Source organism: Aythya ferina (assembly GCF_964211825.1).
Source record: "Aythya ferina genome assembly, chromosome: 3".
NCBI classification, from domain to species: Eukaryota; Metazoa; Chordata; class Aves; order Anseriformes; family Anatidae; genus Aythya; species Aythya ferina.
This window is the reverse complement of record NC_140298.1, coordinates 21,767,518-21,910,737: the sequence shown is the minus strand read 5'-3', so window position 1 is coordinate 21,910,737 and position 143,220 is coordinate 21,767,518. Positions and strand designations below refer to the sequence as shown.

The window sequence follows — 143,220 nt, the reverse complement described above, 5'->3', positions numbered from 1 at the left end:
ATTCCACAAGAGCAGCCTACCCCTACCCATACCACTTCTAAGACCTCCTACATCTGATGTGTTCACATACTTCATGACCCTTCAGGGATTTCTTACCACAATTGATTGTCTCGCCTTGAGTGTGATATCCACTACACCTTACAAAGGCATTGTCCACCTATCTTCCCCTTTCCTTTGACCTTTGAGTACTCCACTCTTCTGCTGTATCAAGCTGGGAGCACTAGAGGGTGGTTTTAATCAGACTCAGGTGATGTTCAGACCCTCTAACAGGTTTTAATGAAAGAAGGAATGACTGCTGAGCAATGATGATCCTAGTGAACACCTGCACATGTCATGTGCTATGTGTATGCTCAGCTCTGCAGTGAGCTGAAGAATCACTTTTAAATCAGAAAACTGCAGAAATTCAGACCCATTCATGGATATCCTGCAAACAAAAAAGGGAATTGTAATCGCTGAAAGTATTACGTTGTAAGTAGTTCTGTATGCAGGTCCATTAGCAACAAACATGTTGAAGGAAGTAATTATTGTGGTAAATTTATTGACAGAGTTGGAAAATCCCTTTGTATTACTTCTCTCGTTTTCTTCACTTTTTGCTTTGTTCTGCATACACTCAACATTATCTCTGCTAACTTGGTCTCTCCAGCCTCAGACTAGAATTGCAATGAGACTTCAAAATGAGGCAGAAGAGGCAAAACATCTTCAGAGCAGTTGCTTTAATACCTTTACTAAAATAAAATAAAATAAAATAAAATAAAATAAAATAAAATAAAATAAAATAAAATAAAATAAAATAAAATAAAATAAAATAAGGAAAGGTGTGTGAATAGTTAAAGGTGACTGGAAGGCTTCAGATGTGAGAGATCAAGAGTTTATCTCAGATGAGTTCCACACTCCTTGATATCTTAAAGTAGATTATTGTATGAGAAAGAAAGAGTAGAAATTCAGCTTAGCCAAGTTGGAAAAACACAATTAGAAAGCTGATTTTGTTTACGTTCATTTCTGACCACATTAGCAAGAAAGCTACACCTACTAAAATGTAGGTTGATTCCCTTTGAGTCATTTGCAGTAAATATGAGTTTAAACAAATATAAGTGGTTCAGATATTCTGTAACTTAAGCACCCTGGAGGATAGCTGGGAGTGTGTGTTGCAGGGGGGGGATTGGCCACACAGAAAACCTGACAAAACGCTACACAAGAGAGTTATGGCTAAAGGGGAGAGTTATGGAGAATTAACAGTACAGGAATATTGATGGATAGAAAGCTTCTTCACAAAATCAAAGAGATTAATTTAGCACAGGAGCATTTCATTCCCAATATGCCAGAGCCTCTGGTAAACAGCCTGAAACTGGATGGCTGAAACAGGACTGATGCGCTGGTGGATAAAGTTGGTGACAATGAGTTTTGTAACAGTATTCAGAGCAATTTGGACTTTTGAGCACTTTGAGATCCGATGAAAAGCAGGAGATAGGAGCCAAGCGTATAATGATTATTATTGTTATAAGCAATATTACTACACCAATATGGTTGTGAGTGAATCAGCAGATGGCAAATGCCTTTCAGTGAAGGCAGAGGCAAAATAGTATGCCTGGTAGCAAGGAGTGAAGCTAATGATGATGTGCGAAATGAAACAACCATTCAGCATGCTGATCAGGAAAAAACATTTGGGAGTCATTGTGGAAAAAAAACATGGAAACCATTAGTCCAGTTCAGAGTAAAAGCAAAACTAAAAGCAAAAGAAGTAACGTTGTTCCTGTACAATGCTTTTGGTGGATCCCTTATTTCTGAGTTCTTCCTGTTGTTTTTATTGTGCCCGCCAGGAGCCAGGAACCTGCTTCACTGGATGGGGATGCTTTGTTTTTGAGCCAGGCCTGTCCAGAGGGGTGGATGAAGCTCTCTCCATGCAAACATCCTCACAAGGGAGTAGGACATGGGGCTAAGGCCAGAAGACAAAGAGGTAAGTGCAAGGTAATCCAAAAGTTCATTTTAACTGTGTGATGGGGATTAATTACACACCATGCAAAGGGTACACACCAAGGTCTCATTCATTATAGTGCAACCACTCTATCCCTAGCTGGCCACAGCATCCCCCATCTTCAGCAGCATTTTCCAATAAGCCTTTCTGGCTGGCCAGGCTAGACCCAAACCATTAGTGCATAGGCGGTTGGCTTTTGTTTGCTTTTCTCCTGATCCCTTTTTTTTTTCAAGTAGGCTCTGTTGCTAAAGTGCTTCACTCCTTTTAAAACAGAAAGGTCTGAGCCCAGTCATCTTCTAGTGACTCCCTTGCAGCCAGTTAGCCCACAAAAATAAGCAAACTGAAGAAAGGAGTCAGAGCCTAAGCCCTTTATGTGAGATTGATTGTAAAGTTGGTGGCAACATGACAGGCTGATTTGTGGTGGCTCCTCATAGCTTGTTTGAACTGTAAACCTCGGCCCCATTTATTTATTGTATCAACGCAGCTTTGTCACAACCAGCCTGAGCGCAAAGGCTTGTGCCTTGCCCGAGGAGTTCTCAGCCCTGTGCAGATATTCGTTTGTGTGGGGACATCCGTGTGTGCTCCCCCTGGCCCCAGGCTCCTTCACAGGGAGCCGGACCCCTCCATGAGGCTTAATTCCCTCTGCTGTCATCTTTTCCACTGATAGCTGGAGCAGCTGTTTCTTCTTCCTCAGTAGCATGTGGATTGCCAGAAAGCCGGAGGGGCCCACCAGCTCATTTCCATACTTGGATCTGGGTCTGTATCTGCATCATATTTTCTTGAAACAGTAGTCGCATAGAGGGTCCCTCTACCTTCTACACAAACGTGATTTAATGTGTTCCTCGGGAGCAGTGAGCTCATCTGCTCTAACATGAAATTGTAAGAAGGATTGTCTCTTCGCTTATTAATGTAATCACTTTAGACTACTTGATATGTCCTGTATACAGCTTACAGGGTAGAGTTTTATAGCATATTACTGCACCTCCATATAAGTCTAAACTGGTCATAAAACATAATCACTTACTGAAAAAAAATATTAACACTGCTGAAACTAGGACACAAAAGTGATTTTCGTAGCAACGGATAAATAAAGGCATTGGCAGAAGTCCTATTCTTTCGCACAGAAAAATACAGATAAAATGGAAAACCTAATACCTTTCCTCCATCTCTTTGTCACCTTTTACCCTTCCCTTCACCTTCAAAGCATCCCACCAGCCTCAAGCAGAACCACCGTATTGATGGCACCAAAAGGACTGCAAACTCCTGACTTGGTCCAGCAACATGTGTAGTTAACAGAGGCCTACAGAGATGTTTTCATCAGGCAGTTCCAACGGCAGTCTTGGAAATGCTTTTGCCATTTGTCTTATAAACATCAGTCTTTGAAGAAAAAGAACACCATTGGGAAGCAAGACCATGTCAGACCTACCAAAACCGTGTTCTCTCTGAGTACCAGTAAGCAGCCTCGATGCAGACTCTGATGCTGAGTAAAGCTTGTCTAGACACAAAATTAGATCAGGTTAAAAAGACTACTGTATTTCTGTTCTCTTCTGTTTATATGGCTCATATCAACACAGTATTTTAGTATGTGATAGCTATTTATGTATTTAACAGTTGTTAAACAGCTGTGCAAAGCACTGTCTGGATATTTTTATTTTAGTTTAAAACTGAGTCAAAATACAGTTATATGTATAGTATGATTTAAGAGCAACCTAAATGGACCAAATTTAAACTGAAGTAAGTACACATCCAAGCTTTTTGGTAAGGTTTAGTTTTATTAGTTTAAAATCACACCTTAATTTAAACCATACCCGCATCCTGAGTCCAGTCTTCACCGGTATTTAAATAGCCCTTTTTTTTTCCACCGCACCTAATAGTAGGAAACTGAGGTTTGGAGCTGCAGGGCAGGTTGGCTGTGGTAGAAGAAGGCGTTAACACAGGATCTCTCTCAAATCTCAACCCTTGCACCAGCCCTCTTGAAGGGGAAAGAGACGAAGAGAAGAGGAAAAGGAGGAGGAGAGGGGAGAGGACAGGATAGGACAGGACAGGAGAGACAAAGGAACAAATGGCCCTGGGGAAGAGGTGGAGGTGGGGACACTGAGCAGCATGGCCATGAACCCATCACCCCATGGCTAAAGGTAACCCTGAGGTTTTTGAAGGGACTTTCTCGGCTCCCAGTGAGGGAATTAAAAATGTAATTACCTACCTAATGAAAATGACCTTGTTGTGAAGCACTCATACATACACAGATATAATAAAACATGATATTCAGGGAAGGAAAGAGTATTCCTCCTCCTCCTCCTTCTGTTGGTTTCCACATCTGTTTTTGTTTGAAGTTTCATCTGGTTATCTGGATTGCTGGTCTTTTTCAGACTGAAGGGGGCTAAGTAAAAAAGCCACCCTTATTTTCAGTGGCCGTTTTTAATAGAAAGTTCCATGTGACAAAGATAATCAAAGAGCAGGGGTAGCAAGACAGCTCTGGGTGAGGGATGTAGGAGGGAAATTACCACCTGATAACACTGCAGTAAGTTGTTTCTTAATATTTATTGCACTGTGTTGCTCAAGAGCCTGGAAGGCTTTCAGAGAGAGAGCACATCAGCAACAGCAGTGGGGTTTTGTGGCTGGTGGGCAGTGAGGAGGACAGTTATTTCATATTTTAGTGACTAACCAAATGTCGATCAGACCCAGCACTGGTGAAAATGTTTCCAGGGAACAAATGTGCATCTTTGGGCCTCTGGCAGTTTGTTTACATACCAAGAAATAAGCACTTGCTCCTAGCCAAAGAGATCTGAAGGGTTTTCAAATGCAGAAGGCAGAAGCCTGGGACTTCTAATGCAAGTACACATTGCTGATGTACACATAGCCTTGAGGTGAGCTTTATTGCTGGTCTGCACTCAGCTTCAGGGTTCCCCTGAGACCCTATATGTCTATATGGGACATTTCACAGCAAGGCACACACTTCTCCTCTTGTCCTCTGTGCACCATCCCTCCTAAGACTCTGTTTCTGCTTGTCTACTCCTTCAGAAAAAGAAAAAAAAAAAAAAAGAGTTGTGGTTTTCTTCCACCTGTAGTTGCCCTACAACTTAAGGCAGTAACCACTCTTCACCATCACATCCTCTTGGCCTATGAAGATGTTCCATGCCTGCAAGACTATCCTCACCAGTCAGACAGCTAAAGACCTTCCTCCAAACATGGGACACAAGATGCTTTCTGGACCATCCACCCCCACACACCTGTCACAGTCAGTGAGACCAACATCTGAACAGGTCAGCCCCTGTTTGGAGCAGAAAGTAGGTTACCAGAGGGAAACGCTGCATATGGACTGAGCAGGCAAGGAGGGAAAAATACAAAAGGGTACATCTGCTGGTCTGTAGGAAACTCAGACTGGCAGGGCTTCTCTTGGCTTCTGTCCCTGCTAACAGCCCTTGATGTTCCTTGCTCAGCCTTTCTGCAGACATCCATTGTGTACTATCAGTGCACTGCTACAGCAGGAAGTGCAACAACTACCAGTGAGGCACCCTGCAGGAGGCAATGTCCCCTGTGGTTCACACCTCACACCTATCTAGTCCAGCAAGAGCAGCCTGCAGGAAGGCTGCAGCCACACATTGACCAGATGGGCAGGCTGAGACATGCCATGACTTACTAAAGCCTTGACCAGCCAATAGAGTATCCAAGGTTGTGACCTCTGTTCCCAGCTTCCACCCTATCTCCTAACCTTGGACCCCTAGCAGCTGATGGCTAGTGTAAAAATAAAGAGTCACAGGCACCTAGCAAACAGATCTGCAGGGCTTTCGATAGCAAAAGGCAAACATCAAAACTATTTACATAAATCCACCTTGCCAACAGCCATGAGATCTTCCCTTCATCTGAATAATGTGTCCTACATGGAGTCCTTCAATGGTAGGACAAGTTTATAAACACTCGCAGGATAATTTCCAGCAGGGTAGAAACAAATTTGCCAGAGCTGGAAAAATGAATCTGTCATCACAAGATCAGTATTTGGAAGTGAAAGTGTTCAAGTTTAGCTTATAATATTGTTTGCCTTGGCTTCTAGTCTATCACTTTTAACGGATGCTTTGTATTTCAGAGGCATAGAAGTGAAGGAGTGTGTTCTTCCAGTGAGGTTTCAACAAACTTTGGGTTTGGAAACTTCTCACGCAGCCGATCTTTCCATTTTTTACTATGCATGTGTAAAAAATGGCACGATCTCTGTTATTTCAACAGGTGGCTTTTCACTGTAATGTGCTCTGTATGCTGAGCAAGGCTTCATTGCAGTCTTGGAGCAAGGCGTCTCTGAGCAGAGTAAGCTCAGCCCTCATATATTAATGTTGACAGTGCAATCCTGAAATCAAAGTTTTGGTAAAATGATACCAAGCAAACGGATTGACACAGGAAACAAACAAACAAATGTAGTGGCTGAAAGCTAGGGAGATTTGTTTCCCATGCTGAAGTGAAAACAAACTGAATCTGTCCATCAGCAGATGGGAACTAGGAACAATTGTCTCTTAAGAATGCTGAGCTCTGCTGCAGACAGGTTTCATCTCAGTCAAGCACAGGATACCTATCCATATTTCATGTTCCCAAGTGGCAAGAGAAAATAAAATCAATCCTAAAATGTGCAACAGAATGTATGTGTCATTTCATCATCCTGACCTTATTCAGCCAACACCATCTCACCAAGGAACACAAGGATGAGCTCGTTACCTCACATAAACTTTCTACAGCATCTTTGTAGGTGTTTCAGATCAATCTCACATCTCAAGGGACAAAATAGATCTGAAAAAGTAATATATTATACATATTATATTAAACATATGTATATACACATATATATGCATACATATATATATATATCTCTGTTCCCAGAAATAGTTGTTTAACAAAGATGCCTCCTGCCCTTTAGTAAGGCCATTTGAAAGGGAGCACGTCACCCATCAGCCAGAAGAGACAGACATAAGAAAGACGAAGATTAAATAATTGCTCCAGAATATGCATAAAAAGAGGCACGATTGATATCACAAGGAATATTTTAGGAAGATGCTTAAAAAAAAAAAAAAAAAAAAGACACCTATGGACGAAAAATACTCACTTAACCTTTCTTTCCTACAGGGAGGAGCCTAGGCTCTGACTCATTTTTCTGATTACTATTCCACATTAGCCTTTTTAAAGAATGTCATGCAAGGAATCTCACCTGCTGTGCCTTGTGTAAATTGCCCTTAAAATAATCTATCATGCCAAACTGGAAAAAAAAAAAAAAAAAAAAAAAAAAAAAAAGTTAAAAATCGATTAAGCAAATACAATATTTCCCCCCAGCAGGCTTATTGCTATTGCTTTTCATTTTTTTGCTCTGTTTCCTATTCTGCCTCATTCTTTGCAATACAAATAGCAGAACTGGCAAATAATTTGGGAGAGACTTAGGCCTCAGTAAGTCTTGCCCATGGTGCATTAGTGCAGTAAAACTGGTCCAGTGTTGAAAGTTCCCTAGTAGAAACCCCCAGACTTCAGTTACCAGCCTTGGCAAGGCAGTTGGCAGGGCTGGTCCTGACAGTTCTCATTACTGCAGATTCCTGGGCTGTTGGCTTTGGTAAGTCTCATCACAAGGGCAGGGGTCTACACAAAAGCACAAATCCCATCTGGTGGACTTGCCTCAACCTTTACAAAAAGCAAAAGACAGAAGGGAAGAGTGCTCTGTATCTCTCAGGACAGTGCCTGGTTTTATCAGTGGGAACTTTGTGAGCTTGCGCTTGACCACGTTGTACTGTAACCCAACCCCAGTCCTAAACTAACAAGACTGACTGGAGTTTGGGGCTCTATAGGAATTCAGTCAGTGAGGGTTGAGTTTGGAGCAGTCCATGGAGTACTTACTGAACAAGATCCTGGCAGGGCTCAACGTTGCAGCAGCATATCTGCTCCTGGCATCATCCAGCTCACCCTCCCCCCAGCTTCATGGGGATCAACATCCACCAGTATGGGTCCCCGTCTGTGCACTGCCAGTTCCTGTACAGCAGAGGGTCCTCCAACCTGTGTCAGTGTCAAATGAAGCATGGGAAACCCTAAAACAGCTCCCTGTAAATTGGATGGGGAGAGGGAAGGAGAAAACCTGATTATGTCAAGGCAAATGGCCATGTGATATCCAACTCCCTACCTTGCAGTGGCAGCCTGACAGTCTCTGGGTTCAGTGTGACACCAGACAGGGGGGCAGCAAGTCACTAAGCCATGCACAGCAACCTGGCATCGCTGCCATGGGGAGGACAGGCTGGAGAGGTTCCTTTTTGTCGTGCCAAAGGGGTGGCTAGGTCTGGGGATGGGCCATGGAAACGTGGAGTGCTGCTGCAGTGGCACGGGCTGGCTGAGGAGCTCCAGCACTTCAGAAACACACTAAATAAACATGCGGACGAGGGACTGGTAACCACCACTCCAATAGGAAATCTATGCAATGAAAAAGTCATCAGCCTTGCTTTTTTTTATCCATTCCTCTCATTCCTTAGATTGAATTTCTTTCCATGCCATGCTTTCCCACTGCTCAGCACCCCCCCTCCACCTTCCCCCCCCCATCCGTTTCCGTCAGAGCTGCAATATTGGCCACCAGCAAGGCAGAAAAAGCTGATAAAAGATGATGCACCGCTCTCATTATTCCATAGTTTTCTCTCGATGGATTTAGAAAGGTCCCGAATGCAAAGAAAAAATAAATCAGCAGGTAGGAAGAAAGATGCAAAGTGAAATTCAAGATGCTGGAAAGCTGCATTTCTCCGGAGGTCCTACTCTTCCCTCCATCCGGAAGACAGGAAAGAGCAGACTGTTCATGACAGAGGAGAGAAAACTTCTGGGGGTCTTTAGGGGGAACTCAATCAAAGAAATTATTTTCCCACAGACCAGGGCTGAGAAAACCTTAATGGCTTTTTCCTGATTGAAGAATAAATCAACTATTAATTTATGACCTGAAGTGTATATAACAACTCTCCAAATGCTTTCCAGTTCCGTGAGCAGCAGTGCTCGTATCCTTTCTGTTCGACTTTGCTTCTCACCAGCTAGTTCAGCTAACGGGCTAAATATTCCTCACAACGCTTCACCGGCTGTGGGCTTGGAAAAAAAAAAAAAAATCTTAATTAAAAAAAAGGCCGGCCATGTGTTTCCAGCATATATGTGTGCATAGAGATCCACATGTATTAGAGATAAAGCTAAGTGCAAGCACATGGCGTTTGCGTGGAGAAGCCAAGGGACCATGTGCAGGTTATTAGCGAGGGGGGATCCTGCCTGGTGCGAGCCGAGGGGCTCAGCACACCCCACCGGGGCACGCCGCTGGCTGCACCTCTGCCCAGCTGATGGATGGCTCCGGGTCGCTTTGTTTGTTTAAATGGGAGCCAACATGTTAACAGCATTAAGGAGGCAGGCTAAATAATTTGCCGGTCCGGCTATCAAGGCAAGTACGGTCTCGGAAATATATGGGCTGTATTTAAGAAACTGAACCCCGCTGAGCCTTCGTTTGTATATACATAGCGTTTGGGCAGACGGCATAAATTGTAAAATAAGATGACAATATTAGCATCTTCCCTTGGCTTCCCCTTGCCGAAAGAAAACCACAGAGGGAACACCATTCAAGCATTTCCTTTATGCTCATAAGTTAATCAAGGAGCATCAGGGAATAAGACAGTTTTATAGCTTTCCAGTAAAATGCGATACAACTCGCAGGCACTGAGTGATTTTACAGTTACCTTTCCAAAGCGTGGCAAACAGAACAACAACAAGAAGCAACTAAAAAACGCTTGCGCCTCTCTCTCGAAAGTTGCCCAGAAGGTTGCAGGAGAAAATAACGTGGCTGAGATTCCCGAGCCGGCCTCCTGCAGCCAGCAACAACCATCATGAAACCACGGAGCATCTTGAGCAATTTACGAGAGGATCGTGCTCGAAATATTAAGGCGCCGCCACACAAACACACACACCAAAAAAAAAAAAAAAAAGTGATCTCTCTGCTGTTTCAAATTCCGGCTCGATCCTGGAAGGGGTTATTTTTCGTGGTGCTTTTGGCAGAGCTCTGCCGAGCGCCGCTCCGTGCTACGGCCGCAGCAGAAAGGTCCCTCCGAGGGCTCCCTGCCCCGGGAGGGGAGCGGGTTGCGGCGCAGCCCCCCCGGGCTGGACCCCCCGACATCGTCCCTTTTCCAGCTCCAAACTTCACCCTTCCCCAGCCATCCCGGGGGCAGTCCCCAGGTCCTTCCCCAGTGTCCCCCCTTCCAACGCTCGTCTGCGTTTCCTTTCGGCCCCGCTGTGCTCAGCATCCCTGTGGAGGAGCCCCAGGGCTCCCTAAGTTTAGACTGGGAGAGGAGAGGGGCGAAGGGGGAAGCCCGGGGGTGGCCGCAGCTCGGCGGCACCTCCGCCTCCCGCAATCACTACCGCTGCGCTCCGCTCCCAGTCGCCTCCCTGCGCCGTTTATAGCCCAACAAGTTCACAGTTTACACGCAGTAAAACGTCAATATCGCGCTAATGGTCGCGGAGAATAAGGCTCTTCGCAGGGATCCTCATAAAAGCCCTTTATTTAGTTTCAAACATTTTCTCGCAATCAATAAAAGTTGGCCGTTATCTCCCGGCGCATTTAGCGGGGAGGTTTATTGCCTGCCGGGCGGATTAAGGGAGAGACAGGAGTGCACCATACAAGGAAGGGACTCCCGATCCCCTAGATCTGAGGCTCGGGTTCATAAAATATAACCATCCATTACGTTGCCGATATCTGGAGCCAGCAAACATATACAGACTATAAATTGTCGCCGGCGGGGTGCGGGCCGGGCGCGGGCGCGGGGGCTCCGCCCGCCCGCATTCCTCCCCGCGCCGGGGGGCGCCGGGGGGGCTCCCGGCCCATCCATCACCGCCGTTATGACTCTGCGATGCAGCAAATGGGTTGTGTAAAGAGGCAGCGTTTGACAAGGTGGCATGGTTATCCTGTCCAAATGATGCATAATATTAGTATTAGGGCTTAGATCATCGCATGCTTTTAAAATCATCACCGCTAACTAGAGGGGGAGAGAGTGCTGGGGGCTGCAGGGGGCAAAAGTTTCCATGTAGATAATGATTATAGATGGCGGGATTTACGGCGAGGGGTGCGCTCACAAATAAACACGTCTACTGTAGCCGGAGCGAGGGGCCCGATCCGGCCGGGGCCGCTCCCGGGACCGGGGCACCTCGCACCCCCCGGGGCCGTGCCCTTCCCGTCCCACCCGGCCCTGTCCCCAGGGGGTGCTGTCCCCAGAAAGAGGAGACCCCCCTCACCCGCCGGCTGGTGACCGGCCACGGCTCGGACGGTCACGGACACCAGTGGGTGGGGGCGGAGAGGGGCTCTCCGGAGCTGTAGAGGGGGCCACCCAGGCCAACTCCTCCCCACGGGGATCTGCCCTTGCAAAGCAGGGTGGCGAGGGGAATGGCACCGGGATGCCTTCGGGGAGAAGGGGCTGGTTCCGTGCCGCAGCTCTTCTTCCTCTCCCGCTTCCCGGCACCGGGGTCAGGCACCGGCTGGAGGCTCGGGGCTCCCGGCGGGGCTGTCCCGGTCCCGCACGGGTCAGAGCACGCAGCTCTCCCGCCGAAGGATTAAGGGAGGGAGTGCGGGAGCCAAGGCGAGAAGGGCAGAGAACAGCAAGGAGAGCCCCAGCCCTCGCCTCCCCGCCCGGGGCAGCTGGGCAGCGCCGGGCCCCGGCGGGCTGCGGCGTGGAGCAGTTTTTCCAGGGGAAACTGCTCTCGGCTGCCGCTCAAGTCAGCAAACGTAAAGAGGAGAGGAAAAGAGGGGGGGGGGGGCAGAAAGTGCTTCTTCATTTGGCACGCACCGAAGCGCGTCTGCGCCGCCGCCTCGCCGCCCGCACGGCCCGGCACGGCCCGGTACCGGGGCAGGGCCCGCCAGGCGGGACAGCAGAGCCCGGTGACAACGGGGCCGTGAGGAGGGTAAAACCCCAGCTCGGTGTGATTTACCAGCTTTCTCTGACCCGTGAATAGCTGACTTCCGCGGCTGGTGACACATTAGCGGAGAAACGGGGCTAGCGTGATTTGTGGAGCCTGTTTGTCCCCCCGACCCCTCTTTTTGACTGCTTGGCTCAGGAAGCCCTCCATCCCCTCCATCAGCCCCTCCACACCCCCTCCAACACCCCCTCCGCACCCCCAGCGCCCCCATCCCCTCGCCCCCATCCCCGCACGGGTGACCCGGCCGGACAGACCCGTCCCGGTTTGGGCCGCCGAGGGCAGGCAGGGGCTGGGCACGGCGGTGCTGGGGAAGAAGAGCCGACGGTAACGGAGAGGCGGCCTGGGACGAGGCGTAGCTGGAGGGGTGTGATGGCTGGAAACCTTTGATTTGGGGTTTGCCTGGAGAAGGGGGGGGTGGAGGAGGGTGGCCTGGGTTTTTTAAGGCAAGCAGAAATTTGATTATAGCGTACGGCAGAGCTCTGTGATTTGCGGTGAGCGGATTTCATTAACTACGGCCGTTTGAGTCCCGGAAAACCCGCTCGGGCCCGCGGGGCCGGGGACGAAGCTGGCCCCGAGGGCGGGCGGCGAAAGGGGCTCGGCGGCGGCGCCGGCGGCTCCGGGCTGCGGCGGCCGCGGGGCTGGCAAGACCGCGGGGGCTGCTCCGGGACGCCCGGGGCTCGGCTCCCCTCGCAGCCCGCAGGCCACCGGCCCGCAGGAGGAGAGGCCGGATCGTGCCCGGCCCCTGCGCTCGCTCTCGGCGGGGTCCGCGGCGCCCGGGCCCCTCGGTCCCCCTCCGCCCGTGTCACCTGCTGCAGCCGCGGCAGTGGGGGTCGGGGGACTCGCTAACTCCACCGCCGGGGTTACGTGTGGCGCTTCGAGCTCTGCTGGTGCTGCCGGCGGTGGGTAGGGGGTGCCCGGGCCGGGGACGCAGCCCGCCCCCTCGGGGGCTTGGCGCTGCCTGGCGGCCCGCCGGCGCAGGAGTGGAATGGGGTCTAATTGCCGTCAACGAATGTCACCGGCAGAAGGAAAAACAAAAGCTGCCTCCAAGGCTCCCAGAGCAGAATTTGGCAGGGCTCCTAAAGACACCAATTAGCAAAGGCTAAACCCATTAATGAAGTGGCGGCTCTCTGGTTTCAGCCAGGTGGTGCAGATCAGAGCGCCTGTATCTGCAGAGCAGAGCTCCGCTTCCCTCCAGCCAGGACCTCACAGCAAACCTCCACATCAATAATACGCTTAATGGATCTCATTAGGGCCGGGGCCGCGAGTCCCGGCCTAGGAGCAGGGGCGGCGAGGGGAGCGGGGGGCAGCGCACGGCCCGAGCCCCCCAGCCCCGCCGCGGACCAAGGGCTCCCCTCCCACTCTGGGGAGCGATGCCCGGTGCCCAGCGCCCTCCCCGGGTCTCGGGGCTCCCCGGCTGCCCTCCCCGCCCCGAGGGGGGGCTCTGCCGCCGCTCCCCGCGCAGGTACCAAGCGCTCCCCGCTCCCCGGCCGAGCTCGCCGCTTCGCGCTGCACTTGCAAGCGCTTGGTTTTGCACAAACTCGCTTGTGTTGCTTTCCAATCGAGGGGACCATGGCATCGCCTCGCCGGGCTCAGCTCCCCCAGCCTCGATCCCCCCTCCCCAGCGCCTGTGTGTGCCCGGACCCGAGCGCCCCCGGCCCGCCGAGCCCGGAGCATCACCGTCTGTGTGCGGCCGGGGGTCGCAGGGGGGCGGCGGAGAAGTGCGGTCCCGGTCCGACCCGAAGCGCGCCCCCGAGGCAGGGCTCCGGGACGGGAGTGAAGGGTTGTTTGGGGGATTTTTTTTTTGCAAATTGATGTAAAAATAAAAGCGCCCGGTCCTCACCTCTGTAATGCGACAGGGGAGGAACTATTTCCGCTTCAGCTAGGAAAAAAAGCAAAAAGCAAAAAAAGAAAAGCTGGGGTGGGATAAGCCCGGCCGAGGTGAGCTAGAATATTTAGCTAATGGAGGTGGACTGTGAAAGGAGACTTCATATTTCTCTCCTAGGAGTCTCTCCAGGTCCGCAGCCGAGAATACACACAGCAAACGTTGTGCTTGAATTATAGCTGAGGGTTTGCTTTATTTGAATTCACTGGTGTTTATTTAAGAAAGTGAATAAAGGTTTTGTGTAAACAGCCATTATTTCTGATGAGCGCTCAACAGCAATAAGAAGGGGGTGGTTTTTTTAGTCGAGATTGTGGCAAAAGTTGACATTTCGGAGATTGCAGTTTGTCTTGCCGACGCCAGGCAGTCCCGAGGCATGAACTGCAGGGAAAGCTGTGTGTGCGTGTGAGTGTGAAACGGCGATGCCGAGCGAACCGGGGTCTGAAAACAATTATTTTTTAAGACATCAGCTTAAGCCCGACGTTAAAATAAAATAAAAATATTTTCCTAAGGAGCGGGGCTGCTCTCGCCGAGCTAACGAGGAGGGAGCCGAACTCAGGTTTCGCTGCCGCCGCCGCCAGCCCCGAGCCCGTGGGGCTCTGGGGCGGGGGGGGGGAAAGCGGCCCCGACCTGGGGGCACGGTGGGACCCCTCCTTTCCGAGTGGGACCCCAACGCCAGCTCGTTGTCCGGCCCCGCCTGGCCCTTTCTTCACCCTTCCAGTAAATCTCTTGCTTAAAATATTGCATCTTTTTTTTTTTTTTTTCTTTTTTCCTGTTAACGTGACTATTCTTATTTCCGAGGCTGCCTCGAGTCTTTTCGAAGGTGGGAGGTTTCTGGTAAGAAATAGGGCAAGAAGAACAAGATGTCGTTGCACTTGGTAATGTGGGAAATGTGGGATTATTGGGAAGCTTCTCCCCGAGAAGGAGTCGGCAGGACCTGACTCAGACGAGCCCGGCTGCGCATCTGTGCGGCTGTGGACCCAAAGCTCGCAGAAGGGGCTCAGATGACGAGGCGGCCCGAAAAGGCCTCCCGGTTCGTTATTTATTCGATTTCCCACACATGCGAGGCAGGGAGGAGGCAGGGAAACCTCTGTTCTCCGTTCGGCAGAGTGTACCGCTCCCGTTCCTTGCTCTCCCTACAATCGCATATCCGAAATAAGCCCGAAGAAGTTCCGCTGAGCACTCGGAAGTGAAAATCCCGAGAGCCCGGCCGGGACAGCACTGGGCAGTGCCAAGGGAAGCCCCATCCGACCCCTCCCGGGGGACATGGGGGTGTCCGGCCCCAACCCGGGCAGGGGAGAGCCGCTCCGAGACGGCCCCGTTGCGGCGGGTGGGCGCAGCCCCAGGGATTTGGGATCGGCAGGCACAGGTCTGCAAAGTCACAAGGGATTTAGGGGGGAGAAAGGAATCGGCTCGAAGGCGGTGACCACCGATTTTAAGAATCGGGTCAGTGGGGTAATGGGAGACTCTCACAGCGTGATGCTCGGCATTTCTCATTCAGAAATAACCAGCATCAAAATTCTTTCGTGTTATCAGACGTGGAAGAAATAAAGCAAACAAAAAAGGGACTCCCCGGCCTTTTTCGGACCTGATTTTGGGTGGTTATTGTATGGAGGTACGGACAGGTCGACTTCGGCGATGGCTAGCAGTGGAGCTGGCTGCAGTTCCGTTGCTGGTTCGCCTTTTTCCGCGGAGGTTCAGCTTCTTTACCAGCAGCCCCGCGGGACCAGGCGAGCTCCCTTCCCAATCGAGATGGGCACAAATCTCCCCAGCAGCGCATCTTTCCCACAGCTCGTTGTCGCGGTTTTTGCCCGAGGACATGTACAACGGAAGCAATGCGGGACAGAGATTTTTTTTATGTCTTTTTCCTTTTGCAGGGGGGGAGAGGAACAAAATTGCTCCCAGCCTTGCCATTTGGCCGCGGGGCCCTAAGCCTGGAGGGGCAGGGGAGCCCCACTCGCCTTCACCTCCAGTCCTCCGGCCCGAGCCGGAGGGATTTTTAGCTCGTTCATTTGGATCTGAGCATCTTTCCCCGTTACTTAGTTGTTATAGTGTTATTTTTCCCCCCTTTTTGCCGTGTTATCGTAGAATGACTCTCCCTGCTCTCTCCCGGCCGCGGGGTCCAGGAAGGGGGTCCCTCCCGTCATCTGGGGAGACCAGGGCGTTATTTGGAGGCGGCCTTCGCACAGCCAGCCCCGCTCTTAGAGGAGGCGCAGACTCCCCTAGCCCAAGGGAAGAGAAACTCTCCCGACTCGCCTTTCCTTCCCCGTGTGAGCAGAGCCACCCCAGCCCCTCTCTCCCCGACTCCCGAGCCGTGATTTGCCCCGTGCCCGCTCCGCACGGCTGAGCCTCGAGGAAACAAAGCCCCGCGCGTCCGTGAGGCGCATCGCGCTGGTGTGACGGGACAGAAATAGCAGCCTTTCGCTGGACATCTGTCCCACGGCTTCCCTCGCTCTTGGCGGAAGTTACAAATCCCTTGCAGCAAACCCTGCACTGATGTGCACGGCAGCGGCCCCACGAACAGCCGTTTGCTGGGGCTGGAGGCAAGCAGCAGGGCCCACTGCGCGCCTCGCGGCCCCCCAAAAGGTCATGATATCCCCTGAAAAGCCTTCAAGGGGGACTCAAGCTACAAATCCCCTCCAGCTCCTTTCCCCGATGCCGCCCGCTTCCCTGCCGCATCAGGGCTCCCCGAGCACGCTCCCCTTCGCGGGCGCAGCAGAGTTTTGTGCGCAGGCTTCTGAAAATCGCCCTGCCCGCTGTGGCTCTGCGCACTCCTTTACCCCTCGGTTTCCACTCCTATCGGCCCCTTTTCGCCCGCCCCACCAGCACGTCGCCCCTCAGGGGCTGCGCTCATGTCCGTCCCCCCCACCCCCGCGGGTATGACGTCACCGTGGGCTCCCCCGTGACGTCACGGGGCACTGTCGTCCCCCCTCCACCCCTTCGGGCCTGGGGGGTGTTTGGCCACTGGAGGCGAAGCGGAGCGAAATCGGCGCAAAGCCGCGCCCCGCAGCCCCGACCCTCGCGGGCAGCTGGGCAGCCCCGTCCGATCGTGCGTTAAAACCAAGAGCCGCCCATAGGTAAATACACAATACATCGATAAAGTGCGATCGGCTGCTTTCTTGCCCAGTTGCTATTTTGCGTAGTCAAATCCTGTTCTCGTCCTCGCCTCCGTTCGAAAAAGAAGGTGAAAAAATAATTAAAAAAAAAAAAAAAAAGGCGAAGACTGCACCGGGAGTCCTTCCCGGTGAGGAGCAGACAGTGGCTGCCTTTGAGCGAGGCGTAGGAAGCTGGGTCAGCTTCACCAGCCCTCTCCCCTGGTCAACAGACTGACGTGGTTACAAACCATAGCAAACATTTTATTTACAGGAGATATATATATATATATTTATATATTTTGTCAGTGCAGTATTTCTTGGCCGGATTATTCGAAGCAACACGTCGCAACCCACGAGGATGCTGGCAAAATACTTCACATTGTAAATTGGTCGGGGGGAGAGGGAGGAGGGAGTTCAGAGCCACGTTCTCGGAGTCCCTCGCTCGGACCTTCCTGGAGAGGGCGAGGGGCGGGAGACGGAGAATAAAATTAAAAAAAATAATAAAAATTAAAAAAAAAAAAAAAAAGGAGTCCCGCTCTCCTGCGAGCAGCAGCGCCGCAGCTCGCCTCTCGCCCATCGTCCCGGGGCCGGAGCTCCCGCTCCGCAGCCGCTCCGGGTGCGGGTGCGGGGCCCGGCGGGCCCCCGTGCAGCGCTGCGGGGCCGCGGCCGGGCGGCGGAGAGGAGGAGGAGGAGGAGGAGGACATAAATTAGCGCGGGGGGCCGGCGGCGGGGCCGGGCCGCCCCGTCTATAGCGCGCCCCGCGGCTCGGGGCTGGCGGCGGTCGGCGGGGACGGGAGGCCGGGGCTGCCGGGGGGCTTGGCGGCCCCGGCGGGGGGCAGGCTCTGCTCGGCGCCCTCAGTCCTTTCCGTGTCGCTGGGGGCCATGTCGAGGGAGTCGGCGTCGCTGCTGTCGCTGTCGCCGTCGGAGCGGCTGGGGCTGCGCTCGGGCTCCCCCGCGGCGGCGGGCGGCGGGGCGGAGCGCGGGGCCGCCGGCTCCGGCTCCGGCGGCGGCTCCTTGTCCTTCTGGGCTTGCGCCTCCTTGGAGTGCCGCCACTTCATCCGGCGGTTCTGGAACCACACCTTCACCTGCGGCCAGGCCGCGCTCAGACGGGCAGCACGGGACGCGCCCCGCACCGCCCCGCACAACCCCGCACAACCCCGCACAACCCCGCACCGCCCGGCCTTCTCGTCCTCCCCGCAGGCCGGCCCGAGATAGAAAAAGAAAAAAAAAAAAGGTCCACCCGGCCCTCCTCGTCCTCCTCTGCCCCCGCCCTTAGGCGACTAAGGTGGCTTTTTCCTTATTATTTGCGTGTTTCAATACAAAAGGGCCCCCCTTTTTGCTTTGATATATTTTTTTTTCTCTCTCTCTCCCCTTCTACTTCTTCTTCCAGGAAACCAAATCTTGCTCAAGAAACCACAGCGTTATACAACTCCGTGCGCTGCCGGCCCTCAATAGTGGAATCATCGCAGAGTGGCGTTTAATGATTCCGTTTGAAGAAGAGTTTTCACTTCCCCTGAACCGAGGATTTCACAATGCGGGGAGAGATTTAGAGAGAGAAAAAAAAAAAAAAAAAAAAAAAAAAACAAGAGCGAGAGGCATTAAAAATAGTGTGTTCGCCTCTACTTCCTTTGACCCAAGCTGCCTCCTGCCGCGAGTTGCACTGCACCAAAGCGCATCCTGATGCTCGGCCCCGGGCCCTGCCCCCGAGCAGGCCCGTAAAAGAGCAAGGAAGGCAAAAAGCTTTTCTGCACACACTCCCCCCCCCCGCCCCCACAGTGTTCCCCTGAACAAAACTGGAAGTTAGGAACCCGGGAACGCACGAAACACAAGCGAAGCCGCCCTTACTTGAGCATCCGTCAGCCCCAGCATCGCCGCCAGTTGCTTTCTGTCGGGTTTGGTGACGTACTTCTGGATTTCGAAGCGCTTTTCTAAACCTTTCCTCTGCAGGTTGGAAAAAACAGCCCTGGACCAGGAGCGCTTCCTCTTGTAGGTCTGAGGCAGCGTGTCCTTGGTTAGCACCGCATACGGACCTGCGGGGGCAAGGAGACACGGGCCGGGGGGAGGCCCGGTTAGCACCGACGCCGGGACGAGGGGCTCGAAGGAGACAGGGGCAGGGAAGGCCCGAGCCTACGAGTCCTACAAGCAGGCCTGTGGTCCCTCCGACACGAACAGCACGGATTTTAGTCCGTGTTTCCTTCCCCCTCCCCCCTCCCCAGCCCCTTCTCTCCAGGCCCAGGTATTTTTTCTGACTGGCCGGGGGGAACCTCTGTGTCAGGCCCTAGCCGCTCTGCCTCCCCCCACGAAATGCACCAAGCCTGAGCCTCGCTAGAAAAAATAAAATCGTGGGAAAAAAAAAGAAAAAAAGAAAAAGAAAAAAAGAAAAAGTCCTGGCGTTTCCAAGCGCCCGGCGAGTCCCTTCGGGCCCGGGGGCCGCTCCGGGACGGACGGGGGGGGACGGGATGTACCTGGAAAAGTGTCTTGAAACTGGTGCTGAACTGAGCTCCTTGGGGTTGTGTTTAAGGGACCCAGAAGAGCAGAGGCCTCGTTAATGGGGTCTAGAGACGCGAAGAACTGGCTGGCGGAAGGCTGCAAGCTGGGGAGATGAACCCCGCTTTGGCGGCTGGCGGTTAATAAGGAGGTGAGATCTGCGAGCACAGAACAAGCACAGCTCCGTTACACCGCGGTCGAGCCCCCCAGCCCGGCACGCCGCGGGACCCCGGCGGGGCTCGCCCTGCCTCGGCTCGGGGGGCGCGGCGGGGCCCCGGCGCTCGGACATCCTCCCCTCCGGTGGCTGCTCTGTCAGGATGTTTACGCGCTGCGAGGGGAGATGGATGGCAGCGAAAGCCTTTAAAACCGGCCCTGGCGGCCCACGAAAAGCCCCGGCCGGGCCGGGGAGGCCGGCACCCGCCGGTTCAGCTATTTTTACGCTATCGCTATTTTGCGGAGCGGCGCAGCGCGGGACCGGGGGCTGTTTCGGGGGGTTTGGGGGGGGCATTAAAAACTCGTCCTCACACCGCTGACGATTCTCTCGGCCGGTTCGCAAAGGGGGGCGAGCCACGGGGCCCCGCGGCCGCTTAAAGCCCCCCCAAAAGCCGCGCCGAGCCGATTTCTCTACCTCTCAGCGTGTTGCCTTCCTTCACTTTGGGGTCGAACTCCGCCGACAAGATGCGGTCGATGCCGAATTTCAGGTCCTTGCTGGCGGGCGCCGGCGCCGAGCCGTGCGTGTGGCCCCCCGGCACCCGGCCAGGGGCCGGAGCCCCGCCGCCCCCCGCCGCCGCCGCCGCCGCCGCCGGGGAGCGGTGCTGCGGGGGCCGGTGGTGGTGGTGCGGGGGGTGGAAGGCGGCCGAGAGCGGCGAGAGGCGCTGCGGGAAGGCGGCGGCGGATGGGGCGTCGGGGGCCACGACGGGCGTGGGCCGCAGCGGCGAGGCGGCGGCGTGGAAGGGGCCGCCGTGGTGGACGGCGCCCAGCGCCGCCGGCAGCCCGGCCCCGGGGCCGCCGGGCAGGCTCTCGGCAGGGCCGGCCGCCGCCTCGCCGCCGGCGTGGAGGATGTCGGCGATGCAGAAGGACGGCTTCTTGGCCGCGGCGGCGTCCAGAGGGAAGCAGCCTCCGGCGCCGGGCCCCGACGCCGAGCAGTACGCCGCTGACCAGAGGCTGAAGTTGGAGGCGTAGAAGGGGGCCAGGCCGGCCGTGTACATCCTGGCGGCCGCCGAGCACGGGCTCTTCTCCCCGCCGGGGGACGCCGCTCAGCTGCCGGGAGCGCGGCGCGGAGCTGCCCGCCGCCCCGGGAGCATGGGGAGGGATGGCGGGGCGGGAGGCGGCGGCGGCGGCCGGAGCACTTGCCGAAGGGGCAGGAGAAAAAAAAAAATCTAAAAAAATAAAAAAGTCAAAAAGAGCTGAAAAAAAAAAAAAAAAAGGAAGAAGTCCCCAAAACCAACGGCGAGAGGGAGAGCGAGCGGGCGAGCGCGGGAGAGGAGCGGCGCAAACAAAACAAAACAAACCCCCTTCCTCGCACTGGGGAAAAAATCCACCCCTCCCCAAACTTTCTCTGGCAGCCGCTCCCGGCCGCGCCGCAGCCCTCGCTCCCGCCGCCCCCCGGCACAACGCGCCCAATCCGCGCTCCGCGGGGCCGGGACGCGCCGCCCGCAGACACGCCCCGGGCCGGGCCGGGCCGGGCCGAGCCGTGCCGAGCCCTGCTGGGCCGTGCCGAGCCGGGCCGAGCCGGGCCGACTCCCGCAAGTGCCGCGCTCCGTGTGCCCCCGGCCCGCAAGGTGTGCGCCCGTCGGGGAGCGCCCCGAGGGGGAGCCCCCCCGCTGCTCCGCGCAGCGCCTGCCCCCCGCGCCGTGGTTCCCAGCGCGGAGAAACGGAGCCGCAGCCGGAGGCTGGAAATGCTTCCCGGTGCACCACGTTTCCTCCCGGCATAAATGAGCCTCGGCCGGGCGGCAGCGAAGTGGGTGTGCAGTGATCATGCTCGCAACGGACGGATTTGGGGGAGCTCCTGGGCTGCTCGGGGCCCAGGGCGCGTTGGGTCCTGCGTTAGCAGTGGCTAATAAATTGTGTCGTGTCGGCAACCACCTTTTATTGATTTTTTTCTATGCTCTCCACCCGATCTGTTCGCACACCCCTTCCACCGTAAAGACCAGTTCTTAATTTTGTGCAACTTTGACAACCGAATTACCCCAATTTTTTATTTTTATTTATTTATATATATTTTTTTAAGAATACGACCATGAACTATATTCGCTAGAATGTTTTAGGGACAAACATATCAATGCTTATTTCGTGCTTTTTCTTCCCTCCAACGTCCATATCTGTCCCTACCTGACTCCGGGAAAAGAAGAAGAAAACAAAACAAAACAAAACACAACAAAACCTTTTTTTTAAGTCGTAGTTTCCCCAGCTGGGGCCGTGTAAGCCCATTGCTGCCGTTGTGAACAAGCTCCTGGGTCAGACGATTGCAGGTTTGTTTTGGTTTTGTTTCAAAAAATACTTTTTTTTTTTTTTTTTACATGGCTTCTAAAATTCGGAGCCTTTTCCAAGGAACCGCCAGAAAGCCAAACTATTTTCCTTTCGCCAGGTATGAAGATGTAGATTTTGGGGGGATATTGAAACCACCTGTAATCGAGCGTGAGCACATTTCTAAGCCAAATGCCAGCGTGTCCGTGGGCACGTGTAAAGGCGAAGCCCGTCCCTCAGGAAAGCCCAGGCACGGCTTTGGTTTGGTTTGTTTTTTGTTAGCAATATTAAACCGAAAAATAACGAGGCGACGGCTTGCCAAGACGTGTCCGAAAACAAGGTGAAAGAAAGGGTAGGTTAGCTTTGAACTTTTCCTGCCTCGACAGGGGAAGCCACTTTTCCTTGCGTCTCCCATCCCATCTCCCCTTACTCCCCTTGTGCAGATGACCCCAAAGCGGCTCTGCTGGTTTCAAACCGGATCAAACGACTCCGCTTTCACTTGCGTTTCCACGGCGAGGCGAAGCCGTGCCACCGGCCCGCTGCACGGAAGGGCAACGAACTGCGCCGTTCCCACCGCGCCCCAGCTGCGCATCGCCAAATTCCCATTGCCGGTGCCACCGCTGCTGCTGTCGCTGTCACACCACCCCGGGGATGCTCTCCAGGGCGGGAAAAAAAAGGTGTTCGGGTGGTATTTTTATATTTTTCCCCTCGTTTTTTTTCCCAAGAGTTTATTTCAGAGCCCCCCGCGGGCAGGTGCGCGCCGCCTCGGGACCCGCGCATCTTCCGCGGCCCCGTCTTGCTCCCCCCGCGGCCTCCCCGGGCAGGGCCGAGCCTTCTCCCCGGAGGCCCCGAGGGCCTCCCCGCTCCCTTCCCCGGGCCCGGGGCTCGCAGGGCTCCGCGGCAATGACAACGGCGGCGCCTCCTCCCCGAGCAAGGAGCGAGAAGGCTGCAGGAAACCCGGGGCTCGCTGCAGCCCAGGTCATCTCCTGTTTTTTTTGAGAGGTTCCAACCCGGACTAAATGAGCGGATGTGCCTGCGAGATTTGTCCTAAAATAGAAGCGGCTTCAGTATTTTAGGATACAGCAGAAATCCTTATTTCTTCCGGAGAAAAACTTCATAATGAGCGCGAGCACTTCCCTTTTCAATATTTGTGCAACTTTATCTCGACCAGCAAGTTGCTTTGGTGACGCAAATCCGCCCTTGTGTATTGCAACTACAAAAATAAATGCAAGGAAATCAATTCCCTTCTAGCAATGAAAACATAAATATACAGCTGCGACTTTCCCCTTTAATCTTGCTTTCCGAGGGACTCGAGAAGGAGGCGAATGAACTGTGCAGGCTGGAGAGATGCTTTTTTTTTTTTGAATAGAGTCTCGAAGGACTTTTTTTTTTTTTTTTTTCTCTCCCTACGAGGCCGACAAAGGAGAGGTGGAAAAGAGTTATTCGAGTTTCTTGCGGAGATAGACGGGCTAACCCCGAGGCGCTGCTGCAGCCCGCCGGCCCCGGGCCGGGAGCATCCCGGAGAGGGGGGCGGCTGCGGAGGGGCCTGGCTAGGCTGCCCACGGGCTGCTCCTGCCCCTCGGAGCTCCTCGGCCCATCCCTGGCTCTCCCTGGCTCTCCCCATACAGCTTTTATGTTCATAGAGGTCGTTCTGTTTCTACCTCTACCTATACATTTTATATTAAAGTATATTTATGCGCATCTCTAATATATAAAACACCACTCTCCCTATACGTAGGAGCTTTTTTTAATCGCCTCCATCTCGTTGTAGCGCTGTTCCCGGTGCGGCCGCCCCGATGCTGCGGGGACCCCGCTCTGTGCAGCGCCGAGCGCCCGCGGGCCCCGGGCCCCAAAGGCCGGGCTCTGTCGCCACCTGCCGAGGCGGACAGCACTTCGGGGACAGCCGGGAGCCTCGCACCGGTGGCCGGGTTTGGTCCGGAGGGCCACGAGGGGGATCAGCTGGGCCTGAGCGCTTGCAGCACCGGGGAGAGGTCTCGGGGCGCACCAGCAGGGATCCTTGGTTGGAATTCAATCCATTGGGCATGATAGAGGTGCTCTGAAGCAAAATCACATTCGCCCAAAACACTGTGTAGTCCCAAAGGTCCCTTCAGATGGAGGGAGCACTCACAAACCCTCACTTCCCTCTCTCCCCATCTGCCTAGCTCAAAGTCCTGACATGTAAGAGGGCACTGCATCTTTCCACAACCATGTTTACAGGGAAAGGAGTGACCTTTCCTTCCTTTCCTTTCCTTCCTTTTTTTTTTTTTTTTTTTTCTTTTTTCCTTTTTTCCATGAAAAGCTGCAGATACATAAATCTTTGGGGAAAAAAAAAAAAAGCCAGGGTAATAAATAGCAGCTGGAAAGCAGAATCACTCTGCAGCCACAGGAAAGGAGGCTGCGTTCTGAGGAGCAGCAGGGTCAGGACAGTCCCTTCTTTGGGGTTTCCTTGGGGTTAGATCAGGCAGATCTTGCTCCGTCTGTTGTTTTTTGGGAAGCCCATTTTTAGGCATCTGATGCTGGGCAGGCAGCTGGGCACTGCGAGCTTGCAGTGCTGTAATGGTTTAAGCTGCTTGAGGTTGAAGTGCCAAACACTTGCACTTGCTTCATCCCTGCCTGCCTGCTCCCATCCCTGGGGATGTCAATCTGCGGAAGATTAACTCTACCTGGAAGAAAAGGCCTTCTGCTGTCACATTTCCCAAACTCTCTTCTTTGGCATCACAGATACCATAGGTTTCTCCACCTTTACACTGCAGCCAGACCATAAACTGCCTGAAGATTTTCACAGCGATTTTCCAGGCCACACAAGCGTAGAGGTCTGAAGAGAGCCATTCTGCAATTAACCTCTGGTAGCTGATTAAAGGTGACACAATGTGCAGCAGTGCTGACTTACTGTGCTCCTGTGCAGCTGCTGGGGAGAGAAGCGTTTGCATGCACACCCATGTCTAGGTCTAACCGGAGAATTTCCATTCCCATAGAGGGTCATCCCCTGATGGTTTTGTCAGAGGAACCCCATCCATTTTTCCCCAGACCCAAGCTGGGTTGTGCAGTAATGCATTAGGCCGATGGCCCCTGCAGCAACAGTACCTTAAAGTCACTGTGCAGAAAAGCCAGTCAGCATCTAAGAAGGAAACACTAATAACGGCATAGAAATGCTTTAAATAAGAAACAGTTTCCACCTTCCTGACAACATCGGTCAAAAATGTGGGGAAACTGGAAATAAAGCTATCAGAATTCAGGCATATAAAAAGCAAAGTCAACTAATGAAGGAACACAATGTTCTAGAAGAACTCTGTGAAATTCACCTGGATCTGAGAATAGTTACTATGCTTCTTCCAGCCCTCCTTTCATGTTCTGAGTGGGCTTGAACACAGTGGGTACCAGCCTGGTGAGCTTAAAACCAATTCATTCTTTATTAGGAGCATATATAAAATCCCAGCAGAACAAAGCCATCACAACCCTTAAAAAAATAATAACAAAAATCCCAATTTAATCCCTTTGGCCCAAGGGAGATGCTTTCTTTCCCATGGCAGGCACCGCCATAGCCCTGGGATGCTGCCTGCAGAAAGAGCTCTTGCTCTGCACATTCAGCGAATGGAAACAAAACCGGAGCAGGCATGGTCGATGGAGCATGGCAGCACACGAGGGAAGTCATTTCCTACTGATACCTCTAACACATCATTTTATAACTCGATGCCTGTGGTCTGGTTAGCCTTATCTTAGCCAAAACACTGTAGCAGTCATAAAGCATACTTCGCTTTTACTCCTGCACAAAAACATTGCCATGGGGTTTTGGCTATTTGTCCTGCAGCGGTGAATTCCAAAGGTTTGTTATCTTCGGCGTCTACGGTCACTGTCCTCTTCTTGTTTTGCTGTCTCATGTCTCAGCTGGCTTCTCAAAGCACTCGCTCATCCTGCAACTGTGAAACAGAGAGTGAAGAAAAAAAAAAAAAAAAGAAAAAGGAAAGTCTGGCCAGTTTTTCCTTTCATTTGTCACCGTGACTAACCCAAATGTTTACCCTTGACCCCAGACGTATAGAAGCTTTTCCAGGCCAAGAAATTCTCCTTTTCCCAGCTAAACCATCCGTTTCACTGAGGCCAGCGCTAACGCGAGCCCCGCCACGCACAGCCCAGCCGAGCAGCGCCAGCACGGGCGGCGAGCCCTGCCCATCGCTAACCGAGCAGCACCCTCTAGTGCACGCCGACAACGAGATCTGCAACAACAGCAGACCCTGGGGCTACGATCAGCCTCCGTGTGTGGCTGCTGGGGGGGAGATCAGCTGCAGGGGTTTTCTCTTCCCAGCTTTCCCAGGTTTCCTTCTCTAGGATCACCTCCGTGTGCCCGTGAGATGCTGGATGTTAGCTGGGTCCCCAGCAAACCCAGGCGGCTTTTCTTTCATTATTAATTTCCATGGTTCGCATCATTTTTTGGGGGGTGTTAGAAGGAGGGAGAACACGAAGGACACGCTTGTGGCAGACCCCCAGCAGGGGGTTCGTCCGTTCCTGGATGCAGAGGCAAAGTAGCAGTGCTGTGTCATGCCCCAGATCCCAGTGACCAAACGTACATCGAGGGATTTTATGAAAACACAGAGCTCCCCTCTCACGCTAAAAATAACCGTGAGTAAGCAGCTGCTTGAGATTTTGGAAAAATTAAAAATAAACATACCTGCTTAACCAGAGGTGGAAATTTTGTCTAGCGTTTCAAGGCTAGTGCTTCCTTTCGTTGAGACCTCGGACTGGGCTGTGGCACTTAGCCGAGGAAAGGGAATTAATCCCTCCAAGGTGACGCTGGGGCTGAGGAGCCAGCGTGCGCCCACGCAAACCCTGGGGTGAGAGCGCTGGCCCCACGCGCTGCGACAGCCAAGAGCCACAGCCTTGGGAAAAGCCGGCGAGGCACCAGGGCTAATGAGCTATGCAGCGGTTTCACCTACCCCTAACGCTTCTGTGCTTTAATGCACCAGGCACCATCCCTCGCACACCCATGGCAGCATGGGAATAAGGCAGCAAGGCTGTGCCCAGGGCTGTAGCACTGCCCCAACACAGCGGAGCAGCCCAGCTCCGCTCCCTGCCACCTCCATGGGCTGGGCAGCCCTTTCTCTGCACCACATCTGGATACGGCCCTGCTGGAGTGGGAAGGGAAGGGCTTACAGTGTCTGTAAAAAGTAAAAACCCCCAAACCCATAGTGTTGGAGAGAAGAAACAGCTCTCCACCTTCTCGGTCTCTCTACACTGTGTTTTACTATTCTCTTCAAATGAAGCAAACACCATTATTTCCCGTTAGGTGTTCCTGGTGCAGGAGTATTTCATTGAAAAATGGTTCTTTAATGCTAATGGGAATTATGCTCCTAGCATGATTTATATTAATAAGGCATGTGCAGTTCCTTAGTACATTCAGACCCAGATGGGAAATAGGATTCTTTTCTATTTTTTTTTTTTGTCCTTCCCCACACATCTGATGAAGTGCTCCGAGCATACAATTTAACAAGCTATTCTCCTCTGGCCTTACAGATGAAAAATAGTCCGTTGTGTCGACTCCTCAGATGCCTATTTTTACACCTTCTGTTTGTTCTTAGTTTGACGTTGTTAATCACAGTCCCACCAAAGCCCTATTGTTCAGCTCTTCAAGAAGAATGTTGTTATATTGACTGTTTGTGCGTCAGCCCAGCTCTCTCTGGAGCTGCACTTGGATGAAATTAGATAATTTCCATTAGTAGAACATGCATTATTAGTCCCCAATGCCAAATTGAAAAGAGAGCCAAGATTACTATTTCTGGCCGTGTTCACCTCAGGAAGGAACCTTCTCAGCTTTAATGGGATTTTGCTATTGTTGGTTGCCTTCTGTTTGACACCGTGCCAGTGGGGTTGAAAACTGTTTAGAAAGCTGCATGAAATATAATAGAGCCCAAGCCATTTGCTGCAGCACATTCCAGCGTGATGTTTATTTTGAAAAAAAAAAAAAAAAAAAAAAAAAAAAAGGAAAAAAATTATTGTCCTTGGCAGAAAAAAAATCCCACTAACTTGACTCTCAGAACATACGTTTCTTGTTGCTCTTGTGTTTTCAAAAATTGCTGCCAGTATTGGTATATTAGGCACAGAGGTGATAAGTCTAATAATATTTATAATGATTTACATGACTTGGAGAAGTGGTTTACAGGCACAGGCTGCATCATTATGACAGGAAAATAAGCCAAGGGGTGCCAGATCAGATCCCAAAGAAAAAGGCTGAGACCACATTTATCAATATAATATGCATCTTCATCTCCTGCAGCTCCATTTTCTCATCTGTAAAATGGGGTCAAGAGCACATCTCAGCTACCCAAAGGATTTTGGAGAACACACTCTCTGTACCCTGTCATGGTGGGTGCTGGGGTCTTCACCCCACCAAGGCAGCCTTCATCCCCTTCACTCCTTCCTTTCCTCTTCTGGATCCCTCACCATGACCTCCCCTGCATCTCAGGCTGCCGCTCCTTGAACACCAGTGTGGGAGTGGAGATGGCAGAGTGAACTCTTGCTCAGCCCTGAACTCCCCCCAGGTCTATTTTTCCTCCATATAGTACTGTTTTGTTCTATGAATGCAGTCTTAAAATAATTATTAATGAAAGCAGAGTTGACTTTGGAGCAAAAGTTTCCGGTTACTTGGCATTTCCAACTTGTAAGCTATCTAAGGGTAGTGAAATGCGGTACATTTTTTGGATGAGATCAGGATCCAAAAACACATTTTCCCTCCAGGCTCCTTCAGAGCTCAGAGCCAGACCCACCTTTACCGGACCCTTGTCTATTCAAACCCATAAGAAGCTGAGCAAGTAGAACAAAGTTACCCATCTTTAGGAAAATAACTACAGCGAACAATCTTCAAAGCCTTTGGACAAGGATCCACTCCACAATGCAGAGTTATCATCGGGCTCTAAACCAGAGTGCTCTTTGGTTTACATTAACCTATTGTTTGTTTCTATTTTAACCCACAAACACTGACTGATTGCAGAGCCTTGGCTTCGAACCATCCACCGAATAATTAAAAATACAGCAGACAGCAGCCAACATGCTTCCTCCGCACAAAGCTGCTCCCCTACCTGCCTGCCTGGAGCTGCTCCATCAGGAAAACCACCCCAGCAGCCTGCAGAAAAGCATGCACCTCCCCAGACCCCGTGGTTTTGCCAGCCCCAGCAGCCAGCCCCCCTGGGCACGTTGAGGTGAGGCTTGTGGGTGTCCGAGAGAGGTGTTCAGATGGAGCTCGGGTCCCTGTTTTCATAGCTGCTCCAACAACACCCACCCCGCAACAAGCTCCGGAGCTGACTCAACAAGCAAAACGTTCACAAACCGGAGGTCAGGCAGAAAATAATCTGTGTTTACAAGGCTGGGGGAGCTCATCTGCACCCTGGCTATCTCCTCACATGGAGCATTTGTCTTCTCACCGACCTTTTTATTTTTTTCCTCTTCATGCTGTGAAATGTTCATTGTCTCCCGCTAAGGCGATTTTGATAAGGATCTTGCTGAGAGCGGCTTTTAGGAAAACCCATTGCTCTGAAAAGGAACCAACCATTGTAGAGACAGCACTTCAAAGTTATAGCAGTATCTTGTTTTTCTGTACCAAATAAATAAATAAAGTGAAGATGAACAATGTGTTTCCATTTACGGAGGAGTGTGGGAAAATCCAGGTCTCATCAGACTGGAAAGCAGAGCAGTGTATGCTGACTAAGAGACTGGAAATAGTGCGGCTGTCAATTGAAGGAATTTGGGGTTGAATAATATCGCGGAGCAGGGCGGTGCCATTGGGGGCAAGCAGGAACCCTGGCCCCAAACCTGCTCCTTTGAACTCTGGAGGATTCACACGAGAAAACACACGGCCTCGGCTGGACACCTCTGGTCGAAGGGGAGTGCAGGTTGTGTCCAGCACAGCCCACTGTCAGGATGGTGGTGGTGGTGGGACACCAATGATGTGGCCCCATCCTGCACCCCAAATTCATCATCACCATCAACTTCTCAGCCAGCCAGAAACCAGGGATGCTTGAAGTGTCCTTTAATGTTTTCTCCTATGCATAATTGCCCTATTTTTTTTTCTTAGCTAGTGATGAAGGGAGAAAATGCAGGAGAGATCCCATCCTTTGGTGCTTTGGGACTTGGTGCTGTTTTAATAATAATAAAAACAAAATATTGAGAAAAAAACTGCAGTATATCAGCATGTTTTTAAGGTTGGTGGGAAAAAAAAGACCTTCTGGTCCCAGTGGTATCAGTAAGGACAACGTCTATTGGGCTCCAGTTCTTAAAAAAAATCTGAGTCATGCAGAGAGCGCTCAGCTCAGGGAACTCATGGCTGGGGAGGGGAAAAAAGCTCCTCGTCTAGTGTCTCATCAGAACCTCATCAAAATTAGCATGTCTTTGGAAATGTGTTCTCTAATGAGATGAGTGCTGCTTGCCCAGGAGGAGAGGGAATATAAGGGGAGGAGAGGAAGGGACATTTCACCTCCAACTCACTCCAAACTTGCTAAATTCACCCCTGCATTTGCCGAAGGGAAGAACTAGACATCACACTCCACCTGGCAAGATAGTTTTTTCCCCTAGCCTTCAAAGGCTGGAAAATGGGTGTCTGCACTGCAGGAATTTTTCTGAATAGGTGATGACAGTTACAACTTTATTCCTTTTTCCACAATTTTAAGGAGATTTAAGTGAGTGTCCCAATCTGTACTACTCACAGAAAGGTTGCTTTGCAAAGATGGGTGCAGGCAGAGACCCTCCCATACCTGTGGGGAGGGTGGGCTAGGTGCACATATATGTACATGCACATGCACATACCTACGTGCACGTGTGGGCACAAAGCAGCACCACACAGGCATGCACACGCTGCCTGGAAAACGGAAGGGGGACAAGGAATAGGGAGGAATGGATTCAGATATTTTTCTCTTTTCCAGAAATGAGCTTCTTTGAAGGTTGGGAACAACACAGAGCAATGCCATACAGAAGAAGGGATCTGTCTGCATTACCTGTTTGAGTGGATTACTCTAGATCCCACTGTGGACTCTCCCATCTCTGGAGGAAGCAACAGTCACGGCAAGAGCTCGCCCTCTAGGCGATGCTCCAGAGAAGCCACCTGTATCTTGCTCCAGGATACCTGAGAAGGGAAAAAAGCAGCCCCATGCCCTTCTAAATAGCATCCACTTCTCAGGGCAGTCATATGATGTATGATCAACCATAATGTTGCTTTTAGTTACATGGATAAATGAGGTCAGATTCTCCTGACATTGCACAATTTAGGAGCTCGTTCCTCAGGTTCAGGATCAATGTTGGTGTCTTGATCCACCCCAACTACAAGCAAGCAAGGATTTATTTTGCTTCTTCACTACAAAGATTTTCCCTGAGAATCACAGAATCACAGAATTTTCTAGGTTGGAAGAGACCTCAAGGTCATCGAGTCCAACCTCTGACCTAACACTAACAGTCCCCACTAAACCATTTCCCTAAGCAATACATCTAAACGTCTTTTAAAGACCTCCAGGGATGGTGACTCCACCACTTCCCTGGGCACATCCCATTTCGGGGGTTTTCAGCAAAACTGGGAGGTGTCCAGTTTTTTTTTGTTTGTTTGTTTGCATGTCACCCATACGCAGGCATATGATGGAGTCCCCCAAGGCTGGGATCTAGATTTACAGCCCCAGAAATGAGCCTGACTAGAATTTCACTTTGGACCCATCTCTCCAAACACACTGCAAATCTCTCCGTAACAAGAAAACGAGAAACACTTTATAACCCTTCTATTCATGTCTGCTCCGCCAAATTTAAACACACATTTAAAAAATAAATAGGGCATGGGTGATGTGCAGGAATAGCTTGCTGCTTCTCTTTTTCTTTTTTTTTTTTTTTCTTTTTTTCTTTTTTTTTTTTTTTCAAGTCAGTGAAACAGCCTTAAAGAGGCCCCCTTGAACAAGCACTGTTCATTTATTTTTCTTGGAAGCTTCCAGTGTCCTTAACTCCTTTTAGACACATGAGAGGTGAATGATTAAGTCGAAGCCATTATCTTTGCATAGAACATCTCTGCTGGCAGCTGGCCAAGCAGAGAGGAAAAGTGAAATGCAATAAAACCCGCTGGAGCTATTGTGTCTGAGCAGATCCTGCGGCAAGCTGCTGGGAAGCCTGGCCGAGTTGAAAAGAGGTCTCTGGGTGGGGATCGGTAATGAGGCAGGGCACCGTTTGGAGGAGCGCTTTTCTCGCCAGAAATAAGAGCATATAAATAACTTCTACGAGACGAAGCCAGCCCTCATTTAAACAGGTGCCACTTGGCCAGCTTTGCCACTTGCCTGCGGGTCCAACAGTCTTGTGCCCCAGGCCAGCTAGCCACCCCCTGCTCTCTGCCACCCCTCAAAGATCATGAAATAAATTAAGCTTAACAGCGACACACTTCAGGGGAAGGAATAATGTTTGCTATTCCTGATGTCTGGGATCACCAAAGTTGTATCTGTTTGGATGGAAACTAGACCCTGTCAGCAAAAATCACATTTTTCCTTGGATCTTAGTCTTGACTAGGCTTTGGTTGCAGAGCCATGGAAAGCTCTGTCCCTGAGACCTTGCTTTGGTCAAATGTTGCCAGGTGAGTTTTGGAAGAGTGAGCCTTGTGCGCAGAGAGTCGAGCATCCTTGGAGCTGCTCATTGGGCACCAGCAGTGATGGTGACCAATTTCTGGCACACAGTTCGAGGCCAGCATCAAGAGGCTGCCACACTTACTCTGAGGAGGCTCGGAGGCACAGTCAGCTGTTTGTGTATGAAGCTGCAAGCACTGGGACTGCAGACTTTACCCGGGTACCATTCATAGCCCCGTGTTGTAGGACCAAACACATGGTAAATCACTGGCCTCATCCTTACAAAACACTAGTCAAGCGAGCATCTAGAAAGGTTACAGCTATACGTTGTATGTCTGCATCTGATTCAGCTGAAATTACATGGCATCCTGAAAATGAAGTGATTTAAGGGCCTAAATAAGTTAATCCAACTGTGGAATTAACTTGTCTGCAAGAGAAATGTGAGATGCAAAATACTGACTGATTTATCACTGCAGAGGAATTACAGGCAATGCTCCTACGTCTTGCTCAGGACAGACACCAGTAAGTCAGCAAATGGAGCACTGGGATTCACACAGGGTTATGCAGGATACATGTATTGAATCTGCTCTGAAAAATTGCCTTACTTGCTCATTTCCTTTTAAAAAGTGACTTGTACAGTATTGCAAATTCTCCCCAGACCTGATTCTGTCAAGGGAAAGCTTGAAATCACCACCACAGGCCCATACATCTCCTGTACCAGCTGACTGCTGCTTTGGAATCACCCTGTTGGACTTCCTCAAATTAAAAAAAAAAAAAAAAGAAAAGAAAAAAAAAAAAGGCAAAAGAAAAAAAAAAAAAAAAAGCCAGAAGGAACATTTACGTCACAAATCACATCTGCTCCTGTAATTACTTTCCTGCTGGCTGTTTTCAGCAGAGAAGGAAACCCGCCAGAGCTGGTATCCAACAATGGACTACGAGTCACCTCCTTGAAGCCTCCGAGTTTTCTGAAGGGGGAAAAACGTGGTGCACAGCTGATCTGCGGTGTGCTGCCACAAAGACAACAGAAAGTCGAGTGCTTGGCTTGGAGAACGTGTTCATGGATCACTCGCCAGGAAAGGAAAGCTTGGAAAACCTCTCCCATGAACTTCCTCTGTGTGCAGGCAGCCATGCACTGCACGATGCCCAGGTCACCTGCCGCGTTGTGCTACTGCAGAAGGGGAAAACTTGTGAGATCCTCTCAGTGCTGGCTCACTGAGTCTTATTATCAAAGCCCCACATAATTATGAGGTGAACAGTTGGGCAGTGGTGTCACCAGTGTGCAGGACAATGGCACAGCAGGTAGGAGGTGTTACAGTGCAGATCACTTAGGCAAAGGAAACCTGGCAGGAGACAGAAAAAGAGAATCAAAATTTAGCATCACACAAATAATTTCAAAAGAAAATACATTGTCTGCTAGGCAAGACAGGGCAGTGTTTCTTCTGTCTACAAGAGTGAAAATCCTGGATGATGCAAAGCTCCTTTGTACTGCATGCCTTAGCTCAGCTCACCTTATAGATAACCTCCTTCGCCTTCACAGGAGGAACGTGAGCCTCAACAGAGCCAGAATTTCTTTGTTTGAGGTTTGAGGCTGCAACAGGTAAACCCTGAAGCATTTCAGCATGAAGACACAGCAAATCCTAATGCCTCTGGGCGGTGGCACCGTGTCCAAGCCCTGGTGCCCTCCTGGTGCTGCAACAGCATGTTCGGGCACTGGGTGCTCTGCAGAGATGTCCTGAACAGGGCTGAGCTCACCCTGGGCTTGCTTAGCTGCCTTGCCTTGCCATTACCATAGCAGTGATGTACCTCCAAGAACAGTGAAAAGGTTTCTTTTCCTTCCCTGAACAGGGGGCACCACTAGTCTTTCTTATTTTTAACTATTTTGAACATCGTTTTGTCCCAGTGTTGGTGGGCTCGATCACCCTTCCCAGCTTCCAGCAACCCAGCAGCAGGCTGGATGCACATCCCCAGGTCTTCCCCAGTGCCGGAGCTGCCGGCTGGGGTGGGGTGGCTGCGATGGCCCCGTCGGGGAGTGCCTGGTCATGGTCCCAAGGGAGGAGGCTTTGGCTGCATCCCCACATCAGCTGTTGGGAGAGGGCGGCGGTGACTTTCCCAAGCAGCTGGAAAAACAATCTGCCAGGAGCCCTGTGTCCAGGCTGCTAGTGTGACTTTTAGCGCCAGGTCTTTGGGGACCGATTTCTGTCAAGCCCAGAGCACCAGTCCCATTTCATTCATCTTCATTTTCTGCTTTTGCTTCCAGAAAATCTAAAAATTATTCCAAAACTATTGTTTTAACAGACATGCCATAAATCAGATATTGTAAGGGGAGCACGCTGCCGCTCCCTGAGCCAAACACATTCCCTTATTTCCTGGTCGAGGATGGTGGCCATCAGGACAAGCATTACGTTTCAGCTTTGCTCGGCCTGAAGTCAGCGGATGGCAAGAAGGTCTCCATCTGGAGTCATTTTATGGCATTGGAGTGGTTCTCCTCCAGCGGCAGCCACCGCCTGCTAATATAAAAATACTTAGGAGAAAAAGCAATACACTTTATTAGGTTGGTAGGAGGAAAAAAGCCCTATTCAAGACTTCCATTAACTTTTATGAATATCTCCAAAGAGATTTATTTTTATAACAACATTGGAGCAAAGGAATAAAAGCCAATTTTCTTGACACTCAAAATTACAATTTCTCACCAGGGTCTGCAGCCAAGCCCTGCTCACCTTGCTCCCACGAACGACACCTTAGAAAGCCAGAACTCCGCTCCAGGAGGAAGGATGACATGCAGGAGATCTGGGCTCAAGTTTTGGCACTGCCAAAAGCTCCCTGCAGAAGCTCTCTGCTGTTTCTCCATGCTGCTGGCCACCTCCCCATCACTGGTTTCTCTCTGGGATGTTCAGACCAGCTCCTAGAGCTCAAGACACTGAAGTAAACATCCTGTTTTGGATCCTATTGCCTGCAGCAGGGAGCTCCTCTGCCCAAGCACATATCATATAAAACTGTTTCCTCCAACCTGTTTCAGATTTGCCACCTTTTAATTTCTTTGAATGCCTCTTGTTCCATCATTATATGACACCGTCCTGCCAATCTATTTTCTCTAGACAATTACTATTTTCCTTCCCATCTTCCCAAATGATTATACTTCTTGGTGTCACCTTGTAGCTCTCTACAACTGTGGAAGAAAACCCAACAACCTGTGTCTTTGAGCTGTCAGGACTGTGTGTGAGGCAGGCAGAGCCCAATCCCATGGCCCCACATGTTTCAGGCATCCCAAACGTCCCGGCATGGGGAGGTCAGGCACCAGCGAGCAGAAAGCTGAGGCCAGTGCAAGGGCACACTAGTAGGCAGGGTTGGCACCAGCGAGGCAATATGTATGGCTGCAGCCCCTGCTGGATTTTTAAATTAGAGGGGAAGGGTGACAGGTACCTGCTCAGCAGCACCCATCCCTGGCTGCTCAGCCCATTGTCTGCCTCACGGCTCACAACGTGGCCATGAAACAATGAAGCACTTGAAGCCTGATGCCTTTCAGCTGTAAGCACACCCTTCCCTCCCTGGAACAAGAGTGTCTGGTCTTGGCCCCTCAAGTTTGACAACATTTACACTTTCCAAAGGTCCAAAGTTCAGGTGCTTGTAAATGAGGAGAAAAGCAACTCAACTGCATCAGGACATTGTCCCCTAGAGGAGGCAAAACAGGAATGGCAGACACGTGTCCTTGCTGGGGGAACATGACTGAGCTCTTAGCTCTGCTTCCAGCAACCAAAGTCCCAAAGGGCACAATGTGCCACCTGTATGAGTAGTGCAGGCTCTGCAGGGCAGTGTGCTGGGACTGTCCCCAAATACAGCAGCAAAGCAACTTGGGGCAGCTCAATTTTAAACCCAGGAGGATTCATATCTGAGGATGGTTTTTCATCTGTTTCATCTCTCTGCTTCCACCTCAAAAGGGAATCTCTACATAAGACCAGCAAAACCACCCTCAGTCCTCTCAGCCCCAGGGGTAGAACATCTTGAGAGAGACAACATACATCCTCTGATCTGAGGCAGGCTTTGCAGATTCAGAAGGGCTGTGTGATATTGGCAAGATATCTAATCATCAGAGACTTGTGTTTTGCAGAAAGGCTGCTTCAGTGGTTGCTTTGATCCTGCTAACCACGTGTCTGCTCACTGTCCATATAGGCACCACTTGCAGCATCAAATCTCTTCCAAACTGCACATGGGATGCCTCCAATTCCAGAGGAATACAAAGCCCAGGTACAACAAACCCACATCTTTTTCTCCCAGATGAAGCGAGCATTTCTTTGCACGCAGGCCTGGGAAGCAGGAGCAGGCTCAGCCCGTCCCCTGTGTCCGACTGCCCTCTACCCGACAGAACGGGATGCACAGCCAGCAGCTCACTGTGTGATGGGACCCAATCCCTCCCCTCAGCAACCAATGCCTTCAATTATTAAAAAATAAATAAATAAAAAGAAAGAAAGAAAGAAAAGAAATGCATCCAGCCCTTAGGACATACCCTCTCTAGTTTCTCAAGACTCATGCCACAATGCCCTAAGTAAGGAAAATGTGCCACTGCGAATGTTTATAACATCTGATTTAATGTTATGCAGCTTCTCTCAGCCATAAACCAGAACAAATACTCCAAGATTTATTACATCCTTCCCTTCAGGGCCTTAAGCAATTGTACTTGATTAACTCTGCAGTTAAACAGCACCAAGCAGAAGCACGACAGCTTTGCATCCAGGATTCCTGAGAGGCATACTGTTTTCCATGAGGATTTAGGTCTAAAACCAGAAAGATGAGTCTCTAAATATGTGCTTATCCATTTGCATGGGGTAACACCATGCACTGCACATTTTCTCCTTCAGGGAGATAAGCTGAGCAAAGTCTTACTTTGCTCTCTGACATTAAAAATTACTTAGCAGTTTTTGTAGCAGTAAATACCTGATCCTACTTGTCAGCTTACGTTCTGGACAGGACAAGAATTCTTAAATTTGCTTAATGCCCAGTCATATTTAAGTGGCAGAAGGATTTCTTCAGTACCATTTTTAGCTGAAGTGAGACCTTCTGGTGCATTTCTCCTGTAAGCATCTCCTTCATCAGTTCAGTATCTCCTGCAAACAAATTTTAACTGTGAAGAAACTTTACCCAAACCCCGTATAAGAAGAGCCAGATTTGTTTCAATTCAGCTTCCTTTCCAATCCCATGAAAGACTTGAAAGTTCAGTACTTTCTCCCTCTGCAGGAGTTGCTTATAGCAAAGTCTCCATGAGAAGAGAGTAGATAGCATTGGTAGCACACAGACATCAGAGATAGTTACAGTGATGGGCATGTCCCCTCCAGAAAGATGCTGCAAAAACAGAGACCAAGAATGTCTTGCCAGTTTCCTCAGGACCTCTCAGAGCAGCTTCATCCATATGAGAAGAACACAGAGTAACCTACAGCAATCACAAACAGCAAGCCTACTTTATATCATCTCTGCTGTGAGCGTACTGAGCAGGGCGTGCTTCAGTTAACCATAATGCACAGAATTTATTGCAAATTAAACTGTTTACTGTGCAAAGCAATTTGCAAAGACTGTCATGCTCACAAGGTTTTTTACTGTTGATTTTTTCAAGTATTAAAACCCCATCAAAACAATATTAATTGAATGCTCCCTATGCCCTTCTATATCCTCAAAGACATTTACACATCTTTGAGTAATAGAGAAAAATGACCTAGATTGTTTGCGTCTGATGGGTCATTACTGTTCTGCAATACCCACTGGAAAATGCACGTTAACTTCAGTTTGACAATAATGTATTTGAAGCCACACAAAAAAATCATGAAGTGTATAGACTAGTGTTTCAATTGAGTTGAAATATAGTCTAGCATTTGTCTTGGCTGCATTAACAAGGTCTGTTTTACCAATACATTTATATTTATGATGAGTAAGGGCAGATTATAGTTGTTAAAATTTGTCCTCCTGACATGAAAACACTACTTTGTCATTAATACATTTTGTAGTATAAACTATGATGTCAGGTCAATGTAAGGGGTAAAAACTTTCCTAAAGTATGCACACATCATTTTTTTAAAGCTATTGAGCCTAATGGAATAACAAAGGTCATAATAACAAACCATTACAGCTTTGGTCTTGGCAACTATGTCCACAGAAGAATCCTCCAAGAAACAATCATCATTTCTCCAATGTTATGGCATTAGGACGACAGGAATGGTTCACAAATGAGTCATGTGAGCCCAGAAACGCAGTAGCTATGTGAAAGCCGAGCAATCAATTATTCGTTTGTTTACCAAGAGCTTTCTCAGCTGACATTAACCAGAACTTCTTAAAAAGAAGAACTTTACAGCTGTCCTAGGATGTCCCATGAGGCTGTGCTCAGAGGCTGAAAAGATTGCTTAATTTCTCCGTAAATAATCTAGTATTTTTATTGAAATAAACAACAACACATGGACTAATTAACTGGGTTCAACCTGAGACCCAGCAGGTGTCAAAATAGCAAAGACCCAGGGCTGGGGTGATGATAAGATGGGATACTGGGGCAGGGAAAAGGGCAATCAAGCAACCAAGAGCCAGCTCTTGCTCAAAATTCAGTACATGACATTCCAAAACCCCAGTAAGCTTTTCTGTACATGACTTACTGCAGATACATATACACATTTGGGCATATTAATACATGGAAATAATCTGCTCTAACTGATTCAATTACATTCTTCTCATTCTGTAGTGATGGATTACCCTAGGTCCTAATGAAGATGTTGCACTGAAATCTTCTTCAACCATAAATGAATAAGACTTAAAGAGGTTTAAATAGCACATCTCCAGCCCACTTTAACCTATGCTCTTTTTTTTTTTTTTGCCTTTTTTGTTTGTTTGTTTTTTTAAAAGATCCATTAAAACTAGAGAAAATCACCACACAAATGAAACTGAGAAAGACTACTGTGTATAAACACAGTGCAACCAAGTGCAAAACAAGCACATAAAATGAGCTGATCTGAGTGGAGCTAAAAACTTGTTTCTCAAACAGTTTCTTCTACATGATAAAGCTGGAGAGGAACACTAAAGCTTAAAATAAATGCAGACAGCAGAAAGATGTTTATACATGGGAATCCATCAATTTACATCTGAACTCCATTAATATTTTTAGATGAAACAAAATTGAGAAAAACCTGAAACAGTAAAATATTTCATGCTGACATTCCCATTGTGTTCAGGATAGATTCTCAAGATGCCATCTGCAATACCAAAAAAAAGTGATTATGGAGTTAAAGAGATTTTAATTTTTCACAATTAGGGGCAAATCAAAATCCCTACAGTAATGTTTTGACACTTACTCTAGTCAATCAGCCTAGGTTTAATTTTGTTTTCTCTTTCAGACAGTGCAGTGTGTCTACTTCTAGAAATAAGGGCAGTAAAAGCTACATTGTTTTACAATAACATAAGCTTTTTAAAGGTTTGCTATTTCTAGGGTTTGTAATAAGAATTCACTTTCTGACAAGAAAAGAGCCCAACAAGATTTGAGAGGTGTTGGGGAACGTTGTGAAATCCATGTACCGTGAAAAAAATGTATCTCACTCTTTGTATGTTTTTTAGCACTTCTAAAGAGGCTTTATCTACCCACTCTGAGCATGTTTATTAAACCCACTGTCCCTCCTCTGTTGTTTATAAAAACAACCAAATGAGCAGCAGCCAACCCCTCCACTCAGTGTAAGAAAACCTGGGCTTGCTCCAATGCCTTGGCAGCCAGGGAAGGGCTGGTAGGGGACCCTTTACTTCCTCCTTTACTTCTGACACTGACTTCATCGAACAATGCTGACTCTTCAGAAAGGTTATTGCTAAGTACAGCTCCATCTTCCTCCTTTATGAGGAAAGCATATATCAATCACCCATCTCAGAGATAAAATGCATGAGGCTCAGGAAGGCTGCGTGGGGTCACTTCAGGCACAGCTAGGAGCAGACCCCATCTAAACAAAAGTCTCATCCATTTCACTCCGCTGTTCACCTCTGAATATCATACCAGTCCTATAAGCTATAGGCTGCCTATAGGCGAAATCCCACCTATGTACTTTCACTGACAGACCAAAGAAGAGATAACCATTAACAAAGCAAAAAGTGACTGAGAGTATCACCTCTCCTACAACAGCTGCTGCAAAGAGGAAATTTGGAATAACAGGGAAATCCTGATTCCCATCACTCATCTACAGCCACAGAACGCATGAATAAAAAGTGTATCACCACCTTTCAATGTTACTTTTGTTTCTATAACCATGAGCTACTTCTCAAGATACTCAATCATCTAATAAAAAAGTCTGTAGAAGGAATCCAGTCAATGTTGCTCTTGATACTTACTTCTAAAAGCAATCATCTCTTCGTTCAAGTGTATGGCTTTGACATCTTTGATGTTGTGCATGTGTGTGCGTGTGGTTACACACATGAGTTTAAGGGTAGAGGTACACAAAATACACAAAATAAAGTCCAGGAGCTTATCAAAATGAAAACCCATAACGTGAAGTCATATATATTTAGACTCCTTCAGAAAAATAAATATAACTGCTTTAAGTAAACTTTTTAGCACTTCAGTTGATTTAATCTCTCCAGTATGAACTGTGCTGTAAATATACAGATTTATTGGAAGCATGGTTCATTTGCACAAGCTCTGAGTGCTTATTCCAATGAAAGAATGAAGCAGCTGTGAGTAAAAAGTAAGAGCTATCACTCCCAACAGGTTGAACCTTTCCAAGGCCACGTATCCTAAAACAATGCCTGCTTCTTTTACTGTCCCGGTCCCATCTGCAACAGACAGTAGAACATTTCATGCAGCTGGAAAATTGGCCCCATATATTAATCCATTCTCAAGGGTAATAAAGACTGGACAATATTATTTCTAATACAATTCTAATAAGTTAATGAAAACTAATAGTGCTACACCAATGTAGCTACAGTAATACGAAGGTAAAGTTGCTGCCTCCACTATCTTTGCCCAAAAATGCTGACTGAGAGTAACGCAAATTAAATTTTGCAAATTAATGCAACTAAAACTTAATGCAAATTGAATTTTGATTTCTTTCACCTTCCTATACCCAGTGTTTGTCCTAGATAAATAAACCCCATAGTATTAAACTTTCTCTGGTACTTTGAATGCACTCTTTTCCTGCAGCCCAGTGTCAGAAAGTGTCAGTGATACACGGCACAGCAGTAATACAGCAGCAGACAGTTGCTGGCCAACATTTTCTTCATTTAAGGAAACCAACTCTGGCACCTGCTACTGCATTGTGTGCTAGATCTTAACTAGGAGATCCTAAATGCATGATCCCTAATTTTGAATTTCCTCCCCAGAACAATTTGCAGCCCTTTTTTGCTAAAAGCTGTTCCTAGCAGAACAACTAGATTTCAAATGTGGGTGCAGCCTATTTAAAATTCCTGTTGATAAATCACGCTGCCTTTTCCCTCCTGTCACCTTCACATGGTCATGCTCACAGGTAGAGGCACTTTCATTGCTTTAGGGTTTTGCAGAGGGGCAGCTACCAGGCAAAGTGTCTCGGTGCTGCTAAGAGCACGGCAGAGCCCAGTGGTGCGGCGTTTGCTCTCTATCACCTTAGCACTTATGGTGGATCTGTTCCTTTAGGAAAAACAGGTGAAAGCAAGGTCTTGTTGAAGCCAGTGGGAGTCTGACCAGGAGTTATATACATCACCAGGCATGAGAACTCATGGGTGTGATTAGGAAAGAGAGCAAGGGCATGGAATAATCACATGAGCACCAGTGAGCAAAGGCAAGTAAAGCCACAGGGACGGACTGGAGAGAGCAGACAGGTGAAGGAAGAACACGAATATAGACTATCACAATACAGCTAGTGATGCCCATTAGTAGATGGCTTGCCTTTACCATCTTACAGCATTCCTTTTGCTTGAGACTAGTTTCTCAGGGTCATTGCCTAAGCTGTAATTGCACAGAAAAGAAATAGAAGACATCCTATCCCTCTCATCTAAACTAACTTTGTGTGAGTTACATTGGCCTGCTAGAAAAAATACAGTACAACAGAGCAGTCTTGCATGTCATATTCCTTCTCTCTCACTACTCTACTGACAACATAAAACATATGTTCTAAAATATACTTCATATTCCTTTTGGGACTGTTTTGCTATTAGGAGGAGTAAACTCATTCTGTAAAGAAAACTTTGAGGCTGAACTTCAATCTATCACCTGGTGACACGAGAGGAAAGAATAAATAAAATTTGGCTAGTTGTTAAGATCTCTATAGAGATAATGTTTTTCTGGAGATCTATGCAATGCATAACCCAAATAAGAAGGGGATACAGCAGTTGTTTCATAAAATTGTATTCAGGAAAAAAAAAAAAATAAATCAGACAGCTGTATGAGAAAATGCATTCCCTTGCTCAGTTTCTGAATGGGATCCTGGATGCTTCTCTCCCAGCTCCCGGTACCAGATTGTCTACCTTAGTTTCCTCCGTAGCTAGGGGAAAGACAGAAGCATCTCCTGGGGGTGATTTGGCCCAGCAAACAGCAGGATCCTCTGCTAGATGCCTGCAGCCAGGGATGAAGCTTTCAGGATTGTGTCTCAGCTGATGCTATAAGAAAGACTCTCACTGAAAGCAAAACCCGTTTGTTGAAATGAATCAGAGCAGGATCATTTAAGTTGTGCCTCAAGCACCAGCAAAAATTAGGCTCACCATCAGAAAAGCAGAAGTACTGTTTCGAAAACACAGATTTATGACAGCCCTTTTTTTTCCCCCTGCAACAAAGGAGGGCAGCATATGTTGCAGTACAATGTGTGTGCCGTGCCTGTTTGGGGATATGCAGCTCATCATTAGAAACCACACACTTGGTAGCAAAAGAGCTGGGTGCTTTCAGAATATTTGAGGTGTGTTTGGGAAATTTTGTATGTCTACAGGCTGCCTAGTATGGGTGGCCTCTTTCAACAGACATTTCGTATGTTTTTTCTATGGTTGACTAAAATGCTCTTAAATAGGAGAAGTACATAAATTCTTAAACCATTCAAGGTCTGGTCCTCTTTCTAAAGAGAACAATGGCACAACTTCCATTGATACATGGGGTAGGCAATTCCACAGTAAAAGATTCTCCAAACACAAGGGTGAGGGAGTTCTCCCCCAGGATCCCAGCTGAAAGAGTTGTACTTCCACCTAAATAGCAAGGGTGGCAAAGCTCCCTGAAACATTCAGCCAAGGGTGATCTGAGCTCCAGCAATGGCCAGAGTCCTAACAGGTGAGCAACAGCAACTCTATTCAAATGTGGTTTTAAAGTGTATTTATACTGCATCACTGATTTAAGATCTTAACTCTTGTATTTATTTAAAAAGCAGAAGCACTGTCAAACAGCTGACAATAAGAATAAAATGCAGCTTTACTTATTGAACATCTGGAAAATCATAGGGGTAGGAGAATAGTTTGCTGACAACCGTAGAGCTAGCACAGATTTTGGACCCAGTGCCGCCAAATGCAAAGCCTCTCCAGGCAAGACTGGAGGATGCTCAGCTGGATCTGTCCTCTGGGATGCTACAAAGGACACCCGTCTCTCAAATTAATGACTCCCTTTCCTGGAAACCTACATTTTGTTATATTTATGGTAGCTTGAACTTCATGCACAGAGTCCTAACACTGGCTGGAGAGTTCATGCTGAATTCTTTCAATTTTTGATTTTTTTAAGATGTTCAAAAATGGGCAGAATTCAGCTGATTTGCATTAGAGTCCCTCAAAGACATGTATAAGACCCTTATAGTAAGTGGCAGCAGACCATAGCGATGCTTTGTGGATGCAGACCTCAGCTGGAATAGGTCTTGCAGCAAATTTTTCTTCCAGTGCTGCATTTGCATACATACACAACATATTAATAAAAACAGGGATGCTCCTGAAAGAAAAGTTTATCATAAAATTTTAGACTAAACAGCTCATATTAAAAAACAAACAAACAAACAAAAAAAAACTACAACAACAACAACAACAACAACAACAACAACAAAAACAGAGATCTGAAGAGGAAGCAACCAGGCTTAAGGTGACAAATCCCTGCAGTGTTCACATTAAAGATGCTGAAGAAAGGAGAAAGGCAAAGAACACCTGTAGCAGCACACAGAGATCTCAAGTCAAATTCTACTCGCCTTATTCAAGTGAAATGTTTCTTTAGTTCCAGGTCTCTTGCATATATTAGACATAGGGTTTCTTAGGGCTAACAAAACTTTAAATGACATGGTTCAAAGAAGATAACTAAAAATGCCAGTGGTTAAGGCAGAGAGTAGACAAATGAAGAGCTACTGAAATGTGGAACATCTCAAACATCTCAGGAATCACAGAAAACACAAACAAGGAGTGAGTCACTCTAAAAGCAATTTCCAGTGAAAACTGAGGGTGAAAATGTACCATATTGTGCTGCGAGTTTTGACAAGTACAAATGAAAACTGCAATGAATCAATATGTGTTTGTTGTGCTCTCTGAATATGTCAGACTAATTCAGTTTTTCATTGTTTCCACAGACCACAAATGCCCTAGTATCTTTGTTTGTTTGTTTGTGTTTTGTTGTTTCCAGAAGGTGAAAGAAGATTTCAACAACAATCTAAATTGCTTTTGCCTGTCCATTCTTTGCACAGAATGTTGTATCCAAAGTTATCTATTCCAGCATAGGCAGGAATTAGCATGCTTTAATGATGTAAAATGTCAGATGTATCATGTAAATGGCTGAACCTATAGGGTACAATGCTTTAAGCACCGTTCCAGGCCATGCCCACTGTGCAATACCCATGTTTGCATTTTACTTACATCCCCTGAAGACCATTTCTATGTGGGTGGATGCATTAGCACAGGATGACATGTTTTTATAATCAGGGAAGAGGGATGTTCTCTAGGAGGCTCCCATGTCTGTTCTGCCAGCACCCATGGGAAAGGACATCATGACAGGAGGTGCTGCACACTGCAAGTTTATAGGCTAAATTAGCAAACAAACAAGCAAGCAAGCAAACAAACAAAAGGAACAGAACAAGGAGGCTGGAAAGGACCATGATAAATCATCCAATTTACTGCCTGCAGCAAGGGAATATGTTGTTTCAGAGCATGGCTTGTCCAGCTTGTCCTTAAATATCCCCAACAGCAAAACCTCTCCCAAAGCCTGTGCAATCCGTTCCAGCTTCTTCCCTGTCTTTGCCACTCAATGGTTTTCCCGACTGATGCTGAACCTGGACAAATGGCTACCCACATACAAGGCTGCTGCATGTACAGGTCTGCTTGAAGAGTACATCATGCAGCACTTTCCCATCTGTTAATGATCTCCTGGACCACAGACTGTAACAATGAAATTCAGTGGTCTCAGGTTATGCCAGGGGAGGTCCCTGCAGGAGCCTGGTGGAAACCCGCTGGTGGCTGGCATTTCAGGACAGGGCTGCATTTATGACCATGGCCTCACCCTTTGGTTCACAAAGGTCTTTGTTGAGAAACAGGTGTCTTAACAGTGATAATATATGCTAAAAGTTTGGCTGTTTTAGCATGCTCAGCCTAAAACTGCACCAGCACTGTATCTCCAGCTCCTCTCCCAGACTGCTCAGGCAGCTGCAGCTGAAGCACAGCTGGGGCAGAAGGGCCACACAGGAGAGCTGAGGGTCCCCGTGACATCCCACTGCCCTGGGAGCTACACAAGCAACTGGATGGAGAGCCACCACAGGTCCAAAGCATGTATTCAACCTGCAAAAAAGATGACTGAATACTCAGATGCACTAAGGGATGCGTTAGTGTGTTTGAGGCATTTAGAAAAAGCTTCTTTTAAGGTCCTTTGCACCAGATGTTTTCTGGTTACTAAGGCCGGAGAAACAAATTAAAGGGAAAATTAAGCCAAGAAAAATATAAGAAAGAAAAATAAAAGACTTGTTCTAAAGTTTCAAAAGCTAATTATTACAAGGAAACAACTTCATACAGGGCTGGGACAAAACGTACCATTGTGCTGTATTTCACTGACGCCAGCACACTTTTAGTCCCAGAGACTGACCAAAAGTGATGACTCCATTTTGAGTGGAAATCTGCCAGGGAAGATTAAATAAATAAATAAATAAATAAATAAATAAATAAATAAATAAATAAATAAATAAAAATCCATGGAGGCATCTATAATAGGTTGTGGTGAGAATCAAATAATAGCAAGCTAGGGAACCTTCACATTTTGCAGGAATGGAGCTTCCAGTCCTTACACAAGTTAAACATCATTCAAAAGGATTTTCTCATGGGAAAAAGTAAGCAATCAGGAATGGAAATAAAGTAGAAATTATTATTATGTTGCCAACTTGAGATTTGTTTGGGGCTGGCAAGCCTGACAAAAACAAAGTACCTGATTATAAATGCAAACCATGCCATCTTGATATAAAAGTTGATTGCTTGTGCATGCAATGCTAAATACGCATACATACGTATATAAGTAGGCACATACTGTATAAACAGCTAACTACAACAAGGGTTTAAGAGTGAAGGAAATACAATGTCCCTATTACATTACCCCTGACGAAGAAAGAAAAAAGGATGGGGGGTAATCGAATTGCTTTTTCAAAAATGCATTTTGTGGAGAATTTTTTGATTTTGTCACTTATGGGAGATCATGTAGACCACACATTGACACTTTGCAAGTAAACCCCAGACAAATCCAAAAACATTGTCTGAGGCCTATTATAAACACTGCGATATAATCTTTTATTATTATTATTTTATTTTTATTTAGAATAAACACACTTAGTATAACTGCAGTTATATTCAGACTCACTTTTGGGCATGCTTACCCCTCTTTCCAATTTATGCATCTTGATGTCTTCTAATCTGGCTCCAAATCCACTTTGACAGATCCCTCTAGATGACTGGTTAAAATACACTGACCTCTCCCACTTGGATTTATGGAGGATATATTAAATAGCATCTGTCAGAATACCCTTCAGAAAGGGCAGAGACATACATGTATACTTTATCCAAATGTACTGCACTTAAAAAGGGCAAACAATCCCACTGGGACCAGTGAGGGCAGAAATTATTATAGTAGCTAATAGCTTTAAATATAGTCTCTTCCCTTTAGAAGTAGTTGGCATCAACTATATTTATTTATGTAGAAAGTTCAGTGGAGGGGGACAGTCAGAGGAATGCAAGACAAGCACTGGTATCCCAAGGACCGCAGAAGATGCTCAGAACTTTTTAGGAAAGCATAATTTTGGTACAAAGATGCTGGTATATGGCTGTTATAATTACATATACTAAGGATAGGTCTCAACTTTTTGATCAGCAATGAGGCTTTTCTACTGCTTGGAGGCATTAGGAATTTTTTCATAATAAGCCAAACAAAACACAGTTGCTCCCAGAACAGGTACTCCCTAAAGGCGCAGCCAGCATTGCCACCTTGTTTAGCAGATGAAGGGTTCCTTCGCAAGGAGGGAGATCACAGAATCATAGAACCATCTAGGTTGGAAAAAATCTTCAAGATCACCAGGTCCTACCATCAACCTGACCTTTTGAGTTCCTTCATTAAACCATGTCCCTTAGTGCCATATCTGCACACCTCTTAAACACCTCTGGAGATGGGAACTCCACCACCTCCCTGAGCAGCCTGTTCCAGTACTTGACCCTCCCTGTGAATCATTTTTTTTGTAATGTCCAATCTAAATGTCCTCTGGTGCAGCTGGAGACAGCAAATGCAGCCTCTTCCAGCAATCACTTCTGGGGCTGTGCAGATACTTTTCTCAGAAGTCTGAAAGGATCAGATGTTTTTCCAGACTTTCTACAGCAAAGTTTAGCTTGATGGACCTATCTGGCTTCCTGGTACTCTTCCAGGAGTAGCTCTCACATAGCAGCTCTCACACCACCCCATTAGGGTGTTTGTGACTCACCAGGGTACATTTCTGAACATGAGAGCATGAGCTGGAGAGTAAGTTCTGCTAAAGGCCAGGTGGCTTGCGATGTGGTAAACCATTGTCTGACAGCTTTAGGCCTATCAAATGTAGGAATAAAGGAGAGCTGAGAGAAAGTTCATGTCTCCTGTCACTTGAGCTAATTGGAATTAAAGTGATATTCTGCTCTGCCTTACTCTGCTCTGTCCAAGGAGCATGGAGTTAATATTGACCACCAAACCACACAAGTGTAATCACAGTGAAAGATTCCTATTCTGGGACCAGATCAGGAGCTCCAGCTTTACCTTTGGATGCTCTTGGCACTCTTGATCTCTCTCATGATCTTTTTCATTGTGGCCTTTGATCTTTTACTACAAACCTGAAGTTTTCATAGCATAATGGGCAGTGCCCAGTGGTACGTGGACACAGATGAAGCACGCATTCCCCGAGTCTGAATTTAACACCTATTGCTTTGTTTCTGACAGAGAAAAATATACTTTGTGACCCAGCTGATTTTAATTCAGCCCTACACTTCTATGAGTGAAATCTTGGTAAAATGAAGTTAAGAGATTCAGCCATCACTTTTGATTTATGCCAAGGCAGGAGAGGGAGGTCTGTCAAAAATAACTACCCATGAGTCAGTCCATATAATTGTGCTCGCTGTGACTGAAGCGTTATCCTGGTTTCAGCTGAGATAATTTTCTTTGGAGTGGCTGGTATGGTGCTGTGTTTTGTGTTTAGGAGAAAAATAACATTGCTAACACACCAGTGTTTTAGTTGTTACAGCGCAGCGCTTACACTAAGTCAAAGGCTTTTGAGCTTCTCATACTGCCCTGGTCAGAGAGACCAGGAGTGCACACGAAGCTGTGAGGGGACAGAACCAGGACACCTGACCCCAACTGGCCCAAGGGGTATTCCATACCATATGATATCATGCTGAACAATTAATATGGGAGCAAAGGGCAGTTGCTTTTTGGGGACTGGCCAAGTGGTTAGCAATTGTGGTATTCATCACTTGTTTTGTATCATCCTTTATTACCATTATTTTCCCTTTCTTTTCTGTCCTATTAAACTGTTTTTAACTCAACCCGTGAGTTTCACTGTTCTTTTCCCTGATTCCTTCCCCCATCCCACTGCATGGACAGGGACTGAAGAGAGAGCGGCTGTGTGGTGTTTAGCTGCCTGCTGGGTTAAACCACAACATGCATCATCCTTCAGAAGCTTTGGAAGACGTATCTCAATCAATAATAAACAGAGCTATTGTTTTTGGAGTTCAACAGCAAAGAGGCTATGAGGGTTAGTGCTTCGATGAAGCACAGTACCAGCACTGCTCTGCAATGCTGTATGAAAAGCGAGATTTCAGTCAGCTAGGAGCCTAACGCATATGGTCCAAAAGCAGAGATGCTCTAGCCTTACATAGTCACAAAAATTTGATTCCTACCCCAGCTCTTCACAAAGACATGCCACAGCCTTCATTGAGTCTATAGTCTGAACAGGTAGGAGAAAATTCATTTAGCTAAGTCTGAAGTTAGTCTTCAGCCCTGCAGCCGCCTAGTACAAGGAACTTCTTACAGATTTCCAAGTGAGAATAAGACAATTTAAGGTGCTAGAAAAGATAAGGAATGAACACCTTCTGGCAATCCCTTTTAAAACCTTTGCTACTTAAGAGTGGCAAAAGCCAGGAACCTCTTTAAAGGACCTTTTTTTTCCCTCCTTAAGATGCAGAAATAGAGTTCTTTCTCTTTTCCTGGTCAAGTTTTAACTTAAGATGTACCCAAATCGAATCCTAAGCAACCATGAAATTTCTGCCTGCAAGGAATGTTCTCCAATCTCAGTTTTCTGCAAGAATTACACTAGCCCAAAAAATGCTGTAAACCAGGACTTGACTTCATGCTTCAGGCGTATTTCCTATTTCACATCTCTTGACTTGAGTATACTACTTTCCTGCTTTCAAATGAATTGGCCCTGTTTTTGTATGTCTGTGGAGAAAAGATGATGGTCTGTAAACATCTTTTCCATCATCTAAAATCACAGGGCTGTGAAGCTGAGCCTGCTGACTACTCACATCTCATGGTTCTGCTTTCTTATGCATGGGGGTGGCTTCCTCTGATTAACTGGGTATTTTCTTGAACTTTGCAGTAAGATTAAAAAAATAAAGATTGAAAGAAAAAACAATTATGTATGAGATCCGGTAAACAGCACCAGAAATAAAATATGAAAAAGAAAAACACAGAAAAAACATTCACAAATTTCACACCTTACAATGGTTACAATTCAATAGAAGTTTATACTTGTGTTTTTTTTCTCTAGAGTTAAAAAATAATTAAACACCTTTAAGTGCACAATTAAAAAAAAATAGTTTTATGATTTACATGTTTTTCAAATTTCTAAATGGCTTTAGCGAAATCAAATACAATTTCTAAAGTTACAACAGTACAACATTCATATGAAGATGTTTATGTTGCAACATTAATTAGTTACCCTCTCCAGCTCCCATATAGGGCCCTCTTTCATCGCATAATGGATTTAAATGTCAACAGAAACACAGATGCAGTTTCTCATTGAAAAAAACAGCCCCCTTTGAAAATTAGTCTAATCAATGAACAATTAAAATCCAATCAACAGGATGCAACACAATCTATACCACAAAATGCATTATATAACTCCTAAAGTGATGATAGAACCACAACGAAGAAGTACCCTTGGCTAGAGGCTATATTCAGCTCTTGTTCCTTCCACTTTTTTGACTTAATGAAAAAGACACACTCTTAACTAATTGCAGGCCAGCAGGCTGTCTTTGCTTAATAATATTATTTGGAATTCCACAATGTTTCAGCCTCTAATATTCATGATTTTCAATATATGCTTTTTTTTTTTTTTTAAATGAACCTCAGGATTACTTTCCTTTTATAAGACGATGCTTGTTCTCTTACTTCTCCCATTAGCTGCTACATTAGGCATAACAACACACAGGTATGCAACATATAGACCTAGCTGGGCATTTGTGTGTCCACTGCTAATAAAAGGCTATTTGGAATAACTCTGAGTTCACGAATAATAGAAAAGTACCTTCCCCATATGCTTGCTTCGTGCTTTTACCACATACACCCATCTGAATTTGCTCAAAGGCACAAGGACTCTTCATTTTATTACAGGTCTGAGCTGTGAACATGCAGCAAAATTCCCATTTCATATTCACAGTACAAAACAGATTCTAAACACCAAATTAGGTCATTATTTGTCCTTCACACTCCATTAAATTCCTCTTTTTTGCTAGTTCAACAATCTTTCTAGACCTAGCAACCCATAACAAAGCAACAGGCATCCAAGCATTTGAAAAACGGCAGGCTTGGATTTTTTTTTTCTTCATAATTATATTTAAAGAAAAGATCCTACTGCCATCACCCTACTAGTTTCTTCCCTCTTCACCAACCCCTATTTGTTTTATGCAACATAAAATACAGTAAAAAAACATAATTATTTGACATTTGGTTAGAACAGGGAGGGAGAAATCCAAATGCATTATGCATAATGTTAACACACTCCGTCTAAAACTGCAGCTTCCCAAATGTCTGCTCAGTGCTATTTGGCACTGGAAATCTATTTTTTTCCTCTCCCCTGATGTATAAAGCTTTACTTCTCTACACATCCAGATCCCTTTGGTCTAAATCTTGTGGAAGCAGCCTACCTTTCTATAGAAAGTGGCTCACTTAGTCAAACAAATCACTACTTTACAGCTGAGCCGATACAGTATGCTTCACAGGAGAAAAAAAAAAATCATTCAAATTCTTTCAAGCACAAGTCATAAAATAAATGAGCCTATAGTCTTACAGTTTTCCCACCTATAGACCAGAGGAGCATTCAGTCAGCTCACAAAGCTTCTCCTTCTGATATTGCTCCAATCTCAAAAAACAAAAGCAATCTTCTGGAAACAACTGCAGAGTAAGTAACACTGCAGTAAAGTAACTCCATACAAAGATAAAGATACTTAGGACCAAAGAAGGGTAGAATTTAAGACACAGCCTTGCCATCAGCACTTACAGTTCAATTGCGAAGGGAGCTCCATGATAAACATATGCATTTTATGCTTGGCATGACTGTTTTTGTGGTTCTTTGTAGGCACTGATTGTATCTAATACATGATGCAAAGCCCTTGTAAATAACTTTGGATTCTGACATCAAGCTTAACACAAAATTTTATGAGGTGTAATAAAGTAGTGCTGTCAAGTCTGTCTTGGATTAGACTCTTCTCTAACACATCCTGCAGAAAAAATAAAAATTTGTTTGCTACATGCGTGCTACTAGATGATAATGATCTGAAGTGCCTGACAGCTCATAGCCTCAAAGACCTCCCGCACCTTACAAAGGAACATAGTATTAAAAATATTGCAAGAGATAAGAAAAAGTTATGTCAGTGACTGTGTTCACATAGAATAAGAAAAATATGTTGAAGTGAAAAGTCATCTTCTGATAAAAACATCCCTCGCTACTGGACCATCTTGTACACAGGGTCTCCAACTTGAATTGTTCCAGTTTTGTCAACAGCAAAGTATCTTCCAAAGAGAGGGCTGGATTTGTAAATGTGTCGCTCAGATGGATCACATAAGCGGTAACTGCAGAGAGAGAACACTTGTTTTTAGAATCAATGGTAGCAAATCCTAAATATCAAGATATCAGTGCTGAGAGTGAGGACATATGAACAGTCACCATATTATACTACAAACTAAATAAATACTATAATTATAGAGAACTGAGCAGTTCAAATAGAGAGAAAGAACCTCATTGAATTCACGGGTCCACGTATATAATACACATACAGAAGATATTTTAAAAAGAAATGCTGAAGTTGCTAAGTTAGACCTTTAAATACCTTAAATTTCTGTTACACCAAGCATTCTCACTAGCATTGACGAAAGAGGCAGAGAATGTAAAGTTTGCAAGTAAGAAGAGATAACTTCCTGAATGTTCTTACTATATAGAATTGCATAAAGTAGAACAGAAGCCAATACACACATAACTTTACACTGCATTATTACATCCTGCACATACTTTAAAGCACTTTTAAAACATCAGCCCAGCATCTGTTGGATCTAACCTAAATCCAATCCCACAGCCTGAGACACACTGGTATTTTTACAACCTTTTCAATGTTTCCAGGGGCTCCTTCCTGTCCAGGACCCCAGTGTCTGGGTTAACAGTTGTTAAAATACACCTGCAATTACAGACAGCACCACATCAGTAACAGCTTCTGATTATAAATCTCTGTCCACCTACATAAAGTAACGGTCTCAAATATTTACCTTGCACAGCACACTGTCCCCTTCATTTCCACACTGCCAATAAGAATTTCCTCCCACGTGTCCTGAGGGAAGGAAAATATTAAGCACAGATTAGACACATGCACATACAACCATTCTTCTAGGAGTGGCACAGTCATTCTTAAAGAGGCTGTACCATTCCAGATGGTTACCTTTACTTGCATCTTCAAGGAAGTGCTGTTATATTATGGTACAATTTTAATGAAAATCTACATACAATGTTGTCCCTACATTCATCCAATCCATGACCCACCAGTAATTACATCTGGAAAGAGAGATATGTAGGTAACAAATCCCATTCTGCAGCATGCACTTGCCTGAACTTAAAGCAAGTTTATTGAAACTGTGCATGTGATAATCTGATCTGTGACTTCTGCAAGTCACTACTTCGGCAGTAAGAAATTTTTTTAGTGAAATTAAGTTTTCACTTCTCTGCACAAGCTTAACATTGCAACCCTTCTTGGAAGACCCATTTTCATTTTTAGGAACTTCACAGATTGGGGAATTACCAGATCTATCCAGAGCAAGCTGTTTGGAAAAAGGGAACATGATGTCAAAACACTTAAATGCCATCGTCATCTGTTCACTTCATCACCAGATACCTTCATAGATGGTACCTTTTGAACTACCAGAATATAGTCAGAGTTGTAGTGTTGGTGCTGCAGAATCACAATGGTTAGTTTTACTCTTGTGCCAAAGACTATCGGACATCACACTCACAATTTACTAACTGTTCATTTGTATCTTTAATCTGATTAATGACAGCATGCATAGCTTTCCTTACTTCACACTTGAAAGTGAGCTTTCATTAGCAGTCCGCCACTTGTTTCTTCCTTTGCTAAGCTAATTAAGTATTCACAGACCTGTTTCCTCCCTCTGTGCTTCGCATGCAAGTGAGCAGAAGTATCTCTCTGGAATCCAGCTGTATATCACCAAACAGCAGCTTTCCTCATCCTTGTTGGCACCATCCCCCAAGGAAACCATTAAAAAAAAAAAAAAAAAAACACACACACAAGCCTTCAAAAAGACATTTAAGAGTTATTTTACCTCCTCAAACGCACTGCAACCTGTCACGAAAATATTCGGTCTGAAGTTCTGTATCTTAACTTTCTTCTCCAGTCTGGTATTTAAGTCGTCCAGTGAAGCTTCTGAGATGATCAAGACCGGGCTACAGTCAGGATAGGCAACCTACATAAATAAACACCAAAAAATGTAAGGCTGCTGTAAGAGCATGGGTGTGAAGTTGGCAGAACTACTGAACAGCAAAAGGACTGATATGTTGGAACTGGTGACCACATATTAGCCTGGCAGTGTTAGGCTGCTGCATTCAGATTTTAATTTTGATGGAAGGACATTAGCAAGTAAAACACCTGCCCTTTTCCTATTTCAGTAACTGCCACCACTTTCCTTTGCTCAAACTGTAAAATTAAACTTCTATTTATAGAATGAAGCTGAAATTATATAAGCTGCTGCAACTTCTTACAAACTGATATTGTATGCACACCCCAGACATTTATGCTAGGTGTTACAGACAGAGCTAAATATATCAGTACAGCATGCTGTGGCAAGCTTTGAAGGATACCGATTTGTTTATGGATCTGCTAAACTTACATGGTCGACTATAATTGACTAACTGAATGCTTCTATGCTTCTTCTATTCTTCATGCTAGGATTCCTGAATGCCACCCCTCCTAACCTGACACACCATATGCTGAAACCATTAGTCTTTGTACCAGTCTCAGTTACATGATAAATGCATATGCATGAGAATTCAGAACAAACTATATACTTCCTGTTCTTTGTGCAACAAGCACTACACCAATGTCCTATAGATAAAAACACCACGAGAATAATGTAAGGCATTCACAAATTGTACTTCCTTAAAAAGTATGCACTCATCAGGGAGAATTCACTCCATCCTCATACAGGAGCTGTGTTCAGACAAGAAGGACATCAGTAGCTCCGATGATATAAAGACATCTGAGCATGGCAACTCCCTTCCCTTCCTATATTATCATTATCTAATATCACTTCTTCAAGCTTCTTACCACAGAAAGAGGGAGATGAAACCTCTGTAACCCTTTCTGGATGGTAATTCCTAGGACTGTAACTATAGACACCGGGATTGAATGTTGTCCCTTTAAATAAACTATGAGGTAATACAACTCGTATCAGTAAATTCCTAGATCTCACACGGGATACTAAATGGAAGTTTTCTACACAATACAGGTTATAACTCCAAAACACCTTTAAAAACATAATTTTCTTCCATTCTCTGAGTCACAAAAGGAATGGTATTTAAATCTGCAGCTCTTCTTTAAATATTGGTGTCAAACTCTAGCTGTGAGTGGTCAACAGCTTAGAACAAATCTAAGGTAAAATTAAAGCAAGTAATTTCATCATAAAAAAGGAAAACATTCACATGGTTTAAGTACATGATATAAACCTTCCTAAAATGGGCTCATCACAAACAACTGAATGTGCGGATTTGGTGGCTGGGGAAAGAAACAATGAGAAGAAAGTAATTCTGAGAACAAGAATGTTCATGTACCTCATCTGTGGTTCGGAAAAGGTCTATTACGTCCTTTGACTTTCTTGGCACCATGGAAGGCTCAAAGTGCACCAGTCGATAGGGCTCCGAATTCAGGAAAGTGGTGATCCACCGAGCCACTTCATCTCCACAGTCCCTGCCTTGAATATCCAGTCCAAACAACCTGAAGGATAAGACATATCAGCAATCTAGTTGTAAAACCAAAGACTCAAGCATGCTTATTATTTAAAAGTAAGCATCTCATTTTAATAGTAGAAGCTAGATACATTTAACAAACCGCCTGAATTAGCGAGGCAGAAGCTGGTTTCTGGATTTGGCACAAGGATCATTTCCAGCATGCAATCTTGTGGCAACTTGTTTTGGAAGCTAGGTAGCGTGGACATGGCCAGACAGCAACAGTTGGTGAAAGAATGAGCCATGAACAGACTAGGTGCTCAGAGCTTATAAAAAAAAGTCTATTCTTGCATTTGTGTGTGACTAACAACAAAAGATCTCGGCCCAGAAATCAACTGAAATGTAATTAATTTGCAAAAATGAACACTGTGGTGCGGTTAGTCACTGTAATTAGCACTTGCTGATGTCCCTGACTGTTAAGGAACCTTTTGTTCAAATTTTAGTGCTGTAAAAATTTACCCAGAGCTGAGTGAAACTCTGCTGCCTAACAGACTGCTTCGGCTTACATTCTGACACCGATTAATAAATTTGCATGTGCTGTAATTATTTTTTTACTATAAAGCAGCAATGAACACCTTATTGCTGAGGCTGCAAAATAGGATGTTAAAACCTGGTGTTCACACATTCCTCAAAAAAAAAACAACCAAACCAAACACACACTACATCTAGACCACTTGAGGATCAGCCTGTCAGCACATGAGGCAGAGCACAAAGAGCAATGTAAATTTCAGCCCTTGTTCTCAGCAAGACGCTTCCCCAAAAACTAGCTGTCCCCTGAAAAGTCTCTGGAAGGTGTTGGTTTTTTTTTTTCCCACACCACACAAATCTATGTTAAGAATAACAAAAGGATGTATGTCAGCTTTGCATAAGGCTGCTGGCAAGACCTCACCCCAGTGAGAACTGGCAACAAGCAACTAATCCAACAAGCAAAGCTCAAGCCTAAGACACTGAGCTATACACTAGGAGAGGTTAAAGATTTATAATGGAAGCAAAGTCCATGGTGCACAAAAATCCACTGGCAGCACAATGCAAAAAAAGTTTACGCCAGGAACACTTTCCTGGCACACAAGGTAAACCTCAGCTCAATCTTCCACTAAACTTCCACAACAGTTATGGATAAGTTAATACGGTCTTCACAGTAGTGATTTTGACCCAACTACACTGCAGTTTCTTCTACCTGTGCGATTACGTGCTGCATGGATTAAAGCACGTAGATGCCCAAGCAGCTCATCTAGCTTGGCCCAGCTCCTAGGGTACATCTTCTCTCTGCTCGCATCTCATGGGCATGCCCTCCTCGCCCATGGGCAGGCTGCAGGCTTCATGCAGTGACAGCTAGCAGTGGGCTTCTGCTGCCAGAAAGATTAATTTTATTTCATGCACAGTATAATTGCCCCTGCAAAAGGAGCTACTGACAGCTCATTCCTAGTTATTTTCTGTCTTTTCAGAAACACCCAGGTATGTGCACGCACCCAAATACTTCAAGTGGCTGTGTGTCCTGCTCAGCCAAGCCCCCAGCTCTTCGGGGTACTCCTGTGGCTGTCACAAACTCTCAGCACAGCACTGTAAGGCAGGCCTGTCGCTCAGCAGTGTCTGCATGACATCTGTTCTCACCCACTAACTCCAACAGCCACATCCCTGCTCTGTTTGCTGGAATCCTCACACGGGCTCCATGGCACAGGTGGCGGTGAAATGCCACTGCCCAAGAGAGCACCTGGCTGCCTTTCGCTGCCCTCCCTTCTCTCAGTCACTGCCTGCCTGGGCGCTGGCACGAAGCAGCTTCCAACAGCACTGTTTTCCACCTCAGAAGCAGATCTATACTGATTAACTCAGGGGTTTAGGGATCCATGGGAACACTGTGCGATCACAGCTTTAAGTATCACGCCACATACCAACAGGCACAGATGAAGAACACAGAGGCTTCTTAACAAGAGAGCTGAAAAATATCCCTAACGTGTTACCTCCATGAATAAAAACTGTGCCTACTCAGTGGATTCAGTCCTACACTCGACTCCCCCAAACACAGAGCTTTTAAACACCCAAGTAAAACCTGCAGCTGGACTTACAGGCTACAGATAAAGCCTACACAGCCTTTTGCAGCCGGACGCCCTGTCGCGTTGCCCCAGCTCCAAACTCCTGGGCACGAGCCAGCACCCATACCAAGGCCTGGCAGTTTTTCCTTGCTGAAATATATTTAGCCTACTTAAATCTTTTCCTAACAAGTTTTAGAAAGTTGTGTATGCGTTTGACATGCGTGTCACCGCCTGGCACACGCATGTTACAGAGGTAACGCATGACCGAGGCTCTGAGGTGCAATCACCCAAGCGGGAAGTCAACATCGGTGAGTAAACACGACGCGGCACGGAGACTGGAGATCACGATTTATGGTCTGTGGCTACTGCGTTATCTCTCCCAATATTTATTTGTGCCGCCGTGCAGCAGATTAAAATTAAAGCGTTTGTTACAGCAGTTAGCCTTTGGTGTAACACGCAGCACCTGCAAATTCCTGAATAAGAAAACACTGGCTGTTCCCCAGACTTGAAAAGCAAGGCGTACAAGAGAGGGGCAGGCTATAACCAGGGAGAGGGGACGAAGCAGGAGCCCCCCCAGCCTCCCTACCCGCCGTACCTGCAGTTCCGCACCGGGTTTTTCCTGGGGAGCCGGACGGGCAGCCGCAGCGGCTCCATGCCGGGGGCGCTGAGGGCCAGGCAGCCATTCTCGCAGCCGACCGAGACGAGGACGAGCCGGGGCTCCTGGCGGGCGGTGACCATGTGCCCATCCTCCTTGGTCACCAGCCAGAACCTGCAGCGCGGGGGGCGCGCAGAGCCTCAGGACCGGGCTGCCCTGGCGGCTCCCTGCCCCGCACCGCCCCGCTCCCCCCTACCTGTCCCGCAGCTCCCCGCTCTGCAGCCCCATCGGCGTCACCTGCGCCCGCGGCACGGCCACCCCCCGGCACGACTTGACGGGGTACACGAAGAGGCTCGACACCGTCCCCACACGCTGCAGCCGGGCTGGGCGGCGCTGGCGGCGGCGGCTGCGCCCCGCGGCCCAGCGCCAAGCCCCCAGCAGGGCGCCCAGCGCCAGGGCCGCCGCCGCCGCCCACAGCCAGCCCGCACGGGGCCCCCGCAGCGCCGGGCCCGCCGCCCCCCACGGCCCGCTCATGGCGCCCGGGCCGCACGCAGGGACGGGACGGGGACGGGGGCGGGATGGGGGCGGTGAGGGGAGGCGCGGGGCCGCCCCCTTCCGCCACGGGGCCGCTCAGCCCTCACAGCGCCTCCCCGGCCCGCTGCTCCCGCTGGGGGCTGCGTCCCCTTGCTGTGTGTGCCCTTCCCAGGGCTCTGCCAAATCCCTTGAAAGTCCTTCTCGCAGTGCTTCGCTGAGGGAATTGGTCCCTGCAGAACCCTCTGTTGGTTCTCCATAGGGACGTTTAAAGTCCGACCACCGATGGAGCTCCCTTGTGCTGCTCTTCAGTGCTGTCCTGCTGACCCGTGACCCTCCTCCAGGCTCTGGGCACCTATCGCTGACACTGGCAGTGAGGAGTGGGATGGTTAAAGGTTGCCCTGCCCCGGCAGCTTTTCTGCAAAGTCCTCTTCACCAGCTTGCCAAGCCTGTGACCAAAAATGCTCTTCCCCTTCCTTGACAGGTGGCCCCCAGCAGACCGGGTTTCTCAAAGCAAGTCCCATGGTCTAAGTAGTCAGACCCCGGCTGCAGCACCAGTCCTGTAGCCATTTGTTGGTTTGCCAGGTTTAAATGGTCCTTGCAAACCCCTTCCCTTTAACGGTGAGGACTGATGAAAAAACTACCCCTGCTCCCCAGTCCCTTGCCACTGTAACTGTTCTTGATACTCCTCAGACTGCTCTGGGCTGTATCACTGGTGCCCACGTGAAACAGCAGCAGCAGATGTAGCTAGCCTTTCCTAGAGGTTGCATATGAATCTGAAATATATATATATATATGTCCAAGTTCAATAAGGACTTTAAACTTGTTCTCTAAATCTGCCAACCTGGTCCCTAGAGAGATTTTGTTCAGACCAGCTCTGACAAGCAGCTGTCACATTCAGCCCTGACTCTTCCTGAAGACTATGACATGGAGGAGCTTAAGGAGGAATAACAGAAGGTGGCAGCATCTGCATAATCTCTCCTGTTGTGATGCAGGGGATGTAAATTTAGATCTGACTGCAGAGAGCATGGTCATGGCATAGTGTTTCAGGTCTAAGACTGCAGCCTTTGAGAAAAGCTCTCTTCACCCATACAACAGGCTCTCTAAAACCTCTTGTAAGTTGTTTAATCAGCAGGCTTGTCTTATCCTCCACATCAGGTGCACCTGTGCTTACCTAGGAGCAACTAATTCCTGCTATAAAGCATTATTAATAAAGAATGAGAGAATCAAAAAATAAATAATAAATATATATATATGTTTTTGTTAAAATCCAAACATCTCATGCAGCAGAATTGTCAAAGCCAGAGTGGGTATGGTAAGCCTGTATTCAGCAGAAAACAACCTTGTTTTCAGTCGCTTATAACTTCTTCGAACTGCAGGACATCTGTGCCGAAATTCTCTGCACCAGATCCTTGCCTCAGGCTGAATTTGCTTAAAATGTGACTGCTCAGTTGGAGGATTTGAGGTGTCAATCCCATGGCAAACTGGGGCTCTCTTAGTTGTACAAGCAGGCAATGGATCTTGCAAAGGAGTGTGGTCAGCTCAGAAGCATCCATGAAACAAATTGATAAAGTCAAACAAATGAAAAAGTAAAAGTGCATTTAGATGCACTGATCATTCTTCTAGAGGCAAATCTAGACTCTCTTGTAGCAATGGATCAGTCAGAAGTCTAAGAAAGGTGAATTGTGAGGAAATATTTAAAGGATTTTGCTTGTTTCAAGTGAAAAATTACAAGTGACTGGGGATGCTGTAGGTCTTCAGATATGTGAACAGTGCAGTATATGGAAAGGCATAGACCTGACATACACATTTGGAAATGCTGAACTTGGGAGATTTGGGTGGACATTACAAATAAATTTGTAATGACAAAGACAGCAAAACATTGGCCTAGATGAGGAGAAAGGGTGTTAGGGTAGAGCTGAGTGGAAGCTAGGCTTGTCCCAGTGAAGGAGTTAACTGTCCCACACCAGGGACATGCCAGGTATTTTTCCAGTGACTGCTAATTCCACAAAAGGTGGGGATGAGGGGGTGACACAGCTGAGTATGCAGTCATCTAACAATGGTTTAAGCCAAATACGATAAAAATGATGTTACACTCACACCCACACACAAATTGTGTCCTTTTTCCAAAGTCAGAACAAAAAATAAATAAATTCAGAAGATTCCTTCATAGAGAAGAGGGGAGGATAAAAGTGTTGCTGTTTCCTCTTACAATAATCAAGAAAATCAGAGTTTGGTGAGTCATGCACTAGAAATGAGCTCACTGAAATCAAATGTAGGGAAAAATCTCAGGTGAATAATTGGCGATGATAGAATTAAAAATAGTCTCACTAATGAGAGATGCCTTTTAATGGACTCAGAGCAATGAGGTAAGGGGGGCTTTTTGTGAGGCTCTTCCTACACAAGGAATCGTAAATACATAAAACCAGGCAGGTCAGTGGGGTGCTTTGTTCACTGGCCAGTTGTATAGGAAGATAATCCCACTAATGTGGGCTACTTATGCATGAATACTGGAGCTGGCGACTCCTGGGGCAGGTCCTTCCAGTCTGCTGGGCTTTGCTCCTCCTGTGTTTGAAATTACATGTCCTGTCTTCAGCAGCTGGGATCTCTCCAGTGGAGGATGAGATTCAGAAACAAAAAGTGGCTGGGGCTCATCCCCTTTCCTCCAGTGAGGCATCTTTCATAAGTGTTTTTAAGGTACTGCAAGAATCACAGAGGAAAATGTAATGTGTTTGGGGGTTTTGAAAGAAAAACAAAACAAAAACCAAGAACAACGTTCCCATGTCTTTACATTTGAAGCAGTTGCAAACGGGACTCAGAGCCTCGGGATTCAACGGGGTGGAAAACGCTGATATGCAGAGATGCACATTGCACTGCTGGGACCGAAAATCCTGAAGATCGCTGTTGTCAAACTGTGTGGCCTGCTTAGGGGAGGGCAGGAACCCCCCCCCCCCCCCCCCGGGAGGAGGTGAGGCAGAACAATGAGTGAGGCTAACAAGGGTGGAAATCTCTTTTTTCCCAGGAGATGGCACTAAAGGACAATTGCCTTTCAACCAGCAGCGTTCAGTTCAGCGGAAACCTTGCTGAGGGCCAAACTTTCGTGCAGTTTGTGCTGACATCTTTGCGAGTTCCTCCCTGTTATCCGAAGCAAAATTTCATTCTGCATTTTTAGGAAGGGACAGTGAAGGGTGAGGATACCTTTCCTCTACATCTCCATACAGGAGGTAAATATAAGCTAGGAGACTGGGTTGCTCTGCTCTTTGTAGTCATGCCTAGAAAGTCTCATGAGATAGAGACCCCCCAGCCTCCCAGGACAGCCTCTTCTCATGCTTAATTATCATATTTGTTAATTTGTTTTCTGTTATCCAGTTGATGACCATTGTCCCTTGCTGTCCAGCTGTGCACCTCAGTAAAGACCCTGGCTCCATCTTGTGTGCAACCCCATCTTTGGTATTGATGGGGTTTGGTATTGATGCTGGTGAGTCTCTCCTGAGCCTTCTCTCCTCCAGCTTGACAAGCCCAGAGCCCTGAGCTTTTCATCAGAGATGCAGGATCCAGGAAGGAGTATCACCCTTGCTGAGCTCAGCCTGCACTTTACTCCAGAACAGCTCTGGCAGCCTGATACCACCTCCTCCAATGACAAGGAAAGGGAGATTTTTCTTTCATTTTCTTCTTTTAATCATCTCCATTATTCTACATGCTATCTAGGCTCTCTATTGCTCCTTGAAGAAAAAAAAATTCCAAAGCTCTCCATGTACAGGTAACTGCAGCAGCTTTGCACAGATTTTAAGACCAGTCTTACCTCATGAGAGGAAGGGGGCTTGGGATGCAAAGAAAAGAGGTGGCTGACAAAACCTGCCCCCCTGCCAGTCCCATGGAAGAGTGTAGGACAGAAAGGCCATTCATCCCTGCAGTGAACCTTGGCTTGTGGCTGGCAAAATCCTGGGAGCACCTGAGTGAGGTGGTGCTGTGTGGTACAGCTTTCCCTGGTCATGGCACTTCAAAAGCAGGCCATGCCAGAGCACTTCCTCACTGCTAGCATTGCGGGACAAAGGACAATAGCTGTTAGGCCTCTGCCATTTCCTCAGAACCTATGGTAAGCTGAAGCAGTAATTAAATGCTCTGGCAAAAAAAAAAAAAAAAAAAAAAAAAAAAAAAAAACAGCAGAAATGAGCTTTGTTCTGCTCCGTGACTCACTGAGCAACGCTGGGGATTTTCATTTTACAAGCGACCTGCTGGGCTGTCGGGAAGTGGAGTCCATTTCTGAGAGAAACCTGGGAGAGGTGGGTGCTCCTTGCCACTCCTGTATATATATATCCAACTTCCTGAACTTATTTGTGTTGCCATGCATTATAAAACATGGTGAAAGGGGTAGAAATGTGAAGGGAACCAGATAGCACCATACCATACCCCTGAAAACCTACACCTGCTTGGTGCAGCAATGGGTAGAGTTGCAAAGCGAGGTCCTGAAGGTAGGCATGCACTTCATCCAGCTCCAACATCAAAGCAAATCTTCCCCAGAGCCACCATGTCCCACCTTTTTCTATGAGAGGGTCCAACACCCACTTTGAGAGGCTAAAAGGATCTTGGAGAACAAGGCTGAGGGCAACCCCTGTTAATAAAATAGCCTGCCTATGCCCAAAAGCTCCTTGGTGAGACAGATTTTCTGGGTTCTGCTGTTGGAGCTGGGCTGGTGAAGGGAGTAGCAAGCCCTCAGGCCTCAGCTTGGCTTCACAAATGCACTGCACTCACTGAGGAGTGAATTACTGATTAAGCAGCAGTGATAAGCAGCAGTAATTGGTAGCCTCAGTGATACAGAGTTCACTTTGAGGAAGAAAATAGTCTTGCATGAATCACCATGTTTTATTGCCACAGCTTTCTTTTTCTTTTTCTTTTTCTTTTTCTTTTTCTTTTTCTTTTTCTTTTTCTTTTTCTTTTTCTTTTTCTTTTTCTTTTTCTTTTTCTTTTTCTTTTTCTTTTTCTTTTTCTTTTTCTTTTTCTTTTTCTTTCTTTTTCTTTTTCTTTTTCTTTTTCTTTTTCTTTCTCTTCAGTGTACCCTCAGTAAGTTTGCAGACAATACCAAGTTGTGGGGAAGTATCAATCTGCCAGAGGGTAGGAAGGCCCTTCAGAGAGACCTGGACAGGATGGGTCAAGGGGCAGAGGCCAATGGGATGAGGTTCAACATGGCCAAGTGCCGGGTCCTGCACTTTGGCCACAACAACCCCATGCAGTGCTACAGGCTTGGGGCAGAGTGGCTGGAAAGCTGTGCAGAGGAAAAGGATCTGGGGGTGCTGATTGATGCCCACCTGAACATGAGCCAGCAGTGTGCCCAGGTGGCCAAGAAGGCCAATGGCATCCTGGTTGTATCAGGAACAGTGTAACCAGCAGGAGCAGGGAGGTGATCGTCCCCCTGTACTCGGCTCTGGTGAGGCCGCACCTCGAGTGCTGTGTTCAGCTTTGGGCCCCTCGCTACAAGAAGGACATCGAGGCCCTGGAGTGGAGTGTGTCCAGAGAAGGGCTACGAAGCTGGTGAAGGGCCTGGAACACAAGTCCTGTGAGGAGCGGCTGAGGGAACTGGGGTTGTTTAGTCTGAAGAAGAGAAGGCTCAGGGGAGACCTCATTGTTCTCTACAACTGCCTGAAAGGAAGGAGTGAGGAGCTGGGGGTTGGCCTCGTCTCACAGGTAACTAACGGTAGGACTAGAGGGAATGGCCTCAAGTTGCAGCAGGGGAGGTTCAGGTTGGGAATGAGGAGACATTTCTCCTCAGAAAGAGCAGTCAGGCACTGGGACAGGTTGACTGGGGAGGAGGTGGAGTCACCATCCCTGGGGGTGTTCAAGGAAAGGTTGGACGTGGTGCTTAGAGACATGGTTTGGTGGGTGACATTTGTGGTAAGGGGATTATTGGACCAGATGACCTTGGAGGGCTTTTCCAACCTTAATGATTCTCTAATCCTGTGATTCTCTTTCTTCGTTTTTGGTCTATTTTAGAGACAGTGTTCTGCAGGTGGCTCACCAATATGCACCAAGTTTTCCTTTCCTCAGGCTCACTACTTTTACCTATCATTCTGGGCCTGCATGGATGGCAACAAAACTATTCCCTTAAAGTTGCACCATGTGAGCAGAGGCCATATGTCAGCAGAAAAAAAGTCAGTGGTAAGCTCTGTGCTGAGCAATTTACGAGCTAAAGTTCATGTTTACCTTTGTGGAAAGTCCCTGCCCTGAATGGGTTGGATCCTGCATGGGGCAGTGAGGGGGGGTTCTTTCTGTGTAGAGGACACATGGAGCACTGCGCTCAGCTCTGGGGCCTCCAGCACAAGGACAGGGACCTGTTGGAGTGAGTCCAGAGGAGGGCCACAAAGTGCTGGAGCACCTCTCCTATGAAGACAAGCTGAGTTGGGGCTGCTCAGCCTGAAGAAGGCTCCAGGGAGACCCTATAACAGCGTTCCAGTATCTGAAGGGGGCCTGCAGAAAAGCTGGGGAGGGACTCATGCCAGGGAGCATAGGGATAAGACAAGGGTGAATGGCTTTAAACTGAGAGTGTAGATTTAGATTAGGTACTAGGAAGAAAATCTCTGTTCAGAGGGTGGTGAGGCACTGGCACAGGCTGCCCAGAGAAGCTGTGGATGCCCCATCCCTGCAGGTGTTCAAGGCCAGGCTGGAAGGGGCTTTGGGCAGCCCAGTCTAGTAGGAAGTATCCATGCCCATGGCAGGGGGGGTGGAACTAGATGATCTTTAAGGTCCCTTCCACCCCAAGCCATTCTGTCATTCTATGATTCTGTGATGACATGTGGACGAATAGGTGGGCATGCACTTCACAAAGAAAATGGAGATGCATCCTGGATGTATGGGTGCATCCAGAGAGTTGCAGACAACAGCTCAGTGTTCAGGTGGAGCCCAGTGATGAGTGGTGTTCCTCAGGGGTCCGTACTGGGACTGACGCTGTTTAGTATCTTTAGTAATGTCACAGACAGTGGGATCAAGTGCACTCTCAGCAAGTTTGCTGATGACACCAAGCTGGATACTGGAGCGAAAGGATGGCATCCAGAGCGACCTTGTCAGGCTGGAGAGATATTAGGGTGAAAATCTGTATTCAGAGGGGGGTAAGGTGCTGGAACAGGTTGTTCAGAGAAGCTGTGGATGCCCCATCCCTGGAGTTGCTCAAGGCCAGGCTGGATGGGCCTCTGAGCAACTTGGTCTAGTGGGAGGTGTCCCTGCCCATGGCAGGGGGTTGGAATTATGGGATCTTTAAGGCTCCTTACAACTCAAAGCATTCTGTGATCCCTCCAACATTGCTTTATTCATAAAATATGAATCAGTTATATTTTTTTTAAAGACCACTACAAAACATATAGTGGTATAACAAAGTTCAAAATTAATCCCCAAACATGCTGACTGTTGTGACCTGTGGGTTTTAGGACCGCTCTGTTCCCACTGCAGAATATGGAGCAGTTATCCATACCCTCTGGCGCACTGGTGGGGCAGATCAAAGGCACAGGTCTGCCCACACAGGGAAGCTCAAGAAAGTTGCAACTAGAAGCCACCACTGTCCTCTGCAGTCAGCTTTCTATACCTTGTCTTTCCTGAGCGTTTGTTTCCTCATAGCCTGGACTCCAGCCCTGTCCCCCTAGGAGAGGGCTGAGGCCACAAGCAGAACAATGCAGGGAAGTTTACACGGCAGCTTCCCCTCTCTGCTTGGGCCACGGCTGAGAAGCTCCTCGCTTGTGTGCACGCTTATGAGCCTAGTTAATCACAGCACAAGGATCACATACTTTTATTTACAGTCCAGTTAGAAAAGAGCACTAAAAAATACTTTTCCATCCTTCTTTTCCAAATCCATTCCATTTGCTACATTTAAAAGAAATACAGTCCAGTGTGCTAAGACATGCAGTTCCCCTCCATTCAGAAAAGGCAAAGAAATCAACCGAGCAGCATTTGTTACATCTCAATTCCTTGATTACAAAAACACTATCAAGACTACAAAGATCTATAATACAGAGAAAGTGCTAGCGGGGAAATCATTTACTGCTACCATGAAAGACTGATGTGGGAGGGAATTAAAAACAAACAAACAAACAAACAAACAAAAAAAAAAAAAAAAAACACAACAACAATTCACAGAATCTTGAAGGCCCTTAAAAATACTTGTTCCTGTATCATCAACAGGAGATTTATATCCCTCGGGGTGTGACATGGAAGCTGTTCCATCCAGCGCTGACATCCTCTGGCTACAACTTCCACATATGGAAACGGAGCCAGCAGGTTACTTGGCCCCACTCTTATACAAAACACGCTGCCCTAAACGGCACGTGTAGTTTTTTCAGATGCAGCTTGTGATTTATTTTTTTTTTCCCCTCCCAATGAACACGACAGAGCTGGGTGTTCTTAAAGCCTCAGTTTCTAGAGTCAGGTACATTAGATATAAACCATGTCTAAAAAAACACTATGTGTATTTCACAGCAGCAGAGGGAAGTTTTAACATATTAATCACAGTGAACCTCTAATGCCCCAAAATCAGAAGACAAACACACCTTGTTTCCTTTCTGGATTTTTACAGCAGTGCTAAGACTTAAGGGCTCATGATTGCCAGTGTTTGAGATGAACAACAGTGATGCAGCAAAGCTCACCATGTCTCAGATCACAGCCCATTTATATCCATGTATATCTTTACATATACTCAATTTTAACCATCTCAGAAAAAGACACAAGAAGCCAAAGGCTACCTCTTACTGATCCTTCCTTACCTGTTTCCTCCACAGCTTTGACTGTCAGACTCAACTCTCATGTTGAGATTCAACTCAGCTCCCCCTGTCAGACTCAACTCTCATGCACCCCCCAACCACCACCCTCATCCTCTACTTCCCTTCACTTCTCTGTCCCTCATCTACCTGCTTTTCCATCCATCCTCGGCTCCTTTTCACACGTAACTTTAGACAACTAGTGCATGTCTGTCACCACTCTTCAGCTCAGTTAGTCCACAATTACTTCCATGTCCTTGCATTTCTTTGACCCCATCCAATTTTAAAGGTTGAAAAGCGCTGGAGATTTTTGCAGGAAAGAGCACCGGGTCCAGGGAATTGGGTTGCAGGAGGGGGTCAGGGCTGTGCATGTCCAAGAGGTTTCTCAGATACAGTCTTAGATGATGATTTAATCCTAAAAAAGCCAAAACAGCCGCAGTCTTCTGGAAAAGGCTCGTGCTCACCCTGTGCTCTAGCGGACGAGCGATGCCACCTGCACGGCCACCCCGAAGGGAGCGGAGTAGGCTGCTGCCAGTCCTTGCAAGCCGACCACCAAGTAGCGACATCCTTTCTGCAGGGCTTTGCCGACGTTCTGCAGGGAGAGGTGTGGGAACAGGGGGGGAAAAAAAGGACAGGTAATGGAAAATAGCTTGCCATAAAATTGTTGCAACAGCCTCCTTCACACAGTGTCCCCAACCCCAAAATAGACTTCTCTCACAGCTGATGAGGGCTTCAGCATGGAGCAATGTTTTACCATCTATTTTTACATATAAATACACACCCACAGAGCGGAGCGGATGCAGCCTCCACAGGAAGTAAGGCTTTTATGTGGATTTCTATTCAGGAATATAAAAAGTTTAAGTTCCTACCTAGTACGTGTGTCCCACAAACACATGCCCTGAGTAACTTTGTGTGCTTTAAGTTACAAACAATGTGCCAAAACAAGAATGTTTTGACCCACCTTCACCTCTGTGTTTAAAAAGTCGTGTGTGCCTGAGAGAAAACTTGCAACGGATTATTAAAACTATAAACCTGATTAATTTAAGTTTCACTTTCAATGGTTTTTACTCATGACTGGGGAATTAATACAAGGTGAGTCAGTTTGGGGAGAAATCCAATCTAACTGTTAGTCAGTTCCACTTTGTGGTTGCCTGGGACTAGATCAGAATTGCCTCTTGTAACCTGAAAAACGCTGCAATGGGGGATTATTTTCACACATCATGAAATCAGTGAAATCCACTCAGTATCTGTTATGTCCCCAAGATTTCTTGAAGCTTGTACAACGGCACTGACACAGGAAAGCCTTCCGCAATGCCAAATGCCATTGTATTTGCACCTCTGGAAACTTACTGGGAGTCAAGACAGCAAAATGGAGGGGACTGGAGGAGGAGACGTGGGGCCGTTCCCGTCTCCACCCGCCCCTGCCCTGCTGTGTCGCACCGCAGGCTCCTTTCCTCCTTCCCGCACTGCACACAACTGACTTACCCCGGCCTCACCCGTGCTTACACAACTTGTTCTTTCCTGGCAAAGCCAAGCCCTGCAAACCCTCCCGGCAAAGCTGGAGCCTGGGCAGTACAGAGGCAGCACCCCAGAGCTGCCGTGTGCCCTGAGCACTTTTACCAGCTCCTTCACACCAGAGCACCGCAGCACGGCCGCACGCTCCCAAAGCCCCTCTGCGGGAACCAGGCGCGTGCTGTGAGCCCTCCTGAGCTAAGGCTGCTTCTCGAAGCGTGCTTCCTGCAACTGGGAAGCCAAACGTGGAGCAGCAAATCCATCACCAGAGGCTGAAGTAAGCGGTTCCCATCCGTCCCCGCTCCGTGAAGCTGAAATACTTGCAGAGCAGCTCGCTACTATGCTGCCGTCTGTAAAGTCTGAGGAGATTCAGAGCTAAGTAACTTTGCCAAGCTGACTGGAGTGCTTTGGATGCCACACTTCACAAGCATATCTTTAACAAAATCACGTGTTTTTTTTTAAGAATGGGGCAGAAAGCCTGTTGTCAGACAGACATCTGCGCTCCCTCAGGTGGGAAATGATCCCAGACACCGGGACAGGACCTTCCTGCGCACACTGAAACTATTTGCTGCTACAACTGCACAAGACGTAGAAGTATTCAAGTAACACGAACAAGGGAAAATAACCAAATTAATAATCAAAACAAGCTCTTCTGATCAGCCCTTTCCTAACCACAGCCTGCGGAGCGGAGGCTGCGGGGCCGCCGGCCGCCCTTCCACGCAGGAAGGCAGCAACAACCCCGACCAAACGGCGGCCGGGAGACGGCAACACCTCGCGTGTTTTTGGCTTGGATTTGCCCTCCCCCGGCCCCCAGGCTCCCCAGACCGCCCTCACCTTGCCGTACTTCTTCAGCCGCTTGCTGTAGGGCCGCTTCCCCGCGGGGGCCGGCGGCCGCAGCGGCTGGTAGGCGTCGGGCAGGAGGGCGAAGCGCACCGTCCTGCCGCCCGCCCCGGCCAGCTCCGCGTCCCGCTCCGGGTCCCGCTCCGGGTCCCGCGGGGGCCCCGCTGCCACCCCCGCCGGCTCCTCGTCCTCCTCCGGGCCGCTCAGGATGCGGACCCGGTCATCGCCGGGCCCCCGCCGGGAGAAGCGGCCCCGCGCCCCCACCGTCATGGTGCTGCCGCCGCCGCCGCGCAGGTGTGGCCCGAGGCGGCCGCTGCCCCTCCCGGGGCGGGACCCGGCCCAGGACCCGGCCCCGGCCCCGTGTCGGTGCCACCAGGGCCCGTTGAGGCCACCTCGCTCCCCGCCGGGCCTGCAGCCAGGTGCTGGGGTTGTGTGTGTGCCCGGACAGCCCCGGCGCTGCGGGCAGTGAGGCACAGTGGCACCGCAGCTTCCCTCCCGAGTGCCAGCTTCAACAGCTTTCAGGTGGCAGAGAGCCTGAAACTTGGCTACCGCATGCTTTGATGCAGCACTTTCGCGTTTAATGTGCTTCTGGGCATCCTGATGGATGAAGTAAGGTTTGATGCTGAAGTGCCAGCGCTGAGAAATAAAATATCAAAAACCCAGAAGCAGCTGTTGAACGGGATCTGTCGTCTTGCTAACCTCAAGCTACCTTGAATATTCTCCAGGGAAAAACAAACAAATTAAAAAAGCATTGATTATATTTCTGGGGATTTTAAAAGTGTTTGCATCTATTATTATTCATAGACCTGTTAATGAGCAAAGATAGCAAAAGATCACCTACTTTCTCAAGAGGGGAAGGCCCTTCCACACATCTGCACCCAACGTGTTTGTTTCATTATCCTGAATTCAGGCATCAAAAACTCAGAGAATGATCACCTCTCAATGAGGGTCTGCTGTCTCAGGTTGCTTGGCAGCAGAGGAAACCCAACATCATGTTCTCCAAGATTAGGAGCTCCAAGGCACCTCTTGGGTGTAGGCCACTGGGTATCCAGTCTCCTATCCAACAGCTCCTAGGGTTTCATTGTAACTAGGTGGCGTTACTGACGGCACTTAGTTCTCAAGCATTATTTTTTGTCCACAGAAGCAGGAGTCCTTTTATGGACCTGCAGAAATTTTGATGTTTTCAACTGGGCTGCATGAAAAAGGACATATGCAGTTTGAAAGTATCTGCATGCCTTACATCAAGAAAGCAAGCAAAAAAGCAACCCCAAAACAGAAGAGTGGAACCACACTGTAGTCTAACTGCTCAAATCCCCATACTCCCCCCAAGCCAAACCTGCCCCCCAAAACACAAGTACAATCAAAGACATCTGAGGAGCTGAGAGATCCCTATCCCCTCTGTGGTGGAGTGGCTCTTACCCCAGCTCGGCTGTGGTCCAAGATTAACTGATACCACATCCCCCTTCTATCACCAGTGGGCAACAGCCATAACAGGTGAGTACAAACAGGGGCTCCCCGATCTCCCTTTGCAGCCAGGGGTCTGGGAAGTACCAGAACCGTACATTCTGGAAGGTAGGGGAATGGCGCAGTTGGAGGAAAACAGCAAAATTGCCTTATCTGAACCATGGCCAGGGCGGAAAAGTACTGACCAGCAATCGTCTTGCGGTCCTATAAATAGTGGTGCTAAGCAAAGAGCCCCTTGAGCTCTCCAGGGATCACAGTAGGCTGTGACCCTCGGTCTCCCCCTGAGCTGGGATGCCTCTCAGGGTATATTTCGTGAGGATCAGGATCATCTGCTTACAAACACAGAGGAAGAGGGGTGAGGAATTCACCAGAATGTGAGGGAAGCCGAAAGTGTGTAATCAAATTTTGAACCCCCCCCAATACACTCCAGTAAGTCTCATGTGAACCTTGCCATTCTCCCATCTTTAACTAAGTTACTCTTCCAATTGTTACTTATGTTGAATCATTGTGTTAAATTGACTAATGATTAAGTGTAATCTAATCTTGTGATTTACCATAAAATATTAATAAATTGCCAGTAAATGAAAGTTGTGTGTGCAGTATCTACTCGCAACACCCTCCTAGATCTGCAGAACAAGGTGGCATTTAACTTCCAGATTTCTCAAGTCAAAGCCACGCTGATAAAATGCCACACTGATCCTCTCTCCCAGGAAAGTCAAGCTACATTTCAGATCCCGGTGGTCTTAGCCCCCCTCCCACACCCAAAGAGTAACTCGTGTAGTAGCTACTTAACAAAGCAGCTGTTGAGGGGCTCAAAAATCAGGCACTGAGGACACAATATGCAGTGCCTTACTGATTTCCACACTTAAGTACACGCTGCTTGCCAATAAAACCAGCAGTTCTGATAATTCTCTTCCTTGGACCTTTGCATCTCATTCCTGCCAGTAACAGGACAAGCTGAATGACGCGTCTGGGTGCAGCACAGCCACAACTTCTGCACTCAGATTGTGCCCTTGCTGAGGCATTTCATGACAAAATGCTGTAGAGAACATAACTTCGCTCACGACCAAAGTAGTAACTTCCAACAAGGCACAAAAAAAAAAGATGGTATTTAACGGGATTTGGGAATCAGCACAATTTCATGCTGCTGGCAGTTACTGGCTATAACACTATTTGCAAAACTGTCCCTTTCCATACAGAAATATTAAATTGGCAGTGGGATGCTGTAAGCGTTTCACGGGAGAGCAGAACTAAGATCTGTAATCCCTGTCCTCTTGAAGTGCTACCTGTATTGTAAGGAACATCAATCCATCTCCTGTTACATGAAGCGATGAACGCCAGTAACAATCTGGGGCCAAGTCAGCCTGGTGAAAACACAGCCTGCAAAGCAGGAAGCTGTCGTAAGCACTTAATCTACCGTCTCAGAGTATGACCTACATTTTTTTTCCACTGAACCTTCTGAAAAGGCAGAGGGTTTTGTTTCATTACTAAGTCCAGGCATGATCTCTGATTCATTTCATGGTTATACCCTAGTGGTGTATTTTCAAGGATAAATGGACATTTGCGGGTCAACTGAGCAGATACATAAACCCTTCCTGAGACCGACTTCTGATGAATTTCTGGAAAGGCTCCCAGACATCCCTTTCTAAGCAGCAGTAAGCCACTGACATTTTCAGGAGACTGCAGAAGCACAGAACTGAGGCAATGCTAATCCTGAATTACCATGGAGGGTAGGAAGTCTGAGCTCGGTAGGAAGCCCTGAGGCTCGGGCTCACCTCCTCCATCACGTCAGGCACTAATACCATGGAGGGTAGGCAGTCTTCACACTAAAACGCTCGCAGACATAATGCGCACCTGCAATCAGAAACCTTTAGACTACACTGGCTAACTGTAGTAAATATTGCACTTTTATAAAGGGCCAACACCAAGTACTTTAGTATGAGAACTGTTCAAGTAAGTTTTAATAGAGTGCACCAGTGAATCAAGATGACTTGCATTGGATTTTGTTTCAATGAACATCAGATAAAATAAAAAAAGGGGGCTACAGTTCTTTCTTTCCAAACATCACCCTTTTTCTAAGGCAACAATACACGTCCATTTCAGAACATAACTGTTACAGAGGAAAGCTACATCACAGTACAGTATGTAAAGTCCATCTCGGTCAAGAAGCCATTACTGAATGGCACACTTACTACACTTACAGCCTTCTAACTTAGGGTTACAGAGTTTACCACAGTTTTTTTTTAATTTTTATTTTTTAAAGTGACAATTTCTTAATGAACTTTCTATTCTTCACAAGAGTGTGCAGATGGGGCCCATATGTTGATATTACAGTAATTACGACATTAAATAACATTGCACAACCAACCTCTATGGTTAATTCAGTACAAAATAACAAGTATTAAAATGTACCAGTACTAGTGGTTTTACATAGTTTATAATCGTTAATTATGAAGGAAAAAAATGTGTTTTTTTTTTTTTCTCTTTTCTGTAGGCAAATGCCTAATTACAAAGCTGCACATTACAGGCATAATGATGTGGAATAAATACAAGAAATCTGGTAAAATATTAAACACAAACAGGTTACATGGGAACAAACTGTACAACCACAAAAGCATAAATCAACAATTTATCATTATAAACAATGTATGTTTAGCTGTAAAATATTATGTGGAATTGCATGTACTCTTTGGGGGCACATATTCCAAAAGCCAAGCTAATTCCTGAGGTGGTATTATTAACTTATACAATTGGTCAACATTTCAGATTATCTTGTGCTATTAAACAGTCCCAATATTAATATACTTCCATAAAATGGAATTTATAGTATTCTGAAGGCAGCAAACAAGTGATATTTTACACCATGATATTCAAATGAAATTATTACGGTTCTGCATTTTGGTGCTACATTTGTTAATGGGCCATGGGAGTAAGCACTGTAATTTGCAGACAGAACATCACTTACGCCTGGTTTCTGTTCCCCCAGAGCTCTGAGCTGGCCCAAGGCAAACCAAAGTTTTTAAACTGTAAGTGCCAACACTGTAAACGTTTGTATTTCAACTAAACACTGTCCAATAACAAGGATAAGAGCCAAAGATAAGCAGGAACAGTCTTGTGTAGAACAAAAGCCGATTTATTCATCGACTTTTGGTTCAAATCACGAACAATCTTTAAATAATTAAAAATGGTCATGCTACAGTTGTGAAAACTATTTTTGTGCATTTGACTCAGGACACAAGTTTGTTTTTTTGTTTTCTTTTTTTGTTGTTTTCTTTTTAAAAAAACAAACGCATGATAAAGGTAAGACTTATAAAACCACCAAAAATGTAAATGATAGAGAAGAACTTTTCCAACTCAAAGCATCAAACATACATTTCTGTGCAGAAATCTAGACAACTATACAAGATCTGAATTTAAGCAGTCATCTTTTTATTATACAACTCTATGAACATAAAATGAACAGAATGCTCTATATACTTACCTGTACATGTGAACATAACTTCTTCAGCTACAGTTTTTTAATATAGGTCATACTGGATTTAACTTTACAATTCTGAATAACTATGTATAACCTTATTGCAATAAGGGCAATTTCTACATGGGGAGTTTCACAGGCCAATCACATTAGGTGTAACCAGTACATTCAAAGTGTAGATCATGTATGAATCTTCCCTGATCCCAGAAAATTTAGTTTCTCTTTACAGCTTAAGCTCGTTTGCTATCTTGGATGCAATGTTCTTAAATGCAATAGAAGTCCCAGATATTCTCTTGAAACGAACTCCATTGAGTGACAATCTTGGCAGTTTGCAGACCTCCATCTCCCACTGAACAAGGCTATCTTGTCGTGCATCACCATGAACGCAGAAGAGCAAGAACCTCTCTTTTTGTTCATAATCACAGTTATTAGCATCTAACACTTTCCGAATCTCTCTCATCATATCGTTCGGGTCCATAGAACTAGTGGTCTTCATACTCCACGTGAACCGCAAGGAACGTGGCTTCGAATCTTTGCTATCCTCCTTTTCCCTGTCTTTTGGCTCTCCAGAAACACTCCTGGAAGAAGTGACATATAGAACAGTCAAAAGTGAAAGCAGTACAACCAAGAGAAAGAAGAGAAAAACAGTTCTTGAACAGGGGTTTCTAAACTGCAACTGACACACCACTACACTAGTCACATGCAAGCTAATCCAAAGCATTAAATGGGTACTATTGGAAGAGTTGTGCACCATCTCCTGCACTCAAGTGCAATTTGGCACAGCACTGGGAGCTGCTGCCAGCACTGGTTCAGCTACCAGTGGTGGCACGCGAGCAAATGGCACACACACGAGTTTGGAAACCCCTGCTCTAAAGCATTCTGATGACAACATATGTAATGATAACTGCAGACAAACATTACTCCATACTGCTCCAAAGAAAGTGGAATCTATGTAAAGCATGACTGAAGTTCTGCTGATTTCATGATCTGCAGCATGCCATACACCAACAAAACTGAAGTTGAGGGACACAATCCCGAGGCATAAATCATACTGTAAAAGCAGCAGAGGAAATAACCCCACCCTGCAATTCACAAGTCTTCACTTAATTTCCCCTCACCTTTTTTCACTCTTCCCCCTTTTCTCATTTGTCTATTTTTGACCTCTCTCTGGTTCAGAAACCTTATCATGATGTGCTTTATTTCAACTGATGAAGCAGAATTTTGTGCTTCACCACAAACACACTTTGCTTGTCACCGACTGAGAAACCCAGCCAACAGCTTTTTTTTTTTTTTTTTTCACCCCCGCAGAAGGAACAGTGGCTTGTAGACAGTTTTTTAGCTGATAAAATGACTTGGACAAAATTCCAAGTACGTAACTCCCAGTAAGTGTTCTTGCAATAACACTTCCTTACCATTGTAAAAAGTATTTTGAGAAACAGCACTAATTATTTTAGAGTTTCAAGTTATTCTACAGCCAACTATTTCTGTTCTTGTCCCAGGTATTTCAGATGCCTGATACCTCCCCATCCATCACTGGGAAAAGTGAGGGGGGAAAGGTGCTGCTCTCATTTTGTCTATAAGCTGTTGCTATTCAGAGAGGAGCCAAAATAAACATTTTTAATTTAACTTTCATCGTGAACCCCTGAGAACCACATCAACACTATGGGATAGAGCATGATAGGGATAGGATCTCAAACAATTTTTAGCCCAAAACAGACAATGTAGGATGAGAAAAAGTAGAGGAAGCTAGAGAATGAAAGCAAGAACTGAAAGCAACTTCACACTTAATTTCATTTCAACATTTGATTGATCTCTTTTCCCTTTCTATTTCAAGACTATACAGCTAGTAGACTTTAATGTAGGTAAAACATGCTGTGCATTAAATAATGTATCCCATTAACAATCTGCTTTTATTTTTTTAAATAAACATTTACTGGCTCTGTTTTGAAAATTAAGTCAACGACTTTGCGTACTTGACCAGTTTAGAATGCGAACTGCAATGCCTGTTCTTCAGATAGCATAAAAAGAAAAAGGTTACGCACTATGCTAAGCACACCAAAAATGCAGAATAAAATGCTGAAAGATGGCAAAGGAGCAGATATATTGGAAAATGAGCATATGAAGGAATCACCTACAGATTTGTGTTAGGCAGTTGCCATACAAATTCAATGTTTAGCAATCACCACCCTTTTTTGTCTGAATGTCACTTAGTTTCTCAGTGCAAAGTGGCATTCATTTCTCAGGCACTGTAGGATCTTTACTTCTGGCAACCAGCAGCTTTAGTAATAAACAAAATATGTAACTACAGTAAAAATTTAATATACACATATATACAAACACACACACAAATTATACTATGTTTTCTACTGAAACCAGAAGTAAACACCATGAAATATTTATAAGCCAAAGCATGATTTTAAGTGCCTAAATAATTAGTTTACTCTTACAGGGGGCATTATTATTCAAAAGAATATACTTAAATTAGGTTTAATATTAACGTACTTTGCAAAAAAGCAAGAATGATGGGTAAAGGCCCTCACCAAAACCCCTCCCACCCCAATCCATAACATTTTTAAAATGCAGATTACTTGAGTTCTATTCTATTTTACATCCTGATTTAAAATCTTTAAGAAATCACTTAAAGCTTGATGCAAAAGATCTAGGAGCGAAGTATTAATAGTGGCTCCTCACCTTGAGGTGTCAGTTCTGCCACTGGCTTCGCCTTCACTTGGATCCCTCAAAACAAAGTTAAGGTTGAGATTCAATGATAAAGGTGAAAAATAAAAAGTTAAGAATAACCTACATCTAGTACAATGTTAAATAGCTACTGAACAAAAAAAAAAAAAAATCAGCATAATAATGTCAAACCTAATACTGTTTAATAGTATTTTTTCACATCTGTAATTTTAATTTCCCTTTATGATACCTTCACCTCTTTCAGCTCTGACACATAATAGTTAAGATTTTAATTTTCCTTTTTTTTTTTAAACTTGTGGTAAAATTAACATGTTGTTCTCAACCTACTGCAGACAGAGCAATTGCCACACGTAAGTCCAGCAAGCACGAACAGCAGTCAGCCAGGGTGGTCCAGGGGGGCTCCGCTCTGTACCCTTTTGAGCCAGGCTTTTCAGTCCCGAAAGCACTTAGGTGCATGCCCACGCTTAAATAGACTCACATCATTAAAGATAAGGCATGCCTAAGAGTTTGCAAGACCAAATGTTTGGGGCCCAGTTCAGAAAGGTTACTTCAACATCTGCTCAACTTTAAGCACATCAGCTGTTATACTGATTTCAGTAGGATTACTGGTGAGCTGTAAGTTAAACATATCTTTTCCATCTTGTTGAATTACAGGTTGTACTTTATAAAGGAACTACTTTGTATTGTGCCTTTTTAGTCTGGAGCAGCTTGAAAAACATTCACAGGCTGTACAAGCAACCTAGGTACGCTCCTAATGCTGCAGTGCAAACATTTTGAGAACACAATTATAATTAGCTTATTAATTTAATACCTTCAAAACAAATACCTTAGGAACTAACATCAGAGAAGTATCATTTGTTATAAAACACTGATACAAAATATTTTCAATATCCATTAAACATCCCCATTATGCATTTATTTTACATACTTACCAGAAAACACATTTACATTTGTCAAAAAATAAAGTAAAAAAAATATTTCATGACACTTTCTAATCAAAATATGCTTTAAATCATTATTTCCTAAACAGTACAGATGTTAAAGGCATGCAAGTTACGTGATGCCAACTGAAAGAACAAAACCTCCATGTATGTAATCCCAGACATTGTAAGTCTCAAACAGCAAATTTAAAAACAAAGCAGAATACTGAGGCCTTCACTATAAGCAAACATATTTGTCATTTGACATTTTTAGCAGTAGCACACCAGTAAATTGCATAGAGTTCTATAGAACAGATTGTTTCAATCAAAAAACACAATTTATCATATGCTAATTTTATGCTAATTTTAAATATGCAGTTTACAATAATATTGCAATGTTGCAGTTTAACGTAATGACTGTGTTAATCCTTCCATCCCTCTTCAAAAAAAAAATTAAGATATTATTCTTCACAAGAAAGCAATGAAGTCTAACATAAAAACCAGCCTCTGCTCATGAAACTGATGAGTTACTTATCAGAAAATACCTTTCTTCATATTTGGAAATCTACAACTGATAACGCAGTTAAGTAACTTTACTGCATCTTTCATAGAACAGACCCTCTCCCAGCAACTATGTGAGTGCTGGAGATACCAACAGTGGAGAATCATAGTTCTGTATCTTCAGGTTTCTGAAACAAGAAAATTATTCACATACTGTTTTTATCTTTTTTTTTTTTTTTTTTTTTGGGGGGGGGGAGGGGAAGCGTCATCATAGGAGGTATTACTTCAGACGTAATTGACATGATTTCTGCAGACCAGGTTAAGTTACTTTTACAAGGAACATCTCTGCATTCCTAGCTTTTGCTCTTCTTTTTTTCCCTGTGTAACATCACCTTAAGCAATTCATGTTCTTGTACGTATGGATTTGCAACTACAAGCTTAAACTAGCTTTGAATTTATCCTTCTTTTATGCACAAACTAGAGAATTCAGTACATAGCAGTATGATTCTGCAAAGAAAACAGATGCTTCCAAAACACAATTCTGTTGCAAAACTGACAGCAGAGCAGTAAGGACACATCCATGAATAGGCTTAAGAATTATAGGTAAATTGCTGTCACAGGAAAACTGAAAATTAAATCTTCTTTTGGGAAAGCTATTATGACTGCTAAGTGAACAGTCACTTGAAATCAAACAGTGTATTTAGAAATCTTCCCCAGCACCTCTCCTCACATTATTATTACTGTCAGCATCATCACTGGAATGAATGTGGTTCCAGGAGCCTCCACTGCATGTGTCCTTTTTCTTCTTTCAGAATCCTGAACTTAGTTTCGAAGACTTCTTATTGCATCACAATAACATGATATGAGAGGCTGCATGATACTGAAATATTGGTATTTCCAGATATCCAGATTTCTGCCCACTTCTAAGCTTCTCATTTATTCACAGAAATGTAATTCCCTGAAATAATTTGTAAACACTAAATCCCTCTAAGCACAGCAATAAATTCATTGCAAATACAGCCCTTGCAGCAAACTGCACCCAGACTCACTAGTTAATCATTAAAAAGTAAAGTATCATTAACATTAATGACTCATTTTTAAGTCACTGCTTTCAGTATTTAAGTTCATTTCATTTTAACTTAAAAGTAGCATCTTTTATCTATAAAACATGAAGAAAAAAAAACATTTGAGAAGCATTCTCTTGCTCTTTTAATATAAAGGAACAGGAGAATAGCTGGTCAAACATGAATGGTAACTGTAGACACAGAAGTACAAGGCAGGTTCTGGAAGGAACACAAAACAAGCAGTATTCTGACTAAATTTACATTTAATTCAGACTGTTAAACTGGAAATTCTCAATGACTTTGCAAATATGTCCCTAGTTATAGGCTGGGCACTTTTTTTTCTTAGAAATCGAGGTACTAACCTGCGAACAAACTTGGAAGTTATCTTGCTTATTATACCAGTTGATGTCCCTCTTCTAGCATGTGCAAAAGCACCGGTTTCATGTGATGGTGAGGCAGGTGGTCCATTGTAAGTGGCATTACGCCGCTCCCTTAGCTGCTCACCATGGAAAGTGCTTCGACTTGAACTCCCCCGAGGAAAGCGGGTTCGGTCTGGAGTAGTAGTGCTAATACTATGAGCAGACGGGGAAGCAGCAGGCACTCTTTGAGTTGCACTGCTGGGAAAACAGAAGCATAAATAAAGAGAAAGACTATGCTAGAAACCCTCCTACATGACAACCATTTCTCAGAGATAGAAAAAAAAACCTGCTCTCGATTTTTTCCCCTTTTTTCAAAACTGAACCCACTATTGATTGTTAAGATTCATGCTTGGAAAAAAAATCAAGAGAGATTTTCAGTGTAGAATCCACCTATCTCATGTATTAAGAGCAATTAGAAAAGTACACACAAGTAATAGGACAAAGGAGAAAGGTTAAAGTCTTTAGTGAGATTTGAAACTATTTCCCAGCCCTCTTCCTGAAAAACATGTTAATCAAAACCTTTAACATACAAGCATTCCAAAAACTTCAATATTTCTGAAGAAGTAACCAGCTGGCACAAATAAATTTTTAAAGCTATTTGGGCAGTTAATAGCAAGAGCAGCTACATTATGGTGCTTTCAGATAGAAATAAGCTTAGTAATCTCCAAAACCAAATGGTTAACATTTCAGTATTTCATATGAATTTACAGTGGTCTATGTTGTATGGTCCTGTCCAAATTAGCTAAATTTAAAACTAGAAAAGTTTTCCAGGAGCTTCCAGAGGGAGGCAGTCAAGGAACTTCTTTAAATGTACACAAACAGTGTGATGATCAAAATCAGTTTTAAATCATCTGTAACACACCATATTACTTAAGAAACCTACTGTTTCAAAACAGAATGCAACAAGGCAGGTTTAAATTGATTACAAACATATTGGGAGTATATAATGAACTGAGGAACACAATTTTTTAAGCATTAAAGAAATAACAATCTGTTACCTTGGCCGGTAAGCTTCAGTGCCATCTTTGATGGTTGGCAGTGTAACTTTTATAGGATGACCAGAGGCAGACATAGACTTTTGATGTCGAGGCCGTGTTGATACAGCCGAAGCTACTGCAGAGCCTGCAGAAGATGTGCTACTTGCAGACATTTCTGTTAGACTTTTATCACAGCAGCAAGGCAGGAGGGCCAGATAAACGAAAGGGGAAAAGAATAGTTAGAGTAAAACCCTATGGAAAGTGATTAGTCATTTTTTTCATTTAAAACATAGCAAGTGCTGTTTAAGTAATCATAAGACAGCGTGACTAAGCTGCCTCCTTCAGCTGTAGTAAAGAATACGGAATTGTGAGTAAACCATTAAATGTTCATCAGTATTGTACACAAGAAAGTGTAAATCAAGCTACTGTGTATGTTAAATTGGGCCTTTTCATTCCTCCTGCAATTAAAGCTTTACACACGTGTTATTTGAAGTGATGAAGAAAGACTATGCCAGCTACATGGAAATAGTCAAAAAATGCTGAAAAAATATCATAAAAGGCTTAAATGGAATCTCTTTTGCCAAGTGAATACCTTATTTTCAGTTAAAACTCAAAAACCTAAAACTCAAAGCATGTTTTACTTGGAATTGCTGTCACATTGTCACTTGGTTCTTTAAAAACACAGTCACTTCCAAGTTTACTTTTCCTCTGGACTTCTGCATGGCGCATTAAGGAAAAGGTGACCTATGGAAGAAATCAACTCACAGCAACCTGCAGCAACCACCCAGCAGCCATGAAAGCAATTCTGAATTATGCACCCCCCCACCCCAACTTGTTTACCAAAAAGTTCCAAATTTTGCATTTTCTGCAAGTGGTTAAAATATTCTCAGGAGAGAAAGTTGTTCCCTTTAACTCTGAGTAAGTATTCGAAAGTGTCTTTAGCCAAAATGTCTTTAGCCATTAAACAAAGGCATTACATTTGTATGGAGCAATTAAGACACTGTTAGCCTCATGTCCATATTTTTTTATCACTTTGCTTTCTGTCATGGTAACACACTCTGGAAAGCTATGCATTTGGAATTATGCGTACCATAATGTTTGGTACTACACTTCTCAAGCAACACAAAAATGTATTATTTCTGAAAGACATCTTCAATACCTTGGAGAATATCAATATGCCACGAAAACGCCTCTGACAACGACAGCACTGGAATTTGCAAAACCCTCTGGTGATCAGTACCAGGGCTGCTGTGCTGGCTATCTTCCAAGAGATGAAAACCCTACAGACAAATGATAACTAAAACCCCCAAACCCCCAAACCTACCGTTAAATAAGTATTGTAAGTGAAATAAAATTTTAAAAAGCTGTAAAAGCTCACTCGGGAGCTTACTGGTCTGACTGAAACAAGATCTCAGTATGCTAGTTTAAATCCCCATAAAGAAAGCTGCATTGCCCCCTGGGGCTGCAGAATCCCTCAGGCACAGAAAGGCTCTTCCCAAGTCTCACAGAGCAGCACCTGCAGCTGCCTTCCACAGAGAACAGAACAGGCTACTCTGCTTCAAGCAAAATATTCACCTTCTGCATCAGCTCTTTCCCCCAGCCACTGCTAAACTGAGCTGAACCTTTCACAATAACAGTTCCTTCCATCAGTATTTTTATTTCTGCTTTGCCTAAGTGGCAAGGAAAGGATGAAAGTAGCAGAACTCTTCTGTTATGAATTTTTAAAAACAAAGTCAAATGACTTCAGCCAAACTACAGCTTTGCCTCCATAAACATAAGTGAAGTTGCATTAATAATGTATTAGCAACAACAGTCCCAAAGCTAAACCATATCTGTAGCAAACAAGTAAAGGTTTCAGATTCAGACTATTCTGATGATGGCACAAGATGTTCAGCTACACCAAACAACTGAAACAAAAATTCTTCCTCATTTTTCAAAAAGAACTGAGTATATTCATTCCACTGATGAAAAGAAAAACAACAACAACAACAACAACAAAACAAAACAAAAACAAAAACACAGTGGAAAGCACTGCAGTCTTTTTTTTTTTTTTACAAAAAAAAAAAAAGCACTTTTTGAGCAATTAAATGGGGAACTGAAAGAGGATCCAAAAAAAACCAAGACAAAGGCAGATCTACACTTACAATTTTAAATTTCATCACAAATCTAGAAGCTGTGGTGGAAGCAAAGATGAAAACACACAGTAAACTTTGTATTTTACACCATGCTTCACACTTGTGTTGATTTATTATATAACCTACTTCTATGCCTTAGTCTGCATATCCCAATTAACAATGCAAGAAAAGTTGAGGAATACCTGTTGTCCTTCCCATTCTGTATTGCAGAATAGCGATCTGAAGAACGTTCACAAACATAAGTGTTCCTTCTTGTCATTCCACTGCCAGAAAATACATTGTTCTAGAAGAAAATTAAGACCAAAATTAAATTACTTTGTTGTCTTCTACTACGTATTATGTTAAAAAAAAAAAAAAAAAAAAAAAAAACAACAAACCTGAGCCTCCGAAATTAAAACAGAATTTCAGCCACCTCTAATGCTTTCAAATGTACTAATCTGTCAACACAAATCAGTTGCATCAACAGGTATTCCTCCCCACCCCATACCTCATTCACCACCTCCTTACTATGCCATTGAAAGAACACTAAGAGAAAGCATAGTGAAACAAATGTCAACACAACTAAGTTTCTCTGAGTATTACTATCCAATTCCCACATCCTGCACTGCTGAATTATTTCACTCTGCGATCAAGAGCTGAAGCAACTAACTGAAATCCTTGAGAACACATGCACCTGGCTCTTTTCAAGGCTTTCCTGTGCAAATTAAGTTGCTAACTAGAGCTCTACTCTTATGGTTTGTTGTTACTCTGTCAAAAGGGTTTTCAAGAGAAAAAATAAAATAATATTAATCTATGTCAGTCAACCCTGAAATTATCATGCAGAACACAGAGGAATTTTACTGTAAGAATTTACATAAGATGTGGTAAATGTCTTGTAGTAATGAACAATGATGGGACCTTCTCTCCCTCCACTACTAATTTTAGTTCGTGTGTATTTCATAAAATACCTGCAAACATTCTCCTCCTCCTCCTGTTAATCACAAAATAGCTGCTGAAGACTCGCGTGATTCCAAAATACACTAGTTTTGATAGAACATCAAAAACTGCAAGATCTATTGTGGATTTATGACACCCTCATCAACAGCTTTTCTGCTTTAGTATCTTCCCACAGAGATTCTTGAATAAACTGTTTCAAAGCCATTTCATAAGGAAAATTAACAAAGACAATAAATATTTTTGAAATTGAAGTCAGACTAGAATCATAGACTAATATGACTGTTAATATGACTGAAGGTGATAAATATGTTGAGAAAGCTTGCCTTCCCTACACTATACTACCCTCAAAGCTGCACACAAAAGAGTACAGATTTTCCATGTTATAATAACTATATGTTAACTTTAAGCATTTTTCAAAGAATAAAATAACTTCTTTCTGTGTAAGCTGCTCAACCGTAACTACTGTTGCAAAATCAAACATCTTTATTCCTTAATCTTGCCCATCACAAAGCTTAGCACAAAGCCCTCAAAATAGTAATAGATGTAAATTATACTAATATAAATTTCAGTATTTGTAAGAAAATCAATTTCTCAATCTTCATAGCAAAGATATTCTATTTAACCAGATCTCACAAAGGAGAGAAATGCTTTTGACATACCAAGTTGTAACAAACATGACTAATAAGCTTTGGGGCAATATAGTTTTGGGAAAGTTCAGATATGAAATCTAAACTTAGAAGATGCAAAATTTCTGCACGCAATCTATGCAGCCTTTATGTCAAAGGCTCTGTGCAGGAAAAAAATGGTAAAAATTTGTAAAAAAATACTTAAAGCATCTCTGGATGCACTGAATACAAAGCCTGCAGGATGTCAAATGAACTTCAGTATTTGTTTTGTTTAAAGAGAATCCTAGTAGAAATGCGTATGATCTTCACAGAATATCCAAGATAGAAGACAGCAAGTACAATCCCAAAGGTAATGAGAATTCCTGCTTCCTGCCTACTGTACTAAAAGGTGGCCAAAACTTTTGTATTTAGTAGAACTTGTCTTAAATAGCAAAAGCTGTACTTCAATCTTACTTAACATTATAGCCCGTGCATCCTTTTTTTTTTTTTTTGATCACGAATACCTGCTCCTATGCAGCATTTCATCATTTGCGTTCCAAACACTTATAATACTATGTATGAACTTCCAAAAGACAAAGTAAATGCTTTCACATTAGGAGAGAGAGACTCTCCTACTTAGAACAAAGATGTCTAAGGCAACTATATGACAGTGGTTTATGAAACAACACACGATACGATAACTTCTGAATTAGCAAATTGATCATTTCCTAACAAAAGTATAAAGAAAAGAACAAGACATCAGAGCAGCCGCACCAAAAGGAATCTAGGGGTTCTGGTTGACAGCAAGTTGAATATGAGCGAGCAGTGTGCCCTGGCAGCCAAAAGGGCCAGGTGTACCGTGGGGTGCATCAGACACAGCATTGCTGGTCGGTCAGGGGCAGGGATTGTCCTGCTCAGCTCTGCACTGGTGCAGCCTCACCACAAGTACTGTGTGCAGTTTTGGGTGCCACAATAGATAAGGAGGACATAAAACTATTAGACCATGTCCAAAGGACGGCTACAAAGATGGTGAAGGGTCAGGAGGGGAAGATGTACGAGGAGCAGCTGATGTCCCTGGGTTTGCTCAGCCCAGAGCAGAGCAGGCTGAGAGGAGGCCTCAAGGCCCTCACGAGGGGAGTGGAAGGGCAGGCGCTGAGCTCTGCTCTCTGGGGACAGCGACAGGACCCGAGGGAACGGCATGGAGCTGGGACAGGGGAGGGTCAGGCTGGGGGTTAGGGAAAGGGTCTGCACCCAGAGGGTGGTCGGGCACTGGGACAGACTCCCGAGAAAAGCGGCACCGAGCCTGCTGGAGTTCAAGAAGCGTTTGGACAACGCTCTCATATATTTGGTTTAATGTAGTCCTGCGTGGAGCCAGACGTTGCATGTGATGATCCTTCTGGGTCCCTTCTATTTTGGGATATTCTATGATTCTATGACATCAGCAGGCACACAAATAAGGGAACAAATGCTTTGTTCCCCCTCACCTCATCTCATTTCTGAAGTCCAAAATAAAGTGGTTTCACAAAGACAAACAGGCATATTATTAGAAAAGATCATTCAGATGAAATCTCCAATTCAGAAAGTCCCTTCCTTGTGGATAACACAAGCATTAGAAACCAAGGACACTCAATATTGGCTCTGATCTTACATTATTTTCCTAAATATTCACAGTTTGTCTTGACAGACCTTCATTTTACCCAAATCCAGACGTTCTCATGCTTACTGTTATGTTAGCATTACAAAAAGTTGCAGGGGGGAAGGGAAAGGTTTATTTTAAGACACATTCACTGTAGCCTACTTCTGTCTGCCAGAAGTTACCAGAAATAGGCTTAGTAGCTTATTCAGTAACCATTATGTCTATAGTAACATTATGCTGCAGATTCTGTTTAAATAGAGAAAAATAAACACAACAAACCAAACGTGCACACACTCACACTGGGAACCGTGGTTGATTTCTTTCTTTCTGGACCCACAAGTGGACTTGCAGCCATCTCTCCTTTGGATCCCACTGTAGTGCTGCTAAGTTTGCGTGACACATCTTTGTCCCAGTCTTCTTTCTGTTCACTTTCCACACTGTTTGCCTGAGCCCTTTTTGTGTATGACACAGCAGGAGGAATTGATGGACCAACTGCCAAAGAAAAACAATATTAATAATACCTAAAAATAATCTCTTGCCCAAAATAGTTGTTTTTTTTTTTTTTTTTTGGATTCAGTCTAAATATAATCCCCTATCTGAACAACCGTGACTGTAAACTCAGAACATATGCCAACCTATTAGACTGAGCTTTGACAGTCTAAGTTCTTTTTATCCACTCTCTACATTACTGATGTGCAGTTCAGAATTAGTTCACATTTCATATCAGTATGTAAAACTTAGAATAGTTTTAATTCTCAACCTTAAACCAATGCAATTCCTGCAGTATCATTTTTAAAGAGAAATCAGAGGAAATTGATTTTGCATTAGTACTTTCACATCAGCTGATGATCTCTTCCACAATATTGGTTATTTTACTTTTTTTTTTTTTTTTTTTTTTTTAAATGCCACACTAACGCAGAGGGAAAATACTGGAAAAATTAGAACAATATAAATTAGGCAAAAAGAAGGGCCAAACAATTTTAAAATGTTTCTAGTATCTGACAGTTCTCTCTATGAGAAAGAAAATTTTCATTTAATGTTTTATATATAATGCACTCACTTTTGATGTAACCACTTTCATCTGAAAATGCTTCCTGAACACTTGGTCAAATTGTTGTCTTGAGTAACAAACAAACTCCAAATGTACTGCTAAACATAGTGGTTTTCAAGTTTGAGTTGGTTCAGATCAGTATTTTGCCACTACCTACTAAACAGGAAACATCCTCAAACTCTTATTTAGTGAGTCAACCAAATAACAAATCCAAAAAAAATAAATCCATAAATTACATTGATCTAGATTTACCATAGAAACGTTCATACAGATAAAAGCATCACAGCGGAGCATGACAAGAAGACAACAAATGCACAGAGTGGTGGACCTGCCAGGTTCACAAAACACTGCACATTCAGACTTAAATTGTGTATGTTACTTTACTTGTTGGAATGTCATCCCCACCATGATCACTGAACCGCCGTTGTTTCTGATTAGTCGATATGCTCCGTTGGACCTTCAAGTGAGCAGGAGACTGCACAGAACTGTTGTTGAGGTCACTGCTGGGACGAGACCTTTGACCCAAGTTGCTGCTGGAGAGGGAATCACCTCCTTCAAACTACGACAAAAACATTTTTTCAAAGCATAAACAGAATTCATCATTACCAGTACTTTTACAGCATAATAAGTTGAAGAGTTCCAATCAAAAATGCTATCTTTTAAATTTAAAATTGTATTTGGAGTTCAGCTTTCTTCAAGATGAATTTTATCACTTCAGTGTTTTGTGTATTTTAGAAAACGTATCTAAAGCTAAGTTAATAAATGGTCTAAATAAATAATTAGAAGAATCTTGACAGTAGCAAAAGTTGTGTTGCTTCAAAACTTAAGCCAAAGTATTGCTCTCCCTGCCCTCCCCCCCCACTTTTTTTTTTAATAAGTTCAAAGAGAATTTGTAGGACTGAGTCACAGCGTCTAAAAAAGCCAGTATTATCGATCCAGGGATTCTTTATAGCCTTTGAAATGTCTTTATAAGGTACATAACTCAGGTGCTGGTTTGATGATACCTAAGAAGTATAAATTGTAAGAGCAGTGGAAAAGAAATCTCTTCTTCCACGCAGTTAAAGTTAAAATCATTTTAGACCTATTCTCCCCATGCTCTGCTATCACAAGGGAATTCCGGTTCACAGATGTTGTGGGAAAAACGTACTCATATCAGAACTACACTATCTTAGAAATGAAGGAAGGTCAATGAAGCAGCAGAAAGAAAAATCCTTCAAAAAAAAGAAACCCTTGGTCTCAGCTTGGATTCCTTGAAAATACCTGTGGTCCAAAAAGATCTGCAGATACCTCTAGTTCCAAAAAGCCAAATGATTTTCTATCGCTTATGTATTAATTGCTATAATGAAATTATATACTGTTGATATATATATATATATATATATATATATATATATAAGTGAGAAAGGATGAGTACATTTCTGAGAAAAAAGGATGACACAACTTAGAAAAATAAGTGATTTAGTCATATTCTTAACTATTTCAGATTTTAACTGTAAACTATGACATAACAGGAAGGCTCAGCACTTAAAAGTCACACCACTCCAGATTAACAGCTAACTTCCTTAAAAAGCAGTTCAACATGTTTAAAAGCAAATGCCAAGATACTATGTTCAGACTATTCCTTCAGATGGGAACTAACTAGATATCCAAGAGGATATTAAAAACAAGGTAAACAAATTACTGAAGTTACCAATTCCAAATTACTATTTTTATATATATTTTTCCACAATAGTTGATGAAATAATTGACAATCAGAATATTCAAACCAGACATATTTTAAGGCTAAGATGCAAAATGCAAGCGCTTACTTCAGGTGGTTTTCTACCCAGAAGCAAATAAGTAGCCATGACTTCATCGTACTTTTGATTTACTAAAGATTCATGGATTTCTTCTCTTGAAAAACCCATAGTGACCATAATGTCTAGAAAGAGAGTTAGGGACATTAGCAGAATTATGCATTTGGTATTACATTTCAGTTTTAAGAACATTAAAAATAAACAAACAGTAAATCAACAAACTTATGACGTAAAAGGTAACTAAAATTCAAATCATTGAGCATCTTTGCTGTGCAAAATCAAAAAAGTTACAACTCCTTGTTTGTTTTTTTTTTTCTGCTTCTTGAAAAATCTCAACATTATTAAATGTAATTCAACAAATAAAGCACTGGCAAATAGAAACCATGACAGCTATAGTGCCAAAGTATCTTTCTCTGACCATGGCAGATAAAAAATTGTTGCCCTCATAAAAAAGCCTGTTTGCTTTTGCCTTTTGAATTCTGTAATCTTATTTGTTCTTTCCTGAGCATATAAATTCATGTCAGCTCAGTCACAAGACTAGCTATAAGGAAGGCGTTATAATAAAGTTTCTCATTTAAATAAAAAGAAAACATATTACTTGTATGATGAGCTTGTATCTGAAATTCTGTATAAGAATTTAGCTTGACTTACAAGATAAAATTGCCTATGTAAGCCATGCATAACATCCTTGATGAAGTCTTACCTATTCTCTTGGTGTCATTGAAGTCTGGTTCAGGCTCAGTATATGGCTTTAACTCTTCTTCTTCGTGGCCAACATTCATCCACCGATCCTTCATAATTTGCTAAGTAAAGAAATAAGCATCGGTTCAATATGCCATTTACTGTACCCAATTAAAACTGTGCTAGACAATGAGAAATAAGATAACTTGAAATTCATAATAATTTGAGTGTTGCTCTTTCCCTCCCACCTTTTCCCCCTTAACATCTTACAGTCTCTCCTTTGATCTTTCACATTCTTTTTTTTTTTTTTTCCCCATTAATTCATTCTCTATACTGTTTGTTTACCATTTAAAACAGAAGCAACCAGCTGAAACATCAGAAAAAACGATGAGAAGACTGCACTTCCAACAAACACAAGTCTTTCATTTTGTTCATTTCACTTCCATTGGTCCCTTAATCTTGCCTAGTTTAGAGACTGACACACTTATGCCCTAATCGTGGTTAAGGCCTCTGGACATTACTACAATACAAACTATATCACAATAAATAATTTCTTCAAGTAATAACAAAGTGAGATTTTGAGATTTTAGAAACTAAGGACTATTTCAGAAGCACGCCTACGCTTCCCAGAGTCATTCATTTCAAGACCCTGATCCCAACTGCTCGTGTTTTTCTTATGCATCTTCTCACTGCACTTGAACTAAAGACTTTCACAGTTCAGCCTGTGGGGAAAATGCCTCTTAACTCTCTCTGTGCCACGCAGATATTTACTTTAAAAATTTCTCCTGCATTCCTTGGAAAATTTCCTACTGTGGCCTGGACCTTTTGTATGCCTGCAACATTGAGCAGCTGGAACATCTAACCACCACTACAATTTCTCCTTAAGAACATATTCATCTTTTTTTTTTTTCTTAAAACAAAAAAACAAAAAAAAAACCAAAACACACAGCTAAAAACAATTTTCCTCCTACAGCAACAGGCATACATGTCTCTTCAGGGACGGATGCTAATATCACTCATCAGACTGACAGAAGAGAGAAACAAGTGCCAACAAGTCAAGTTTCCCACAGGCTCCAAATATGCCTCGCAAACACCGAATTAAGTTATCTCTCACAAAGAGCAAAAGACTCAATTTTCCACTGATATAACCAAATTCTTTGTATGCAGTGCTGCTGCCAAATTACAGACCCAAATAGCTGTATCCTTACAAGTACAATACAAAACTTTGTACTGGAGCCAGTTAGCGTTTTGCTTACAAGATGACAAAGATTTGTTCAAAGTTCTGCCACAGAACTGATTTGGGGGCTTTTGAGGGGGCCAGAGGGAAGGGACTGTGAATGTTTATTGCTATATTGCATTTCTGGTACATATATCACGAGCTTACTTGACAATAGATTCTGTTATTTACTTGTAGCCTTGTGGCAACATGATAAGCTCCCAGAGTAATACTACACGATTGGCAATTTTTATTTGTTTTTAAATACTGTTAATTAAATCTAGAGTGAAGCACAATGGGATTTTTGGATGACAAATCACACTGCTCAAATCCTACTTCCTTTTCTTCATCCTTCTTGAGTAGGCAAACCCAGCAATTCCCATTTACTGTATTTCATGTCTCAGGTATATGGTTCTACAGTTCAGTGTAAGCTACTCTAGGTTTACATTTCTTAAACATTATCTTCTTGCTATCTTCTGTCTTTGAAACACAAGATTTCACAGACATTCCGAGTTATTGTGCAACTGTTCAAACAGGTTCTTACAAGCAAGCATTTGGAAATTACACAAATGATCCCATTCTGGGATCAATATTACATCTATGTAAGTTCAACTTGGCTTCTAGTTAGCTGATTACAGAACAGCAGCCTTGGTCAGGGTATTTAAAGATCTGACTATCATCAAACCAAACCGTATTCCATCCAACTAGATGTTATTGATGAAGATTTCCTTGACTTTCAAGGCTAATAAAAATCTTGCCTGTTCTATCTCAAAAGTTTCAAATAAATATATATAATACATTCTATGTATTTTTAAAAGTGCTTATACAGAAGGAATAACCATTTCTTTCTAAACCATGTACCATAGCTTTCTACTTTAACAAATGTGAGTTCATGAGCACTCATTTAAAACAAGTTTGTGATATCTCTTTCCCTTGCATTAGTGTACTGACAATTATCATCACTACTTCCAGTGCTGACTCAAGATACCCTTGAGCCACATAATATTTACTTACTCTCTTCCATACAATCTGACAACTATAGTTTCATGTAAGGCTGCTGTGTAACACCTCTCTCCAGGGATAAAAGGGAAATTTAAAAGAATTGGAAGACACCATAGTATCCAGAATGAACGTGAAATTAGAGCCGAAGAAAAACAGCTGAAAGTCCAGAGAAGTTTGAGAAAAAGAAAATTTCTTTCCTAAAACTGAAAAACAACATGGGGAAAAAAAATAAAATATTTCACCATCTTGCAGTGATCTAACTCTTATCACTCTGTCCTCTAGACAGTAATAAGTACAGCATAATTAATAAATATCCATCAAACAGACGTCATAACTCTACTCTCTTCAATACAGATTATTTTCAATTTAAAACTATTTATATCAAGTCACAAAAGAGTTGTCAGCTTCAAAGTTGCATGCAGACAGAGCTCAGTAAATGCATGCTTCCTTGAACAGGTAGGTAGCATCCATGCCAGGAAGCAGAAGTCACACCAAAACAAATATAAAGCTGCTTAAATGGGATTTAATCTCTGGAACACTATCCACTGCTGCACAACTGTACTCAGAAAGAAGAAACAAAGGTCACTGGTGATTAACTCATGCAAATACTATTTTAAAAGCATTCTGTTTATCTCCTGCTCTACTTTCATCTCTATGGTAAGTAGGTGTTATTCTCAGAAATGCTTATGGTACAGCTGGGTGCTATTTTTCTGTTTCTGAAAAACTCCTCAAAGATAAAGATATTTACAATCTTGTCCTGTTTTCCCCACATTTCGAGTCTATTATCTGATCCAAACAAGTGTGAGCACTTTGCGCTTTGAAACACTCTGAAATGACAGTCTTTAGTCAGCTGCAATAAAGATACCTTAATTGACACCTTTATATTCAAGCTGCATTGTTTCTGGGATGTTTCCTAAGTTTTGTGTTTGTTTGTTTGTTTTGTTAACACAAATAAAACTTTCAGCCCTTAAAACAGGAAATACCGATCATGAGTAAATATAGAAACATTAAGCAATTACTGCATTTTGCTCATTATTAAATTTCAAAACCTTTTTTTCTTAAAGACGAAATTACTTACTTCCAAGCTGCCTCGTTTTATTGGATTCAGTACTAGTAGCTTCTTAAGTAGATTTTCACAGTCTGTGGACATATAGAACGGAATACGGTACTTCCCCCTCAGTACTCGCTCCCTCAATTCCTGTAAAATAAAGTTTTAAAAGATGAACTTATAAACGATATTGAAGATTTTAAAGACAATAAAAGTCAAGATTTCATATTGTAACCCTACCTTTAGGTTCTGACCATCAAACGGCAATGATCCGCTTACTAGTGTGTACAAAATCACCCCAAGGCTCCATACGTCCACTTCAGGACCATCGTATTTCTTTCCTTGGAAAAGTTCAGGAGCAGCATAAGGCGGGCTTCCACAAAATGTGTCCAGTTTATTACCAACTGTAAATTCATTACTAAAACCAAAGTCTGCAATCTTAATGTTCATATCTGCATCAAGTAGAAGGTTTTCTGCCTAAAAGGAAAATGAAAGAGGAAAAGGACAAGCTATGTATAAGATCAATACACTACAGTACATCATTTAATCAATAAATGCAAAAGTGTTTCATTTTCTGTATCTTTCCTGCAGAAAGAAAGGAACTAATCCTCCTTAATACACGGCTAAGACTGAAAATTGACTATATTTACCCAGGAAAATAGAACTGTTCAGTTTAAGACTGAAGCATCTAGACATCTCAGAACAGCAATTTCAGCTTTTGAAAGGTTCATGCCAACTTCTGACACCAAGAAGCATGTACTAAATTTCAGATCTCTTCCATTTTGGTGGGATAAATGATAAAAGGCATTTAAAAGAAGATCTCTTCTGCTTGCAAGATGAAACACTTCACACCACATGCCTTAACTTAGCATCCTGTGCCAAAAAAATTCTCCCTCCTTTATTGCTAGCATTTGCTTTAGCAATAACATCACCAAGGTATTTAATACTCTATTACATTGCATATGAAAAATGCATGTATTATACATCTCGTCATATTAATGGCTATTCAGCAACCACCATGTGCATGGAATGCATCACATATACATCTATGCAATCACTCAAGAACCTGGACAATCAGTGAACCGCATCTTATACTTAACATCAGAAGATAAAAAAGAGCGTGGTTAGAGACGTACTAATACTTTACTGGAAAAGAATAAAGTGCATTTCTTAAGATACAAGAATGCAACGTGCACAGCAGAACTGGATAATGTTTGTTCATCTAACTGTATCCAGGCTCCTGACGTGTCCAGGCTCCAGATGTACATATCAACAGCACAATTACTTCTCAGTAACTGAGAAGTGCAAGAATCCTTCTCTTTCAATAGGAGGACAGACATTAGCCAAAGTGCAGGATTCTCTTAATTGGCAAACATCAGCTTTATAGCAAACACGGAAGTCTCTCATTGGATATTGTGTTCAGAGTTGAGCCCTCTTTGAAACAGATGGAAAACTGTTCTTTCATTCTACTCAGAGAAGGGAAAAACAAACAAACAAAACAAAGACAAGAAAACAAATTCCGCAAATATCTTAGTTTAGGATCACTGAAGCAGCAGACAATTTGTTGCTTACTTTACTAAAAATAAAAAGGAAAGGAGAATCAACAACCAGCATATCAAGCCAGTAGACATGAAACAGAACAAGTTATATTTTATTCCTGTAAAAGGTTAAATTCCAACCAACTTTCCTAAAAAATATTTTATTTTCCCAATTCATGACCTGTAATCTCAGCTGGTTCCAGCTGATATGCCTGCAGACAGACCCACAGAGCTATTTTCCAGATTTGACAGCCTTCTACATTACTGCACAAAGACTTCATTTTCCTTGTGGTGAAAACATTACTGTCAGTGCAGCTGCTCTGCGATTACAATAGCCCTCCTAGTTTAACAGTAGTCTGTTACTCAAACACCCTGCACTTTTAGGTTTCTTTCTTAAACAAAAACATCAAAAACAACCAGCCAAAAAGAACCCTTATTAATATGCCAAATAACAAGACTATGCTCTTGTTGGTTACATGTTCAGAGCAAAAGTGTTAACACAGAAAGGGCACAATAAGCTTTGTCCGTCACAGTACGAGCAAAGCTGGGTTCATTTATAGCACTTTCTACGCAAGCTGTTTAGGATCACTGAAACAAATTGAAGGGAGACAGGTTAAGTAGCAAGGGGCCTTGCACTCCTCTTCTGCCGGAATAGGCTGGACAAAATTGCAGATTTTCTTATGCTTCTTCCCACTTTAGTCTGAAGTAACTTACATTTATTAGAGTTTACCCCTTCTCTTATAAAAACGAAAAAAAAAGCTTATCAAATCTCCAGCATGGTACTAGACCTCAGTCATGACGGTGCTAATGAAGTAAACTGGTCAATCATGCTTGTAACTTGGAGAAAAGCAACAGAAGCAGATAACTTTAAAAGTTGCCTCCTCCTTCTCTCCAGCTCTATGCAAAGAGTTTTAAGTGAGACAGAGATGACACACAATGTTTGGAAAGGAGAGAGGAAGTGAGAGCACATCCTCAAAACCATACGTATAGTTCTTTTACTCTGGATAATGTATTTTCCGTTGGCTAGGCTGACTAGCTCTTAATCACACCTAGCGCTGAACTTTTCAAATGAGTCTAGCATAACTCCATCCAAGAGAAAGTGGAGAGAGGAAAGCAAACAAAGAAATTATTTTGGAGCCTGCCTGCCTGCTCTGCAACAAGGAAGAAGACCAGCAGCAGGGCACTTAGGACAGATGGTAAAAGGGATATCATGTGAATACTGCAGAGCAGTTTTCTATAGTCTTGTGAGCTCTGCAGAGAAGTGTATGCGTGCTGTGCAACTAAGAAATGAATGAAGAGTGGAAGCTGTAACGGGCTCTATGAGAAAGAGCAAGATGCAGGATGCTAAATAAATGCAGCAAGAGTTAATTACATAGCTGGGCAGAACAAACAAGTGCCACATAAGGGTGAGGAGATGGCCGGTTCCTCCCTCCTACCCACAGTCACAAGTAGTAAGAGATCGCCAGCGAAAAGGGGCTTCTTCAGCTCAACCAACACATCTCCAAGTACAGTCTTCTAGAAAGCCCAAAAGCAATGGTGGCAGCAAGCTCCAGAGAGCTGACAAAATATTTGCAGATGCTAAACCCCCATGCAAGAAGAGTACTTTTTTTTTTTTTATCAATTAAAAACTTTGATGTTTTTTAATTAATTAAAAAAAAAAAAAAAAAACACACACTTTTAATAAGATCCATCCCTTTCCTTCCATTCTCACTTAGAAGCACTGGCCATTCAATAGTACCTCCAATGCCACATACTAACAGTCCCGGGAAAGGAGGACTCAGCAGAAAGCGATGCATTACCCAGCACCATATGCACATGCAGAAGAAGACAACTCAACAAGAGATTTGTAAGAAAGAGGTTGAAAGCATGCTGCAGTGTACTGTAAGGAATTTAGAGAAAATACACTGGTGAAATAAAAACTTAGGAATAACTCAAGCTCAGCTTTTCACAAATATTTAGATTTATTAGCAAAAACAAACAAAAAAACAAAACCCAACTATACCAGTGTTTTCTTTTTAAACACAGAGTCATTAAAGCAAGAGTACAAACAAACTTTTAAATGGGCGAAGATCTTGTGTCCAAGTCCTATCATATCTAAGTTTGGCATGAAGACAACTTCAGACTAAAGGCTTAGGTTGCACATGCAGTAGCAGTAATTTTGGTTTACCTTCAATTTATTTTTTGGCCTGAATTAAGCAATAAAGTATAAACCAGAAGTTCAAATTGATTTTGATTAAAAATCGAATATATTTCTTATTAATCACTAAGAAATGTATGGTCTACATATCTTGCGATATATTTTTTAATTGAAAATATTTTAATTAAGTGGTGTTGACTGCTGTCATTGAAATTCTGCAGCTTCAATGTGTAGATATCTACGCCAGCAGGTATAATACTTTAGAGAACACGTTTTACTCCTAGAGCCAAAACTGGGATGAAAGTAACACATGTTCTATTCTTGTATTGCCTGTTTCAGCAGGCAAACTACATTACATTTGTGCTTTAGAAAATCAGGAATAAAACACAAACAAGCGATAGAACATTCACATGTTCAGAGTCTATGGCAAGGAGAAGCATATAGGATGAAATTAAGTCTACACTGTCAATCAGTAAAACTAAGAATGAATAACAGCCTACCTTAAGATCACGATGAACTATGCATTTCTGATGACAGTACTGCACAGCAGATACAATCTGAAACAAGATGATCAGTGAAATATTTTAGCTCAACCTCAGCATCAGTTTTTAAGTATCAGCAAGTAATTTTAGCTCCTGATATGATTCAGCAAAACATAATAAAGTTAATACATAAAGTTTCTTTACAGTTCAAATATAAAGACTAGAAAATCCCTAAGAGCAGCTCATCTTGTTATTAAAAAGTTCCATATATACTCCTCAAAGTAACAAGAAAAACATCTATTTTAAACGCTGATCACACCATACCAATAGCTATAAAGGGAAATCAAAATTCTCTTTTCTGAAATACAAGAGATGTATATTCCACCTTACATTTTGTACTCCAAAATAGCAGCATACCTGTGCATTAAACTGTTAGCAAAATAGTTTGTTACACATTTTCATACATATCTTTTGCATACATATGTGTACATATATATATATATATTTACACATGTATAATATAAATAAGTCTGAAACAGCAAGTTAAAAGCAGGTTCTTTACATGTAAACCATATACATTAATTCTGAAAAATACCAAATTTTGTTTGTTTCTTTCTTAAAGCTTTTCACAAAAAGTGTTTTAATCACTAAAAACAGTTCAAGAAAAAAGATTAGGATGAGAATGTTTGGAAGTAAGAATCTAAAACCTTGTTATGGAATATCTGTCATACAAAACAATGTGACATAATACAGCAATATACGTGCAATAATATCAACACCTCTAGATAAAGTGTCTGTTAAATACTAAAATATTCAGAAAAGAATTAAAGCCTCAAATGAGTCACAATAAAAGATGTGGCTCCTAGGAACATCCACTAAAAAGAATGTAAAACAGTCTATTACTATTTTTAGATACTACGTAGGAAGCAGATATTTTTTCTCTTCAGGGATTTTTTCCACTCCAGCTTTAATAAACATTACCACAACAATGAACTTCTCTTTAAGCAAAAGAAGTACGCACACACTCATGTCTATCTAAAAATACCATAAATAGAAACAAAAGAAAGAGTGAATGTTAATTTCATACCTGCCTGAATTTTGCACGAGCCTCTTTCTCTTTCATTCTTCCATGTGCAACTAAGTAGTCAAACACTTCTCCTAAACATGAGAAGGACAAAACATCAGTTCTAGTGCTCAGGTTTTATTTTTGACTGTCAAGCACAATCAAGCAATGCTTGAAAACAAACCCTTCCCTTTTCCAGAGAGGAGAGAAATGGAAGCAGCCAGGAAAAAAATCCTTTTTACTGTTTGCATTCATTTGCTTTTTTCACACATGTATGAGTCAAGAAATACAAAAATTGAAAATTTCATACTAAAACTTCCTCAACTTTTCAAAACTAATTTATTTTAAAAACACTGCAAAACATAAAAAAGTGATCATGAAAAATATTTGTCAGATATAAAATAATCCAGGAAACAAATCACTTCTTATATATCAGATTTGTTTCACCTGTCTCTAGCCATCTCACTTCACAGTGTACATATTACTTCCTTTTTTTCTTCCTCATTGTTCTCTTTCCAATAAAGCTGCTCAAATTCCTTTCAGATCCTCATCTTTGCACTATGTGACCAACACAGCTTTTCCTAACGTCACTAGTCTTGTGCTGGACTCCCTCCGCACATTCAAACAATTCCCATTCAGATGATAAGCAGCTTCCCAAGCATGCACCCACTGTCCATCATGCTCTCTATGATCCCTTTCTCTCGTTCCTTATTTCCATCCCCTGGACCTGCCTCTCCAAATGCTTTAGCATGCATTTTCAAGGTAAAATGAGGACTACTGCTTGCCTAAATATAGCACATCAGTACCAAGTCAAGTTTTCACCCAGAATAGGCACCAAGTTTTCTGCAGTAAACCTCAGATCAGTAACTACCCTTAAGCACAAAACTAACAGGCTGCTTTACAGAACATTATGCAAGCAAAAAAGATTTTGCCCTGGGAGGTCTGCTAGGATCGTTGTGAAGGGCAAACTGGAATAGCCCATTAATCATAAAATCCTTAAATTGTTCCTAGGCATGCAACCGGCATGGCTTTCTGTATTTCAGTTTATCCTTAAAGCAGAATTAAGAATCCACTTACCCCCACTGGCATATTCCATTACCAAATACAATGTCTTTTCTGTTTCAATAACTTCAAATAATTTTACTGCAAGAAAAATGAATGAGAGAGAGATTGCAGCAGGGAGTAAACGCACAATGCAAACAAACAAAAAAGCCTTATTCATGAAGTGAGTATAATTTATTGCCAGTGAGAACACTGCACTATAAGAAAACTTTATAACCTTTAGGTTAGCATTCTTTTGAGGGAAAAAAAAAAAAAAAAAAGCAAAATTAATTTCAGGGTTGATAATAAAGCATATTAATTTACAATTTCCTCAGAAGTTTATGCACACTATACAAACAAGTTCATGCTGGAATTAGTGTTTAATTTGACAGACTTCTGCAAGATCATACAAGCCTTCTCTGTTCCACTAGTAAACTGCTCCCAGTTAGAAACTTGAGATGCTGACCAACTAAAAGCTGAATAGGTACCAGAACTGTTAGGAGTTCTCAGTCTCTCCTCAGATGCCAACCAGTAACCACTCTTTTAAAACAAACACAACCTCATCACCACCCCCCACAAAAACACAAAAACCAGCAGAAGCTGAGAATGCTGGAAAAGCAACAAACGACTCGAGGGATGAAAGGGGAGTGCCTAGCATGTAGGAACTTGTATGCCTTGTCCGTACCTTGTATGCAACAAGCCCTCTGGCCGATTCAGGAGCATTAAGTGTCTCTGGAACAAGACTGTCCAGCCCTCCTCAGCCAGAAGAATTGTCATCACAAAGTAAGGCCCTGAAGCTGTGGGGCAGGTGAAAGAACTAAAGCAGAAAGGGAAAATTACATACTTGGCAATTCTAATTTTCTGGAAATATCAGGCGGTAGGAGTCTTTCCTAGGCTGAAATAGTGGAGCTTTCCTTGTTTCACCTAAGGAACTCATGTGATTTCAGTGTAAAGAGGGGAATTTGGGCCCTCAGTGGACCAGAGTGCTCTGTGATGCTGTTTCCCTTGACTGAACAACTTATCTCCTCACATCAAAACTCTTGTTTCAAACAGGGACAATGAGGTAGGTGAGGCAATGAACACTTACTGTCCTATTATCTCAAAAAACTTTAAGGAAAAAAAAAAATGCATAGCTGTGAAGTATACTCAAAATAAAGCCAAAAGAGTAAAGTATAAACAGCGTAAGAATAAAAAAGTCTGCAGAAATGCAGGACTCCTACCAATATTGGGATGATTCAGTATCTTCATTATTCGTACTTCTCGAAACAACTGTTAAGGAAGCAAGACAACATTCTTAAAGAGTGTTTATTAGGGAAAAGTTACTCAAGATAAGCAATTTTATAAGGAACGGCATAAACCATATGTTCCATATGTTAAAAAGAAAAAGCATAAACCATAGGGATTACCATTAGCATAAAATGTTCTATTCCAATGGGTACATAAATATAATGCACTGAAGTCCAAAAAATGAAATCCACATATTATAAATTATGTAATAACCAGTAATAGCTAGGACCATAAATTACTACCAGATCTATACCAAAGCCACACTAATTTTTAAGCTTTACACAGACACAGATAAATTTTATAGCCCTTCCTGGAGTAACAATTTTTAGAGTTTCCATTGACCAAAAATAACTGAATTTTGCACCGATAGTTTTGGTTGCTGGCAAGCCCAGTTAACTACCCTGAGTACATACATAAGTGTGGGTGCACGTACAAGGTGTACTACTACTGCTACGAAGTCTCATACATCAATGTTACAACAGAATTATAGACTGGGAACCCTGACATCCCAGTCCTTACGCTGCAGAGGTGAAGCGAGCAAATTCCGTTTCCTCACAAGTGCCCGATCCTACACTGGGTCACAGACATCTTTCCTTTCCCTTCTCTTTCCTGCCAAGGCAGGAAGGTTTTTTTTTATTGAAGTCTGCTTGATGATCTTGAGTCACATAATTAAAAACAACTGGAAAAACTTACAGCCCTGAATATATACATTTAAGACCAGAAAGAAGATAGACCATTAAGAGGTTTCTGCTCTTGCATTTTTAGCATTTTTGAGTTTGGTTTTACCAATTAAAGAAGACGCGGAGCAAGAGTAACCGAGGGGCTCAAAGGGAAGACAGAAGCAACCCGAAAGCAGCAACATATTTCTGCTACCCTGTATTTGAAGCTGTAAACACTGGCAACTCTGCACTGTTTTACTTCAGTGAACAGCATATCCCCAGTGTCTAAGTTACTCACTATGCTGCACACTCTCTAATCCCAGTAGGATGCTGAAATGCAGGGACAAAAGCTCACTGTCTTCAGCATAATGTTTAACTATTTTGCAAACGTATTAGCACTACAGTTCTTCTTACACAGAAACTTGGCTCAACGGAGAAGTGTGCTGTGGCTGTTATGCTCGTCTGATGTCTCAGAGGACACCTCTCGGTTTCAAGACTAGTCTCGTTGATTCAGATGCTACCTTTGCAAAAGGGCACGATGATGCAAGCTGCAGACCGAACACCTCCTGAAAGAGTAGCACTTTAGTTTGTATATTGTAATGCCTACAAAGGCACTCCTCTGGGACAACACGAGCAATATGATGCAGTTCACTCATGTTCAAAATGTAATGCAATGCACTAGAATGAACCTTAGCAAATATTCTTCCCTGTTCACAAAGCCAGTTAAAAAAACATCACATCAGGCTGATCTTTGAGCATTATTTTTTTCTAAGTACTTGAATTTGTTGCACAAAAAATAAAAAGGTTCTTCAGGTAAATGAATTCATCAGAAGCTAACAAATCTAAACCGACAGACTGCACAATATGACAGCTTCAGAAGAAATACTAAGCAGATATATGCAAAATTGCAATCCCTGCCAGAAGACTTATTTTGCACCTTAGCAGTGCTACAGTTGATATAAAAGTTATAGCAATGAACACGTCTTAATAAGTAGGATTAAAATATTAAATTTCTATAAATAATTTCAGATCTACAAAAAACACCATTAAAGAAACACAATTTTACATGGAGTTATTCTATTCAATACTTTCACTGGATTTAAAAGTTTACTAATTGGTTTAAGATTCAAATTGATTTCATAGTGACGACAGCTTTCATTCTACATATGTAATTTTTTCATCCAGAAAGGAAATGGACATAAAAGTCTGTTTTCCTCTATACAGAACATTACTGACAACTAGCCTGATGCATACACTTTGTCATGTGAAACACTGACTTGCTCAGGTTCTGATTAGAAGACATCACCAAGACCCAAAGTATGGGCCTACGTTTATTCCATACAAACTCCAACAGATTCACCACCACCCCCCCCAACTTCATGCATTAGATATCCTGTTGACAGACATTTTTCAGAAAACTAAAGCATATGTTCTCATATCAAAGCTGGTAAGCAAGCCTGGTAGTCACCAAGAACACGTCAAGAAGTAGGGATAGTATAGTTTCAATCCTTTTAAAAGTAATGAGCTGTTCTAAGGCAAATTCTAAATGAACTGAATGAACTCAAAGTGAATTTGAGTAATGCCTTCTTGGAGAATGTCTCTGAGTTGGGTTTTGGCAGGGAGGGCACTTCTGGGTGGGTTTGTTGTTGTTGTTTTGTTTTGGTGCTTTCATTGTTTGTTTTTGTGACTCAAAAGCATTTCTCCTGCTGGTTGAGATGTGTGTGCATGCTTACAGCAATAACTAGATGAGACTGAAACAGCAGAAGTTATCTTGGATGATACTCATTCACACAAATTAGGCCAAGCACAAGCTGAAGAGAAACTGGATATTTTATTTCACAGTTGGGATGGTGTCTGCCACCCTACAATTGTATGAAAGCAGGTAAAGCGAGAAATCAGCAGAGTAAGAATTGAAAAAGGGTAATTTATTGGCCATGAGATTTCCATGACCCATGGGAAATGATGGTGTCTCAGTTACTGATATTTTCTTAGGCTAAGGAAATTCTGTTCTGCTTTTATCTTCAGCCCACTGCTGCTACACAGACATTTTCCCAACATGGTACTTGCGTACTAATCCTCTTGTTGCACATGCAACTAATTTCCCTTCTGTTAAACTATTTATTTTCAAATATTTTCATGACTTTTCCTTATAATCATATTCCCCGTTGCACCACTCTGACCTGGCCAAAATTAGGGCCTGCCTGCACACAACAGAAAGGGACAAGTTTTCAAACTTGTGTGTACAGTTTCTGATGTTCTTCTGCCTCACTTTGCTGCTGATATTTATAAAGCTACCTCGAAAACAATTTTTTTATGGCTGAAAAAAAATGGAAAAGGTTAACCTGCTGTTGAAACAAAACCACTGCTTATCTCTCTGACCAACAACTTGACATCATCTTCTGTGCATGGCTCTAGCTACCTGCATCCATTCATTCTTTCTGGTCACAGTTATAATGTGAAAAACTTAGTTAAGAAAATAATCTAACTAGCTCGAAAAGAAAATAATGTAAGTAATGTCAAGTTGGCAGCTACTGAATAAACAAAAGGAAAAGGAATCTTGTGAACCAGGACAGTTTCACTAGAATGTAAGTCATTTGTAGTATTACCGGCAGAGTCCTAGAGAGGGAAGCTAGAAATGCTTCACATTTCTTAGGAAACATGAGTCATATCATTGATAAAATTAAAAACATTTATTATTAGAAATATGCAACTCAGATCTTGGAACCTATCTGCAGGTATCTAATAACTAAATTCTTCACTCTGAGAAAAGATGAAGAACACCTTGGTGGTTGTACTTCTCCTAAGACTTCCCACCTAAACAACTGTCCACTACTGAAACTACAGAACCTCAGATCACCATATTTATTATTCTGTAATACTGCCAGACAACTAAGCCACATGGCTTTGTTAAAGTTGCTTGGCCTGACAGATACCTTCCAACCAGGACAAACAACTGAAATCAGGGAAGAGTACTACACAAAGGACAACAAACACAGCCATGCTACAGCTTGCATAGTTCCTGGCCCATATGACCCAAGTGGACATGGGAAGGTGTCTCAAGAACTTGGAAGGAAGAGCAGAGAACCTTATTTGAATACAGATATTCAAAAAAAAAAACAGGGGAGTGGGATGGAAGTCATGCAAAAAAAAAAAAAAAACCACAACCCTGTTCCTACATTCCTGGTGTATATTCAGGATTCGATGTGGTCCAGTATAAATGAACATTTATACAAACTAAGAAAATGCCAACATGTACTCCTCCACCCTCCACCTTTCTCTCCCAAGAAGTAAACAATCTAGAAAATCTTTGAACAATAAATAACAGCTGAATAAAACTGTAAACACGTATTAGGGTAGATTAATTTATATTGCAAATCTTATCCCAAATTAGTGCTCCATGGAGTATAATCTTGTATTTTTCTCACCTCCCCTTGCAGAAGTATGTTGGTCATTAGCATTACTTACGTCAATACTGAAGTATTTACAAACAGATATATCTTTGAACAACAGCCACCACACCCCTCAGTAATACCTAGCATTCTTGTATATGCAAAGGAAGAGATGTGTTAAAGCAACCAGACCATAATTATTTTCTACAAAGCTACGTTTGTTGATTTTACAGAAATTTGGACAAAATAATGCAATTAAGTCTCCTTTCACTTATAAACTGAGTTACAGGATTATACAATGATCTATTTTACTGTCAAAAGAAAAAAAGCTCTTTCAGAATTCAAGCATAACCAGATTTTCTTGAGCACCAGCATACTACTGTCTCAAAAGGTGAGAGTGCTTTCTGACTTCCTTTCCCCTGCTTGCCACACATGTATAAAACTGCTCTTCAGTCTTAGAGTGTTACCATTAAAAAAGCTCTCAAACAAGCATCTCCTTGTTGCATACGGGTTATAGCCTCAATGGCTTTACTTATAGAAGAGGACAGCCAACATCAAACTCAATTTGTAGTACTTGTACCTGTGGAAAAGGCAGAAGGCCTGAAAATTTGACTCCTGCTTTTGCAGTTTCATTTTTCAGGGTACAGGCTGCAGAAAATACAAAAGATCTTCTGTCACACTATTGCTACCACATCTGCTTGATGTAAGGTTGACATCTACATTTATTACCATAAGTCACTAAAAAAATCACAAGAAATCTTAAGTTAATTGAGTCAATCTAGTCCCTAATTAACTACTGAGATGTTGCATGCACAAGAAAAAAAAAAGAAAAACAACAACAACAACAACACAGAGCTTTGAATAGGTAAAACACTGAAATTGTTCCACTTCTACTACTTTTGTTCTAGTTTTAATAATAACACAACCTAAGTTCTAGGCCTAGGATATGCTTGGTGAGTAAAAAAAAAAAGAAAAAAAAAAAAAAAAAGAAAAAAGGCCCCACTGACCATCCTGAAAACCTGGAAATGTCACTCAGTAATCAAACCAATTAAAAAAAAGAGCACTTTCTGTTTCATCAGTGTTTTTAGATAAGAGCAGCACAATGCTATTTCAGAAACGTCATCAGTGAAGTCAATACAAGAAGACACCTTTATGTAGTAGACATGCAGAAAACAGAATAGTTATTTCTTACATTTGGGAAAAAATTACCATCATGACAGTGGAAAAAGCTGTCAGTACAATACACTACCATCAGGACAAAAGTCTACCAAAAAAAAAAAAAAAACCACACAAAAAAAAACAGTTCTAACTCTTAACCAGGTGCTCATAGAGTAAGATGGGAACCACACACTGAACAACTAGAAAACCAAGTAAAAGGCAGTGCCCGTAATTCAATATTGCTTATCTATTTAATGAAGGAGAGGTCCTGAAGATGGAAGGATATTATAGTTTAAGACAAATTTTCACATTGTATGTTCAGTGATGCCAAACAAAAGATTCATTTTTTTTTGTCATCTCCTAACATCTGATGTTTTAAGTTCAAGTAGCTACTATGCCTGCAAAGTAGCCTGTCCATACTATATAGCATAAATAACATCAGAAAGTGGCTAAGGACAATGTAAACTTTCTCTGCTTTCATACCCATCACTAACAACAGACCCAGCTTTTGTGACTGAGGTTAGCAACTGAGGTTATATGCTCAAATATTTCTGTTTATAACAGAACAGGACATGTGAGACCTACTTCCCCTTTGTATCCCTTTTACTGTAGCGAATGGAAATAGAAAGGCACAGGGTCATTCACAAAACCTAAAAAGATCACCATGTATTTGTAATGTCTGATGAATAATGCATGTCAAAAAGTTATTGACAGCCTACCAGTTTTGCCGACCTGCATACCGTTCATCAGCATTAAGGTTCTAGAGATGGTAGTCTCAACCACTACCTTAAGTGAGTAAAAACTCAGGAGTGGTAGTTCTGTACCCTACTTGTAACTTACTTCAGCATTTGTCTATGAATATTCATTAGAAAAGTGCCTGTTACAATTAAAACCATAGTACTCATCACCATTCCCCATTTCTAACATATCTTGAAGAAAAACTGACTGCTGAAGTCTTACGCACAGTACAACTCCAACGATAGAATTCTGAAATTCCCATTACACTGACACTACATAATGCACAAAGAAACAAACTTTTATATTTTTATTTTTGTCCTGTGAAACTTGGAGACTTCATAGAACAGAACTCATACCTTTCATATATACACACAGATGACATATCAAACCAGTAGTAGAATTAGTAATTTGGAGCATGCTGATGAACCACCCAACCCTAAAAGGCAACTCAATTAAAACACACTGGGAAAGTATGTCTTTCACCTTCTTATTGCTGAACAATGAGACAAGGTCATCTAACTCTCCCAGCACAAATTCCAGGCTATGTAGGAAGCTACACAAGCAGCACAGGATTTCCCCAATATGCTCTGTCAGCCTCAGTGGGTCCCTTTCCACCAGCTCATTGTTAGCAAAGAGATTTGCTTAATACAGGACAGGACTCAAGGACAGCAAAGCTTTTGCATGGACCCTGCACAACAGGTTGAATTAAAGAAAATCCTCAAGAACCCACACACAAACAAAACTACCACGGAAGAGAAATTAAAGTAAACAAATTAAAGAGCTCAAAGAAATTAAAGATAAAGGAAGATAAAACAAAGCTGTTCATAACTCCCCATAACCAAAGCTACACAATAAAATTAATGTAACAGCAGCCAGAGATAAAAGAGCAGTAATAAGCCTGAGCTTCTCTTATTCTACAGCTACAAACAGGAGTCAAGTACTTAAAAAAAATAAATATATTTTTGTTTGTAAACAAGTAACCTCCAGCAGGACAATACAAGATTTCCATGCTTCAGCTGACAACCAAACATATGCATGGTTAAATCATACAAACAAACAAAAATACAATCCAGGGTTTTGGTAAAACATTGAACACAACATCACAATGCCTATAAAGGGATTCTGAATTTCAATCTACAGGTACCAACAGTGCAATAAACCCAATCAGAATGTTCTGATTACCTTCAGCCATTTCTTCAATTCTATACACAAAAAGTAATTGTCTAAGGTCCCTTGAGTTAACAAATATTTTATTAAAGTTGAAAGAACAAAGACAAAGGTAAAAAAAACATTAGAGCAGCAGAAATTGGCACTCTTACAGCTCCACAAAAACCAATTACTACATTAAAGAAAAATCCAAGAAAAACACTGTCCTTTATAGCATTTCATTTTGATTTAGTATGTAGACAAGTTATTTGTGTATATAATTAGACATGAACTTTATTGTCAGCAGAATCTAAAGCTGGAGGAAGAAGGAAGAGCAAAGAAGCAGTGCTTAGTTAGGAACCATATAGAGTAACTGCCAGCAAACAAATCACACACGCGTGTTATAGCAAAGACAGTAGGATACCACTGTCCCCCAAGGTCACAGATACACAGAGATGCTTGTTTAGCAAGATAAAGGGACCAAATATCTTCGCAAAGGAAATAAAAGATCATAGTTCAAATGTTTACAGAGTTTCAGACATTATGGTTTGCTTACCTTTTGCAGACTAGTAGGGTTTAGCTGGGTTTTATCTATTATTTTCACAGCAACCTTCAGGAAAAAAACAAAACAGCAATCATGGATTACTAATCTCAGAAAAAAAAAGTCTGAACAACAGTATATTGCACATCTATGAGCAAAGCCATATATGTGCCTAAGACACATATATGTCTATGTATAAAACATACATATGTCATAAGTGCCTATAAGCCACATACAAGCGCATGTCTGCTTTTATGCATTTCTGCAAGCAAAATTTCTCACCTATCAGGATCTACCAGCAGGAGTTCAGGACTTTGCCACTGGATGGTATCACAAAGGAATCATTTTATACCTCTGTCAGCATTTGGACAGAACAATGTTATCTTGTCCACTAGAAAGCCACCCCATCCCAAGCACCAAGAGGTACTTTATCAATTTCTCTGAATTTGGCTTTGGAAATAGAGGGATGAAATGGACTTCCTCCCAAACCTAAAATACCCTCTCTGATGGGCAGACTTTCTCATCTCTTCTCCAAGAATTTACATTCTCAAAAGAGGAGTGTGGTTAGGAGAAAAAGTTTAGGTACACTGGATAATTTTTCATACAGCCTGCAACAGCCTCTCTGCATCTTCCTTTGCGATGACAGAAACTGGGATTTTTATATTCAGAAGAGAAAAGTAAAAAAAGAGCAGAGATACTTAATATAAAGATAGCCAAAGAGAATATAAAATATTATGTCAGCCTTTTATTATCTTAGTTTTTGCAAAGGCTTACCTCTCTTCCAGTAAGAACATGCCTTGCCAGTTTCACTTTGGCAAAATTTCCTTTTCCTATTGTTTTCAGTAAGCGATAGTTTCCAATGTGAGGATGCTCTTCATTGGTAGATGTAATTGAGTTTCTACATCGGGGGATGTTCTGTCTGCTACTGGACTTGATAGGCTGGACATGTGGTTCAGTGTATCCATCCACAGAGGTATGCTGTAAGGCAAATAAAATATTTAGTAATTAACTCACTTGGATTTTAGACTGTTGCAGCTGAATAGACTAAAAACAAAGTAAGTGTGAAGAGGAGTAACTTACTTGCTTTTCACAAGTATAAGTGATAATTTTAGATAGTAGTCTAAGCAGAGCATGCTGCCTTTGCATGGGGTTTGATGCATGTCTCAAGAAAAAGGTCTGCACAAAGATTTTACTAGCTCCAGAAGTAAAACTGCAGACATCTACATGCTAATCATTAAGCCATTACAGATTTGTTTTCTAATGTGAAACTATGCCAAGCTACACACTACGCACCACTGTTGCGGATACATTGGTACAATCATAACCAAATTTAATCTCTTATAAATACATAATACCAAAAGAAATGTATTTTGGCATATCAGGAAACAAGATTTCACTCATTTTTTCCCCAACTTCCTTCATCTCAAGTAACAGTAGGAGAAAATATGTATTTTTCAAGCAAGCTTTGTTCCCAAAACCTGTTTGCATCTTTCTGTAAGCCATAGGATTTCTTAGTCAAGTCATTAACAGTCCACGTATTTATTTAAAAAGTCATCTATTATCAAAGAAAAAACAAACCTCCATAAAGCTCATAAATATATTTTAAACTTCAAAGGTCTGAAGAACTAAAAGGATGTTATTTTTAATACAAGATTTAATACAATACAGCACCCAACGTTCAATGTTAGTAACTGAAGTTTGCACTGCTTCTGTACTCCTCAACTTCCAAGGACATGGGGCAAGGTACAGAGGAGTCCTGGAAACCTTCCCAGTAGAAAGCAAAAGAACAGAAGGTGTCAAAGTGGGGTAAAGGTTTCTGTATTTCAGGTGCATTATGGTATTGGCAGCAAATGGGCACAGACTTATAACACGTGAAATTTAGCCTCCAATCTTTTAAGATACAGATTTTAAGGATGGCAAGTACTGCAGGCAGAAACAGCGTCTTCCCAGAAGAACGTGTAGATCTGCAACAGAAAGGCATGCCTCCTCCTCCCAAGACTCAAGTTTTCGGTAAGCATAAAGCACAGCACAACTCCACATCCATTAGTATTGTCTCTGTTATTCACTGCTTCAATCAAGAAGCGGTGTCTCCATTCCTCTGAGCAGAGCACTGAGCCCGACACAGACCAAGGGCTGAGCGCGGAGCCAGGAGGCAGCGCTTTGGTCACCACGAGGACTGGGAAAACCAGCAAAGAGCTGCAATGAAGCCGGCACAAACAGGGAGCACAGCACAGCCCAAATGTTCCTCCCAAAAGGCAGCACAGCTCTGCTTACATCACCTCCATCAGCAGTAATGATTCACCGTGGCCAGGACAGCGCTCCTAAATATCATTTCCTGCTTCTCTTTTCATTACCTGAGCGTCTCTGCAAAACACTACTTTTCCCCCGCTGCTTAATATAGAGCTAAAGCATTTCCCAAGTTGTCACAGAACCAAGGAAGTCAGGCGTGTTCGGGTGCTGTGTATCGGATGAATATGTTCAGCCACGAAGCACCACGCTGCCAGTAGTGTTTATCCCTTAGAAGCGCGTAATTAAAATACTTTCTGTGGACTCAGAGGATCAGAAGGACAGCTCCAGGCTAAGAGGCTTTGAAACATTCCTTCAAGGTAGGACACCAGCCCTACACGCGATAAAACAGAGCCCAAATGAAAATCTTGCCTAAGAAAACACCCTGCAAGGTAATTTATATTTTATTAATAATATTTGTACGACGCTGACCATGAATATTAGAGCTGTACCTAGAAGCCCATCCAGAGCTCCCGCACTGTATTAGACAAGCAAGTTTTAAGAAGCCTCCAAGCCTATTTCTGCACACAATTAGACCTCCCCGACATGAAATATAATGCCTACCAAAAGCATTTACCCGTAGTACCAATCGCCAGTTTCATAGGGTTAGCCTATTTCCACTGGGCACTGGAAAGGATCTTTTAGCCAAGCAGTTGGACAGGCAAGGAAAACCAACGCCACTGGCGTTGATAAAGGCAGCTTCCCACAGAGATCATTTAACATCAAAATCACTTATTTAATCATATTTAATCATGAAGACAACACAACAGAACCTGTCTGAAGAAGAAGAAAACAACAACCACAGGTTCATGGCCACGACGAGTCTGGATGCTGGGCTTTTTGTGGCAGTCTACGGGACTGGGCAGACTAAGGGAGCCTACATCATTTTAAGCCCTTGCTGGTCCATTACACGTTCATTCATTATGCATGAGGTACTATGAGGCTATTTTAAAACGCTATTTCAGAAGAACCACCACTAAATTCTGAGAATTTTAGGATGGTGGAAACAAATGGGCTGTAAAAAAAATAAAATAAAATCCACCACACCACCACTCCCCTTTAAGATACCTGCCACCTAATAACAATTCTAGCTAATAACCTGCACTTCCTGCACAGGGCTTTAATTAGGGGTTCTCACATTTCTGGAGATATCTTTTAATTTGCCTTGACGTGTATCATGTACTAGTAATGCACTGTTTCCCAGTACATCACAAACAAGGCTCCCTGTACGTTCAGTTTATGTCAGTGTTCAGTAAAATGTCTAAAAATCAACACAAAATTAGATGTTTCATACAACAATTTTAAACAAAAAGTTGTGGCAGTACTAAATGTTGAGAGCTGAAACAGTACAGTAAGGTAGCCATTTAGGTATTTGGCATTAGCCAAGTATTTAAAAACAACCTTTTCAGAAATATAAACAGAAAAGTAGTAATTCTGGCATTCAATTTTAGATCATTACTACTGAAGAGAGCTGATTAACTCTTACTGCTCCTAGCTGGGTTTGTTTCTGACAAGTCACATTAGGATTACTGCAGCAAGCCAATCTTAACTCACATTGCACGAGTCCCATCCCTTGCTCCCCACGTCCCGCTGCCAAGACCCAAAGCTGTCGTTGCCCTTCTCTACCCAAGGCAGCTTTGCAAAGGCAAGACGATGCCACACTCAGCAACACCACCTCTGGGGCAGTGCCGAAGAGCTAACACCACGAAGCAGCTGCCAACTGGGTGCTCTGCTTTACCTACTCAGCATCTTTTAGCCACTTCGCTAGCCACTGGGGTGGTATTCTCACTGATTGCATGCTTGAATTAATCTTCAAATATAAACATAAATATCATCAGCTATATTACCTGTTCTTATAGCTTAGTCTTAAGAAGTCCCCAGAACTATACTCTGGCCACCAAACCACACTCTCTTTCAAGCAAACACGTAAGGCTTGAAAGTCCTTCTGAGTTACATGGTAACTTTGACATATCAAGGTGCCTACCCTCACGCCTCATTTGATTAAGCAAACTTCTTAGTCCTGAATTGCCCCTTCTCGCATTACTGCAAGTCAACCCCTCCGTACAGCCAACCCTCAGAATCAAAGTACACTCATTGCTGGATAAGGCACAGTATCCCATTTCCTCGCTCCGTGTTATCTCCTGCTCTGAATTCAAGTTCCTTGCAGAAGTTTTTAATATTCATAACCCCAAACATTTTCAAGCACCTGCCATACACATGAGCATTTGTAACACCTGTCATATTTTGCAAGGTAATCAAAATAACTAGCCCAGATAGAGGAGTCTAAATGGTTTAGAAGACCTTCTATACAGCTTTGATTAGTAACAGCTTTAATTCACAACACCAGGGCAGGGAGGAAAAGGGGAGAAAGATTAGAAGTCATGTCCTGTATGCCCAGTTCTTTTCATCTTTAACTGCTTGCTGTCTGTCACTATTTCTTCAGTAGCGAAGAGCTTCTCACAAACTGCCTCTCTTTCCTTCTGCTGCAGAAAAAAATCAAATCAGCGGCAAAATGACAGCACCACCTCCAATCTCAATCAAAAGATTACTACTCTCTACCCTAACTTTTCATATGGCACACAAAGTACTTTGGATGCAGCAATTAGAAAGACAGAATGTGTGTACGCACACGTGATTCTTTTCATCATTCCTTACCAGCAATTAAACTAGACTGGGAATGCAGTATAGAAATTTTGTTACTAAAAGAAATGAAGCAATCAACCTATTCCACTGAAACAGGACAATATGCAGGACTGGGCTCAAAACAAACAAATAAAAACATAGTGAGGGAATGGAATACACAGGTTTTTAACTGGAGACCAAGACCGATGGATGGCAGAGACAGAAGGGGGTCAGACAAAACCCCCTGCTCACACAGGCTTTCCAGCAGTGCACAAAGAAAATAATCAAACACATGCGTGTGCATCTTTCTGTTTATATCTGATTTACATAACACGTAGGAATTCCAGGCATGAACTTTTAAAAGAGCTCGCAGCTATCAGCAATAAGAAACAAGTTTGGATAAAGCTCATCTGATAAGTCAAGCATATGCAAGCATTTTATTAACTGATGGGGTATCTTTCCTCTTCTCCCTAATTGTAATTTTCTCAATTTCGGAAACACAGGTTCAAAGAAAATACTAAAACTTATTTCTGTTGTGAGATAAAGTACAATACATTAATGTCCACACACTATAAGGATTGCTTTCTGGAAGCATTCACATATGCTGGTGACAGGCAAGCTTGTGCTGAGCACAGAACACATCTTACACTATGCTCATTATGAAGGTGTCGGAGTCCCACAGCAGTTTTTTTTTAGTCTTAAATGCTCAAGATAGCTTCATGAGACAGAAATACGTTTGCCAGCTCTGAGACTGAGTTGTTTTTCTAGTCACAGGATGCAGCGTTTACAGGTCTGCACTTCAAGCAGCCTCAGACAGAGCACGGTGCCATGCACAGCTACCCAACACGTTTCTGATGCACACACGGAGCTCTGAAGAACACGTGTAATTTTATACAGTGACACTAACAAACCCTGTCCATGTTACAGCAGGCTTTCTCCCCTTTTTTTTCTAAACACAACGGTGTTATATAGAAGGGTGGACTTTATTATCAAATGCAATCACAGATACTTTCTACTCAAAGGTTTAAAAAAAAATAAAAATGCACACATCCCCCTCTCAGGAAAGACGCCAGTCAAAACATTGCACAAAAACAATTACCTTCGTGGCAGCAAAGCAGGTCTCATAACCCGCAAACAGCTAACACGTTTCCTCAGCTTATCGTTCCCCCTCAGGAAGCCGCCCCCCGGCCTGGCATGCAGGTGCCGAAGAGCAGCACCTTCCTGCGTTTGTTTTAGTTCACTCAGAATTGGCACAGTTACTTCAACCTGGCACTTTCGTTCCTGACTCATCTCGAACACACAAACAATGTTTTCCAGGGCTAATTTAGGACAGTCAGCCCGTTATCACCTCCATTAATTGCTACAGCAAATCAGCTGAGAGCCCACCACCTTAAACACAAAGAAAATCAAGACAAGCCTGCTAAAAGCTGAGGGGAGGAAAAAAACATTTTTCTTCAAATCTTCCTAGTTTCTAATTATTTATCATTCAGTGTAGTCCTAGATGCTACAATCAGGCCCTACCAAGCAAAAGAGCAAACCTTTTCTTTTAAAATTCAAATAAAATGGTTAATGTTCCTCACATGTGAAACCTAACATGACTTCCGTATTTTTGACAGAAAGGGTTTATCAAAAGTGAAAAGGGGAAGGAAGCAGAAAGGTTATTGCTGCTGCTGCAGCCTACTAGACACATTTAAAACATTCAGTGCCTCTTGCAAGCTTTCCTCAGGAGGTGATCAGTTTAGCTTTGCCAGTGTTTTCTGACCTACCTTATGAGATCTTCAAGCCTGCCAGTGCTGAGCTCCAGACGAGCACTCGCAGCTCCCTGCCAGCGCCCAGAGACATCCTCAGGTACGGGGCACTACTGCTCAGTGGCATGGCACCCACAGGTAGCTCAAAAACATTCAGTTGGACAAAAAGGAATGAAAAGCTAATGCTGATAGTTAATTTGAACCAACCAAACAAGAACACACCCAGAAAGAGAAACTTCTGGCAAAGGAAGCCGGCAGGAGCTTTTATTGTGCTTATAAAGGACACAGCCAGGTCATTTTTCAGCTGGCCTGATGAAAGGCAGGCGAAAAGAAACATGAAACAACTTACAGTTCAGGATCGTGTCAAGCACATGGAGCTTCTCAAAGTGTTTGCAGTAGTACGAGAAATGGAAAAAGCTTGAATATCCAACTTCAAAACTGAGGGGAAAGGGCTGTTCCTGCAGCCTGCAGACTACAGTCTGGAAACCCAAGGCTTGCCTCCAAATGATGAGAAGAACAGCAAGATGCAAGGTTTACTCACAAAAGAGTGACCAGTTCATAGAGCTAAGCATCTCCCTCGATCACGATCAAACAGCAGCCTTCTGGGCCACCTGAGGTTTCTTCGACAGAAGGCAGAAGAACATCCGCACGGCTAACTACCGCCAGGCTCCAAATCCCACCTCTTTCTCTCTGAGTTTATAAAATGTGATTTTTTTTCTCGTCTATTGGATACCTAAGACATATCCGTGCCACAGGAGGCTCATGTGGGGTGACCTCCAGCCCCTGAGCGCAGAAATCCCCAGGCAGCGCCACCACCAACCTGGGACCACACCAGCTCCATTTTAACCTCTTGTGGAATCACACTGTCTGGGCAGGAACAACAGGAAAATAAAACCTATCATACCACTTTTCTACTTCATAAAAGAGAAAATTAAGTTATTCCTTTAGCAAGCTGGACAGTAGGCCTTAGTCGTTGCACTCCCATTACTGGATTCACCAATGATGAATCTATCAAGACAGGTTGCCATCTTTTTATGAAAAGACCATTTTACCTCAAGGTTTTATTAACTTTCTAAAATAAAGCCTGCTGCTAAAAAGCGACATGATGACCAATTACAGTATCCAAACTGAAAGCAATATAAGCTAATTTAGAGGATGGCCACAAAGATGATATGGGGCCTGTAGCATCTTCCCTATGATGAAAGGCTGAGAGACGACCTGGGTCTGTTCATCCTTGAGAAGACTGATAGGTGATCTTATTAATATTTCCAAATATTTTAAGTGTGGGAGACAGAGGGATTTGGCCAACCTCTTTTCAGTGGTTTGTGAGGACAGGACAAGGGGCAATGGCCACAAAATGGAGCACAGAAGTTCTGCACAAACACGCAAAGGAACTTCTTCACGGTGAGGGTGACGGAGCCCTGGGACAGGCTGCCCAGGGATGTTGTGGGGTCTCCTTCTCTGGAGATATTCAAGGCCCGTCTGGACGCCTACCTGGGCAGCCTGCTCTGAGGAACCTGCTTTGGCAGGGGGTTGGACCTGATGACCTGTGGAGGTCCCTTCCAACCCCTACAGTTCTGTGATTCTGTGATTGATGCACACGTCCCACAGCATTTCAATTGCAGTTCTCCAATACTGAGGAGGATGTTAGAATAATTTCGGAATACACCTTTGAGATATTCAAAGGAGAGGTAAGGCACTGGCACAGGTTGCCCAGAGAAGCTGTGGATGCCCCATCCCTGGAGGTGTTCAAGGACATGCGGGATGGGCTTTGGGCAGCCTGGCCTGGTGGGAAGTGTTCCTACCCATAGCAGGATGTTGGAATTAGGGGATCTTTAAGGCCCCTTCCAACCTGAACCATTCTGTCATTCCTTTTAAGGAGCTTGAAAATCCAGTTTAAAGGGTACGGAGACTGATCTTAATATTTCCCTTCAAACAACACAATACAAACGTATCCAAAAGTAGTTAGGCAACCTGTTAATTTTGACAGTTAGAAGAGGAAAAACATTGCATGGACTAATAGGGCGTATTTTATGCCTTTTGGGGCACTGGCAAAGGATCCTTCCTTATCGGGAGAGCATGTTCATGGACCTTTGTGCTAGAGGTTACCAGCTTAACTTCATTACACATCAGGCTTGCCAGTATTTCCTGGTGCACCTCGCTGCAGCAAGGCCTTCTGATGTCAGTAGCAAGTCTTGCCTCAGAGGACTGAAGTGCAAAGTGTCTCCTGGACACCCTCAGCCACCAAGATGCAGTTTTAAGACAGGATTTTATCAGACTCAGCATTCTGCAGACACATTTTTTTCGTAAGCATTGATACAAAGTTTGACTTTCTGAGGAGAGCAAATAATGTATCTTTGGCTCAGGAAAATCAACTGCCTTCTAAAAGAAGGCTCCCCTGATAGATGATTTAGTCTGTTTTAATAGCAGTGTTAATATCAGATCAGAAAACATGGACTTAGTTGGACTGTAGTAACAATTTACCTACATGTGGGTAATGCTACAGCATATTTCAGCTTAGCAAATATCTTCCCAGACTTGCACAGATTTACGCTTAACTTTAAGCTGTCCAAACACAGTCTGCCCCTTGGACCAGCTTATATCTTACAACCCAAGAGCGTGCTCTGAGCAGTGCTCAGACAACAATCTCCTCAGAGCCTCTTGTTTCTACACTCATGCAATCATGCATCTTTTAACCTTTGGGCTTCAGTTATTTAACATTACAGGCTACCACAATTTAGGGAAGGAAAAAAAAAAAGGAAAAAAGCAGCCAACAGCAATATACCGCAAAGATTTTGCAAAGTACGTACTATAGCTAAAAATAGTATTTCCTTATATGTTTTAAACAGGCTGACACAGTAATACAGTAGATTATGAATATTAACAGGCACACATATACTGCAGACATCTGTCAATGTATTGAATTCAAGCCATGAACAGAAGTTACGTGCAAGCACTGAAAAGAAATGCAAAAGCCAAGCCCAAGAGAAAGACCGAGCATAACTAATGAAATAGTCCAGGTTACAAAACTCACCAAAAGACGGGAAAGAAAAAACACTGCAGGATGCAAAGAAAATACTGAAAACAACATATGCTGGATTTACTGTCCATTAAAATAAATAGGTAAGAAAATTTGGAAGAAATGTTATATGTGTGCGTGTTTATATATATATATATATATATATATAATATATATGGATGAAGCTTAAGAATATAAAGAATTTATGATTAAAGGGTCAAACAAAAACTAACACTTATTCAAAACAAACACAGACACAAAAAGAAACACCCAATCCAACAGCAGAAAAAAATATTTTACAAAAAAATTGCTATGGCTTTCTCTCTCCAGTCCTTGACAGTCTGTGTGTGAGGAATCGCAGATCCCCAGCCACGGCCTTCTGACACTAACTCCCTGCCTGCAAGATGTCAAGGTCAGGCATTTCCAGACTCCTTTATCAGGACAGTGAGGGACAGCAAATAGCTGGCAGCAGCAATGGCAGCTTCCAGCTTGCTGTAAGCAGAGGCAGCTCTTGGCAATCTCTGGAACTGGTCATGCTTTGAACCAGCTTGGCAAGCAGTACAGCACTGCATTTTACAGTTTGGGACTCTCCAGTTTAAGTGGCTTGCTCGATCAGATGGTGTCTCATATTAAAGCAGGAATTAATTTAATTCAGTCATAAGGAAGGGCAAGTGAGGAAAGCAGAAATCCTGGGAACCTGAGGACAGTGTCAGCAGGTCACAGAAACTACCAATCCCCCTTTCAGGGACTGGGAATCCATCCTCAAAACTTTATAAGGAGAGCTGTCCTTACACACACTGGAGATGGCTATAACTGCGTTGTTCCAAGCCTCAGGACGGGTCAGTCAGTAATGCTCTCTCTTACCACCAGCGGTCCTAAGATGCTCCTTGCCTCTAGGGAGATGCAATCACAATGTTGCAATGCCTGAATCATTGCAAGCTAACTGAACTCAGTCTGTATTTTCTTCCTTCAATTTACCGAATTAACTACTAAGCCTTCCATTTCCAGGGATGAGAGCTCTCATGTTAGGTATCTTTCTCTTTTCACCAAGCAGACAACAAAGAAGCTGTTCATGTTCCACCTGACATGAAGCTAGGCAGAGCTTTCTGTCCTTTCTCAAAAATTATCTGGAGGTAAAAACTTTACTACGACCTGTCAATGTACGTTCCAGTCTCCCAATTCACTTCCTTCTTTGTTCTGCTGCTCTCCCACTGAGCTAGTCTTGGAAATACCTCCAATGAAACCAAAATAATATTAGGAAAACAGCTCATGCACCATTCATGTTTCACTTTATGATACATAACTGTAGTCTGATAGTCAACTGTTCCATTTAGTTTAGCCTCTCCAGATTAAGAACTATTATATGAAAGGGAAAAGAACAAACAGATGGATACAGAAGTGCAGTTTGTCTCTTCTGTGCTACTCCTGACACCACTCACTTTGAAAATAATTCTTTTTAAACAAGATATTACATGCCAGTAGGAAAAGGATTTAGTGAGCAATGTTGAAAAAGCTGGTAGACAATACCAAAACATGAATTTCCCCAAAAGGTCACACAACCAAAAATAAATAAAATCCTCTAGCATTTCAAAAATGTGTAACTTGATTTTGATATAAGCACTGTATTTCTGCAGCCATCAGATAAGTGAGAATAACTTTATTAAAAAGGACCTTTAAATGCAGTTTATTTCATCAGCTGTCTTTTCTTCGCAGAGGTTGAGCCACCAGGTTTCTCTCATCCTGTTCACAAACACCACTGCAGCCACTCTGATAACAAGGTCTCAAATTGCCAATTCCAGCATCTATATTAGATCGATCCTCATTGCTCATACCAACTTTCTATCGATAAGATTGCTCTGGACTATGCAGCAGACGGAGCAAGAGTTTCATTGTGAAGTGCTCTTGTATACTTTCTATATGCATCTTATGGTCCATCACTGGAAGACAGAACTCTAAAAAGAAGGCAGCCTTGTTTAATACCGAATTAAGAGAAACAAATTTGAAAAGCTACTGTATGTATGTACACATGGTTAAGACTGCTCAGAGACAGTATTGCTAATAATTTTTGTATAAATTTCATTGTGTTTAATGACTACAATTGCCGCTCCTTCTAGAGTCTGATCTTATGGAGAAAATGCTATTTTAACTCCATCAAGTAACAATATTTTCCTGATTTTTTTTTTTTAACCACCAGTAGACAGTCCCTACTACAGTAATTGCATGGGGAAGAAAATCTGATTACTGTTAGAAAAAAAAATAAATAATTCTAAATAAAAACCCAAGTGCTGTAGAGAATTCTATTGCCTTCAATCAATAATACTATCTGAAATAGAGACGAGCAAATACATGTACATTGCACATGCAATCCATTTGAGGAAAACTACCATATCCTCTGTAAAAACTCAACATAGCATTTAACACAGTCCCGTAATTTCCATGGCACAAATCAGACTCTTCTTAATGTGCAAGGGTCTCTGAGTTTTTGAACTATGCCTCTGCTTATTTTAAGTAATGACAGAAACATCTAAGAATTAGAACGATACTTATATACAACTGAGGCCAAGCATGCACTCTCGAAAGGAATTTCAGATATTTACTGTTTAAGCGCAAGTAATTTACGCTGCTGCTACACATAGTGCAGTATCTCCTACACTTAGCTCCCCTAGCTCTGCACTTCTCTCACAATACATTCCTGACATATCAACCGAGTTCACAATGGAAACCTCCCTCCACAGAGGACATTATAAAATTGTACATCCTTCCTGACTTATCATTACAAAACCTTGGTTACTCTCAGCTGTCACCTAAGAGAATAAAGCACAGTAACTCTACTGGGGGGCAAAAGGAAATGTAAAGTGGGAAACATACAGTACCTCTAAGAGGCAAATATTTAAAGCTGTAACAATCTTTTTTGCTAGTACCTTCAGAAATTGCCCCCGAAACAAAGCCAACTCCCCCCAACCAACCCAAGGCAAAGCATTTATTCTCTCCCTTTATCTTTGCGACTCAGATCATTCCCATACTCCTTGAGATCCAAACAAAAGGACGCTGCTCAAAGAATAACCAGGAGATACACTACACGGCTTTAGTAAAGCTCTATTGATTTTGGTTATGTCACGAGCAAAACTGGAAAAGGTCCCAGAAAGAGTGAGAAGCACAAGGAAGTTGGCAACAGCTATGCAATCTCCAGCACAAAAGCACTTAAGTAAGCAAAATGTAGGGAAAAACAAAGAGGGGAGGGGAAAAGGTGATAAAAATAGGAAATTACAGGTATTAAGTGGCCAGCAGCTTAATGAACACGGATTGACGGAATCTCAGAAAGATGGATATTGGGAAATATGTCATGAAAAAGGGGCTGTGACAGCAGGTTAGCAACTATCACTAGGTTTAAAATGACCCTGATCAAATATTTGAGGGACTAAATAATAAAACTGCTCCAAGTAATAACCCTTAAGAAGACAATTAAGAGGCCTTCTCCACTCTGAAAAAGGTAGCTGCTTAAATGCAAGTAAAAAGCATTTTTCTTTATTTTTATTTCACTCTCTTGCTAAGTACACGGCTGAGATGGAAAAGATGCGACCCAACATTAGCAAAAGGAGGAAGCCAGGAGGAAAGGCTCCACGGCAGCTGAAAATAGCCCTCAACCACTGTGACTCAGGCTGCGTCTTCACTCTGAAGGTGTGTGTGTGTGTTCAGTGCACCGCCAGCAAGGCGTGGGTCCTCCCCCAGAAGGGCAGCAGCACTACAGGTTCTGCCACGAGGTTAGCCTGGGGCAGGAGCCTTTCCTGCAAGCCCTGCTGGAGCCCCGTCTATCCAAAAGCTCATCTGGTTTCTCCAACCACATCTAGCTAATACAAGATAGCACCTACCAACCTCGACTAATTTTGTCTCTACTTGAGATTTTAAAGTTATCATGCACTGCTATTACTTTATAATACAAAAACAATTAGGCTGTCACCAGTGATATCAGCATTATCTGCTCTCGCAAAGGACTGCCATAGGCTACCCAGTAACTCCGTAAGCTCAACAGCACTTTCCGTCAGAGGCGAAGAAGTTGTAACCTCTAATTTTTCAAGCCATTGACCTTACAACTATATTTGTTTAAAATACAGTACTGCAACACAACTAGGAAAAGCTCCTCATGCTGAATCTATAATATGTTTTGTGGAAGGGTTTTCCTTCTCTCCTCAGTGCAAGTCAACCTTGCTGATCTATCTTTACCTGAGAAATCCTCGGGACTGTGACTACACGTATCCAGCTAATATAGCTACTGGACATGTAAAACGACTTAATTTAAAGAAAGGTTTACTGCTCATTTTTGTATGTGCTTCTTTGGATTTGATATACACCTTGGAACTGAAAACATAGCTCCCCTCCTTTTTGTTTTCCAAAGCACATTGGCACATTGGATTGTTTTATTATGAGTGCAGGTTTCTGTAACATCCTCCATTTTTTGCAAAATGTCATGAACTTGAAACAGCTGGCACACAAAGGGTCAGGAGACAGGGATACTGAGCCCTTGTATCTTGATCTGCTCAGGAGTCTTCACAGAAGTCATTTTGATGGAAAACCACATTAACACCAACAAGGTAAGCAGAGCGCAGGCCACTTCTGATGGTTTCACCCACAGCCTACACCTAAAGTGTTCCACAAGCACAGGAATGGCAAGATAAAAGAAGCAAAATGACTTTTACTGGATCCAAATAAAACAGCAAAGAAAAAACAAAAGAGACGTGAACACACAGACAACACCTTTATTTCAGCAGAACAGAAAGCCTGCTTACCAACAATTTAAGTGAATGTAGAAGTGCTGGTAGATCAGCTGTCCTGTTAAAATGAAGAATTTTAGAATAACAATGATCCTATGTTCTCCACAGATGCACAGAAAACCTGCACTTTGGGGTTTTACATAAGTACACTCTATTGATCGCTCATTACAGTCTAACCCATGGCACTGCTCCATGAGCACGTCCAGCCCATTGCCTTAAAGATTAATTGTAACCCGCCTGATTTTTAACTGTGCGGATGCCTTACTACGAATGTAAACACACATTTTTCAGCCTAAGTCGGTGTTTCCCATGAAAGCTTACATAAAGAAACCCCTGACTAAATGCTCACCTGAAAAAAGTGTGTTTTTCTACTGTCATGTCAGTTCACAAAGAAGCAGAGAGAGTACTTGCCAATGCTCCTGCCTTTAACTATTTTACCATGATTGTTAAAGCAAGTTTGGTCACTACTTGGGTAAAACAAGATGAAATTTGGAAATGAAATTGGAATTTTTACCCATAGCTTCACTAGGATGCCCACCGGAACTTTGCCTAAACTGCATCATCACCAATGAGCTGTAAACTGACACAGATCTCAGCAATCCTTCGATGTCACTTTTTTTTTTTTTTTTTTAGCTATTTATTCTATTAAGTCACAGAAAAAAAAAAAAAAAAAGCAAGGAAACTTCTTTCTTAGATGAAATATTACCTTCTGCATTTAAAATTCACAGTTCAGAACTGAGCAGAAAGAACATAAAAATGTTGATTTACAATCTGAAAAAAGTGAAAAAATGTTAACAAGCAAAGGCTTGCTAGTAACTGTGGAGAAAGAGCTTATTATTAAGATTCAGATTCAGTTGCATTATGTTCATTATGCTGCGGGATATGAATGTTTCGATGGAACTTTCCTGCTTTCTTTGTTGTTTTCAAAAATATTCGACTGGACACCATTTCTTCTTAATTTACCACTACCTAAAGAGGAGCAAACATTCAAGACTAAAGACCAAGAATTACTGAAGTCATTAAAAAAAATGGTGATTATGAAATTCCAGAAAGATAAAAATCATATACAAAAAGCAAGCATTGTTTCCAACAACAGAAATCAACAGATCACATCATGACCACAATACAAATAAGCAAAGTTTGAAACACACCACTGTCTGCAGCAACTTAGTCGCAGCATATTTAACCTGGAGGGCAGCATAGAGCATAAATGTATATTTAAAAAGAGGGGAAAAAAAGTCATAGCTACTAATAGATAATATCTAAACACCAGTGATAAAATGCTTTCTCTGTGATATCACTAAACATTTGAAAGGTTTGCTCAACCTCTCAAGTTGTTAGCAGTGCAATTTGTGGTGCAAATAAAGTCCTGAAACAGATTTCTAGCTCCACGTTAACAGTAATCTCTGTCCTAATTACACAATAGTTTCTCATTAAATCTGCTCTGCTGAAAAAGTTTTAGAAGTTCTCTCAAATATCAGTAAGATTTCAAGAGTAGATCTACACTAAATTCTGAGAACAAGAAACCTGCAAGTGCAAATAAAAGTCACTGATCAAGAACATGCACTTAAAATAAAAATGAAATACTACTTTTCTTGGGTTTAAGCTATTGGTATCAGGATGTAGCAGGAGCTCCTTCAGCTCGATAGCAGCAACTGTCATGTAGTTGCAGCGTACCACATATATAGTAAAAACATTAATTTCCAAACAAAATTGTGTACTATTAAAAAAAAAATCCTGTCTTTACTGATCATTAAAACATTTTAAGTGCAGAGATGGAAAATAAAAAGCTGTACTAACACACAGTAAGTCTGCAGGATGAAGAAAGGATGATGGCAGAGGCACCCTTCCCAAGGCTACAGGGATCTTAACCTCATTGTTCTTGTTACGCATTTCACTCCCCTGCCCATGTAAGTCCAGTTTTCAGAAGACCAGCCACAAACAATCCAATGTTATGTTTACCTATGAACCTCCAAAAACCCATGAAGTATGAAATGACATCAGCAGTACAATCAAACTGCATTAACTCTTTCTAAACTGTAACAGCACGTTCTGTTATGACACCTAGGAAGAACACTGAAGCATGAAATGAGATTGTACACAGGCAGATCTGTTCCAAAATATGTGCCTTTACAGGAAGGGAGAAGAAGGACACTAAACACGTGCACCACCTGTCCCAGCTGTGATTCCTGCAGAAGGTTAAATGCGAAGCGGTTAACACACTTTGTAATAAAATGAACCTTGCTCTCTCCTTTTTTGTGCTTACTGCTGGAGCTAAACATGTGTTTTCCCCCACAACGTAGGAGCTTGCTCAAGACTTGAACCAAAAAAAAAAAATAAAAGCAGAAAGAAAACACAAACCTTCAAAGTGAGATTAGGAGAGCATGCCCTGTTCTTACCATTCAAACAAACATATGGCCTAATGGAGTTCTTATGATCAAGAAAAGTCATCTTGCATGGAAAAAACACAGACATTCTCCACTTTGCTAAAGCCCATCTCTTGTGGATAAGAAAGATACAGCTGTACTCTTGAACCCACAAGGCCTGGAAACTAGGCCATTCTTCTGCTTAAGGCACTGAAAGAAAGAATTCTTGTCAGATACTTTCTCCCACGCCCCCTCCGTCCAAATCAAAACCATGTGTTCTTATTGTGCAAAAGCAAATCCAGGCAAAAAAAAAATTAAACATGGTATAATTATTATTTCCCTGACCTCACAACTTCATTCCATCCTCTTATCTCTTGCCCCGTTCAATTTGTTTCCCTCTAAAAATGCAGCTGTCTCCCAGCCTCCGCTATCAGCGAGCCATCCTTCACCACACCTGCTTTAGCTGGCATCTCAGACATCACCCTGCCCTCGCTAGCCTGCAGCGGGGTGTGCGTGTGTCAGAATTATCACAATTAGTTCTATGATAATGTAGTTGATCGCATGACTGTAAGTCGCTGTGTCATCATGCCTTAACCCCCCCCTGCCATGACATCTCTGAATCACTCCGACAGGGCACTGGCTGGGTAAGGCACGCTGCAGTTCCTACGTTCCTCCTCAGCTCCAGCCAGCCTTATCAGCTGGCTCTCCCGCCTTGTTTGTTCCTTCTCCTCCAGTAAACACGCGCCATCTCCGGAGCAGGATGTACCAACTTATGCGTGCCTGAAAAGTACAAGGCAAAACAGTTCCCTGGGCCTTCGCTGGGAGTGGTCACGCCACAGCACAAAGAGAGTCCCGGCACACTTCCACAAGTAAGAGTAAGAGCTTCAAAAGACTGAATGACATTTACCAACAAATTTAAATAAATAAATAAATAATACACCAGCCTACAAGGCCTTTATGTCAGAAGAAGCAAAATACAGCCTTCTCATTTTTATTAATTTTAAAAAGCAAGTGGCATACAGCCTACCACTGCAATTCCACGTGTCTTTCCTTATACAGAACTCTCAGAAAGCATTCAAGATCATGTATTACCTGCACCCTTCTTTTCTCTTACTGTAATTCATGAAGAATGTTCCCCAATTTAAGCACTTCATACAGTACAATATGAAGGAGAAAACACAAAAGCCTCAACAGCAACTCAATGAAAACAAAAGAGCTACAACAAGCTCAGAGCTTTAGATTCTTATCCCTCTCCTCCTCCAGCCTCAGCAGAGATGGGAAGCTCCATTCACCCAAACTAACCCCAACTCCAACTGTCTGAATGCCCTGAAACATTACCTACAGCAGCCTACACATCACTATCAAGAGGAAACCATAGTTACACATACGAAATCAAATCGCAGGAAAGTGTTTACTTTCAATACTACTCTTACCCCTCCTTTCAAAAAAAAGAAAGCTGATAATAGGCATGAAAATAATGTTTACTGCACTGCCTCTACCCATCAATTTTCCTCAGCTTTCCCAATAAACCATTCAATAATAAAAAATGTTTGACAATCATACTGTATTTTGTTTCCTTAAACACAGCTATGGTGAAAGAGAAGTAAAATTTCCAGCGCAAAACACTGAGGGGCATATGCGTTAGAAAAATTAAACATCGCACTGGGAGATGAAAAGAACAGCAAAAAGGAAAAAAAGATTGGGTGTGAATTTGTATAATGCAGGCCTATCAGTTATACACATACTGACTGTTTCATGATGACTGCTCCCCTCCACCTGTTGTTTGTCCATTGCCATTGGTCCTCCTTCCTTTCACTCAAGCTGGCTGATAAGAATTTATCAGGTAACCTGCTGCATGACCCTACCCCTTCTGGACTACTGTCAAAGGGCACTGCGGTGTAAAAGGCACAACCAGTTACGGAACCGTGCGCTGTTTTCACACATCCAGCCAGGAACTCTCATAATTCTTCAAGGGGAGTATATTCTTATGACAGGTGCTCTGTCCAATTTTATTATTTCGTTCAAATGACAGAACACACGCTTGCATACTTATTGAGAACAGTTTACATTGAAATATATACAAAAATACACATAACTTTTTCTTTTCTTCTTAAGAACAAGAAAAAAAAAAACAGAACAGGGAAAGCAGCTGCCAAGAGCCCGGGGGTGGCAGTGGTAGGGTAGCTCCCAATGATTTCATGCAACGATCTCACACCATGTGCAAAGCACAGCTGGACGCGGACGTAGATTTGTACTCAGACCCATCAATCAGCTCTCTCCGGGATGCAGAGCTACAATCTATCCCTTGAGAGTCACACAATGGAGCAACATTTCTGAGAGATGGCCACAAGGAAGGAAGAAAAGATTGCTACCCAGAAGATCACCATTAACTGCACAACTTCTGAGAGCTTCGCTAATATATGTGCTTGGGAATTGCAGATATGCACTACAAAGAGGGAGTCAGTTCACCAGGCCAAGAACACTCAGACTTACCCTGCTCTAATTTAACTCCTGCTTTCCCAGCCCCTCTCTTTTAAGTAACTTCTCCCGGCAGATGCAGCGCCTTGCCACCCCAGCTACCAGAGCTCACCAGCTAACCTCTGAGCATCAAGGCCCATCAGCACAAACACTCTGCCCGTCCATTAGTGCTTATTAACAGGAGGAAGCACATTAAGAGTAAATTAAGCGTCTCACCTCACCCTGACAGAGTCCATTTTAAACCAAGGAATTATGCTGTCCCCGAAGTCAACAACAGGCCAGCTCCTTCTTCCCACACCTGCCACTTTACCAAAGCTCTTGGGCAAGGGCAACCAGCAGTACCCAAGGGGGCTTCCCCAATGCCCAGAGGGCAGAGGTGACAAAAGCCTTGAGGAACCCTGCCCCAAAACCCAGCAGACACCCTGCTAACAGCAGCACAAGAATCACTTTGTACAGATTTGGGAACGTACTGCTGCACAGCTCTTTACAGTCTGTCTGACCGAGTATTATATTTGTTAGTATTAGGTTACAGACTTACAGCAAGATTTTCAGTAGCAAATGTGTAATTTTGTGGACTTTGATATCTTGTACACACCTGATTTTTAGACACCCTTGCCTTCTCTAAAATAAATAAAAAAAATATCCTTACTTACATCTAGTTGTCAAAATAGAGCATTCAAAACCGGCACATTTTCTAAATGAACTACCAACAGTTTAATTGAAGTTTTCATTCTACAGAAGTTGATGATGTTTGAAAATATTTCCATTTGCCTTCTGTAAACGCACTTTGCAAGTCTTATGCACTGTATTACTGGATACATGCATAAATATTTCTTATCTCTTCCTGTCATCTACCCCTTGTCTACATTCCTATATACATTTGAAATGGAAACTCCTAAGTAACACGCATCACTCAAACCTGGGCCTTGTCATTTAATTAAATCTAAATATTCATTTTCATCTCAAGGACTTGCTTCCATTCTGACACTAATAGAGGACTCATCAGTCCATGAATGAATAGAAAGGACAGACCACATGGATCTATCTGCTCGCTTTAAGCTTTAACTGGGAACCACACAGCCACGGCCTCGTCAATTACACTTACACTGAGCAACTGAAACTGAAGCCTTCGTTCCTCTAACTATATTCCTGGTACCTTCACCTCCTAATGTCTCTGCTCCTATTTACTCTTTATTTCTTGTAATTCAGTGACCTACTCAGCAAACGCTGCCTCTTTGCCTTGCACACAACCAGGCCCTGGCGCTGGCTGGAGCCCGCAGCCCTGGCAGGACCGCTCTGCTGCGACCCACCTGCCCGCCTCCCCGCGCTCCTCACCGATCGCTTTCCGTCAACCTACAGGCCGGGTAAAATTGCCCGTGTGAAATTTCATATGACTGCTCCTGCCACTTTTCCCGAAGGCAACTAACGATATCGAGGGCGCATGCCGAGCATACCTCGTTTAATCTCGGTTCCCTCACCTAAGAGGAACATTTCACACCTCCCATCCCACCGCCTGGGTAAGCGATCGCACCGGGCGGCCAGGGCCAGACAAAGTCCGGGACTTTGGGGGATTTCTCGGGCGCTCTGCTCCGAGGCAGCGGGGCCGTTCCCCGCAGGAACCCCGCCACAAAGCGCCCGCCACCCCACCGCGGCGCGGAGAGAGGGCGCAGGGACGGTGCAGCCGAGCACAAAGGCAGGCACCAAACAACCCGGCGGGCAGGGAGCGGGGCCGGGCACACGGCACACGGCACACGGCCTCCCCACGGCGCCACACAAAGCCAGGCAGCGGCAGGCCGGCAGCAACAGGCCGGCAGCAGCCCACCGCCAAGGTGCGCCCCAAACAAAGGGCGGCGCAGCGCAGCCGGGCGGGGAGGCCTCTCCCCGGTGCGGCTGGGGGCAGGGGCAGGGGCAGGGTCCGGGGGGTGGGGGTGGACTCACGTTCTCCGCGTCCCGCTCGTTGACGGTGGGCAGCGGCGTGCGGGTGGACATCTTGCGAGCCGGGAGGGGGCGGTGGGGCCGCCCGCTCAGCTTAGGCCGCGCAGCCCCGCCGGCAGCCGGGCGCTCCGGGCGGGCCGGGCCTCCTGCCGCCCGCCGGCCCCGCTAGGCGCCCGGCGCCATGGCCGCGCCCGCCCGCCCCCTTCACCGCCGCAGCCACCGGGCTCCGGGCTCCGCGCAGCTCGGCCGCACGGCCCCTCCTTCCCCGCCCGCTGCCCGCTCAGGTGAGCGGCCGGCAGCGCAGGGCGGCCACGGCGCCTCCTCGCAGCATCCGGCAGCGGCTCCTCCTCCTCCTCCTCCTCCTCCCGCCGCGGCCTTCCCCGTCCCTCCTCCTCCTCCTCCTCCTTCTCCTTCTCCTCCTCCTCCTCCTCCTCCTCCTCCTCCTGCTGCCTGGCCTCGGCCCCGAGGAGGCTGGCAGCACCTGCCCGCATCTAGGCGTGTGTGTGCCCCCCGGCCGCCATCCGCCCACCCGCTCCTGGCCGGGCCCTCGGAGGCTCAGCTGGTGAGCTCATGGGCTTGAAATTAGAAACACGCACGCTTTTTTTTTTTGTTGTTTTTGTTTTTGTTTTTGTTTTGGTCCCTGGAGAAGTTGGTGGTGTTTACGCGGCAGCAGCGTTTGGTACGAAACCGGCCAGCCCCCTCTAAAAATAATCCGGGAAAATGAAAAAGCGCCCCGCCGCCAGAACCAAAAGGAAGACAGTGTGCCTGAATTTCCATTGCGACGACTCAGGGTTTTCATAGCCGAGTTTGTAAACATGTTAATAAACTCAGCAAACAATCCTTAGTCTCAAAAACTATTTACAAAATATTCCGGAGTGCACTTGATACACTGCACACCTGTCTCCAGGAAGCCCTTACACACTTGTGAAAGGAGGTACTTTGTTATTTTTTACCTATAAATGTGTTTAGTTCTGGCTGATTTACCTCTGGTGTCATTCAGGAGGTACCCCAAGCCTAAAAACAGCCTCAGCAACTGCTCAGCCGACACCAGTTTTCCAGATGTTTGGGAGAACAGCCCTTCCTCTGCTGCTGACACACGCACACACAGAGGACATCTCCGTGTTAGCCCAGTCTCTCTTTGCACACTCAGCATCACGTTGCTCTGAGCATGCATGATTTGTCTGTCTGGAAAGGCAGAGCTTCCCAGCTGGTCCTCAGCTCAAAGCCTCTGAAATCTTGGTGAGCGCCTCAGCAAGCTCCTAGATCATTGCTGGCACTACCGACTGCGAGGAGACTTTCACAACCCTTCATTTTTATGGGAACAAAATAAGCCAAGATTGGGTTTACTCAGGGTAAACAACCGTGGTCTCACCAGCAAGCCAAAACAAGTTTGTTGACAAACTGGATATTAACCCAGTTTGGTTGCTTAGCTCATCAAAATGCGCTCACTTTTATCCCAAATAAGTACAAGGATGTGTCTAGGGCTGTGTGTGGGGCCTGGCTCTGCAACCCTTCCTTAGTCACTGCTCCCCCCGATGCCAGCCCGCCGTGGTATAGATTTGTCTGTGCGCTTGTGGTCAGCGAAGAAAGCAGTGTAAACTCAAATGTTTTCTAAATGTATTTAATGGCACCACTGGCTAAGGGAAAGCTTCGAAAGACTTCCTGCCTTGCAGCTTGAATGTTTCAGACAGTAAGACATATGAACATGTTGGTTCATCAGAAATTAAAAATACATAATAATTCCTGTTACCTGCAGACCTGCTTTGCAGTTGTTTTGGCCATGGTTGTTACTCTTATCACCTGCGTCTTTCACAGTAATAAGGTCACCCATTTGTTTAAAAGCTTGGTCTAATTTTTGTTGGTTATTATTACAGGCCTTTCCACCCCCCAGTGAGAAAATGCAGAGAGGGCAGCTGAGGAGCTGTATGGAGGAGCAAGCAGCTACAGAGGTAATGCTGCCATCCCTCACCTGCTCTCTGGAGAGACAAAGCTCCACATGGGCAATGGGCTGAGCACAAAAATAGCCTGCAAGAAGGATGCTCTGAACTGTCAGAGACCTGCCCTAAAATATGCAGAAAGTTATTGCTGCTCCAAGCAGCATTAACTCCCACTCCATGCCCAGCGTGAGTCACAAAGCGCAGGCAGGGCTGGGATGCCAGCAACAGCAGAGCTCCGCACTCAGCCTCTGCAGGGATGGAGGGCTGCGAGCAGCACGCTGCAAGTCCAAAGCTATCATTTGGAGAAGGTGGGAAGGCAGCAGGAGTGTTGCTCTTGGGATCCATGTTTTGAGAGGCTGGAGGAAGTCTTTACTTCTCCCATCACAAGTGAGAGGAACACACTCGTGTAAATAGGCAGATTTGGGATGGATCTCAACTTTTAGCCCAAGCTCTAAGAAACTTGCATAGGCCCCTACTCGAGCCTGGGTGAGTACCTGTTTTTGTTTTATTCCTGGCTGCTTGTTAGGCAAAGGGAGAGGAGGCAGAGTACAAGATGTAAGCTCCTACACCGTTATTAGTCTGAAAAGTGCTAATTCTCCACATTTTTCCCAGAAATATCACATTTATTTATGACCAGACAACTTTGTTTAGTAAGGAAATTAAGGTGTCAGTTGGCTCTGTAGGCACTTGTCCATCCCAAGGGGAGCTCCAGCAGTGAGTCAGCTTCAGCTTCTTGGCTCATAGGCAAATGGACTCATTGCCTTGTGTCTTGTTGAAGCAAAGCCCAAATGTCTTGTCCTTCAAGAAGCCAGCTGGCTGCTTCTGAGGCCCACTTTACTTTGTGTTCTCAGGGATGTGCCGGCTGGGAGCCACGTACAGGCAAGCGCAAGCACAGAAATGTCTCCCCAGCATGAGCCTACTGCCTTGGGATCTGCCTGGGATGGCCTGGAGCCTTTTACAATGCATTAGATAGCTGGGTTGAACTTCAGGGTTGGAGGGTGGATGTTCCACCACCTTAACCCTGAGTATTATCCACAACTGTACTAGCAATTTCAGGCACTAACCTGAATGAACTTTTTTTTCCCCCCAAATTTTCCAAATCTGATTCTCAATATCAAGTGGGTGAGGCTCAGAAATAACACAGTGATTGTGTGACCGCTTGAATGTGAACAAAATAGACCTAAATCTTGGTCTTTATTGCCTTTCATTATACCGGAACATCTACTATATAGTGAAAAATAAAATGAAAGACCTGAAAAAGGAAGGTCCTGAGGGAATTGTCAGGTGAAGTTGCTAAGTCACTGTCCATCGTATCTGAGACGTCATGGCAGTCCAGTGAAGTTCCCATTGAGTGGAAGAGGGGAAACATTGCCCCCATTTTTAAAAAGGGAAAAAAGGAAGACCCAGGGAACTATACAGGCCAGTCAGTGTCACCTCTGTGCCCAGCAAGAGCATGAAACAGTTCCTCTAGGAAACTGTGCAAAAGCACACAGAAAATAAGGAGGTGATTGGTGACAGCCAACATGGCTTCACTAAGGGCAGATCATGCCTGGAGGTCTTCTATGATGGGGTTACAGCATTGGTGAATAGGGGAAGAGCAACTGACATCATCTGTGTGGACTTGTGCAAAGCATTTGACACTGTCCTGCACGACATTGTTGCCTCTAACTTGGAGAGACATGGATTTGATGGATGGACCGCTTGGTGGGTAAGGAATTAGCTGGATGGTCGCACTTTCTTACAGTCATGCTTGAAGGCTCAATATCCAGGTAGATATTGAAGTGATTCTCCCCCTCTACTCCAATCTTGTGAGACCCCACCTGGAATTCTGCATTCAACTCCAGAGCCCCCAGCACAAGAAAGACACAGACCTGTTGGAGCAAGTCCAGAGAAAGGCCATGAGGGTGATCAGAGGGCTGGAGCACCTCTCCTATGAAGACAGCTGAGAGAGCTGGGTTAATTTAGCCTAGAGAAGGGAAGGTTCGTATAGTGGCTTTCCAGTACTGAAAGGGGACCTACATTAAAGCTGGGGAGGGACTTTTTATGAGGGAGTGTAGAGTTAATACAAGGGACAATGGTTTTAAACTAAAAGAAAGTAGGTTTAGATTAGATATGAGGAAGAAAATCTTGCTTATGAGGATGTTGAGGCACTGGCACAGGTTATGCATAGAAGCTGTGGATGCCCCATCCATGTAAGTGCTCAAGGCCAGGTTGGATGGGGCTTTGAGCAACCTGGTCTAGTAGGAGGTGTCCCTGCCCATGGCGGTGGGGTTGGACTAGATCATCTTTAAAGATCGATTCCAACCCAAATCATTCTATGATAAAATTTGTAAGAAGTAATATATTTCTATCTGTATGTAATAAGTCTGCAATAGCATTAACTCCTGAGGTCATTACCAACTACAGATACAAGGCTCCATGGATTGTTTACTTTCATGAAAGACGACAATTATATGTACGTAGGCTTTGTAAATACATCATTAGTTGCAGTCAAGATTCTGTTTTTGCCACAAGAATCATTAGGAAGTACAGTGTTGGTGAAAAGTTATACTTTAACTTGCCCCTAATACTTTAAGCCTCCAAACAAATCTTAAATATGTATATATAAATTAAATTAAAAAAAAAAAAAAGATTATTTTTGAGTTTAATAGGAATACATACCTATTGTAAATATTTTATTGTGTGTATGCAAATAGAAGTTTACACAGATTTAACAGGCCAAAACTCATCTCAAGGTCAATTGTACTGAAATTTGACTATAGTTAAGTTTGTCTCTTCACATTTTCTAGGTAACTGAAGATTTTATTGTTTCCATACCATTATAAGGAACTGCTATAAGAATGTCCATGTAAGAACTTAATGTGAAAACAGTAAATAAAAACAGCATTTATCACAGGTTGCTCTGGATTGCTGTGAGGAATACAATAACATCCTAAAAGCACTTTGTATTTACAGAGCTTTCTTGCACTTGTAAGTCTCCAAAGCTTCTAAAACAGTGTTACCAAATCTGTTTCACAGAAGGAAGAGCACCTAAAAATGAGCTGCACCCTTGAGGAACAAGCCGTGAGGGCAGTCCTAGTTCATTGCCAATGGTCTGAAGGACCTACCATTAGTAAAGAGGTTCCCCTTTTCCTGGGCGTGCCTCTGATGAACAGAAAAACAGTTTTCTCTGAAAAACAGAAAAGGGTTGTAAATGGGTCCTGCATTGCTAAAGAGCTTTGTACTGGGTCTTAATAATCATTGCTAAAAGTAAGTATTTGAAATTGTTTTCTTCAGCTTTGATATCTCATCTTTCTTTTGACTCCCCCAGTCTCTACAGCCACAGCCAACTTCTTACCACATCTGAAGAGTTTCAAAAAGGAAGCTAGCAAGCCACCATAGCACTGAGGTAGAACCACAACAAAACCTGGGGCAATGGCAACTGCATGAATGTAAGCACTTGTTTTCATTTTCCTCTCCCTTTTTTGACTGTTGTGGGTTTCAATGGTGGTTTCAAACTCACTTCTTAGAAGTTTCATTTTCTTTTCTTTTTGTAGCTTGGATTTAGATTAAGTATAATGGTAGAGGAGGTAAGGCTTTTTCCATGCATCATCACTGTCTATATCTTTTTTCTTTTTTTTTTAAACATTAACATTCTTTGAAAAAACTACAACATAATCTAGCAAGTAATAACAATGAAAAGATAAATTTAGGTAATATAGTGCATTTGAAACATCTGTAACATAAGGCAACACTTTGTTGTGTCTTTATCTAAAAAATATTTATTTGCTACGAAAGTAAGTTAAAGAGTAAAATAACTATTTAAAGCAGTTACTTGCGTGATTCGTATCAAAGCTGTGCCTGAGCCTGCCACATATGACATAATGTGCATTAGTCTTGTGAATCAGGGAAGCTTCTCTAGCTGTTGCTACAGCTGTAGGTCTGACAAGCAGAGAGGAAGCCAGGGACAAAGGAGACAGCAGACTATAAGTAGTCCTCTGAGACCCTCAGGATACAGATTTAAAACCAGATTTAGATAACCCCAGGAGATGGGGCAGGATGGCAGAATGCCTGCAACAAGAAGCCTTGTGATCTGCCATTGATCTTCAGAGGGCCATCAGAGACCGAAAGTGGGGGAAGAGTTGGGAAAGGCAATTAACCTAAGTGGTCACAGATGTTCTCACTCTGCATCTGCCCTTTGCAGACATCAGTGGTGTGGTTTCTGTGGAAACAGAAACTCTGCTAAATGGAGCTGCTGTCCCTATCAGGATCTGATTTTTCCAAAGATGCATGTTGTGGTAGTGCAACAAGAGCTTGTTGATGCAGAAAGGTGTAAAACTATCCTGCAGTAGCATTGTGTATTCAGATCCAAACTAGAATGGATTATTATCTACGAATAATTTCAGGGTTTGGTAAGAATTAATCTAATGAATTATTCTGATGCAGGGAAGTCTTTAACTACTGCAAAAACCCTATACAATCTCCAGTGAGTCCGGTGTCACTTCCAGCAGTCTTTTCTCTCCCGTTATAAGCTGACCAAAGGAGGTGCCACAGGTGAAGATTTTAAGATTATTTCTTGCTTTAAGGTTTTAGCTAAACTTCTGACTGAAAGATTTAAGCATGTGTGTCTGCATGAGTGAATTTATTTATTTACCTATTCAGGAGAACTTTTATTTTACTATTATTACTTATTTTTATAATATCTTATTTGGTTAAGATACCTTGCTGAGTGGACTGGGTTTAATTTTTTACTGAGTCATTCTGCCATTTTCAAATGTCTTGGGAAGTTGGGTACTTTTTTTTTTTACCTCCCCCTGAAAAAATTGCAGTGCTCCTGTTTTGTTTTATGCTGACGGCATTAAATTGGCAGAATAGTCGTAAAGATAATTGACAAAATGACAGGATGGAATAAAATGTTGGAAGGAAATATCTGACTCAGGCATTCTTGGACTTTTTAACAGTTAAACCACAATGGCCTGTTGAAATGAATGAGGTACTCCCACAAGAGAAAGTAAATTTTATCCCTCCCAGAACTTGATTGGGGAACAAAATGGCAAACAACTGCTTACTGCCATGAACTGTACTGAGTGCGTCTCACAGCAGACTGAAGGCTGGACTGAAATTTGTACAGTCTTCTCTGAGGTTATCGGGAGTAGAGAAAGGCCATCAGACATCCTGTAGCAGCAGCTGAGCCGGAGCTGGTAATATCCTTGCCTGTCATGGCTTTAGTGATGGTTATAAAGGAGGAAAGGTTCCAGAGGTCTCCTTCAAAGAGCTTACAACATTTAGCGAGCAACCGTACTGCTAGCTTGAGCCTTGTTGTCCAGAAGTACTTTAAGGTCTCATCTTGTGCATTTTCAGGGCGCATTAAATATCATATTAAAATGTCCCCCCTGAGATGTGATAAGTGACCCTGCAGGGCTTTAGTCTGCAACCAGTGCCATCGTCTTGCACAGACACATCATCTTGCTCACCCAGTCTCGGAAGGGAGGCTGCATGGAAACAGATACAAGAACATGAAAGGCAAGAAAAGAAGCACAGCATTGGATTTAACATTTTAAATTAGCCAGAGAAGAAAGAAAGAAAGAATGTCAACACAATTCCAGAATGAGCTAAAAATAAACCTAAAGGTTTATTTTTAGATGTGCCATGCTATCCAATAACAGCTCGGCTTTATGGCATGTAGAAATAGGATCCAGATTCAGATTTTGGTTATATTGCTGGGAGTTTTCCATTGACTTCAAAGATGCTTAATATTTTCACCAAAAAAATTTGATCAGAATCTGGCCATAGATCTATTACTCCCTCATGTGATGCATTTACATGTGAGTTTTAGTGGGGGGGAGGGGGGAGGGAAATTAATTATGAACCAATATACTGATATATCTTGCTTTTTTTTTTTTTAATTTTCAATGATTTTGTGGGTTTTGAAAATGAACAGTGCTATATGTATGCTAAGCATTATTATGTATTATATAAATGCATAATGTCAAGCATTCTATTTTCATCTTTGCCCACAGCGCGGTCATTATATATCTGTAGTAGGAAGAAATGCAACACTGTATTTAATAAAGGTAATGGATTATGTTTGTATTTCATGTTGTTAGGTGATCCGCTGCTTCCCACATCTAGGTCACGACTCAAATCCGTCAGGGTCGAGCATGGCCAGTCATTACTATCTGACACCCAGTATGCCTCTGCTGCTACAGAAGAAGTTGTCCCCTCTGTAACTCATCAGCTCCATTCAGACCCCAGGAAAATGCTGTGGGGTGATGCCAGTGATCACACGGGTGGAGGAAAATGCCAGTCTTTGTTCTGGAATATCCTGTTCAAAACACAGCTAAGCAGTGCTAGTGATAGTGATGTAAAATAAATGAAAGACACCCAGCTGAAGTATCATAAAGTCCAGCACATCTTATGAGCGCTAAAAAAAATAACTAAAATAGAAGAGAGTAAGTTTAGTAAACTAATGGTTTGCCTAAGAAAATCGTTTTGTTTGTTTGTTTGTTTAACAGAGATCTGATATGCTTGGCATGAAGCATGGGTCAGAAGATCTCACTGGAGTGCTAAACCAATTTTCCGGTAAGGTCTGCAAGCCCAGCTTTGAGAACACCAGAGTTTGTTCCAGCTGCAAAAAAGGTATACAAATTTTTCAGGTTAGATTTGTGTCTCAAGCCTAATGTTTGGCATTTTTACTGCATTGCTGATTTTGCCCCACAGCAGCACATTACAAGTCCACCCGACCAAATCTTAAGGCCTTCTGGTCATTTGTTACAGAGCTCTTACTGGAAACAAAACTCGCTGTAGTTTAATCCTGACGGATAACAAGCAGCTGAGCACGCGCCCTTCCCTCTGATTTCCATAGCAGTTGTTGCTGAGTAAGGGCTGGATAGGGCTCCTGCTCCCGCATCAGGACTGCTGACACGAGCACGTGGGAGGAAGATGAAGCTGTGCAAGGGCAGACTTCACTTCAGGAGCTGGTCCTTTCTTCTTTCACACGGATGGGAGTGGTCACAGCGCACTTTCCTGCCGCATCAGTCTCAACAGATCCTTGCACAACTTGGCCTGTTTTAAGCTTTTAACAAGGGTGTAGGAGTTCAGAAAAAACTACCTCCCTTCCCCCAAGAAAAATTTAATTGCAAAGGTTTGTTTTGATGTAGCATGTACAGTAAACTTGAATCACTGAAAGTGAACCGCACATTTGTGGAAGTGTTTTTTTTTCTTGCCCTAGTTTTCGTTCCTAGTTAGCTATTCATTTTGTTTCACTCTTGGAGAAAACACGCTGGAGACTTCAGCCTGCTCCCAGTGAGGCTGATGGCAGAGTCCCTAAGGCAATCACCCCTGGGGCTGTGAGACAGCTCCTCTCTGTTGACCCCAGTGGGGCTGTCCCAGTATATACCAGAAGGCAATCTGCTCCCTGTCATCCCTAATGCAGACAGACCTTGGTGTGACTCATTTTACAGGCCAAAGCAAGCATTAATTCCCAGTAATAATAATAAAGTGGTGCATGGTGATAGGTTCCACTCTCATTGTAGCTATGTTGCTAATTAGGAGTGCTGATAATTCTTTATAACACTCATTAGTTTTAACACTTAGAGATCAGGAGCCTAGTGTTTTTAAGGTTGTGTACAAACAAAAGCTTTGATGCTACAGCACTATATGTGCTAAAAGCCCATGCATATTTGCAACTTCAGTGTCAAGATCTTGGTCCTTGCAAGCTCTGTAAACCTTAGCTGAGGCCAACACAGATGCTTCGGGTTTATTCTTCTGCTAACAGGCTCAGAATCTAGATCTTGGTTATTATTATCACCAGTACACAGCATGCCAAGAAGTGAAGGACAAAGGGAAGGACAGTCTAAAATGCAAATGATGCGATAAATGGGCATAGCAAGTAACAGGGAGAAGATGAAATACAAAGGCGCAAAGCCAAAGAAAAGGTTGTTCAGTTTAGGGAGGATGATCCAACAACATGCAAGGCAAGGCAAGGCAAGGCAAGGCAAGGCAAGGCAAGGCAAGGCAAGGCAAGGCAAGGCAAGGCAAGGCAAGAGGCAAGGCAAGGCAAGGCAAGGCAAAAGGCAAGGCAAGGCAAGGCAAGGCAAGGCAAGGCAAGGCAAGGCAAGGCAAGGCAAGGCAAGGCAAGGCAAGGCAAGGCAAGGCAAGAGGCAAGGCAAGAGGCAAGGCAAGAGGCAAGGCAAGGCAAGGCAAGGCAAGGCAAAAGGCAAGGCAAAAGGCAAGGCAAGGCAAGGCAAAAGGCAAGGCAAGGCAAGGCAAGGCAAGGCAAGGCAAGGCAAGGCAAGGCAAGGCAAGGCAAGAGGCAAGGCAAGAGGCAAGGCAAGAGGCAAGGCAAGGCAAGGCAAGGCAAGGCAAGGCAAAAGGCAAGGCAAAAGGCAAGGCAAGGCAAGGCAAGGCAAGGCAAGGCAAGGCAAAAGGCAAGGCAAAAGGCAAGGCAAGGCAAGGCAAAAGGCAAGGCAAAAGGCAAGGCAAAAGGCAAGGCAGGGCAAAAGGCAAGGCAGGGCAGGGCGAGGCGAGGCGAGGCGAGGCGAGGCGAGGCGAGGCGAGGCGAGGCGAGGCGAGGCGAGGCGAGGCGAGGCGAGGCGAGGCGAGGCGAGGCGAGGCGAGGCGAGGCGAGGCGAGGCGAGGCGAGGCGAGGCGAGGCGAGGCGAGGCGAGGCGAGGCGAGGCGAGGCGAGGCGAGGCGAGGCGAGGCGAGGCGAGGCGAGGCGAGGCGAGGCGAGGCGAGGCGAGGCGAGGCGAGGCGAGGCGAGGCGAGGCGAGGCGAGGCGAGGCGAGGCGAGGCGAGGCGAGGCGAGGCAAGGCAAGGCAAGGCAAGGCAAGGCAAGGCAAGGCAAGGCAAGGCAAGGCAAGGCAAGGCAAGGCAAGGCAAGGCAAGGCAAGGCAAGGCAAGGCAAGGCAAGGCAAGGCAAGGCAAGGCAAGGCAAGGCGTCAGAATTCTGCTGGGTACTCCAAGCAATGTAAATTTCTATAACTACTACCTATAAAACTAGAAAAGTTGGGTTCAAAAGGTATTCCATTGTGGATTTTCTTGATTAAATCTGCTTCCCTTTACCATTCTTTAAAAAAAGTAATTATCCATTTATAGAAACAATTACATTGACATCACCTTTTAAATATGCTTACTTAATTATTTGCAAAATTAAATATCGTCAAATGTTTCCAAAACTGAGTTATAAGCTCGTGCATAAATCCTGGCAGTGAAAAGCTCTGTTCTTCTATTGCAGCATTAGCATTTAGAGCATTTTAAGAGGTGTGATAGTGCTATGTGTTCAAAACAATTCCATATTCCAATTAAAGGGTAACATCATGTTAAACAGTTACAAAGTTAAAGATCTGCATAATTTATAAGGTGTAGGTATAAATGGTGTCATTCAAATGTCCACACACATCTGAAAATGGTACATAACACTATATATTTACATCTGTATGCATAATAAATGGCACATACATGGATATACTATGTGCAGGCTTACAGATAGCTCATACAAAACCCAAAGACATCTTCAATTACTAATGTTTCTGTCAGTGGGAAGGAACGTGATCTTTCATAACAATGAAGTAATTGTTTATTTTTTCATTGCCATTTTGTCGCAGGAATTAGACATTTTGTGTTACTTATTTTATTATCATGAGATAATTCTTCCTGGTGTGCTGAAGGCACAAGCAAAGCAGTGTTTCCTGATTCCCAGAAGGCGTGTGTTATCTCATGGTAACACACATTGCAGCGTGTCATTTCTTCTTGACACAGGTAAACAGCCTATACCATATCCATGATACAGTTTTGTGCTTCCATTAGTACCTCACTTGTATTTCCCCAGTGGCAAAATATTTTATCGAGCTCTAGAGTATAGAGTAAAAAGAAAAAAATAAAATAAAATATTGTGGAGTGCTTTTACCACTGAGATTTTAATAAAATCCAGAAAATGACTAAACAGAAATATACAACTGCTAAAAAGCTTCAGAGATGACATTTAGGTGAAAGTTGCTGTTTTTATTCTTCTATGCGTGGGAAAGATTATTGATAATTGCATGCGACTGATGAGCAACAGTGTGTGGATAGCTGTCTTAAAGCATATTATGAGTATAAAGGAAACATATTATTGCTAAATATTTTCATGGTACTGCTGTCATGGCCTGACTATAACAAAATCCATCAGCAAATCATATGAACAGCCTTCTGCAAGTACTCTCATCCCAGGCAGCTTTTATTTCTTAATATTCTCAGTCAGGAATGAGTCCAGGATGCACCCCAACTTTCAGCTGGCTCCTTGTACTGTCGCTTTGGCAGTTAGCAGCTTAGAAAGATGGATAAGTCTGTGCTGTGACAAGCCAGTAAATCCATTATTAATTTTTGATTGCAGCATATTTTCCCCAGTTCCCCACAGCAGGGTGTCATTGTGTGTCACTCTGCCCTTCATTTGAGATTAAATTCCACCAAGTTTGATGTACAACGAACATGGACATGAGAAGACTAATGATGGAAAGGAGAGAGGACACTGAAAACAGCCGACTAATTATTGCACCTGGGGACATCCTCCAGAAACTAAGGTCCCTCCATATTCCCTCTAGGAATTCCAGCCACTGGGCACATACTCTTACTGTCAATAATTTATTGCTTACCACCAATGAGGTGATACAGACCTTCCTTTATGTACAACTAGCTATTACACTTGCAAATAAAATCATGCATATATATTAAATATGCACTTTAAAACCCAAGCT

General features: G+C 43.8%; 4 protein-coding genes and 3 long non-coding RNA genes across 13 annotated transcripts; 2 read left to right on the top strand and 5 right to left on the bottom strand.

The window, feature by feature from the left end:
- The first annotated feature begins 1,159 nt into the window (after window positions 1–1,159).
- Window positions 1,160–3,666, top strand: LOC311435305. The gene is made up of 3 exons (XR_014692047.1): window positions 1,160–1,526; window positions 1,818–1,954; window positions 3,177–3,666. It is a non-coding gene; the product is annotated as an uncharacterized lncRNA (long non-coding RNA).
- A 13,453-nt stretch (window positions 3,667–17,119) lies between these two features.
- Window positions 17,120–21,116, bottom strand: HLX (H2.0 like homeobox). 2 transcript variants are annotated; one of them, XM_084516117.1, is made up of 4 exons: window positions 19,995–21,113; window positions 19,345–19,524; window positions 18,725–18,909; window positions 17,120–17,964 (listed from the first exon to the last, which is right to left on the bottom strand). In XM_084516117.1, exons 1-4 carry the CDS (start codon window positions 20,572–20,574, stop codon window positions 17,626–17,628), a joined length of 1,284 nt encoding a protein of 427 aa, XP_084372243.1. In that variant the 5' UTR covers window positions 20,575–21,113; the 3' UTR covers window positions 17,120–17,625. The 2 variants fall into 2 exon arrangements, with proteins under 2 accessions (XP_084372243.1, XP_084372244.1); XM_084516118.1 differs by lacking the exon at window positions 19,345–19,524 and having other exon boundaries at window positions 19,995–21,116.
- Window positions 21,117–25,218: 4,102 nt separating this feature from the next.
- Window positions 25,219–26,860, bottom strand: LOC311433359. The gene is made up of 2 exons (XR_014690706.1): window positions 26,496–26,860; window positions 25,219–25,749 (listed from the first exon to the last, which is right to left on the bottom strand). It is a non-coding gene; the product is annotated as an uncharacterized lncRNA (long non-coding RNA).
- Window positions 26,861–51,370: 24,510 nt separating this feature from the next.
- MTARC2 (mitochondrial amidoxime reducing component 2) lies at window positions 51,371–59,479 on the bottom strand. Its single transcript, XM_084515864.1, has 7 exons — window positions 59,182–59,479; window positions 58,926–59,099; window positions 56,127–56,289; window positions 54,623–54,763; window positions 53,558–53,619; window positions 53,398–53,469; window positions 51,371–52,870 (listed from the first exon to the last, which is right to left on the bottom strand). Exons 1-7 carry the CDS (start codon window positions 59,457–59,459, stop codon window positions 52,744–52,746), a joined length of 1,017 nt encoding a protein of 338 aa, XP_084371990.1. The 5' UTR covers window positions 59,460–59,479; the 3' UTR covers window positions 51,371–52,743.
- Window positions 59,480–67,193: 7,714 nt separating this feature from the next.
- LOC311433351 (required for drug-induced death protein 1) lies at window positions 67,194–70,828 on the bottom strand. The gene is made up of 2 exons (XM_084512386.1): window positions 70,538–70,828; window positions 67,194–68,783 (listed from the first exon to the last, which is right to left on the bottom strand). Exons 1-2 carry the CDS (start codon window positions 70,811–70,813, stop codon window positions 68,664–68,666), a joined length of 396 nt encoding a protein of 131 aa, XP_084368512.1. The 5' UTR covers window positions 70,814–70,828; the 3' UTR covers window positions 67,194–68,663.
- A 3,111-nt stretch (window positions 70,829–73,939) lies between these two features.
- On the bottom strand, window positions 73,940–130,879 carry MARK1 (microtubule affinity regulating kinase 1). Of its 6 annotated transcripts, none has more exons than XM_084516184.1 (18): window positions 130,572–130,879; window positions 110,120–110,323; window positions 109,361–109,414; window positions 101,648–101,696; window positions 100,464–100,529; window positions 99,411–99,481; window positions 98,342–98,398; window positions 94,407–94,643; window positions 94,197–94,316; window positions 90,923–91,022; window positions 90,232–90,344; window positions 88,808–88,982; window positions 87,671–87,864; window positions 84,378–84,478; window positions 82,082–82,243; window positions 81,027–81,281; window positions 78,174–78,218; window positions 73,940–76,060 (listed from the first exon to the last, which is right to left on the bottom strand). In XM_084516184.1, the coding sequence occupies exons 1-18, from the start codon at window positions 130,620–130,622 to the stop codon at window positions 75,706–75,708; spliced, it is 2,409 nt and encodes an 802-aa protein (XP_084372310.1). In that variant the 5' UTR covers window positions 130,623–130,879; the 3' UTR covers window positions 73,940–75,705. The 6 variants fall into 6 exon arrangements, with proteins under 6 accessions (XP_084372310.1, XP_084372311.1, XP_084372312.1 ...); XM_084516185.1 differs by having other exon boundaries at window positions 81,027–81,278; window positions 130,572–130,878; XM_084516186.1 differs by having other exon boundaries at window positions 88,829–88,982; window positions 130,572–130,877.
- On the top strand, window positions 129,786–139,670 carry LOC311435346. The gene is made up of 7 exons (XR_014692069.1): window positions 129,786–130,462; window positions 132,443–132,517; window positions 135,816–135,936; window positions 136,931–137,038; window positions 138,505–138,558; window positions 139,000–139,123; window positions 139,262–139,670. It is a non-coding gene; the product is annotated as an uncharacterized lncRNA (long non-coding RNA).
- The last annotated feature ends 3,550 nt before the right edge of the window (window positions 139,671–143,220 follow it).

Bases quoted from the DNA above. Each gene is read 5' to 3' on its own strand.
- LOC311433351 (XM_084512386.1), bottom strand. From the start codon at position 70,813: ATGACGGTGGGGGCGCGGGGCCGCTTCTCCCGGCGGGGGCCCGGCGAT. The intron at 68,784-70,537 runs GTGAGGGCGGTC...CTCTCCCTGCAG, and splicing joins GGCTGAAGAAGTACGGCAAG to AACGTCGGCAAAGCCCTGCA.
- MTARC2 (XM_084515864.1), bottom strand. From the start codon at position 59,459: ATGAGCGGGCCGTGGGGGGCGGCGGGCCCGGCGCTGCGGGGGCCCCGT. The intron at 59,100-59,181 runs GTAGGGGGGAGC...CCCGCGCTGCAG, and splicing joins AGCGGGGAGCTGCGGGACAG to GTTCTGGCTGGTGACCAAGG. The intron at 56,290-58,925 runs GTACGGCGGGTA...CTTATCCTTCAG, and splicing joins AACCCGGTGCGGAACTGCAG to GTTGTTTGGACTGGATATTC.
- HLX (XM_084516117.1), bottom strand. From the start codon at position 20,574: ATGTACACGGCCGGCCTGGCCCCCTTCTACGCCTCCAACTTCAGCCTC. The intron at 19,525-19,994 runs GTAGAGAAATCG...CTGTGCTCGCAG, and splicing joins GGAAGGCAACACGCTGAGAG to ATCTCACCTCCTTATTAACC. The intron at 17,965-18,724 runs GTAAGGGCGGCT...GCCTGGCCGCAG, and splicing joins TGGGGCTGACGGATGCTCAA to GTGAAGGTGTGGTTCCAGAA.
- MARK1 (XM_084516184.1), bottom strand. From the start codon at position 130,622: ATGTCCACCCGCACGCCGCTGCCCACCGTCAACGAGCGGGACGCGGAG. The intron at 98,399-99,410 runs GTATGAAATTAA...ATCTTGTTTCAG, and splicing joins CTCGTGCAAAATTCAGGCAG to ATTGTATCTGCTGTGCAGTA. The intron at 87,865-88,807 runs GTAAAGTAACAT...TTTCTTTGGCAG, and splicing joins TGGGGATGACATTCCAACAA to TTGGTCCATCAATTCCTCCT.